The 121,896-nt window shown below is 33.5% G+C and overlaps 5 protein-coding genes and 1 long non-coding RNA gene across 6 annotated transcripts; 3 read left to right on the forward strand and 3 right to left on the reverse strand.

Moving 5' to 3' along the window:
- Positions 1 to 34,609: 34,609 nt before the first annotated feature.
- LOC129951605 (protein scribble homolog) lies at positions 34,610 to 98,046 on the forward strand. The gene is made up of 9 exons (XM_056063847.1): positions 34,610 to 34,798; positions 35,017 to 35,129; positions 71,129 to 71,171; positions 93,611 to 93,877; positions 93,987 to 94,248; positions 94,316 to 94,548; positions 94,625 to 94,955; positions 95,016 to 96,675; positions 96,788 to 98,046. The coding sequence occupies exons 4-9, from the start codon at positions 93,618 to 93,620 to the stop codon at positions 97,117 to 97,119; spliced, it is 3,078 nt and encodes a 1,025-aa protein (XP_055919822.1). The 5' UTR covers positions 34,610 to 34,798; positions 35,017 to 35,129; positions 71,129 to 71,171; positions 93,611 to 93,617; the 3' UTR covers positions 97,120 to 98,046.
- An 8,852-nt stretch (positions 98,047 to 106,898) lies between these two features.
- LOC129951611 (uncharacterized) lies at positions 106,899 to 109,290 on the reverse strand. Its single transcript, XR_008782204.1, has 2 exons — positions 109,100 to 109,290; positions 106,899 to 107,270 (listed from the first exon to the last, which is right to left on the reverse strand). It is a non-coding gene; the product is annotated as an uncharacterized LOC129951611 (long non-coding RNA).
- On the forward strand, positions 107,364 to 109,145 carry LOC129951607 (probable hydroxyacid-oxoacid transhydrogenase, mitochondrial). The gene is made up of 5 exons (XM_056063849.1): positions 107,364 to 107,501; positions 107,563 to 107,635; positions 107,701 to 108,075; positions 108,142 to 108,283; positions 108,343 to 109,145. Exons 1-5 carry the CDS (start codon positions 107,449 to 107,451, stop codon positions 109,083 to 109,085), a joined length of 1,386 nt encoding a protein of 461 aa, XP_055919824.1. The 5' UTR covers positions 107,364 to 107,448; the 3' UTR covers positions 109,086 to 109,145.
- A 4,215-nt stretch (positions 109,291 to 113,505) lies between the features above and the next one.
- On the forward strand, positions 113,506 to 114,759 carry LOC129951608 (uncharacterized protein C16C10.8). The gene has a single exon (XM_056063850.1). It carries the CDS (start codon positions 113,663 to 113,665, stop codon positions 114,707 to 114,709), a length of 1,047 nt encoding a protein of 348 aa, XP_055919825.1. The 5' UTR covers positions 113,506 to 113,662; the 3' UTR covers positions 114,710 to 114,759.
- A 53-nt stretch (positions 114,760 to 114,812) lies between these two features.
- On the reverse strand, positions 114,813 to 116,960 carry LOC129951606 (regulator of nonsense transcripts 3B). The gene is made up of 3 exons (XM_056063848.1): positions 116,726 to 116,960; positions 115,282 to 116,664; positions 114,813 to 115,226 (listed from the first exon to the last, which is right to left on the reverse strand). Exons 1-3 carry the CDS (start codon positions 116,828 to 116,830, stop codon positions 114,894 to 114,896), a joined length of 1,821 nt encoding a protein of 606 aa, XP_055919823.1. The 5' UTR covers positions 116,831 to 116,960; the 3' UTR covers positions 114,813 to 114,893.
- A 1,836-nt stretch (positions 116,961 to 118,796) lies between these two features.
- LOC129951609 (28S ribosomal protein S28, mitochondrial) lies at positions 118,797 to 119,602 on the reverse strand. Its single transcript, XM_056063851.1, has 3 exons — positions 119,306 to 119,602; positions 119,112 to 119,233; positions 118,797 to 119,048 (listed from the first exon to the last, which is right to left on the reverse strand). Exons 1-3 carry the CDS (start codon positions 119,537 to 119,539, stop codon positions 118,880 to 118,882), a joined length of 525 nt encoding a protein of 174 aa, XP_055919826.1. The 5' UTR covers positions 119,540 to 119,602; the 3' UTR covers positions 118,797 to 118,879.
- Between the last annotated feature and the right edge of the window lie 2,294 nt (positions 119,603 to 121,896).

A 121,896-nucleotide genomic window follows, 5' to 3' on the forward strand; every position in this document is an offset into this window, starting at 1 on the left:
CAAAACAAAATTCGCCAATTGGAAATCTGCGAAAAGCCGAATTCTTGTGCCAGGCGAGGAATAGACTGCCTCGGGTTGTGCTGTACACTTTTACAGACCGCGGCGATGTTTTCGGACGAAAATGCGTTTCTTGAACGTACAGGTGTTGGCTTATTGTTCAATGAACCGGTCGTGGAGGCCCACCATGTCTACCGTTAAATGGGCGCAATGCAATAACGAATACTCATTTTGATAATAAAGTTGTAAACAAGTATGTAAGCCGGCCAAGGCTTAAAACCCCATCCCGACTACCCACTATCAAGTGCCGATTGAAGCCACCAAAACTGGTTCTCCTGCTTCACCCTATCAGTTCGGTCCCGTTCGGACACAGCCCTACTGAACCGAAGGAGCTCTGCTCCGCCTTGTGCCATGACGTCCCGATTATACAGGAGTCGCCTATCCACGGTTCTTCGTCTGACGTGGTAGATTAACGGAACTGCCAATCTATCCTGAATCAGACCGCATTTGTCTAAAAAGAGGAATGCCTCTGGTGGAATGAACCCGCTCAAGCGTGCACTTTCAAAATACTCGTCGTTTGGATAGAAAGCCCCGAAAATTAAATTGTTGGTCGAAGACATAGCTCTTGCAATGTGACCTCGAACGAGTTTTATCACGAAATTGTCAATTCTGTTGATTCGAGCCCAGTTGTATAGGACCTCGTTGGAAAAGTAATTCAATGAGAAGATTCGTCTGTTCGATATAAGCCGGTACAGCGTCGTAAACACTGCCGCTCGAACACCCGAAACTTCTCCTTCTGGGAAGGGGCAACGTTGAACCACACAGGACAACCATAAACGATCATTGGCCGTATGAGGGCCATGTAGCAAATTACCTTCACTCTGGGGTCAAGCCGACTGCTAAAAAACAGCCGTTCCGTCAGAGCGAAGGCTCCTCTGGCCCTGGTCAGAGCAGCATTCATATGTCTGTCGAAATATAAATACTGATCTAACCAGATACCGAGGTACTTCACTACGCTTTTGCTCGCTAATGGCCGCCCGTGAAGATCAACGATGACCATCTTGCGCCAATTCTTACACGTATCCCTCGTGGCCCCAGCCAACGGAGTCCGGAACAGAATTGTCTCCGACTTCTGGACATTTATTTTCAGTTTCCAGTCGTCGCAATATCGCTGAATCTTGTTGAAATCACGCTGCAAGAGAATTCTAATAACCCCAACATTTCGGGCCGTTCTGTACGCAATTAGATCGTCGGCGTACGCAATCGCCTTTGTAAGACTACCTATCAGATCGCTGGTGTAAATGCTGAAGAGAATCGGCGAATTCACTTCTCCCTATTGAAGACCATTTTTAATTGAGAATGTTGTGGTAGAAGTTACATTGCCACGTCACTTCCACTAGGCTATCGATTTGTTATTATTCTAAGTGGCAAACTGCCAACTTTATTTACGACTTAAATTGCACTAGTTTGCCGAGTTCTTGTGTCCACCACGTCTACCGTAAAACGAACACTTATTTTGATAATGAAGTCGTATCATTTGAACGTGCTGTTCAATTGTGTTACTTGCCATGATGATTTGATTTAAACAACTGAATAATAAGAACCCTGTATAATTCAATTTTATTAAAGACAATATATTTGACCACGTTTAAGCAGTAATAGTTCTTTAAACAAACATCAACAACTCGAAATGTCAAAAACTCATCCGTCATATTGATCGAAAAAATTACGAAAAGTTGAAGTTAAAATGTTAAAACACAGTTCAATCATAAAAAATTATAAAAATCATTTTTTATGTTATAACATATTCAGATGATGACGGCATAAACATTGTAATGGTTGAGTTTAGAGATTCCTTATTTTGTCGTACATCATTAATGTGAAATACTTTAAGTGACTCTGTTTTTCATTTCCATTTTTATATTTAAACCTTTGATAACTTCTTTTATCTTTCTCTACGTTTCTAACGCTTGCACTGCGTTAAGATATTCTGTGGTTATTACCTTAGCAAAATTTTAACAAAATAATATTTCCTAACATTAAATTAAATAAAACTTGATGAATAGGACATTTCTAGTGCAAAATATACTCAACAAAAGAAACTTTAAATTTCAGACTACAACTCTTACATCTGCACTATTACAATTATATGAGGACGCACAAAGTTTAGGGGCTCGACGAGACAACGCGTTGGCCGTCGCGCGCGCCACACTCCGGATATGCAAAGTTAAATGCGTGCATTTTATTTTTAATTTTATAATATGAACTCTCTCTCATATTTGTACATATATAATATATTCCGTTTTGCAGCCAAAATTATAATCAGATTACGGTATAAGGCGTTTGATTGTGCATAATGCTTCATTCACAGTTAATATAGAAGTTAAAGAATATACACATAAAGACTTTTAATTCAAATCACGATTTTGAGGTCTCCCACATAATATATTTCTTTTAATTTTCTAAGAAATTCATTTAGTCAAACCTTTCTCGTAGTGACAGGTTTGTAGAAGTTTAATTAAAAATTGTTTTTTTTTTATATCAGAAGAATTAAGCTCTTTATGGCGGCCTCGATCAAATCAGCAAAAGCAAATCAACGAACTAAAAAAATATCGCACTACAAATTGAACTCAATTGATTCGTCTCGATTTATAAAGAGGGTTCATTGTATTCAGATGATTTTTTCTTTTTAATTTTACGAAACGAAATTAGATCTTGGTCAAAACTGATAGGACATGAATACCAACATACATACATTTATATACATATTTGAATACGAAGTCATGTGTTTTGATTTTGTGCTAAATTTGTGAGCTAAACAATTTTTTGCTTTATTGTCATTCAAGGGAAATACTACTATGCTTTTATGACCTTTGGCAAAGTTTTATTAAGGCCAGAGGGATACCTTTTGCTTCACTATCTCATGGCTAGTTTTCAAAGTTATAGTGGGGCAAAATTGTATGGTTTAAATGCTTAAGTATGAATTTTATGTATCAAAAGATCCACGTTTAGGACTTTGGTATGTAAGGTATGAATACTAGACCTTTATTTACAAAAACCCGATTTGTTGTTTTTGAAAGTTCAGTTTTCTCATTTATTTATTTTTTTGATCAATGAACAACTTTCGTAGAATTTTTATTTTTTGATTCTTACTTCTTTCAAGCGCATTTTCGAATACTTAAGTTTTTAAAGGCATTGTTAAAAGAGAATTGAAAAACAAATTCCTTATTTTTAAACACCCTTTTTTTTGAATATTTATGTTGAATATGTAAATAAATTGTGTACCTAAGCATTTCATACAACTTTTAAATTAGCTCTAACAACACTTGAAGTCAGACAACAGAAAGGGTCAAAGACTTATGTTTATACGAATTCAATATTTTATGTCGTTTCATCAATAATACGTCCTTAATAAAAAATAAATAAACACGCTCATGCGTGTAAATCAATTTCAATAACTGAAAATTACTGAGTTGCAAAATTCGAACTGTATTTGGGTTACACATATTTTTTTAATTGATGTGCAAGCGAAAAATAAACGTACATTTTTTAAAAACGTAAAAATCATTCAATATAATTTTTAAGTCGTAGAAGATCAACACCAATTTTTTTATTTATTTTGTAATTTTTTTTAAAAAGAACCTAATTAAAAGTGGATGATACATAACAATTAAGCGTGTGTTTAACCAATAATTTGCTTCGAAAGGAAAACCACGCAACCATTTTCTCAGCTCCACTCAAATTAATGTATTAACATTATTGTAATAAATAATAAATAGCTGACCGACGTTTTTTATTAGTTATTTCAATTAATTAATTTTATTGCGAAAATACAAGATTTTCTGATGTTTCCAATATCAGTTGATTGTGACACATTGTTTTCGTGGTCGTATTGGAATTCTTTCTTGGTTGTTAAGTTATTTACTCATGAGTTTACAATACTAAAATGTAAATAAAGTAAATAAGGAAAAGCATTGGGTTCGTAAAAAAATAGAACTAAAGGTTTTAATACTATACTTTTAAATTACAAAATTTTTTGAACATTTATTTTGATAGATTGATTTTTTATACAAAACTGAAAAAAGGCTATTTTTAACGCTTGTTAAAATTTGTATGAAAGTTATGTTGGCAGATTTTTGGCAAGGAACAAACACCTAAAATTAAACAAAATATTGAAAATTGTTTTTGGACATATTTACAAATGTATTGAAGGTGAGTGAAATTTATTTCATAAAACATTGCAGTATTATATTCCTAGCAGTATGAAATATCTTGGTTCTACATTTTCGGATCCTTCAAACATTTGTAATTCGTTTGCCTATTACTTCGAATCAAATTATTCGAAATCTAGTTCAGATCTATTAAGAATAGGCGAATTATCTAATCATGGTTATAAATTTGACATGGGACAGTTAGAAATTAATATCTTGGAAATCGAAGGTCTTTTGAATTTAAATAACGATTGCAAGCCCTGATGAAATTCCACCAAATATTTTAAAGAAATGTGCATTTGCTTTATCCCTTTATTACATTTTCAATGCCTCTCTTGGGAAAGGTGAATTCGGAAAAAATCATTTCTTTCTCCAATTCATAAAAATGGTCCTAGGCTACATAAAACAGTGTATTAGAAACACAAACTGACAACTATTTTTAACAAAAATAATAAAACTATACAATTGATTGATCATTGATTTTACGTCTCGAATACCTGCGGCTTAAACAATTTCGGATTGTATACTTTTTGAAGTTCTTTGAATGGTTTATTGCAGTAGTTTTTGATTAAATGCTTAGTTTAAGAAAACAAGTATTTTCCTTAAAAAAATCAATAGACCATTATTTCAATGTAAAGAGGAAGATATCAGCCTAATGTGAGGTAAGGGTTGCATCGTCAACATGACAAATTTGCACATTTGTGATCGTTGGTTCTCATTTACTTTACAAATTAAAACTTTCATTTTTTTAAATTTCAATTGAAATGTATACAGCTGTTAAAACATAAGATATTGGTGGTGACGAAGTCTGATATTGTTGAAAATAAACATCATTCACATTATTATCTTCCGATTCCGGACATACATACGTTATATTTACTTATCGTAGCTCAGTAGCACAATCCATTCATCGTCGCAGTTGTACCAACTTAAATTTTTAATAAGTGAGGTTAAACCACACTGACACTGCTAGCCCTAACACCCGTTACACTTTGATTTTATAGGGGGGCAATTGAAAATTATGCTCCATTAGACTTCTCTCTGAAAAATCTATGGTCCTTGTGTTTCCACCCTTGAACATATATTTCTGAACACCGATGATCTGTAATTCATCAATTTGTCAACTTTTACCCACTTTTCTCCAATCAATGACACTCTCCGTCAAATATGAATCAGTTGTTTGCTGTTACTTTGATTTATCAGCTTGGTTATTCCTCACAGATATAAACATCAACGTTTTTATTTTAATCATTATATTATTTTATTTCGCTTCCTTGATGCAATTAAGAAAACAAATTAGGCAGTATTCGGAGGAATAATTAAAATTTGGTTTCATACCTGCTCTTCATGATGAACGTTCCCCTTTTTGCCTTTTTTTTATGACAACAATGTTTGACCAACGAATCAATGAAACAAGGTCGTCTTGAGGCACATTTGAAGACGAATCCTAATGCAAATTCAAATTTGAAAAACTTCCAAACTATACAGACAAATTTTGAAAAAAGAACAAAAGTTAAGTCCCTGTTTACACCTCAACATGAAAATATCAATCGTACTCATGAGGCAAGTTACCAAATATCTTTACTCATCGCTATATCTGGAAAAAGTCATACTTTAGTTACTTTAGTTCTTCAAAAAGATGACAAAGACGTTCAAAATATGCCACTAAGTAACAATACTGTTTGCAGAAGAAAAGACGAAATGAGTGAGGATATTGAAATGCAACTCGTTGAAAAACTAAAAATAAGAAATTTCTATTTGCAAATGGTTGAATCCACGATAATATAGAGTGAGGCCGTACTTTTAACTTATGTAAGATATATTGACACTCATGAAAAAATGCTGTTCTGCAAATCTTTAGAAAGCAATAATACTGCCAAAGATATATTTAGTAGGCTAAAACATTACTTAGAATTCAATAATACACTCCTGAAAAATATATCCCTTTTGAGTGCTGATGGTGCTCCTAATTTAATGGGGAAACAAAATGGTTGCTGAAAAATTGATGAAAGATGAGAACTCAAAAATTCTTCTTGACTATTGTGTTATTCACAGGGAAAACTTGGCAGGCAAAAATATTTCGACTGTTTTGAATGATGTTCTAAATTTTTTTATAGATTGTATCAATTCTTGTGCTAAATGTGAACTTCTTTTTAAGCTTTTTTGTGAAGAACAAAATGAGGATTAGGTAAGACTTATACTTCAAACCGAATGAGATGGCTCTCTAAAAGGAATTGCTTAAAAATATTTATGGATCTTTTTGATATGAAAAATCTGATGACGATTGATGGTAAAGCATTTGTGAGTTATTTAGCTGATATCTTCCAAAAATTAGATAAGCAACTCCCAGGACAAAATAAAACTCTCGTTGAAGCAAAACCGAAGACATTTGAGTTCGTTTCACTTATTTAATTCTGTCAGACATATATTTAAAACAAGCATTTTGAAAACTTTCATGGGCTTCAAAAATATCAAGTAACCGATACCGCTAAAAAATGTAATTTTCGATCATCTAAACAATTTATCGGCTGATTTAAAAGAAAGATTTTTTTGATTTGAAAGGAACTTAAAAACTATACATGTTATCACGCTCCGCACCCAGCTGACAAAGCTAGGGGAGGATCAGCAATACTTATAAAAAAGTGCTTAACACACTTTGAAGAACCAAAGTTTACTAAAGAAAACATGCAAGTAACAACAATTAGTATTGGTATAAAAAAGAAAGAATTCAAAATAGCAGCTATATACTGCCCTCCGAGGCGCTCTCCAACTGAAGAAGACTATGCAGAACTCCTACATTTGTTAGGACATAACTTCCTTGTTGGTGGCGACTTCAATGCTAAACACACCCAATGGGGATCTAGGCTCATAACAACAAAAGGTAAACGGCTATACCAAGCAGGCCGAAAATACAACTGCGAATTTTATTCTTCTGGGTCGCCAACATATTGGCCATCTGATACTAACAAAATACCAGACCTTATTGACTTTTTCGTAGTTAAAGGTATTAAACGAAATCATATAAGTGTCGAAGGTAATTACGATTTATCATCAGATCATATTCCAGTAATTTTATCACTGAGCGAAACAGAAATAATAGAAAAAAGTAATCCCAAGCTCGTGAATAACAGAACAAACTGGAACGAATTCAGAGACAAACTTGAAAATTTTATAAACCTAAGATCCCCTATGCAAACAATTGAACAAATTGATCATGAAGTAGAACAATTTATTGCTGATATGCAGCAGGCTGCAGAAGAAAGTACTCAAACTATTTCGAATGCGAGAGAAAAAGAAATAAAATATCCTATCGAAATAAAGGAGTTGATATTGGAAAAAAGAAGAGCTAGAAGAAAATGGCAATCCACGAGATTTCCAGATGATAAGGTAGTTTTTAACCGTCTTACCAACGAATTAAAAAAAAGAATCTGTGAGTTTAAAAATGATTCACTAAGTAGATTCCTGAAAAGTCTGACGACGGATGCTTCTACAGAATACTCCTTATGGAAAGCAACTAAGCACCTAAAAAGACCTCAGACACAAAACCCGCCGATAAAATCTCAAGATGGTAAATGGATCGGAAACCCGAAACAAAAGGCTGATCTCTTTGCTGAACATCTTGCTAATGTTTTCAAGCCATTCCCAGCAAGCACAGCTACAGATCCCTTACAGATTGTTGACAGAAACCACGAATGTGAAATACCTTTTGTCACGCTCAAAGAAGTAAGAAGCATGTGTCAACATAAGTTGCCAAACAAAAAATCACCAGGGTACGATCTTATAACTGCTCAGGTTCTGAAAGAAATGCCTCTTATAGCCTTCAAGAAACTCCAATTTATAATAAACGCATGCCTTAAACTAAGATATGTGCCACATCATTGGAAAATTGCGGAAGTCATTGTTATACCTAAACAAGGTAAGCCACCAACAGAAGTTACATCTTACAGACCAATATCGCTTATACCAATCATGGCAAAAGTTTTTGAAAAACTGCTACTTAAAAGGCTTAACAAAATAATTGAAGAAAGAAGACTAATTCCGAGCCATCAGTTTGGATTTAGAAATAAACATTCCACGATAGACCAAGTGCATCTAATTACGGATGTTGTGGAAAAGGCACTTGAAGAAAAACAAGTATGCTCGTCTGTATTCTTAGATGTTGCTCAAGCTTTTGACAAGGTTTGGCACTTGGGACTTGAGTACAAACTGCATAGGGACTTCCCCAGGCAGTACTACGAAATACTGAAATCCTACGTTACGAACCGACTCTTTAGAGTACGGTACGACCAAAATTACTCGGAACTTAAGAAAATTGAAGCCGGTGTACCACAAGGAAGTGTCCTAGGACCAACCCTGTATCTGTTATATACAAGGGATATTCCAGTGGACATCAACGCTATCATGGCCACCTTTGCTGATGATACTGCAATATTGGTGCCAGATAAATCCGTTACGAAGGCTACACAAAAATTGCAAAATGCAGTCGATAAAGTTAGTGATTGGACGCACAAATGGCGTATCAAATTAAACGAAACAAAATCGACGCATATAAACTTTACAAACAAAAACATAAACAATGTTCCAATTTTTATAAACAGTACAGAAGTACCTTACTCCAATACCGCCAAATACCTTGGAATGAATTTGGATGCAAAGCTTAAATGGAAAGAACACATCAAAAAGAAAAGAGAAGAACTAAACTTGAAGTACAGAAAAATGTACTGGTTAATAGGAAAGAACTCTGACCTATCTATCCAGAACAAACTAATGTTATATAAGCAAGTATTGAAACCCGTTTGGACATATGGCATCCAACTATGGGGCTGTACAAAGAAAACAAATGCTGAACCCATCCAAAAATTCCAAAGCAAGGTCCTTCGTGGAATAATAAATGCCCCTTGGTATATAAGAAATAGCGATCTACATCGTGACCTTCAAATTGAAATGGTTACAGAAGTGGTTAAGAAACACGCTGTATCACACAATCAGCGACTGCAAAGTCATACTAACTCTGAAATGGAGACCGTATTAAATGTACGAGACAATGTTCGGAGATTAAGAAGAACCAAGCCTCATGAGCTGATGGGCTAAAAGCTACGGGAAAGTGTTATAACCTTAAACTTCCCCCAATGCGATATTAAAAATTAAGAAATAAAAATCATCTGTCGATCTTTCATAGATTGGTCCTGACTCACCGGTGGTTTTAGTGCGGTAAGAGTCCCACACTACTCGGTACCGATTCTTACCGAGTGTCTTTTGAAGATTTCCATCGGATATAAAAAAAAAAAAAAAAAAAAAAAAAAAAAAGAACTTAATGAATCTTTCCGATATTTCAAATGTAAAAATCAAGAACTCGCTGAAATAAAAAATTATGAGTCATTTGAACTTTTATTCGACATAAAAGGAGTTATGGCATGGCTTCCTAAAGAAACCGAAATCAAATACCCCAATACAAGCGAACTGTTATTACCGGAAAAGGTCTTCATATTTAACAGAATGCAGATTTAGTTCCATCAATGACTTGCTGATAAAAAAAAAGAAATCGTCTTGATACAACAAAACGAAAAGACTTGAGACTGAAAATGTCTAAGCTTGAACTTGATATAAAATTCATTTGCAGGAGGCATCAAGCGCAAGAATCTCACTAAATTTAAACAATACATTATACATAATACATTATGTAAGGGGGACATAAAGATTTTGGAAAGCTTCCGGTGGGACATAGCAGAAAAATAGTTGGGAAACACTGGTATAGATGCTTTTCATTCGCATCTTTTCGGTAAAATTAAAGGAAATATTGAAAATATAAAGTGAATATTGAAAATTCAAATAAATTTTTAAAGTGTTTCTAGTACCATTTTTGTCAACAAAAAGATTCAAAGGTGACAACTTCTCAAATATACAAAACAAACCCTCTTATAAGAGAACGAAATTGCTCATGTATCTAAAGGGTCAATGCATATAATTTTTGTATAAAATATAATTTAAGATTTAAAATTAACCTGGAAAAATATGTAAGATCGTATTTATAAAATCAAAAATCCAAACAAAATATGTTGACTATTTGTATCATTAATTATTATTACCTAAGACAATATTAGAGTGAGAGCTTCTGCATGAAACAAATTATTGAAATTTGTCTTTGAGTTCCTGAGAAAATATTAAAACAAACAACTTTATATGACGGGTACTCTTCTAAAGAAATACAAAAATATATTTTGTGAATTTAAATAAGTCAAGTTTAGACAAAAAAAAATAGAGAAAATATAATACAATCTACTGATGGTTCGCTTTTTGAAAAAAAAAATCGAGTTTGGTCTTTTTTTAATAGTAAAAATCCAATAGTATTCCTAGCAGTATGAACTATCTTGGTTCTACATTTTCGGATCCTTCAAATATTTGTAATTCGTTTGCCCATTACTTCGAGTCAAATTATTCGAAATCTAGTTCAGATCTATTAAGAATAGCCGAATTATCTAATCATGGTTATTAGTTTGACATAGGACAGTTAGAAATTAATATTTTGGAAATCGAAGGTCTTTTGAATTTAAATAACGATTGCAAGCAAGACCCTGATGAAATTCCACCAATTATTTTAAAGAAATGTGCACTTGCTTTATCTGAGCCCCTTTATTACATTTTCAATGCCTCTTTTGGGAAAGGTGAATTCCTTCCAGTATGGAAAAAATCATTTCTGTCTCCAATTCATAAAAATGGTCCTAGGCTGGAAGCAAATAACTACCGTCCTATTTGTAAATTATCAAGTATACCGAAACTTTTGGCGAAAATTATATGTGAAAAGTTAAGGAGCATTTTTCACCTTTTCAACATGGCGTTATTGCAGGAAGATCCACAACCACTAATCTTTCTTTCTTTTCCAATTTCGTTTTAAATAAACTTGAAGAACACTACCAAATTTATGTTATTTATACTGATTTTGCGAAGGCTTTTGATAGAGTTAGTCAAACTACTCGTATACTACACTCATACTACGAACAAATATCTTGAAATGGTTGGAGTCCTATCTAAGGGGTCGTGTACAATTCGTTTGTATTGAGCAATTGAGCAAGTTCCTAGTCCAATTATTGTTACCTCGGGTGTCCCGCAAGGAGGCCATCTTGGTCCCCTTCTTTTTTTAATATTTATCAACGACTTGGTTGATATCTTCTTTAATTCTAGTACACTTGTATTTCCGATTGATTTAAAGTTTTTCAGATGCATACATTTTTTAAATGATTGTATTCTTTTGCAAAATGATCTCCAAAAGTTAACAGAAGGGTGTACAACTAACCAATTATTCTTGAACGTTAATAAATGTCAAATTTTTTCTTTTTGTCGCTATTTTCCAAAAATTCCATCTGATTACAAAGTTAATAACTTTGTTCTTGAAAGACTTTTGGAGAAAAAGAGAAAGGTGTGTGGGACCCACTTTTTTTTATTACTTCTCTGACATTACCATGATGTCATTTTTGATTGAAATTGTTTACGAATGCAAAATTTACCATTATATATCGTTCCTTTCTGTCGCAAGTAAAAAATAGTTTAAGTTCCTAGGAGCCACCGTATTTTGTGTTTATTTAAAAATCACAATAATCTCCGAAAAAAATGCATCGTGCTTGGAAATGTTGGATTCAAAACAATATATTTATTTGAATGTACATACAAATATTTAATTCAATAAATAGAAGTTCAAAATAACCAAAGTTATACCGGCAAGTCAGTTTGTACTGGTAACTTCATCCTGCTTTTTATTGTATCAATGTCACCCATCCAAATTATTCATTTGAAGTTAATTATTGTGATAATTAGTTTATTATAAATAAATATTTGTTCAAATCATGATTATTTGCTAAGTTATTATAAAAATACAATGTATTGTAGAGACCAGGCGCCATTTTCAGATGCAATATCACCGCATCCACTAAAATGTTGTAAAAACAAAACAATATTTATACCTACTTCCATTTTGCACTTCTTATATGATTTAAAGTTTGCCGCAATAATTATCATTATGATATTTTTTTTATTTTCTTAAGAAATTCCTTATCAAAAATTGAAATTGATTCAAACAATTCTTGAAAAGCAACGTGTCCCACATACGCGAATCAAATACATAATATTACAAAAATATTTCTTAAGATCGACTATACTACTAATTGCATTTGATCGGGTATGAGCAAGTTCGTATAGCATTTAATTATATTTATTGTAGAGCAAAGATTCGAATTCCACCATTCACTTTCGACACAATGAACTCAGTTCAATTATTTATGGGAGTTTGAATAGCAAAAAAAAAAGAGAATAGGAAACAGACCCGGAATAGAGTTTCTGAAAATTACGGAACGGAGCAGACAAACTTTTCGAGCACAATGGCTTAAGCTACAGCGATCCCGTCAGAACTTGGGTTCGTTAAACCGTTCAAATAGACGAGTAGTAAAATTCATAGAAAATGTTGGCCTTATGCATTTCACAAATATGGCGAAATGTACCCCTTTGCCAAATGAACTTAAATAACTATAGAATTTAAGAAACAAGGCTTCATATTGAGACTGTCCCAAGGCCCGTCTACCCTTGAAATCCAACTCTTTCTATGCGATATTCAGCTATTGTATAATGTTTACGATCAGCACCAGTTTTTGTAGTTGATAATAATGTGGGAGATATTTTTCTCAGGAAAAGGTAATTTATCCAATTGCCAATTAAGTGCACCACCACCAGACGAATTTCCCAACTCATCGCGCAAACGTTTATGATATGAAAACACTTAAAGTCAGTCAATTACACAGGCTCACCCAGGTGATGATTGTTTTAATAGTTGTTTGCTGCACAACAGGCATTCGTCGTCGTCGTATTAAGTTACTCACTTTTTTTATTTATTAGATGCCTCTCAGTAGGTTATACAGTACAGACCCACAGATGGCTTTGGAAACTGGAATTTTTGATGTAAAGCTTTTCATAGTCCTACATTTAATGAGTTCTCCATTTGTACAAAGTCGTTTTTCATATCACATGAACTGTTTTGAAAAGTAGGTATACCGCGCTTTTCATGGCCAAAACATATTCAAAACCAAACAGAAATCCTATCTTAGATATTAATCTTAGAAAGTGCAAATATTATGTCCAGAAAACTCGTCAAGGAATTGGAAAGTTGTTCCCAGTGTTAGTGCTAGTGCTAGGCGTTAGGTTAATGTTGATTTCAAATGCAAATGAAGCGGCAAATGTGTTGTTGAAGTTGTTTTTTTTTGTAAAGGAAGAAACATAGAAATCATAAATATCCAGATAATGATTTGGGAGAAGTAACAGTGGGGGTTAATTTTATAGAATCATTTTGATCTTACTTTCAGTATTTTAGTTTGGAATTGATTTTCAATTCGATTAAAGTTAAATAGAGTTCCTTCTTATTATTCTGATTTAAATTCTCATAAGTTTATCCTTAACCCAATCTTGGAGCTACTGAGTTTATTTCTAACCGCACTGCACGAATATGAAATTGTTTAAGCGGCCTAAGATGTCCCTCCTTTTAAAACGTGCCAATTTGCATTTTATCATGATAATATACTTCCTCTTACACAAATACAGATATTCGAATAATATTTGTTGGATAATAGATCTTTCAAGGCAATATGTAAGCTAAAGACGGCAGCATTCTTCGAAGCTGAATCCAAGAGGTAAGCGTCTTTTAAAAGCAGAAAGTAGTTTTTTAACCTGGAAAGCAGCTAAACGGAAATAAGTTTTCAATCCATTTTAGTATAGGTTCTGATCAGCTGGCAGATCATTTCCAGAGTTTGTTGAATCTAACAGAAGGGAAACTTCTTTTTCAATACGCTACACCGAATTTTAGAAATGAAACTCTTGATGCTGCAATAAGACACCAAGAAGTGATTTCAGCTGTAATGGAACTTAAAGATGGGAAAGCATGCGGACCGAATGGCATATTAGCAGAATTTTATAAGTATGTCATAACAGGGCTAATCAACCGACTGACAACTATGTCATGGAAACAGGAATGATACCACTAGAATTGAAGCAGTCCATCATTTTCCCAATTCATAAGAAAGGGAGCTTGACCGAGATGTCTTATTATAGATTAATTTCCTTTCTAAATGCTTCATATAAAATATTCACAATAGTTTTGCAAAAACGTTTTAATAAATGGATATAAGCCAACAAGCTCTTAAAGGAGTTCGAAGCAGGCTTTAGGACAGGTCATTCGACCGTTGACCACATTTTTACCCTTAAAAAGTATCGCAAAAACAATCCTGAATAAGGACAAGAAGCTATATACGTTTTTCGTTGACTTTAATCTGCATTTGATATGACCGATAGACATGCGCTTATCTACAAGCTGTTTAGTAACGGAATGCCATGGAAGTTCGGAAGAGTTATTTCTGAATTCAGCAAATACAATTGCTAAGGTATGGAATGGAGAAGTTATCGAGAGGGTTAAAAACACAATCGGTAGTCAGACAAGGCTGTACATTGAGTCCGAGTCTGTTCGCCTTGTTTATTGAAGATCTTACAGACCTCTTACCAGGTGGCATAGACTTCACCGGACAAATAATAAAAGTTTCCTATTTGCGGACGACATTGTTCTTTGGGCAGCATTACCTGAATTATTGCAGTTAGATAAACCGCCTGTATCAATTTTATTAGATTTGGAATAGGATGGTAATGGTGAATCTTAATAAGTCCAAAATTTTTATTTTTAAACGAGGAGGAGGCTGCAATTCAGCGAAAGAAAAATGGTTCTATAATGGAGAGGTCATTGAAGTTGTCACGGAATTCAAATACCTTGGAGTTCACTTAACGAAAAATTTGATCATGGAAAATCATCTAAGAAAGAAACTAGTTAAGGCTAAAGTTTCAATTAGTGCAACTTTAAAAAAATGTTTTTCTAACAAAAGTATAGCACATAGCAGCAAGTTCAAGATATTTGAAGCGGTATCTGAGTCTGTAATGTTATACGCGGCACAAACTTGGGGAACGGTACATTACGAAACTGTTGAGAAACTTTTCCGATACTTTGTTAAGCGAATTTTGTAACCGCTTCTACAAAAATCAGCTTCAAGTCAAAAAAAACTACTTACTTATAAGACTGCAATGCCGCTGTAACGGAGTAAAGTTGTGCAATTTACCAACAGAAATGAATTACATACTATAAACTTTTAGCACCTATAATATTATACAAAATAACTTAGTTGACAGTGGTGGTATAAGTCCATCTTCAGTTAGCTTTCTTTTTCTTTCTAGTATCAAGTAATTAAGGATATTCGTTATTCAACAAAGGTAAAATTGTTAATTTTTCCCGGCATGTCTCTATTGAAGTGTTCTGTCAACTCCAGAAGAGATGATTCACAGTTTGGAGCTTTTGAGCTTATGGACACAGGTTTTTATGATTTTATGACAGCTTGACTATCTAAGGAGATGTGTAAATTTGCACGTTTTTTCAGCAAAGACAGGGCTTATTTGATGGCCAGAAGTTTTGCCTGGAACCTTTCATGGAATAAAAATTATATTAAAATTGTATCCCTGTTACAAAACTAGGGAATTAGTGATCATGTATAAGACACTTATGGAATATTAGCTAAAATTAAAAAGTCTTGATTATTAATCGTTTTTTACCTGCAAGGTGAAGTTAACATTTAAATGCAATTTTAGAAAACATTCTTAAATTGTTTCGGTAAATTTGTAAATATACTCTAGCTGCCTAAAACATTTCTTCTACGAAAAGAAAAAATGAAATAATTTCAACTAAAAAATTGTTAATACACGAATAATTAGCAAACCACAGCTCATTTAATATATAGAAAGGTCAACTGAGATGTTGATATCATCTAAGCAAAGCAACAAAAAATAATACGGAAAACACAGAAATTATAAATTACTTATATTAATAAGAAATTATTAATCAATAACTTATTCAATTTAAAATGTTGTAACCCATTTTCTGGTTCTTCGCTTCGATAAGATGAATTCAGCAAAAAGAAAGAACAAAAAATTAAGACTGTTGATTAATATTAAACCATCCCAATAATAACTTTTTCATTGGTAAATATTGCTTTTCGAACTAACAACTCACTCTCAAAAGTTAACTATTTAAATTAAAATAATTTCCCACTAATGATGCAATTATTTTTCTTAGGGGTATTTTTCCCTACTCAACGATTGCTAAGAAAAATTTCTTAATATTAAACAAACTAAACAATTATAGTTCTTGGTTGACTATATTTAAAAGTCACCTACTGTTTCATACAATAAAACATTCAATTTAATGCTTGTTTGCATAAAAAATAATAAAAAGAAAAAGAAGAAGAAAATCTCCAATTTCTTACATCACCCATACTCCACTCCAAACAGTATAAATTGAGTATATCCACATCCATACACATATTGACAGCCAAAGTATAAATAATCTATTCGATCCGATTAGAGGATCAAGCATTCTCCTGCCAAAGCATTCAATCCATACATTTATATCCATACGATGCGGATTGCCTCTCTGTCTATCCATAAAAAGATTTACAATTTTTAAAGAACCACCAGCATCATGCATAGCACATGAACTACCGCACTTGGTCTTGGTTCTAGTCTTGCTTTTGATGATCATTCGTGATGCACACCACGAAATTCCTTAGATGCGCATAAGATGGCCAGGCCAGGCGATCTCTATGGCAACATCGAGAATCTGTCCGGAGTAAAATGTTTAATGCTGCTGCTACTTCCACTTGCAGGTGGTCCGTTTGGTTTGGTCCAAAGTGAAATGTCCATTAAGCATTCTAATGACCATGATCAAGGAGCACATTAATGCCACTGTGCGGAGCATGGCTCAAAAAACTGTATGGCCGGTTTTGTTATTTGAAAAGTGGAGCGAGTTGCAAATAAATCACCCAAAGTGGGCGTTTTAAGACAGAAAAGTTTCACGGAAGTGCATTATTTGTACCTTCATTATGCCATTGAGGATGTGACCGACGACGACGACGCGACGTGCGTTGGTAGCCTTCATAATGAAACCGATTGCATACGTAATATAAGGACACGATCATTACTATCCTATCATAGTCACAAGTCTTTGATTGCCAATGGCCAAGAGAAAAACTTCAGCCGATTACTGACACTTTTCAATGGCATTTCCTTCAGGTGATTCGTTCAAAGTCGATGATGTCAGGCAGCGCAATTGATAGACAAGTTGAAAGGAGCTCCTCGAGAGCCTCAAGTGTACCTCCTTGAAATAATATACAGTATACTCATAGGTAGCCAGATGACAGTGATTGAGATAAGAGTGTGCCTTTTGAAACCTCTCCGGACTCAAGACTCTAGAGAAAACGAAAAATGAAGAATTTATTTGCCTTGGTCAAAGAGATTAATGGGATTTAGGGACAAATGACCGTTTGATGTCGAATTTATTATTCAGACGGATTCTAATTGCATTATTTATGAAAATAACTTTCCAACTCGTCAATGATGGAACTATCAACATCAACAGCCATCAAGGCTTCATGGAGCGGTGTTGGTTGGCGTATTATCGTATAGACGTCGCCGTCGTCGTAGACCGAACGCCTGACGACCAACGACGACGACGACCGACGTCACGGACAAAAACGTTGTATAGTTTTACTGTTGACACTTGAATGAGTCTTTGAAATTTAAATAATATTATTTTGCATCTTGATTGTGGTTTTTATTATACATTGGTTGTTGTTGTTTTGCGTTTCTTTCAATGAATTTTCGTTTGTAGATTGAAAAAGTGTCTCCTCTATTTGGAAGGCAAATCAATCAACGAAAAATAAAAACACGATTGTGGTTTCGAAAAATGTAAAAATAATTTTTTTAAATTCATAGGTGGGCAATCGTTAAACAGTTTTATTATGTATCAAAACTTTAAGCCAATTAATGAAGGAAGTTAAATAATATTTAAGTTTTTTTTTTAAGAGAAAGCTTTTCGGGGACAAAAAAGGCATATTGAAGGTAAAAAATACCAGGGAAACCTAAGGAACTCAAGGAAGACTAGGAACATGGGGAACCTAAAAACCCGGGGAACCTAAGAAAAACTATGAACATTAAGAAAAGAAGCAACTTAATAACCCGTCAACAACGACCCAAAAGTGCATTAAATGCATTTTTAAGACGTCTGTTTTTATTTGTCAAATATATCCAAATTTCTTGCTCTTTAAAATTTAACACCTAATCAAAAAATCTTTAACTTTTAGAACATTTTTTTTGTATAAAGTAAGCGCACACTCAAAGGGATAATGCTACCCTTATTATGTAGACACAGTGTGAGAACTATGAAAGGGAGAGAGGGGTTGAAAGGAGGTGTCGGTGCACATTGGTTTTGAGTTCCTGGCATTCCACATTCGCAAAGTACGGCTAAAGAACGAATTTCTGTACTTGACAGTACGACCAAAGTTGGGCTCGAGGGTATACTGATGAGCATTTCTAGAAGCGCGAGTATTACGGCTGAACTTTTTAAGGGGAGGAATGCAACTGGATATTTCTCTAGAGCATAAACCATTAATAAAACGGTAAAAGAGGGTGAGACAAGAAACATTTCGACAATGTTCAAGCGACGTAAATGATCTTATGATGGCGATATCACCAATAAATCTAAATGCTCTACGTTCAATACTGTCCAAGAGGCTAAAGTAAGTTGCAGGAGCACCAGCCAAGATATATGGGAGTTAAACTCAAGCTTTGGGCATATATATGTAAGTCTTGTAATAACAGACAGATTAGAAGAGGAGAAAAACTTCTTGCATCGCCTTATAAAACACAAACATCTTGCATCATTTTTGGCGACATCGCGTATGTGATCGTTCCACAAAAGCTGGTTGGTGATACACATACCGAGAATATAGAGATGTTCAGTCTTCTATATGCAAGTGCCATGTATGGATAATGGCAAGGGGGTATATTTCGCTTTAACGATACAAGACAGCATTGGATTTTCGAAGCATGAAATTCCACGTGGTTTCTTATTCGCTAATGTAAAATGCTGTTTAGGTCGGAATTTATTGAGCTTATCATATTTTGTCGTTGCAGTTCCACATCCGAGGAAGAGGGATGTGAACCTGAAAACGAATACGAAAAGCTAAAAGTACTATCGTCAACGAAATAATGTATTGGATTAGAAGTTGCTGACAGGAGATCATTAATAAAAATTACAAAGAGTGTTGGAGACAGAACAGAGCCCTGGGGCACACCAACTTTTATTTTGTGGTTTTCAGACTTGAATCCATCCAATACAACTTGAATTTGAACGATTCGAAAGGTAATTACTAATCCAATGAAGGAGGGATTCATGAAAACCGAAAGCACGCATTTTCAATAAGAGAGCCTGATGCCAAGCCCTATCAAATGCTTTTGAAATATCAAGCATAATAATCTTACTTTCTCCAAAACGATGTAAAGATTTGTTTCACTGTTCGGTGAGATGAACCATGAGATGACCAGTGGACCTATTGCTACGAAAGCCGTATTGTCGGTCATTAAGAAGCTTTCAATTTTCGAGATATTTCTTGAGATGATAATTAATCAGCGTTTCCATGATCTGGGAAAGAAGGAACGTAAGTGCAATCGGTCGGTAATTACACGTTAAGGAAGCTGGAAAAATGCGGTTTCCATCCTCTCGGAACATGACCTGAGGAGTAGGTCAGATGAAAACCTTACACAGTAGTTTTGCCAGCGTTGAAGAACACCTCTTCAGAACAATAGCGGGGATACCATCCGGACCAGCGGATTTATGTATGTTAAGATCTTTTAGGACTCTCGCTACATCTCTAACTCGCTCAAGTCCAGTCCATAACACTCACTGGCAGCGTTGAATTGGCGACGAACGGCCTAGGAAAGAGATTAGCTTTCACTAAAGAGCTAACAAATGGAAGAGGAAGAATTCCTCATATCTTTTACAAATAACGAAAAAGTTCTACTGCTTATGGGACATTGCAGTGTTTTCTGCCGTAGTTTTTGGTCATATACAAATTTGTTCCGTCGAATATGGGATTTGCAAGCCAATAAATAAATTGGGTGGCGCACCAGTATGTTGAGAACCTACAGTTTATATGCCGAATCCGAACGTCTAATTTGAGAAAGCACTTTTTCATGACAAGAGTTACTCTTGGAGAATTTGTCACTTTCTCGCAAGAGGCAGTACCCGTGAAAAGACTTTAGATGGCATAGGCAGGGATCGAACCCAGGACCTCTGGCATGACAGTCCAACGCACTAACCATCATGCCTTCCTAGCTTGCTTGAACTTATTCCAGTTTTTCTCTGTTGAATTGGCTTTAAAACAACGGAACAGCTCGCATCGAACCATGCGTTTTCCTTAGGTCTGTCTTTAATACAAAAGACTTGATTCCTTAAAATTACGGAAGAGCGGAAAATTTTAATAAGAGGCCTTGTCAGACACTCATAATAAAGGTGTCATTATACATTTTGTTAAAAGCACGAAAAAACGTTATGAGTCTTATTCCAAAAAAAAAAACTAAGCTATTTTAAACACCACAGAAAAAGTAAAAATCTTCCACCCCTTCATTTTTAAGAAAATTTAAATTTTTAACGCTATAACTTAAGAATTTAGGAATCTTAAATCTTAAAACCAAAGCTGTTATCAAGAAACTAACTAAAACCAAATTTTGTGCCAAAAATTAAGCTCGGTAAAATTCTATAAATAATTCAGGTTCATGCTTAAAATCAGTTTCAAACAAATACATTTGTATTGACTGTGAGCTACAAGTCCGACATAAAAGCGGTTCCTCTAAAAACAAAAGCCGCAATAGCTCACTTATCCGCCAATAATGTTTAAATCTCAGCCAGAAAATTCCTCACATTTCATTGCAACAAACATCATGTCGATAGAAAGTGATTAATCAGCTAAAAAACGTCACCATCACATCGACTGACCAAATATAGAATATCGACTCAAAGCCGGATCAGAATTCTATTGATCGATTTTATGTGACGACAAATAAACTCACGATATGCTTTTAAAAAATAATAATAAATAAACACAAACACACAGCGTTTGGTTTTTTAAAAGAGTGGAGAGTTTTTTTTGTATTATTTTTCATTGTGATGCCCCACAGAGGCTAGAGTAAGCTTATGGTCATGCCAATGCCAACCTTGTAGGCACCTTATGATCTAAATGGTCATGATATCAATTGACTTGCATTTTGTGTATGAATTGCCTTAGGCTGTTATATTTATATGATGACAGTGAGGTAGCTGCTTGCAGCTTGTTGCTGACTTAAACTTCAGAGCAGACGTGACTCTGACTCCTCTTTGGAGCCATATAAACCATCTCATCCAAATGACGAAACTAATAATATTAAAGAGATTTGTTGATTTATCATTTATGAAAGTAATTTCTGCGATTGTTGTTTGATTTTATTTTATTTTTATTTTATTTTATTTTATTTTATTTTATCCATCCGTCCGTTCTGGGAAAATAGCAAACTCATGAATTTTTCATCATTTTTCACATATATACTGACGAATGTTTATTCGTTTGGCTTTTGGCCCCCACAGAAAGATATTTTAGACGATGATTAGTTATAACACTTTCCTTGACTCTGGCTGACCGGTCTTTTTCTTTTTGTCATTCCATTTTTGCAGACATTTGAAATTATAATTCGTCGTCAAAAAAATTGAAACAAAAATAAGGCGGCTTTATTTATGTCTTTCTTTCTTTTTTGACACATTTTTACCAACTTTGGATAGATGAATGTTGACATTTGATTGTAATAGATATCTTTTTATGGACCACGAGCAACAAAAAGAACACGAAACAATGAAAGGAATGTGTGTCAAGATGAGGTACATACTTTTGTATACCAACAAATTGATGGAATTTGAGGAATTTTTAAAACTGATATTATTTCATTCGGAATTTTTTTAGTGAATCGAAGCAGTTTGCAATTTTTGCAGAAAATATTATTTTTACTTGGACTTATAGGAATTATATGGCAAGTACTGCATTCCTAACAAAAATTGAGCTTGAGACTTTAATCAAAAATGACATTACGATGGTAGAGAAGTCGAAGAAAGTGAGTCCCTCGATTCCGTCCGCCTGTCCTCGCCCCAAAAGTCCAAGGTCGATTGAGTTCAAACTCTGAAATGCAGGTTTTAAGCCGATTCGCGTCAGGCGTTCTTTTTTAATTTTTCTAAGACTGAAAATAAGGGTAGTCCCTTTACAAAGTTTGTCAAAAACGAACCGATAGATTTTCTTTAAATTGTCTCTAATTTGTATGGGTTTGGTTTTTCGAATTGAAAATGTTGACTCTAGAGTCGAAATAAAAGATTTTTAAAAAAATGTCAATGCGTGCTTTTGTACGTACGTTCGTACGTCCGTACGCCCGTACGATCGCGACGTTTTTTTTCTTGTCCATAGCTCAAGAACCCATTGAAATATTTACTTAAAATAAATTTTGTTATACACATAATTTTAAAGAAAGATGCAGAAAGGGTTCTCAAGAAAATTGATCTTACCGATGCATTTGATGTCAAAAAAGGTTATAGAAAAGGCGATACACTTTCATGCGACTTCTTTAACATCGTTCTGGAAAAAATTGTGCAAAACTCAACCGTCAACACTAGAAGCACAATCTTCCAAAAGTCCATCCAATTACTCGGATACGCAGATGATATTGACATAATTGGAAGATCAAAGCGTGATGTCAGATTGCGACGGAAGCGGAGAAGATGGGTTAAGTGGTCAATGAGAGCAAGACCAAGTATATGCTGTCATCAAAAAAGAACACTGGACAGCTATAACCTTGAGATAGTTAAGGACTTTGTCTACCTAGGCACCGCTTTAAACACAGACAACGACACCGGCGCTGAAATCAAATGAAGAATAACTCTTGCAATCGGTGCTTCTTTGGACCTAGAAGGCAATTGAGAATTAAAGTCCTCTCTCGAGCATCTAAAGTCACCATCTATAAGACACTCATCATCCCGCTTCTCATTTATGGTGCTGAGGCCTGGACCCCTTTGAGAGAAAAATTCTTCGGGTGATTTTTGGTCCCGTACTTATAGATGGAGAATGGAGAAGATATAACGACGCACTGTACGGGCTATACAGCACCACTGACCTAGTTAACAGAATTAAAGTCGAACGGCTTAGATATCTAGGTCATGTAGAGCGAATAGACATCAACGCTACAGCCCGGAATGTCTTCGAATCCAATCCCTAGGAACGGCGCAGGTGGGTGAAGACCTCAACCAACTTGACGAAACTGGAGACAGCTAGCTAGGGACCGAGCTTGCTGGAGACGCATGTTGGTTGAAGCCCAGGTCCGTCCGGACTGTAGCGCCACCTTAAGTAAGTAAGAAAGAAAGATACCAAACCAGTATATTTTTGGAAAAAATCCAATTAACGATTTTTTTATAAAGCAAACAAACTGAAAAAAAAGTATCACCGCGAAAATTTCAGGAATAAAAAATGATTATATCTCTAAAACAATTGTGTGCAACAAATAATAACATTTTTAACATCTGCTAAGATTTTGAGTAAAATCAAATTGACATTTTTTTTTTATAAAAATAAAAACCTAAAAAACGCATAACTCAAAGGTGGTAAAAATTGTTTTTCGAAGTAAAAAGTTTTAAATTAGGGAATTTGAATTCAATACATAACAAACTAGATTAGTTCCTATTTATCTTATCTCTTTGTACTACAAAAGATATTTATCTTAATGTACAAATGTTAATAATATGTATACAATAAATTGAATTGAATTGAATTGAATTAAAATATCTTTTCAAAACTTTAAGAAATTGGCTTGCAACTAAATTTTCAACATTTAAAAAAATTTAAAAAAAAATCAATTTGAAAGTTTTTGTTTACAAAAAATAAAAACCTACACAAAAACAATACTTAACCTTGGTAAAAATTTACTTTCGATAGCGATAAATAGCTTTGCAAAAATTAAAAATATTGGCTTCAAACTTATTTTATTGCACAGAAAATATTGTTTCCAACAGTCTGGTTTTTCATAAAAAAATAAAATCTACAAAAAATAGTCCGATTTTGGTAAAAATTGATTTTCGGTTCTTGATATTTCTTAAATTAATTTCATTTATCCAATTTGTAAAAATTTAAGAAATGCTACTTAAATTCGTAATAATTTGTATTCGACTTAAAACCTATTTAACAAAACTTGATTTTGAAACTAAACTATTTCTTGATATGAAAACTATAGTTGGTAATTTTAAAATTTTTAAGAAAAATTAAATTGACAACTTTTTTAACCCAACACGAAAACCTACAAAAATTTTAACTCGACAGACGGGATGAAAAGATATCAGTGTGGGTCGCATTCCAGCCACTTTTTTTGACTCAGCATCTTTCAAAAAAAATCTGTTTTTGTATTGCTCCAGAGAAACCGTTATTTTTGTTTAAGTTTTCTCGAGAACTAATAGCTCGAAAACATTGAAATGTACAACGTATATTAATAAGTTTAAAAAACTGTGCACTTAAAATATTTGTAAACTCAAATTAACTTAAAGAAAATTGTTTTAACGATTTTCAAAAACAAAAATGTAAAATAGGGTTTATTTCAAGAAATCAATTGCCGTTTAAATTTTCAAATCTTTAAACACAGTAAATACTTTTAAATAGACTCTTTGGACAAATGATCAAGTTCGTGTCGCAAAGCTGTGGATTTTTTTGCAGTTTTGAAGTTATTGTATAATCGGTTTAATAAGTCAAATTGAAAGTTCTAGAATCTAAATAAAAGGTTTTTATGGAGATGTTTTTGCGTGAGTGTTTACATACGTTTGCACGTCCGTCCGATAGTTCAAGAACTTTCTATCGACGTCAACAATATCTTAAGAACCGTTGCTGTTATCAAATTAAATATATTTTTTCTTTCACATTAACTATTCCAAGATACAGAAAGGAATTTGAAAAACATTGAAAACCAACCAACGATTTTTTTTATAAATAAAAAAAAAACCGCAACAAAAATATTTGTCACTTCGGATATTTTCAAAAAAAAAAAATTAATTTTTTTTTAGCAGAATCGATGGGATAATTTTTCACAAAAAACTATAACCTACAAGACTACTACTAAAAGTTGGTAAAATTTTATTTTCGACTCAAATATTTATTAAGGATATTGGCTTCACATTAGTTTTATCCCTTAAACCCTTAAAGTTTTTTAAACATTTCGTAAAATTAAAAAAAAAAACAATACACAATTTTTTAATTTTAATAATATTCACAATTTGTAAGAACTGATTTTCGACTCGGATATCTCGAGAATAAATGAAGGTGTTGACTTCTCTTTCATTCTATACAAAAAATTACTTTTAATATAAGATCAGAAATTATGGTTTTCGAATAAAATATCTCAGAATCAAAAACAGATATTCAGCAAGCTTATTCAAATATATGGATCATATTATTGTTAATTTTAAATTAACCAGTTATTCACTGCAAAAACAACAAAAAACTAATTTGAATAACCAATACAAAATTTTGACTTCAAACTTTTCTTCCCTAAAAAAAATGCTGCTATTAGTGTTTTGTAAAAGTTTTAAAAATATTGACAGCCAGGCACGAATGGAAAACTATCGCGTTGTCCGCATCCAAGCATTTTCTTTTAAATTTTGTTTTTCTAATGTTGACCAAGTAATTTTAGAAAAAAATGGAATTGAAAAGAATGTTGATTTGGAGAAGCGACAGTTTGCTATTGGAATTTTGAAAATTTTGTGCAAAGTTTAGTTTTAAAAAACGTGGGAACTTGATTGACACTATCGTTATGATTTGAAGGAATTTCAAAACCGTATATTTTTGTAAGCTATGTAATTTTTTAAAACACCAACAAAATAGAAATGTTGGTTTTAAACTTTTCTTTTTAGTAAGTATCTTTGTATACAGATGAATCCCAAAAAATCTTATTATTCAGTCGAATAATGACAGGCCCTAGAATCAAGACATACTATCGAAGAGTTAAACAAATAAAAGATTTGAAAAGCCTTTTAGCAACTGTCAATTGTGACGCTGTTTTCTTTTGAAATCAACGTTAAAATAAATAAGGTGGCGCAACAGTAAATAGAGAACCAGAGCCTAGTAGCTGACACCTCTCAACCATTCATGTGTGACAGTCATTTTACGTATGAAGGGAACCTACAGTTTTTATGCCAGAACTATTGAAGAGGCAGTTCGCGTGAAAAAAACGTTAGGTGGCACAGAAAGAGATTGAATCCGATACCCCTAGAATGACAGTCCAACGCACTAATCATCACGGATAGATTAGGTTAGGTTGAAGTGGCTGTCAATGATAGAAAACGGACACACTTAGGTCATAGATATAATTGGCCCGTTGTGATACAACATGAATCTTGAGGCTTCCTCCTAAGATCAATGGAACCAGGCTGCGTCCCTTACAAAACGTGAGATGCTGATATGGTTTAGATCGTTAAAGAAGAATTCTTCTGGTAATCTTTGCATTTTTGAACTAGAGCAAGGCATGTACAAAGAAGGTGAAGAATATATAGAATATGCGATCTGACACGTTGAAATGTTGTTCCATCTGGTGTTTGAGTTCTTCATGGCGTCTTGCATAAGCATCAGTTTACAAGTAGCGATTGGTATGCCAGTATAAGCCAAACATGGTAGGATGGGCTGCACTGCACCGTTCTTGACGAGTTCATCTGCCTTACCTGGAATGTCTCTATGGCCCGACAACCAGCAAATGTGAGTATTAAACTATTGTGCCATCTCATTTAAAGATGATCGACAGTTATGGAGTGTTATAGAGTTTGTCATCTGAGAAAATACGGATATCACGTTTTCTTTAAGCCAGGACAAGACTTCTTTTATAGCCAATAGTTCCGCCGGCGGAATGAGAGACTTAATTTCAGTCGTTCAAAGTACAAGTACACACTTCCACAAACCCCTCCTTTATCTTTTGAACCATCAGTATACAAATGAATTGACTCGTCTTCCAGGAATGCCCTATCCGAAATCTGGAAGTTTCTGTCGAATTGCATTGGGTAATTGTGTGCTTTGGAATTGATTCTAAATACCTAAGATTACGGTCACGATCTCGTTATATTTTCACATTCCAATTGATCCATTTTGTTTAAGAAAAAAAATAAATTCTCAATACAAACTTGTTTAGAAAATAGAAAAAAATCTATTCTATTCGATAGATGGCAATATCTTACATTAGTGACACAAATTTTTCTATACTCTATCTCAAAACAATTTGACCGAAATAACTTTTATTTGCATCTTTGACTTTTTCCGGAACTCACAAATCACAGTGGAGCCGCATCACCAACATCCAAGCAACACAACATTAAAAATGCACATTACAAACTTTTTCTCCAAAAAACACTTCAAAACGGGTATATAAATATAAATAGATACAATATCTATCTTTTGATAGATCGGAATTTTCTTTCTTAAACGGTGGACATGGGCACGAAATGAAAACAAAAACCAAAATGAAAATAAAACATGTGCGCGAATGCAGCTAGGAGGCATAGATCATCGGCGAAATACCATAAAGACCAAAATGATACAAAAACAAAAATAATACTGTTCCTCGTTTTCAAGAAGATACGTTTACGTTAGTTAACCCGAGGGATGAACCGAATATCTTAAGAAGCAATATTAGATATGTACCTATGGTAGCAGCCGGAGTGCCTGCTGAAGTCTGCTGAATCTAAAGAATATATCCATAGATATCCATATTGTCTGCACATGTGCGAATGCGGACTTGTTTAACAGGTTTTCCAGATTTTTGGTCACCTCGTTCAGGATTCCGGGAGGGAAAATAGCTTTTTTTATTTTTCGTTCCGTTTTAAGGAAAGGGGAATGGATTAAGGTTCCTCTTTAGCCTCTCTCTATCTCCTGTTCGACTTTTTTTTAAATCTTCTTTGAACTTCGAAAGGTAAATTCTGGCGTGATCCGACGACAATGAAGCTGTGACGGTGAGACTTGCTGTGCGGCGGTGCGGTGGGGCTGGCAATACGGCAATTGCCGTTTTCACTCAAATTTGAATTCAATTGCGCCACAGAGATATAAGTCTGGCCTCTGGTGTGGCCCGCTGGCTGATGCTGAGAGGAACGTTGTTTATTTTGGCGAGCTCCTGCCGACAAATTTATGCGTTCGCAGCGGTAGCCATAGCACGCTGGCCGTGTCGCAATTTCATACTCAAGACACAACAATTGTGCATATTGAATCCGCTTGGCAGATGGACAATCGGTAATTAGGTTTTGGATTACGCCGAGAGTTGAGGGGGCAGCAGTAGCGTATCAGTGTGGCAGTGTTGCGGCAGACAATAAGGAAAGCAAATTCTGGACGTGAATGCGCTGCGCAGTGCGATCTTTTATGTCGTGAGGTCGTCGTCGTAGCCTCGTCGCTTTCGTTTTTGGTCGCTTCGTTGCGTCGATGTTGTCGCTACTTTGGTTGGACCTGGGACTTTGATATGCGTGTTAGGGTTGCTTTTTGTTTGTAGTCAAACTGACAGACGCGCTTCTTGTCGGCACGGATTGTATTTTATGATTGTGGTCTTGGCCCTAAAGTACATATGGGGATCCATTCTTCCTCGGATGGTATTCCCTGTGACTTTTTCTCTGAATACACATACTTTACCATACCATGGACATGGAATACTGTGCGTTTCTTGGGTTGCGCGGATAAGTTAAGCCCGACGAAAACGACACGACGACTATGCGGCTGGCGGCTGTTATGTATTTCGATGCAGAGGCAGACAGATCGAATGGAAAACGGGAGCCCTCGTTTAAGGTATGGGAGTTTACTAAATAAGGGAATGCACACAAATAGGGAAGTCACATGATGAAATTCTTTGCGCGGTGGATCGAGGATGGTGCGATGGTGATGTTTTCTTTTCTCTTTCGGGATAGGGTTTTTTTTTGTTCGCAATGTTATTGTGATGTGTGTTTTTTTACTCTGGGATTCTTGGTTATTCTTTTTGGAATCGGATGTAATGTAATAGTAAAGACGACAACACCAACAACAAAAACGTCGACATGGGAAGTGAACTCAAGGCAAGTCTTTTTTTGTTATTGTCAAGTTGTTTTATAGAGACCAGATGCTATTGTAACTATATTAAAATAGGTGGATCATATGTCTTTAAGATTGTTTTTCATAAGTGACGACAATACAAATTGTATTTTTATTCAATGTTTATGTGTCTAATTGGGTGGTAATGTTTAAATAATTGACTCAAGACATTGTGCTACATTTTTTTCAAATTTATTGCACCTCTTCACCAAAAATTTCAATCTAGGATTCGACCGCTTTTTTATTTAAATAAGTATTGGGGATATTTTTAAGACAATAATAAAGGATGCACAAGAACATGTACTCGGGTTGGGGTCGAAATACTATATTTAAAATTCTGTAATTTTCAATTGGAAACTTAACCAGATGTCAGAAACGTCATTTTTCGTAGTATACAATTATTCTAATGGTGATGTCACTTTTTTTCCCAAAATTTTCAAAAAAAATTTGGGACCAACTAAAATGTTACCTTTTTACTTTTTGTTCCTGAAACATTGGAAAGATATTTAAGCTCAACAAAAATGAATTTCCTTGAAGGAAGAAACACAATTGTAATTCAGAAATGTCAACATTTTCAATTCGATAAATCGGACAAAATTCCAATAGGAATTGAAGAACACGAATTCAATATTTTTGAATAACATATCTATTTTTTTATTAATGAATTATTATACAAAAAATTTGTTCAAATCGGATAATAATAAAATAATAAATAAATTGGGTGGCTCAACAGTCTGTTGAGAACTGGGGCCTAGTGACTTAATTTGTCAAATTTATCAAACAAACAGCAACACTAACCTCGCATATACCCCAAACACCTTAGTATTCCCAAGTTGACAAACAACAACAAGACGACAAAATCAGCTTAAAATATCAGGCGTTGATATCAACTGCTCAAGTTATCAAAAGTGTAATGTATATCAACTGGCCTGAAGGTTTTTAAAGAAATTCTTGATTGTCAAGGGTTCGGTTCATGGAATCTACGAAACCTGCAAACCTGTTGACAAACGTCAAGCTATTCTTAACATCTTGGCTAAACCTTTCGAAGAGCCCCTTACTAAGAAACTCATTACAGCCCCTTTTCATGGAAATCAAATTTCAATGGTCCAAATCGATTCCACAAAAAAATCGGCGAATGATCTGGACTTTGCAAAATCAACAAAGAACCAAGGAGGTTTTGTGGCTGTTCTGTAGTTGGCGTTGTGAAGCATTTGGGCGAGGAAACACCCGCCCTCGATGTTATCAAAAAGCACCTCAGGCAAAACTGTGCTTTCGATGAAATCAAAGACGACATTCTACTTGCAGTTAAGCTTATTTTTTTACATAAAAAGAACTTAGACGACTACAACATTAAAAAAATAGACTCTATTCTGCCCCATATATACCCCAATTACATACTTGCTTAAGTTGGTGTTGGAGACAGCTTGATCTCTAGCTGTCTCCAGTTTCGCACGCCAAGTTGGTTGAGGTCTTCACCCACCTGCGTACCACACCTGAGTCGCGGTCTCCTTCTGCTGCGCCGTCCCTCGGGATAGGATTCGAAGACCTTCCGGGTTGCAGCTTTGATGTCCATTCGCTCTACATGACCTAGCCATCTATGCCGTTCGACTTTAATTCTGCTAACTAGGTCAGTGTCACTATGTAGACGCCGTACAGTTCGTCGTTATATTTTCTACTCCATTCTCCATCTATGCATACGGGACCAAAAATCACCCGAAGAATTTTTCTGTCGAAGTTTACTAACCCCTTCCAACTTTCTTCGACAGGATCCAGGCCTCAGCGCCATAAATGAGGGCGGGGTGATGAGTGTCTTATAGATTGTGACTTAAGATGCTCGAGAGAGGACTTTACTACTCAATTGCCTTATAGGTCCAAAGAAGCAGCGATTTGCAAGAGTAATCCTTCGTTTGATCTCAGCTCTGGTGTCGTTGTCTAGACAAAGTCCTTGACTACTTCGAAGTTATAGCTGTCCATGGTGACGTTTCGTCCAAGACGTCGTTGTTCAATGTCCTTTTTTGATGATAGCATAAACTTGATCTTGCCCTCATTGACCACTAAACCCATCTTTTTCGCTTCCATAGCAATGCTCAAAAAAGCTCCACTGACATCACGCTTTGATCTTCCAATTATGTCAATATCATCTGCGTATCCGAGTAATTGGATGGACCTTTGGAAGATTGTTCCTCTAGTGTTGACGGTGAGTTTTGCACAATTCTTTCCAGAATGATATTGAAGAAGTCGCATCACATTGTCTTAAACCTTTTTTGACATCAAATGCATCGGTGATTTTTTTTTTCCGACCTTGATAGAGCAGCGTGTATTCTCCATCATCATTCTGCACAAACGGATAAGTTTGACAGGGATGTCAAAACTAGACATTGCTCTGTAGAGCCCTTCCCTATGGATGCTGTCATACGAGGCTTTAAAATCAATACAAAGATGGTGGGTATCGATTTGAAGCTCCTAAGTTTTTTCAAGATCTGCCGTAGTTTGAATATTTGGTCGATAGTGGACTTTCCTAGTCTAAAGCCACACTGATAAGAACCTATCAGGTTGTTGACGAACGGCTTCAGACGTTCACATAATACGGCAGAGAGGATCTTATATGCAATGTTAAGGAGACTGATGCCTCTGTAGTTGGCGCAATTTAGAGGGTCTCCTTTTTTATGTATCGGGCAAACTATGCTGAGATTTCACACATCGGGTATGCTTTATTCTGACCATATTTTGCAGATGAGTTAGGCATGCTCCCTACCAAGTCATCGCCTGCTGCTTTAAATAGTTCGGCAACGATGCCGTCAGCTCCGGCAGCTTTGTTTGATTTAGATAAACCTTTATTCAATTCGTCGAGGTAGGGTAGGCGCAATTGTTGATCTGCGTCGTCTAGGTTGAGTGATTCTATCTCCTTTACAGTGGAATTCGGTTCGTGATCGACGTTATATAATTTGGAGAAGTGGTCTATTCTCAACATAGCCCGCGGTTCTAAACGGTGATTTTTTAAGAGCTTGAGAACGCATAAAATTTGCAAAATCTCATCGATTCTTTATTTGAAACGTTAGATTGGTCCATGACATTTACTTTTTGAAGATAATTTCATTTAAATGTTGACCGCGGCTGCGTCTTAGGTGGTCCATTCGGAAAGTCCAATTTTTTGTAACTTTTTCGAGCATTTCGGCCGGAATAGCCCGAATTTCTTCGGAAATGTTGTCTTCCAAAGCTGGAATAGTTGCTGGCTTATTTGTGTAGACTTTAGACTTGACGTAGCCCCACAAAAAATAGTCTAAAGGCGTCAAATCGCATGATCTTGGTGGCCAACTTACCGGTCCATTCCTTGAGATGAATTGTTCTCCGAAGTTTTCCCTCAAAATGGCCATAGAATCGCGAGCTGTGTGGCATGTAGCGCCATCTTGTTTAAACCACATGTCAACCAAGTTCAGTTCTTCCATTTTTGGCAAAAAAAAGTTTGTTAGCATTGAACGATAGCGATCGCCATTCACCGTAACGTTGCGTCCAACAGCATCTTTGAAAAAATACGGTCCAATGATTCCACCAGCGTACAAACCACACCAAACAGTGCATTTTTCGGGATGCATGGGCAGTTCTTGAACGGCTTCTGGTTGCTCTTCACTCCAAATGCGGCAATTTTGCTTATTTACGTAGCCATTCAACCAGAAATGAGCCTCATCGCTGAACAAAATTTGTTTATAAAAAAGCGGATTTTCTGCCAACTTTTCTAGGGCCCATTCACTGAAAATTCGACGTTGTGGCAGATCGTTCGGCTTCAGTTCTTGCACGAGCTGTATTTTATACGGTTTTACACCAAGATCTTTGCGTAAAATCTTCCATGTGGTCGAATAACACAAACCCAATTGCTGCGAACGGCGACGAATCGACATTTCACGGTCTTCAGAAACACTCTCAGAAACAGACGCAATATTCTCTTCTGTACTCACTTTACGCATTCGTGTGGTTGGTTTAATGTCCAATAAAGTAAACTGAGTGCGAAACTTGGTCACAATCGCATTAATTGTTTGCTCACTTGGTCGATTATGTAGACCATAAATTGGACGTAAAGCGCGAAACACATTTCGAACCGAACACTGATTTTGGTAATAAAATTCAATGATTTGCAAGCGTTGCTCGTTAGTAAGTCTATTCATGATGAAATGTCAAAGCATACTGAGCATCTTTCTCTTTGACACCATGTCTGAAATCCCGCGTGATCTGTCAAATACTAATGCATGAAAATCCTAACCTCAAAAAAATCACCCTTTACTACGAGAACGTATTGCATGCCAACGTTTTGCATGATTTCTAATAAAAAAAATTTGCACGTAATAAGTTTAGAGTTCTCCAAAAAAATAAGAAGGTACGGTATTAACAATTGATAACAGTATTAACCAAATTCTTAAGTTTGTTTTGTTACTCTCTCAAAATGTCAAAATATCATAACTTCAAAAGTGACAGATTCTCAAAAACAGAAGGCAAAATGAAATCACTTATTGGAAACCACTATAAAAATCTAGCTTTTTTACAAATAATTATTTTTAGTACTTTTTTCCAACACAAGAAAGAAATGCATATTTTAAATATACTACATGGTCTTACTTTCTTTGGGAAAAAAGCTAGAATTGTATGTAAAGAATTTTCTAGATTTTTTCAAAAACAAAAAGCGAAAGCCTAATTAAATGAGGGTAAAATTAACATAATCAATTAAAAAATAGTTTCTGATCTTCCTTTTGCGAATCAACAATAGAAAACTTTTTTATTTTTTGAGAATTTTCCTTTCGTAGTTATTTTATTATAAAAATTATAAACAAAAAACTTACACACTTCAAACCACCCTGTGTTATATTTATAATCCTTAAAGTATACAACATTTATTCTCAGTATAAACTTGATAAACCGATTGGTTCAAAACTTCACAGCTAAATCAGCGGAAATTCGTCAACTTGGTATAACTTATTTCATACACCAACCCAAATACTTTTATTTCCGCTGTGGTGAATTCAAAACTGAAACGATCACACAACGCGATTGTCGCTTCTATCTCCATTTTGATTTATCTTTTGTACTGCTCTATGTATCGATATTATCATTGAGTGGGTGGATTTCAACTTCAAGCCTAGGAGTAAATTCCAACACACACAACAAAAATATTAACTCTTGTTCCAATACTACTTTAAAAAACAAAAACAACAAAATACATATTGTACCAGAATTTCGAGCGAAACTTCCATCACCATTACAAATATACAATTCCAGAGCTACTTCCAGTGAATTGTGATAGTCGTCGTTATTGCCGCCGCTGTTGAATCGAGTGAATCGAGAAACGAGAACCACCTTATTTGCTTTCGAGATTCGGCCATAGCCATCAGTCGAGTTCAACGTCAACAGGTGTTACAATCGTGTGCAGTTCAGCAATATTATATATTCCTCGCGTTCCGTTACTAACATTGGACATTTATTTTTATTTCTGTTCGTTATTTGTTCTCTTTTTTTTGTTGTTTTTATCTTTTTTTTAGAAATTACGTTCGTTATTTGTTCCAGGTGAATGATTAATACTTAGTTGTTTTTACTTTTTTGTCTTGAAATATTTTATCTTTGTGATAACGATTTGAAAAAAGATAAAATACCTAAATAATTTTTATTTTAAAAGAAGCGATAGTTGTTTTCAAATAACAAAAAAAAAACTATCTTCAAAGAGAGTTTCTGTGTTCAAAGATATTTATAAGTGCATTTTTCTTTCTACTTATTTGTGCTTGCAGAGGATTTATACGGATACAAAAAAATATAAAACACAAACCTATCTACCTACCTAGACGAGGTTCATTTCAAGGATTAATATTTCAAAAACGAAATAAAAAAAATACAGCCCGATGTAAGTATTTGAATATTTTTTGTTTCAATTTTTGTTTTAAAGTTTAAAGCAATTAATTTAACTCGATTGCAAAAAATGTGATCGAAAATATGTAAGTCACTGAAGAGAGACAGAGAAAGAAATATAGATAGAGATATGGAAAAAAGGTTTCATGTTACCTGGTTATAAGAATGGAGACTGGTAATATGTTAACCAACTTACAGATATACTCACCTTTGGATACCTTTATAGATATACTGATTATCACCTTTCTACCTACGCATACATGGATTAGAGTGAGAGAGAGATATAACTATTTGTTAAATCAACAGCGAAATAACCATGAGTGCGGATGTGTATTTGACAAAAGTTTTTCTTTACCCACCTATTTGACATATTACCTTCTAGAAATTTAAATTCACCACAAAAATTCGAAATAAAGTATCTACCAATTTACCTTTTTAAAAACCATCACCACATCATTGTTTCACCATACAAATTCCAAGTGTGGTGAGTCTTACAAAGACTTAGTAAGAATGTAAGTTGGAAAGAGATAGTGATGAATTTGAGGGTTTTTTCGATGCAGTAAAATGCGCAAGATCGATCAACAGGCTTTAGAAAAAGAGGTTTCATTTAACAAACTATCTACCTACCTACCTACTTATACTTATTATGATGATTCAGGTTAATTTTGTCCTCAAAATTGCTGAGTTTTGTAGTTCATAATTTTCTAGTCGTTAAAATTTACCACACGCATGATACTTTGCGGCAGATTTGTATTTTATTTTCAATTTCTTTTTACCTGAAATACGAATTTAGTTTTTGGAAATAATGGAAGTTGAGTTAAGAGTATTGCGCACTTAAATCCAGTTTTTGGATTTCCAGGCTATGAACTTTGCAATAGCAAGCTATTCACCATAATATTGCTTCTGCCGACTTCGTGCCGCCGCCAACACATTGCAATGGAAACATCAGAGGGTAACAAAAAGAAATCTTTATTGTGTGATACTTCAAGAAGTCTTCGATGCATTTTGAGTGCATTTTGAAAAGCAAATACAAAAAAAAACTGAGATTAACTCTCAACTTCAGAAAGTGGCTTCAAAGATGAAAGATTTAATTACCTATAAGATAGGTATAGGTACTTTGTATTTGTAAACCACATGGAGATAAATATGATCAACACGCATCACAATATTAAACTTATGGCCTATAGGATTAAGACAAAACTTGTTTTTGGTTTTAAAGAAGTTTAATCTTATAACGATATAATATGACCAATATAAGGCTTAAGAAAAATAATTATGAACTTTTTATATACTTAGTAAACTATACGTCTTTCTTGTTTATTAAAACATTCATAGGTATTAAAAAAATCATAGGTATTAAATTTGATGATGAAATTGTTTGTCTATAGGTACACTTCTTTTATGTTTTTTCAAAAGTAAAAAAGGTCAAAAATGTATTTGTCAAGGTGTGCAATATAAATGTACTTAAACAATTACGTACGATTCTTTGGAAAAAGCAGTCATATGTAGAAATTTCAAAGATTAAAAATAAAAATTGATCACAAAGTTTATGTTTAAAATTCCAGGAAAACAGTAAAAATCCAACAATCGAACTAAATCAAAATTTGTTGAAACTTAAAATAGTTACATTTTAGGTATAAAACCAAGGGTAGAATAGTTTCACACAAAACTGTTTTCATGCAAAAAAAGCTGACTCTAAATTACTCGAATTTTTGTTTTTGTTGCATCAAATTGCATAATTTATTTTGATTATTTCAAAGTGCAATGACATACAACAAAAATTAAAATACCGTGATTATTTGGCACTTTTTACTAAAAATTATGTGCCTTTACGTGAATTAAACAAAACAAACCAACGGTTATATCAAATTTATTTGTATGATGCAATTTCAAAGCGATTTTGATGAACGAAATTCCACATAGTTGTTGAGCGGATCCGATTGACTTTTCTATAGTTCCAATAATTATTTTTCTATAAAGGAATTAAATGATAAAGGAATTAAATGATATTTTAAAATTAATAAAGAGAATACTACACTAAAAGCAAAATCCGGTAGCGGAAACAGAAGCAACACAAACACAGCCCCTTTTCGGAATAAATTAGGAAAAATCAATCTAAGATTTTCTGAGCCTAAAACAGCGAAAATTCTGATAATGAATGTATCCTCTGGGGATGATTTTTGAATGATTGTCCTAATTTCACAGACTTGTATTAACTGAACTCTCAAAGCTAAAAGCAATAAGTTTTAACAAATATGGTGTATTGTCGTTTGTGGAATCAATATTTAAGATCGACGAGGAATCGATAAACCAGGGTTTCGTCACCAAAACTAAAAATGTTCTTAATTGTTATCTTGCCAAGCACACGGTTCCAATTTTTAACTTCATTACTCTGTCCTAATAGCCACTTTCACTATTTCCGTCTGTGTAGGTGCTTCACGATGACCTAAAATTCCTCAAATTTTGCAAAGTATGGTTAAAGAATTTTTAACATTTTTGTTGAACTTTATGACTTTTAATGAATTTTTGAAGAACGTATAGTTCTTATTTTTCTAATAAATGATTTATCTTTTGCTTACTAAATTTAAAAGATAACAGTGTCAGTGTTTGGCAGTAAGAGATGGCCAACTGGGACGGTCTTAATAATTTCTACCAGATCTTTAACTGGTCACTATGCTTCCTCGGCAGCGACGTAGACTCCAGTGCAGTGCAATTTTAGTATGATTCATTTGGGAATGGAAACTTTTATCCCGAATAGGGTTAAAAGTATTAAACAAAAGGTTAAATCATGGTTCGATTCGAGATGTAAAAAGGTTATGAAGGAGAAAGAGGTGAGCTTCCGGTGTTTTAGAGCCAACCCAAGTAAGGAAAACCGGAAAAGGTTAAAGCAAGCCAGGAAGGCCTGCAATCAAAAATTACGTCGAAAAATACTGAAACGTCCCAATGGTTGTAAGAATTGTTGGTCATTCGTAAAAAACATGAGAAATTCTTCCACTTCCTCGGGTAAACTGTATTTGTTCAGCCAATTCCAAAAAAAGGGCGAATCTTCTTCTTCTTCGGATGTGAAATGCAAAGGCAAAATATGATTAGCTCATTAAATTCCGACCTACACAATATTGTACAATGGGGAATAAAGAACCGTGTGAAATTTAATGCTTTGAAAACCCAATGCTGTCTTGTATCGTTAAAGCAAGATATACCCTCTTTGCTACTATCTGATGCGGCACTTGCATCAACGAAACTGGAAATCTCGACATCCTCGGAATGTGCATCAGCAACGATCACATACGCGATGTCTCCAAAAATGCCTCAAGATGTCTAAATTTTCTGAGAAGATGCGAGAAATTTGTCTCCCCGTCTGATGTGGCTACAATCTACAAAACCTATATACGTCCGAAACTTAAATATAACTCTCATCTCTTTGCTGGTGCTGCAGTAACTTATTTAAGCCTCTTGGACAGTATTAAAGAAGAGCTTTTGAAATGATTGACATCATCAACTCGTTTACATCACTTGAACATCGACGAAAAGTTTCTTGTCTCACCGTTTTTTACCGTTATTTTAATGGACTATGCTCTAGTGAAATAGCCAGTTGCATTCCTCCTCTTAAACAATTAAACTTCTTCTAGGAATGCCCATCAGTTTACTCTTGAGCCCAATTTTGGTTTACTATGAAGTACAGAGATTCATTTTTTAGCCGTACTACGCGAATGTGGAATGACTTGTCACGCTCTATGTTTTTCTGTCATTGTAATGTTCGAAAATTCAAAATCAATGTACACCGACACCTCCTATCCAACCCTTCTCTCTTTTCCTCATGCTCACACTGTGTCTTCGGCATATTAAAGGTATACAAAACCCTTTTAGTGTTCGCAAATTATAAATAAAAAAAAGTTTTGAGTAACAGCCGCCTAAATAGCAGGCTATTTAAAACGGGACCTATTTAATGTTAAAATTGCTTATTTAATTATTTTTGAAATATTAAAAAATATTTTTCTTAACTTTGTAAATCAATATCAAATCAAAATCAATATCAAAAGATTATACGAAAAAAGCACTTTCGTCTATATTTGAATCGGACTGTTTCTTACTGTTATCATAATAAGCAAGTTAAGACTCATAACCTTTAACACATTTTATAGAAATAAATTTAGTTACAGAAGAAACGAGACTACAAAAAAAAACCATAAGTAAGAAATATCATTAAATTTTCCAATTTCGTCCATACCTACACAAGACTAGCAAAAGCCTCGTCAGTTCTCAACTCGTGACCGGTACTATTTTTAATCCAAGTTATGAAATTCTTGTGTTTGTTTAAAAACTTACTCAATAATTTATTAAAGTGCATTAACAATTATCAAGAATTAACCGATAACTGGTCCTTAATATAAGAAAGTAAAATGGGATTAACAACTTTCGTTATCTTTGTTTAAAGAACTTAGTTAAGTTATTTTCATGTGACCAGATTGAATAATATTAAATATCTTGAAAAGGCAAATTCTAAATAGTTAAAGAATTAATTCTAACGGATTTCTTACACTTTTTTAACTTAAGTAATAAAATATTATAACATATAAATATTTTCAATGGATTTTTCCAAGCTTCATTTAAATCTAAGAACCTAACTAAGTATCTACATGAGTTATATTTCACTTTACCCATAAATATAGGTGATTTAATTTCCTTATCAACGTCGCGTCGGCCAACACTTTGTTTCCAAGAATTACAATGTTTTTATCTACGTCCTACACATAAATGTCTAAATAGGTATTTTCGTTCATAGAAAAACTTCTTTCAAAAACAAAAATTTAGAAAAAAACCTGAGTAAAATACAACCTATCTAGAGAAAAAAAACCTTTAATTTCTTATCTTTTCACTTAAAAGCAAATGCGGTCATATTACTTGGGGTGTTTGTGTTGCTTTATAGATATATCTACATTTTAAAGTTTAAACCTTCAGTGTTCCAGAATGTAAATACCTTTACAGTTGTTGTTGTTGTATGAATAAAATATTCTTTTTATTTTGTGTTTTATTTGCGACGCATTAACAACTGTAGGTATACAAAAATGGAAAATTGCATTCCTATATGTCCTACATATAGAATATCGATATTATTTGTTTTCTTTCATCACTAAACATTTTATTCTTTCGAATCTCAGTCGTCTTTGAATACAAAATTACGGAATAGATAAATAATTTATTCCAATTTACGTTGATCAATTCGAAGTGCAAATAATATATACTTTCATACAGGGTGCTTCATTAACATATATCGCGTTTCAAATAAATTCTTTTTTCATTCAAAGAATGATTGAGCCAAACAAATTCTTCGTTTAGTCTTTTTAAATATTTAAAATGTTTAAATGTTTTACTTGATTTATAATTTTTAGAAAATTTTCTTAACCTTCTACTAAGCAAAAGATTGATCTCTTAAGAAAAGACATTGTTTTTTAATAAGAAACCAAATGAAATTTAAGGAAGCACAAATTCTGGATAAAATATTAAGAAAGAATACAAATTTTCTAAGAATTATTGATTATAGTTACGAGTACGATTACCTTAATAAAAATTAGATCACTCACCCTTTTAGATATCATTCTACTTTATATGACCAATCTGAATTTAAATCGAATTAATTATTACGAGTTGTATCATTTCTCGAAACGTGTCACATAACAGCAACAAGAATTGTTTCCAATCGTTTAATTTTTGTTTTCCGGTTCGAACACAGATTTGTATTTTATTTTTTCATTTGTTTTCAAAAATGTACAGATAAACAAAATTCAGATTGTTTTTGAACGAAGAAATAAAAAAAAACAAGAAAACAAAGAAAAAATACAAAACAAAATTGATCTTTTGCAAAAATTGCTTCCGTCGTTGTTGTAGTCGTCTGAAACGCGAAGGTGATTTTGATTTCATTCAATTATAAACTGTTGAATTTAAATCGGTATTGTGCTGTTAGCACTGCGTAGGAGTATACATTTTATTTTCCATTGCAGATATTTTGTTTTCGTTGTTTTTAGTAAAAGAAATTGAAATTGTTTTACGAAGGCGTTAACATCGAATATAAACTTCCTTTCATTGCATGAGAAATATTACTTTGTTTGTCCGTTCGCATGTCCGATGATTGTTGGCCATCATGTAGGTTGTTTTTAATAATGAAAATATTGTTTATGTATTTTTTTGTTTGGAAAATAATTTAAAAGATTTTTTGCAACAGTAGTCCATTTGGAAAACTGCATCTTTTGAAGCTGTAATTTTTTGACATTTAAAAATTATGCCATTACTAAAATTGGAATGATTCTTTGTTAAAATTCAAAACAAACTAGAAATATTGCTGCTATAGCCCGAAATGTTGACGTAAAAATAACAATTGGGCACCTAAAGGGTGATTTTTTAAAAGCTATAGGAAAGTTTTTCAAAAAAATCACATTGAATTTCGAAAAATGCATGAAATCTTTATTTAAATCGATAATACTGTCCATATATTTTAATGTTTGAAGATTAAATTAATGCAAGTCTTGACCTTGAGTGCGCCTGAAAAGGCCCATCCGCTTAGTCCAATACTCTTTGCAACATTTCGATTGGCATCTCACGAACAAATGCTTCAATGTTGTCTTCCAATGCGTCAATTGAAACGGGCTTGTCTATATAGACATGGGCTTCAACATAGTTCCACAAAAAATAGTCTAAAGGCATTAAATCGCACGATCTAGGCGGCCAATTTACTGGTCCTAAACGTGAAATAAAATGTTCATCGAACTCGCCTCTCAATATGTTTATTGTTGCGCGTGCTGTGTGACATGTGGAACCGTCTTGTTGAACCACATGACATGCAAGTCAAGCTCTTGCATTTTGGCAAAAAAAAAGTTGGATATCTCATCATCTCACGGTAGCGCTCACCATTAACAGTTAAGTTACGATTCGTATCATCTTTGAAGAAGTACGGTCTAATGATGCCACTAGCCTATAAACGGCACAGCTCTGTGACTTTTCTGAATGCGTTGGTATGATATTTACTCGAAAATCAATAAATCCGCTTATTTTCGTGCCAATTGAGCTAAAAGTGAGTTCCTCGCTCAACACAATTTTCCAGTAAAAAAGTTGATTTTTTACGTTGCAGCAGGTCGTTCAGCTTCAATTCTTGCACCAGCTGTTTTTTGGAAGGCATCACACCTATATCCTTCAGCAAAATTTTCCACATTGTTGAGTAAGTTGGCCTGCAGCCAACGGCAACGAATCGATAATTGATTGTCACCATTAAAACTGGCCGATACAGCTGCGATATTTTCTTTAGTTCGCAATCTACGTAAGAGTGTTGGTGGTTTAATGTTGCACAATGTAAATTTGGTGCGAAATTTAGTCACAATAGCCCTAATATCCGCTTCAGATGGGTCGATTAAACTAACCATAAAATGGAAGAAGTGCGCGATAAACTTTCTTAACAGAGCACGCATTTTGATAGCAAAATTCAATATTTTGCAAGCCTTGTTCGTTTGTAAAAAGATTCATGGTTAAATTATAGACCAAACTGAAGATATTTGACAGTGAAACAAAACACAAAACGTGCGTCAGCTGTTTAAACCAGTGTTATCAAAAAGATAAAAGGTAAAAAATCACCCTTTAGTTGCGCACAAACTAAAAAATATTTGTTTCAAACATGTTCCGTTGTTTAAAAGTCTCAATCTCAAAAAAGTAACTTACATGTTTAGCATCACACTAACATAAATGCACACAGGAATGGTTAAGAGTTGTCAGTCACTAGGCGCTAGTTCTCAAACGGACTGTTGGGCCACCCAATTTATTTTATAAACAAGAACCGTTTAAGGACATTTCTGTTGATGTTTTATGTAAAAAGTTGCTTTAGTGTAACTTAATATTTAAAAACTTAGAACGTTTTAGTAAAGAGATTTTGAACATTAAAATTGATGCTTGTAATAAAATAGCTATAGGGGTTAAGTGAATTTTAAATACATTCCTCTATTAATAATCGTAATTCTAGGAATGCATATAAGAGATTTTTTTTAGACGCACATCAAAATGTGGAGTGTTGTTCCTAATTATTTGTGTTTGTCCAATTTTGGTATTAACATTTCTAACGATAGCATTATGGCTGTTGCTTTTTAAGTGGTGAAGAGTCTTAAGTTGGCAATACTATTACAGCTATAGTGATTTATTTTAAGTTCGGATTGGCATTTCACCATTTATTGACATACGCTTGAACAACGCCCCCAAATTGCAAAATATATTTTGAAAATCAAGTTTAGCGATGAAGTTCAAATTTGGTAATTATTACCGACTTTTCGTTCGTCAACTGAACAAACATGATGTTGAGGACTTGTGCTACAATTGATTTACCGTAGGAAACGTTTGATAGTAGTTTTACGTTACGGAGCAGTGAATTGGCCTACAAGATCCCGTGATTTAACACCGCTTGATTATTTTCTACTGAAATATGTGAATTCACTAGTACTCCGATAAGCCCAGAACGATTGATCACTTAGATGACAACATTCGCCCTGTAATTACCGCTTTACGGCTACAAATGTTAAAAAGGCCTTCGTCAGCCATTACGGTGATATTCTATTGTTCTTTCAAACAACGTAAATATCATGTCAATCTAAAACATTCTTAATTTAAACATGAGTAAGTTATTCAAAAAAAGTCTCAAGTTGATGCTTCTCATTCACCTCATTATGAATTGGAATTTTAGTTACTCAAGTATTAGACGAACCGTTTTCGACTCTTTCCCCTGAACATATCGGAGGTTAAAATCTTCCCAGTTTCTTCTTCTGAAGTGGGGCTTATGAAAATAAAACTGATGTTGATTTTTAACACCCTGACAAATATTTTCTAATCCATTGAATGTTCTTAAGTAAAGGATTTTCTTTATTTTTATTTATTTACTAATTTCGCAATGTACACAAACAAATTGTTAATATACTTAGACCGGAAATAAAAACAACCATGTTCTCGTGGCATTAATTAATACCTAAAAGAGGGTGTTTATTTTTGTATAACTATTATTATTTACATTCTAAAAGTTTACAAAAGTCAAGTACCCTTAGCATTTGTAAACCATACAAATCATCAAAAGTTCAAGATCAATGTCGTTCACTGTTCGTAAAAGTGTAATCAAAATTAAAAACCCACATTTTTCTATAATAGTGTAGTGATACTTAATTAAAAAAAAATTATAATGGGGCACAAGAGAAAAAAAATAAAATAAAACGTAATGCTGCTGCTCATTCCATCATCAGCTGACCTTGATTGAGTTTCCTATAACTGCTCTGGTTCAAGGCGTTTGGTGTTCATGCAGCTTTTTATTGTTTTTCAATATTATTTTCTTTGCTTTTAGTTGTACATATGTACATATGGATAGAAAGACAAAGATATTGCTGTACTTAGACTATAAATCACATTATAAAAACAACTTCACAAAATACTGTTTGTAAGTTGCTAGAAAAAGATTCTGACGATATGATTTTTTTTGTTTTGTTTTCATTTAAAGTTTATTTACTTTAGATATTATTTCCGCTTGAATGGTTGAAAATTTCCTAATCGAAATGTTTGATCATAAAGCGAATAATTCGACACAGCCAGCAAGGCAAATGAATTAAGAAACAAATTATAGGAAATCAATGCACTGGAAGCTGATTGAATAGGTACTTGTTTTTTTTTTTAATTGAGGTGTACCTATAAAATAAAGTTGAAAAGGTACTAAGGGCACTTTATAGATTCGAAAAAAAATAATATTTGAAATACCGATATGTTTAATAAAGTTCCGCGGAATTGTATAGTCACTTCAGAACAAATCTGAGAAGAGCTTCATGTTTATACCCTGAACATTTCTTGAAAAATATCCAGAGCAAGGTATGACTTTTAGAAGAGTGAAGTTTCATTTCAATTACTCAAAAACTGTTTTGTTTCTTTGGAAAAAGTAGTTGAAAAACATTACAGTTTATGCAATTTTACATAAAATAACATCGAATCCAAAAGTGCATTAAATATATAATTTTGGGTGGCGACATTTAAGAGTTTAGCAGGTCTATCAAAAAGTTTTTATTTAGCAGAAACCTTTAAAAAAGGATTTTTGGTAATTTTATTTTAAAATCCCCGCTAATTTGGCTATTTATAAAAAGATAAAAAAAATACACGTAAATGATATAATCATCAACAAAACGGCACATATATTAACAACAGTGTCCATAATTTAATTTATTTTCAAGTTAGAACGGTCAAAAGTTAATTTCTTCGTGAAAATAAGGATTGAAAGGATTGATTGAAACTCCTAATGATCATAGTTTTAATGACTGGTTAAAGCTGCACTTCGAATTTTACATTTGTTGTTCTATTCCAAAATTAAGGGTAAGAAGAATTTTTCGAGAAACAAAATTAAAGCTCTCTACAAAAAAGTTAAGGTTAGGCCATTTTTGAAAATTTTGTATTCAAAACAATTTCGTTCTCAATTCTTTTGAACTTCAGGAGCTCCTTAGCAAATACAAAGGAAAGTTTCAAAAAAAAACTCCACCTGTACTTCTTTTCTCGTAGAATCGAGGTCTTGGCAGCTATTTGCGACTAAGTCATACATTTTCTGTATTTGTTGATATTTCGAAACAAAAACGAAAAATAGATCCGGATCAAAAGCAATTCGTTCCCCACGTCTTCTTCGTCATCACCATCATCGACATTGTTATATTCTGGGGCAGTATAACAATTTGGGTGGCAAAATACTGTATTTACTGTGTGTAATGTACCGTTGTAAATATCATAAGCACCTATTTACAGCTTATAAGCAAACTTAACAAGGCGGATTGTATGGTTGGGCCTCCAGCCGGCATGTCCGGTACATGTACGAGTATACCTTTCTTGCTGGTTGCTAAGGTATAGCAAAAATCTGTATGCTTATATGAAAACATAGGGTATGAGGTATTGGTAAACTCATAGAAGTGCAAAAAACTGCCAAGTGATTGACCACAATGGAGCTACGAGTATGTACATAGATAGGTACCTATTCCTATTTGCAAAACAAAATATTTTTAACTTTTATGAACAAGTAAACTGACACTTATGTACGTTATGCCACTTGTACACTTGTAATGTAAGTTGTGGTATAGACTTAGACTTAGAGGTATTCATATTTTTGGTGCTAACAACCTAGTAATGATTTTGTTTTAAATTCCCAGTCACGTTGTGTCGTTTGAAAGAAAACAAATAAAATGTTTAAAAAAATGAAATTAGATAAAAAATGAGGGTTGAAATAAATATTTGTACGTTTTACGAAATTGAACACGTAACTATCTTTCTTAATTGCAACTATACCTTTAAACTTCAATAATTGATAGTAAAAATTTAATTTTTAGCAATGCACATTGAGGGCAAAGTCATTTATAAGGTTAGTGAACTTAAAAAACTCGACAGACCATGATCAGATCAGATTAATAATAGTTCATGGTGCGTTGCAGTACTTAAAAACTACTCATATATGAGTCACATGCGATTGCAGCATCTAGAATCCAGACTTTACATCGCAGACTCAACACAGCCACCTACGCTCGCATGCTCGTTGCATTCTTTTTTTTAAAATCATTTTATGAAATAAAAAAAATAATGATAATGACAGAGCAATTGACTTGATGATTTTATTTTTCTGCACATCGTTCTATACTTTACACGTTCGCAGTATAGTTAATGAATCCGTACATAAAGCTCTAAGTTATATGGTTTAGAACGGGCATCCACTCTGTACTATTGGCATATAGAAGACCCCTTTATTAAACTTGATTTTCAACATTTTAAAACTCAAGGAATCAATGTGAAGACCACGAAGAGATAAAATTCATATTCGTATCATTAAGATAGTTTAATGTCACACCTCCAAGGTGATCTTAGAAGTCCCATAAAAATAATTATTTTATTGGTTTCTTCCATATCGATGCGTCTTTACGAGGTTAAAATGGTTTGATTTGGAAATTATATCAGGACAGAAGTGTTGAGAAATATGGGGTTGGCAATGGACTCAAGTGTTAAAAGTGTGAAAATGTTGGTATTTATCGACGTTTCAAGGTTTCTAGAATCTAAATCTATGTTTTTTAGAAACAGGAATTTGGTGAAAAATGTGGTTGTTTACAAATATGTACATCACGACTGTTCTTCCTCGATAACTTCACGAATTCCACCTTTAATGTCCTGAATTTATTGTGCAGTATTGACCTAACTTTCAAGTAGCCCTAAAGAAAAAAGTCATGTGTGATGTCACAATATTTCGGTGACCAATCACCTCTTCGAGAAATGAAACGGTCAGCAAACTTTTCTTGCAAAATTTCGTTACTTGTTGTTTGTTTGACACGTAGTCCCGCAGACATAAGTCTGTGAAATATCTAATTCTAAGTATCGACAAGAAACTGAAAAACATGTGTTTTCGTCAATACTACGAGCTACAGCAGCAATGTTCTCAATTTTCTTAAGCGAGGTTTACGATTTCAATTCTTTACATCACTAACTTGTCGCAAAGCTCAAATTATTAAACCAATTTTACTATTTCTGGAGCAGATGGTGTTCACGGTGACCAAAAAATGTTTTACTTTTACCAATTTCACAATTTTTGTATTGAATTTCGCTCCTAGCCTCTTCTTCAATAAAATTATATTTTAGTTAATTTTTGAAGCTCGTTAAAGGAACTACAATATTTGTATTCCAAGAACATTTACCATATTTAAACTGCATATTGCATTGATGTTTTTGTAATTTTATTTTCTTTGTTAAGAAACAACATTCAAATAATACAAATAACTTCGGGGCCATAATGAACAACGGTCATTAGCCTCCATACAAAAAAGCAGGCATTTTTAATTTGGCAATGGAAATTAATCAATTTCATCGATCAATCATTAAAGTGTCAAACTGAAAAAAAAAAGTTAAATTAGTCCATAGTGACAAGTTAAGTTTGAAAAGAAAATGCTTTGATGTTTTTTTTGTTGCAAAATTGTCATTCAAAAAATATGCAATTTTAATCAATTTTAATTTCTGGTGAAACGCAAGGAAATTTTCAGGGACAATTTTATGATAAATTCACAATATACATAAAGTTAAAGTACAACTCTTTGAAATATCATTGAAATTACCATTTAACTGAACTAATATGTATAAATTAATCGAATTAACTTAATAACTGATTCCTATCCATTTACCTTGTTATTTAAATATATTTTATTATATATACTGTACTTACATCTACGCATTCGATGATATTGAAATTCCTCACTTCACAAAAGATAAATAAAATAAAAATCGTTAAGTGCAAACTTATGTAAACTTAAACGAACTTCTTGTCTGAAACTAAAGTCATGGTGTCATAATTATCTGTACACATAAGAAATTGTTTGAACTGATAACGTAAAACGTTAAATTTAGAATACGTTCATTCTAAACGAGTACACATACCAACATCAGTTTTCTTCAGTAATGCAAATTAAGAAACCCCTTGAAGCAGTCAGCCATTTTTTGTAAAACCATAAAATTACTAAGTGTTTAGATATAAAAAAAACCCGTAACCTAAACAAACTCATTTAAATAGCCTTGCATGGGTATGTAAACTAATTAAAATCAATCAAACAGGAAAATTTTACGGAAACCAGGTTTTTCTTCATGAGGTGTCAAAAACTAATAAACAATTCTCTATCACCGAGTGAAGACTTAAATAACGAAACGACCACCGTAATAATTGATCAATATGTAGTAGGTAATAAATTAAATACCTTTTAAAGTGTATTTCATAATTATGTGTATAAAGTCGCACCTCTCTGTTAACGGCAAGCAACTTAATTAAGAAATTGAAAAAAAAAATAAAAACGGTTTTCCATTTTATGCCAACTTTATTATAGAAAATGATCAATTATCATGACGCCGAAGCAACCTACTCATTTCATGATCATGACAAACTCGATTGGTATAAAGTTAGTAGCGTTTATAGTAGTCAGTATTTTTATGGTTTATTTTGTTAGTGATTCAAACTGGGGCTAGAAAAGAGGGTAACATTTATTTTACATGTTGAAATTTGAAGACAAGTTGACGTAACAAAATTGCAACACAAAAATAATCATGGTTAAATTAATTTCATATGTTCTATTTTGTTTAACAAAATTTAAACAATATTTTGTTGAAGTTAAAATTTAAATTGTTAACAAAATAACAAACATATCAATCAAACCTGGATATACAAAAATGACAAAAGATAAGGGCTATTTTTTAAACAAGAATGAAAGATAAACGGATTCGCGGTGCTTTTTATTCCAAAATGTCTTAGGCAGATAAAATGTTTATCATAATTTTAATTCAGTTTCTTAATTAGTTAAGCTGGTGAAATACTTTATTTTTATTTATCAGCATTATCGATATTAATTAATAAATAAATATCAAACCAAACTAAGATATTGTTTAAAGTCCATACATGACTAAACTTAGTGAAAATAAACGATCGTTCATTTAAAGACAATCTTAAAAGATTATTTAAGAGAAGCGTATTTTGTTAGTACGGTTCTCTCAAATTCCTTCTCACTTACTTACTTCCATAAGGTGGCGCTTAAGTCCTATGTGAACTAGGGCCTCACCCAACAAACTTCTCCATCTAGTTCGGTCCCTAGCTAGATGTCTCCAGTTTCGCGCTCCAAGTTGGGTGAGGTCACTTGCCACCTGTACACACCACCTGATTCGCGGTCTTCCTCTACTGCACTATCCTGTGGGTGTGAATTTCGGGCCGGATCATTGGTTTCCATGCGCTCTACGTGACCCAGCCATCTTAGTCGTTGGCTAAGTCTACGTCGCTATACAGCCCGTACAGCTCGTCATTACATCTTCTCCTCCACTCCTCTTCGATGCATACGGGACCGTAGATCACACGAAGAACTTTTCTCTCGAAAAGACCCGAGGTGCTTTTATCCGCTTTTGTCATAGTCCATTCATCTGCACCGTATAGCAGGACGGGGATGATAAGGGTCTTATATAGCGACACTTTGGTCCTTCGAAAGAGGACTTTACCACTCAATTGCTTTCTTAGTCTAAAGAAACAGCGGTTAGCAAGAGTTATTCTTCGTTTGATCTCAGCGCTGGTGTTGTTTTCTGCGTTTACAGCGAAGCATAGGCAGATGAAGTCCTTGACTACCTCAAAGTTACGTCTGAAGATGGTGACGTTTTGACAAAGACGTCGGTGTTGTAGGTCCTTTCTTGACAGCAGCATGTACTTTGTTTTGCTCTCATTAACTGTTAAACACATTTTTGCCACCTCTGACTCAATACTCACAAAAGCCCCATTGACATCACGCTGAGTTCTTCCGATTATTTTAATGTCATCAGCATATGCCAGTAATTGGACACTTTTGAAAGATAGTGCGTCTAGTGTTGACGTGTGAGCTCTGCACTATTCTCTCAAGCACGATGTTAAAAAAATCGCATGACAGCGCATCACCTTGTCTAAAACCTTTTTTGACATCGAAAGGTTCTGTTAAGTTGTTTCCAACCTTTATGGAGCAGCTTGAATTCTCCATGGTCATCCTGCACAAACGGACGAGTTTGGCAGGGATGCCAAAACTAGACATGGCTCTATACAGCTAGTCCCTGTAGACTCTGTCATATGCGGCCTTGAAATCAATGAAAAGGTGGCGAGTATCGATTTAGTGTTCTTGGGTTTTTTTTTCCAGGATCTGCCGTAGTGTGAATATTTCATCGACTGTGGACTTTCCTGGTATAAAACCACACTGATGAAGACCTATCATGCTGAATGGATCATCCTGCCTGACAGCGGAATTCGGTTCGTCGTAGCCGTTATACAGTCTGCAGAAGTGGTCATTCCATATCCTCAGCATTGACTGCGGTTCCACTATGATGTTTCCACTTTCGTCTTTGCAGCCTTCGGTTCTAGGTTTATGTACTTGTGAATTACGTTTCACCTGTTCATAAAACTTTGGAACTTCATTCCTGCTTTTAAACCTCTCAACATCTTCGACCACACGCTCTCTCTTTTTCCTTCTGGGAAGTCGGTGATTCTCTCGCCTCTTCTGCTCATATAGCTCATGAGCAGATCTCGTCCTTTTATGAAGCGCCGCTTGGCCGCTTAATGGTTTTCAAAGAGAAGTCTGCCGTAAACGTACGTTGGGAGTACCTTCTTCGATCTCGATTTACCAAGAAGAAACAGCGAAAATGACAAAAATAAATGTTTTCGCTGATATTAACACCAAAATCTGCACAAAAGACTTTTTAATATCATTTTTTTTAATATAGTAGTTTAAAAAATTTGGTCAACCCCGAATATCTTACAAACCAATAATGTTGTAGATCTCATATATATTTTCTTTTACATGTTATAAAATCACAAAATTGGTACAGAATTGAAAAAAAACTGTACTTTTTATAAATATACGGACAAAATATTTTTTAGATGATGTTTTTTACAACAAATACAAAAAAACTTCAAAAATAAATATTGATATTCAACACAAATATCTTACTAAAATTAGAAACATTGGGACAGAAAAGAGCTTGGATTACAATTATTGTTTTGGAACTTTTTAAACTACAAAATAATGACTTTAATAATCACCAGTTAAAAATATTAATAATAATTTATTTAAAATGATGATTTAACTATAGAACCCCGGGCGTATACGTATTTTTGTATTGTTATAAAACACAAACAAACATAAGTATAATTATACTCAGTTGAAAATAAATTACAAAAAAAAATAATTTTATGAGTCACTTCTGCCGTGAACAAGTCTGTTTCAAAAGGCTAGAAACATGCCTAAACATAATTCTTGAAATTGTTTTATTATTATTTATAATATTTTGAAAATTATTGACAATTTTATGCGTATATGTACATATGTACACATGTACATCTATACATAATGTGCTATTGAAAATAATTAACAAAATTTAAATTCCCGCAGAGTGTGAAGATGTTTACATGTCGGTATATAATATACAAAGGTTTACATACGTCAGCAAAAAACATTAACATCGGTCACATTATAATTTCCTTTTATTTTTTGAAGACCCGAATTCAAATCACGTTTAATTGTCGCCAATATTGTTGTCTCAATGACAACAATAGTTTTTTCAATTTTTTTATTATGCATAAACTTTAAGTACAATTGACATTATATTTCAAATATAGAGTATTCTATGGAAGTTCTCGTCGTAAAAACAGACTGTTTTCTCAATGAAACAATAAAAAAACAAATTGTATCCGATTCACTGTAAGCACTGAGAATAATAATAGCATCTGATAAATTATTATTTGATCTCATCGTTAATGATTACATTTGAATAAGTTGTTAAGTCTTATTAGGAGTGAAGTTTTAAAATGTTATATTTAATACATCTAACTATATTTTAAGCATTTCTGTATCCGAAATTTTCAGTCACTTAAGGACAGACAGATCTGAATGTACAAATGCCTAAGAAACGCCTTTGATTAAAACAATATAATACCTGTGTAGTTATTAAAGTTTTGTTTTTACACTTTTTTCCAGCCTGTCCTTTAATAAGACGAACACCCCTCCCCATCCAAAAATCGCATAATTTCCAAGGTCATGAAAACGCTGATTAATTTTTAGCTTAAGAAATATCTTGAGAACTAAAGCTTTTTAATGAGGGGCAATACGGCTTTCGTAGCAATAGATCCACTGGTGATCTTATGGTTTAACTCAAAACAGTTCAACAAATCTTTACATCGTTTTGGAGAAAGTAAGATTTTTGCACTTGATATTTCAAAGGCATTTGATAGAGTTTGGCATCAGGCTCTCTTATCGAAAATGCGTGCTTTCGGTTTTCATGACTCCCTGCTTTATTGGATTAGAAATTACATTTCGGATCGTTCAATACAAAGTTGTATTGGATGTGTTCAAGTCTACAAGCCATAAAACATGCTGGTGTGTCGAAGGGTTCTGTTCTATCTCCAACAATCTTTTTTTTATTAATGAACTTCTGTCTGCAACATCTAATCCGATACATTGTTTCGCTGACGATAGTACTTTTAGCTTTTCATATTCGTTTTCAGACTCACACCCCTCTTCTTCGGATGTGGAACTGCAACGACAAAATATGATAAGCTCATTAAATTCCGACCTAAAGAGCATTAAACAATGGGGAATAAAAAACAGTGTGGAATTTAATGCTTCGAAAACCCAATGCTATCTCAATTCGTTAAAGCGTGCTATACCCTCCTTGCCATTATCCATGGATGGCAATTGCATCAATGAGACTGAACATTTCGATATTCTCGGTACGTATGACACCAGCCATCTTTTGAGGAACGGCAACATACGCCATATCATCAAAAATTTAGCAAGGTGTTTGGGTTTCTGTAAGCGATGCAAGAAATGGTTCACACCTTCTGATCTGGCTGTTATCTACAAGACTTAAATACGTCCAAAGCTTGAGTATAACTTCCATCTCTGGGCTGGTGCTCCTGCAACTTAGGCTTAGGTGCTGCTAAATGTTAAGGTTTTCTCCCACGATGCAAGAAGTTTTTACCCCTTCTGATCTAGCTATAATTTACAAAGCCGTTATTCATCCAAAAGTCGAGTATGATGCTCATATTTGGGTCTGGTGTCAAAATACCGTACTTAAGTCTTCTGTATAGAATTGAAAAAAAAAAACGGATCTAAAATTGATAGGACATCGTTCTCCTTCCAAGACATTTGTTCCCTTAAACAATGCGTCACGGTCTGTTGCCTATCATTGTGTTATCGTTAATTTTTTAAATAATGCTTAAATTCAGCTTTTTGTTACTGATGTGACACAATTTCAGAAAATCAGAATAATTTTTAAAATTAATTGATAAAAAATTCAATATTAATTTGATTCATTCAAAATAAAATGTATGCATTCCAAAACTTGTCTTCTTGTTCATGATTTGACAAAATTCTAGAAAATTTCACTTTTTTTAAAGTTTCAGTGGTTAAACTCTTAAAAATTTGACAGAAATTGGTCACACCATTCCAGTGAATGTTAAAGACAATGCCAATTTACAGAACTATACGCAAATGCATTCGTATACAATTTAAAGTGCAATTTATCAGTATTAACCTGTTCTATAGAAAATTGGAAACAATAACCACTGTCCTTGGCGTTAAGTTAGGTATGGGAATAATAAAACCATTAAACTTGTTGGAATTTCCCAAAATATTTACAGAAAGAAACTTGACAATAGAAGAAAAGATGTTCGAACATCTTCCTGTTTATTTTGTAACACAATTAGTCACAATTTTTTTTTTTTTTTTAACTAGAAGAAGGTTTTCAGCAACGTGCTTAATCTTCATTGTGGTGGAAAATAAAAATGACCAGGTAGGCATTTTTTGAACTGAGAATAGTTCAAATTTCTGGGAAATTCAGAACATCCGTATTTTTTTGTTCAAAGTTGAAAAGGTTTTATTGGCGAAGTTCTTTCCTTCTTTTATTTAACAAAGAAAATGGAAATACAAAAACCAGCGTTCGGAACATCCGGCGTGGGATTAAATTTTGTTCAATAGATAAAAGCAATATTTATATGATATACAATACACAAAGAAAATATTTTTAGAAAGAAATTTTTTCTATCACCAAGGTATAAATATTTCACAACTTAACTCAACAGGTACCTTACCTACTTTTGTCGCAAATACTTCTGTGAAGCATAGACAAAGGTTCTTATTTTTTTTTCATGGATAAACGTTTGTGATGTCAAGCAACTTAATAAAGTCACTAATATAGATACATCTACCTAGATTATGGACATGTGTATTTTAACTCATTCAAAGATGATTGTTTCAAGTTGGCAAACAAAGTTCAATTCGCCATGGAGTGTTAGTCAAGCGATTTACCTACCTACCTCGATATAATAATCAATCACTTTGAACATCTAAAAGTAATTGAAACAATCTAACAATTTCTAAAGAGGTTGATTTCTAGTGATTTTACATTTTATTCTTATCTCATCTTTGTTTTGTTTTAATTTGTAAAGAATAAAATTTATATTGGATACGAGTTCATTAAAAAAAAAAACGATTCAAAATGATTACTGATGTTAAAGTTTAATCTATCTATTAGCATGACACTTGAAAGGTTTTACGAGATAATAACGTACGTGCAATCAACTCAATAAGTATCTATCGAAATACGTGCGCTTTTTTCTTTTGTTTATAAAATATCAATAATAATCAACAAATTATTTAAAACCAATTCTTTTTTTCGTTTATTTATCAGGAAGAGTTAATCCACTTAAAATAAAATATGGCATAAAAGGGGCGTTACGAATTTGTTTATTGACACTCGATTGAACTAAAGTTGTTTAAAGAGAACATATTTTGTGTCTGTTGATCGTTGTGAAGGTTATCTACTATTTTCTATGTTTATCTGTTTTGAGCCTTTTTTACGCTTTTTTACATAAAAACTATCGCAAATGGAATTATATTCACCACACCAATTTTGAATGACTTCATTTTAACGTTTTGTTAATTTTATTCAAGATTAAACAAAGGTTTTTGTATCTCAAAAAAGAAAACAAAAACAAATTTTAAAAAGCATACAAAACACACGACACCGAAAGATACGGTTTCGTCTGTTCTTTATTATTCATATACAGCCCAAAGACGTACTTCACAGTAAGTCGTCAGAATGAACTTATTATCATATAGACATTCATATTGTATATGTTCTCATATGAGATATTAATGTATCTTTTTCATCTTTATAATCGGATGAGGTGGGATTGGGGGTATTTCTTTGGTTTTGAATTTTTTTTTAAAGAAAAAAGTTCTTTTTAAAAAGGGTCACTTTGTTTTGCCTTTTGGGCTTACGTTGTTTATCATGATGGATTGTTCTTATTCAAAGTCGAGCTTATTTGTCGCTTAATGGATGTTAGACAATTTTTATTATTTATTAATTTAAATGTTTACTTAACCAATAAAAACTCGTTTGCATAAACAAAGAATATTTCATTTGATAAAAAGTCAGTAATTAGATAATGGATATTTACACGAAGGAAATTAGGACACTTTGAATAAAGATGATGATCGTTCAAATAGAAATACTTATCTGCTCTAAGCAAACAGACTTCGAAATAAAATAAGATGTCTTCTCTTTTATTTTATATTAACGACAGTCTCTTTGAAAATGTACCAATATTTTCTAAGTATAGATTTTTATATTCTAAAACAAACTAAACTTTTAAGATGAAGAAAAAACTCTGGTTAAATATTTGTTTTCTTAGATCGCAAAGTAAATTTATTTCTTCAAAACCATTAAAGGGTTCAATAAACCCATGAAATTTTACGATTTAAAGTTTCTTTAAGTGCGCTTGGTAGGACCATAATAATTTTATTTACGTACGTATATATGTATGAAGGTACATAACCTCTTACATTGCCAAAAATAGAAAGACATTTTACGACTCACGTACAATCAAAAAATGTAATCGCTCTTAAAATTTTATAGCTTAAATTTACTTCTAACAAAGTAACACATAAATATGTTTAAGTATGTAGGGTTTTGCAATAAGAAGTTTAGTTTTGTATATGACCGCAATTTGGGCAGCTGTCACTTTTGAAGCTTATATCTTTAAACATTTCAAAAAGACATTCACAATACAAAAAATTAAATTGTTTAAATTCACTTCAAAAACGGTGAAAACTTATCTGTTACAGATCGCAGTTTTTTAAAAGAGTTGAATACAATGGGACTCCAAGATTTTGTGCTTTAACACCCTTTTCGAGCTTATTGAAAAATAATGTCTAGATCAATACTTTACAATCGGTTTAAGAATTTAAGGATAGAATTTGTGAAGTTAAAAGTACGTACAGCTGCAAGGCTTCGAATTGACTTATATCATTTTCCATCTAAACATTTATAAAGGCAATGCAATTATTTTAACAAAACTGGCAATTGAGATAAACAGAATTTGGTATTGACTCCATTTTGTTTGTTTATTTTGCCTTTAGGGATAGAAATAGGAGAAATGCTTGTTGCACCAAAAGGTGGTTGGCGTTGACGCATTTACCATCCTCGTGTGGCGGACTCACGTTGAGCATACCGACCAAAACTCCTTTTTATACTACTCCAAAGGGGTTGTCATCCTCCCCTTACGGGTTCATCTTACGGGTACAACTGTTTCCCGATAATTTCCTTCTTCTCTTTTTTGCTTCCGAGAATGTGTTCTATAAAACTGCTTATTTTTTGCCAGTTTTGGTAGCTCTGTATCATCTTACCGACTACGTTGTTTGGGGTGATGACTCCAGTGTTTCTGTATAGGCCTTTTCGGAGGGGTTCCCATCTAATACATGAGAAAATGGTATGGTTTTTGTGCTATTCATTTTGGAGAAAGGCATTGAAATATCCGTGTGCGGTGAGAAACTGGGTGATGTAATAGTTTACTTCATTCCGGTCATTCCAATCTCCCGAGTTTTTAATTAGCCTAGCTGTCCATCTTCCTCTGGTTTCGAAGCCCCATCGTTCTTACCACTTCTGTTTTGTGATCTGTTTTGCCTCCTTGGATGCCGTTTCCACTTCCATTTCGGTTTTTTGTCGTAGATATACTTCCTTTCTGCCGCCAGGAGATCGATGGGGGTCACTCCTGCGACTACAAGGACGGCTCGTCCCGACACCGTTCAGTATGAGCTGGCTACTCTCAGGGCCTTTGTACTGCCGCCATCTGTTTTCGATACTTCTCTTGTTTAAATGATTCTGCCAAGATTTCTATCCAATATAACAACCATATATTTCAAGTTGATAGAAATGCTACTAATTGCTCAAAAGTTACTAGCTAAGTGACTTTATAGCAAGTCTCTTAAAAGTATTGGTGAATTAATAATTCCGAACTTTTAGGTGACGTGAACAATGGTGCAATATTTCATAATCTTAATTGTTTATCGTTATTGTTATGGAGTATTTGTGTATAGGAATAGGGAGTTGCATTTCCCCTAAACAACTTAATCGTAAAACCTTTTACCCTTGAGCTTTATTTTGGATGTATTATTAAGTATATGTAGATATTCTTTTGTTAAACCGCACATTAAGAATGTGGAATGCTTTACCAAACTCTGTTTATCTATCTCACTTTAATGTTCAAAACTTAAAAAAATAATGTGCAGCAATATTTTCTTGTAAGACTTTTAAGGGTATTCATAAACAATAAAATATATCAAAAAGAAAGCCAGCCAAATTACAAAGCCAACTTTAGGCCCTGATCATTATTTTTATTTTTATGCTAATGTTATTTGCCAAATTTCATTGATAAATTAAATATGTACTGTTTTTATGTGAATCTATCAAAAAGTCATTTTTTCCCCCAATAAATTTAGAATTTTAAAGATATTGGCCCTCCTTTTACTAAAACAGTACCCATGATAACGATAGAACGTTTGTTGTCAACAATGGCAACGTAACTTCTACCACAACATTCTTAATTAAAAATGAATTCGCCGATTCTCTTCAGCATTTACACCAGCGATCTGATAGGTAGTCTTACAAAGGCAATCGCTTACGCCGAGGATCTTATTGCGTACAGAACGGCCCGAAAGGTTTAGGCTATTAGAATTCTTCTGCAGCGTGATTTCGACAAGAGTCGACGATATTGAAACGACTGGAAACTGAAAATAAATGTCCAGAAGTCGGGTACAATTCTGTTCCGGACTTCGTTGCCCAAGGCCACGAGGGATACGTTCAAGAATTGGCGCAAGATAGTCATCGTTGATGTTCAGGGGCATCGATCAGTGAGCAAAAGTATAGTTAAGTACCTCGGTGTCTGTTAGATCAGTACTTATATTTCGACAGACATATAATTGCTGTTCTGAACAAGGCCAGATGAGCCTTCGCTCTGACGAAACGTTTGTTTTAAAGCAGTCGGGTTGACCCCAGAGTGAAGATAATTTGCTACATAGCGTGTGGTTCAACTTTGCCCCTTTCCAGATGAAGAAGAAGCGGCTGTGTTTACGACGCTGTACCGGCTTATATCGAACAGAAAAATCTTCTTACGTGCATTACTATTCCAACGAGGTCCGAATCAACAGAATTGACAATTCGTGATAAAACTCGTTCGAGGTCGCATTGCAAGGCCCATTGTATGCCTTCGACCAATAATTTAATTTTCAGGGCGTTCTATTTTTTATGACGAGTGCATGCTTGAGCTTCATTTGTATTAATTAAATCTAAACCTATCTTAAAGCTTGACAAAAATTCATAAAACTAGCCTAATTAACCATAACTTACAACTAACTAACTGGTCCCATACGGACACTCTAAGTTAAACAACAATACTTAATGATAATGCCTTTCGGCTCTAAGATTGAGCGGCTTCATTCACCCAGAGGCATTCCTCTATTTAGACAGATGCGGTTTGATACAGGAGAGATTGTCAGTACCGCTAATCTACCACGTCAGACGAGGTAGTTTAAGTTAGTTTTAAGTTTTATAGTTAAGGACACTTATTTTAAGTGTTTTTTTAAGTAAAATAAAAACGGATGTTGATATCAGTTTTTTTTAAATTTTCCTTTGAATAAAAAAATAAATAAAATTAAATTGAAGTTAAATGAACCTTAGGGCCGAAAGGCATAAGTTAGTTGTAAGTTATGGTTGATAAGGCTAGTTTTATGAATTTTTGTTTTAGGACTGTCATACGGGAGGTCTTGCGTTCTATACCATGTAAAGTTTTTTTCACTGGTACTGCCTCCAAGAGTAATGCTTGTCATGAAAAAAACTGCTTTCTCAAATTAGCCGTTTGGACTCGATTGAAATTCTTATTCAAATATACAAACAATTTTATGTAAATTATAGTTGTAACTTTTGTTCTATAGCCTAAAAATTTTATTTACATCTAACAGCTGTCACAGCAACAGTTCTTTGGATAAAAATGAATAACAATACATGTTTCACTTAAATTCACTCATTCACCGTATAAACAAAAAGAAAACTTATTGTACTGTTTATTTATTACTGAACTGTGACTTAGTATTCATTTATAATTGTTTATTGTTTTATAAAAGTTAAACAAGTCTGTATGTCTGTATCGTTAACATTAAACAATGTTCATGCTTTTAATTAGATTAACATAATTACAGTCTCTTCGCCAAAGAAAATATAAAAAAGCATGTATTTTGAAGTTAAATTTTGCGCATTTTAAATGCATTATAGACATATTTATAAACCTACAACACTCCCAAGCTCCATTGTATTCTTATATATGTATGTACTCATCTAAAACTCGTGCTTAAAAAAATATAGCAGTTTGTTAACACAAATTGCTTTCAATTAAAAATGCTAACTAATTGCTTTTTACTTATATTTTATAAAGAATCATTTAATAAAGTCATGCATCAAAGAATCGTGTGATTTTGAAATCAAGATTTCGTAGGTATTTGTTTATTCTAAACTAGATACAAATATAAAAAGATGTCAACTAATTCGTTCTACGATTTCAAGGTGAAAGATTAAATCATAACCTTAAGTCCAAATAAAATATGATGTAGATAGTTCCTCTTGTGACTAATCGGCTTTTTAATTTTTTAATTTCATGGTAAATATTAAAATCAATAATCTCAAATCAACATTCAAGCTTAATTATAAGAAAAAACAAAACATTTGAAAACACTCAAAGAAAAAATTCCCCGGTTATAAATCTTTTAATTACCAATCCCAAATAAACCGACGTTTTATAAACCCATTACTAACTTTTTCCTCACCCCATATGGTTTAGAGATTTATGGACATAGATAGGTAGTTAATGTCGGCAAAAGCTTGTGTAGACTGTAGAGGGTTTCAAAATGAACGAAAGAGATCACTCGTGTAAATAAAATAAAAATTCAAACAAAACAAATGAATATAAACTCATATCATCTGTATTCTCTATTTATCTGAACTTATATTACCTTACCTCCGTATATGGTCAATACAACTTGCTTATGCAAATAAAATGTTTTATTCTAACGAAGCGAATTGAAGCCTCACCTAGAAACAAAATACATTCAATTTTATGGTATAAAAAAAGTTAAGTACACTAAATTCGCCGCATATCCATATGAATGCCATTGAAATGACATAAGAGAACAGCTTTTAAAAGTCTAATCACATCGAACTGAAGCAGCTGAACTGAATCAGTCAGGAGTATATTTAAATAAGTTGAAAGCTATACTTATTTATGATTTCATCCATCTTATGCTTTAACTTGACAGACAATAAAGAAATACCTAGATAAAGAAAACCTATAATAATAGTAATAATAATTATATCATTTAGACGCTTAAAGTTTCTCTCTTTAAGCCTTCCTATTTATGGGGCCAAAACCATCTAAATGGCATTTGGCATTACGTTTACGTTTACATTTACGTCCACAAGTCGTCACACTTATCTGTGCTGCTACTTCTTAAACTTAACGAATAGTAGTCTATAGAAGAAAGAAAAATAAAATTGACTTAAGATGGCGCAGAAAAAAAAAATGACAGAAGAACTTGTATTTAGCGAAAACCTGTTCTCGGTCATTTTCATTATTTCCATGCTGACGGTTTCAGTTGAACTAAGTGAGTTATGACAAATCGAAACAAGCGATTTTGGGTCACCTTATAGACAGACACATGCGATTTGACATTTAACGATGATGATTTTTAGGAAAAAATATGTGATAGAAAGAGATAGTCGGCATGTCACTTAATTCATAACAAGCAATGACAGACAATAAGACTTTTCGGTTGGTTGAGTTTTGATTTGAAGTGACCTTCACAATCTTTAAAGAGCGGAAAGATATAAGAATAAATCAAAAATTTTAATTTAACTTCTTTTATTTTTCCCAGTTCTCGTATATTGAATATTATTTGTAATATTTCAAAGGCGTAGGATTTATTGACATTTTTTGAATGAATATTTTCCGGTTCTCACAAGGTAGATGGCGTCGTTGTCGTCGTTGTTGTCGTTGTAGCCGCCATCAGTTTGCTGACCGTTTCATATGGCGGCATAATATATCAGTCAGGAAATTCAATACCTACACGAGAATTTATTTACATAAAGAAATTAAGAGATGCTGGAAAAACTGTATCGAATTTCCAAATTTTAAATAATAAAAATACTCTGTGTGTGGTTCCGTTCCATATTTCGATCCAAATATACAATTCAATCGTTATCGTAGTTGAAGTATAGATTTAAATTATTATTTTCTTTCATTCTTTTTTTATGAAAAGGAAATGCTTTGACAATTAATTTATGTTTGTAAGTCTTTGTTGCGGATGATGCTCGTAAAATATTCTTATAAAGTAAAGTTTTTCCGTTGTAGGTGTGGTAAAAGGAATGTTCGATATTCATTAATTCATTACGTTTTGATATTAATGGGAAATTTTTATTGGATTATGAATTTTATCACGTAAAGTAACATGAGCGTTAAAATTGAATTCCAATGTCTAAAATTTATGGCTTTGTTCATAAATAATGCTTTGATTTGACATTAACACTATTGACGTCATTTGGCTTGTTTATTATTACTTTATTTTAGTGTTTCAATGTGTGAGTAGGTGGAGTGCATGTGTGCAAAATGTTATGATGGAAGCTCGAGAAAGTCAATAAAATAAGTATATGAACGGTGTCTATGTTGTCTTGTCGGCTTAATGGTTCAGAAAAGGTTTTGGACAGTCAAGACATATTGCTAGACATTCATATTAGCATCAATAAAATATATTTAAAATCACCTCTTTTAAAGATACCTTTCTATATTTAAAGAAATTTTAATTTGAGTTTAGATTTGTCATGCTAACAATATTTTTAAGATCTGACATCATATATCACCTGAATTTTTGGTAGATCTGTCTACTTTTTAAAATAACTCAAGATTTCCTCACAAAAAATGACAGTTGTCAACTTGACACTTAATTTGAGATCCATTTAGGTTTATAAAGATTAAAGAAGAAAAATTCAATCAAGAAATTGAAGTTAAAAATTGTGTATGAAATTTTTATTTTACAAAACATATAAAAAAAACAGTAATATTTTGTATAAGGTAAATTTAGTCGAAAGTCCATAACCCTCATCAATAATAAAACCCTAAACACACGTTTATGAATCGTGAAGATAAATTTTAACAGTGAGTTAATTTGCTTGTATACTAATAACCAAAATAAAAGTCTTTTACTTATTAGTCTTCTATTACATTATCTTCTACGGTCGCTGACAAAAGGACTGCAACATTAGTAATCTGAGTAAAAATAAACAAAAAGAGTGAAAAGGTGTTTACAAAAATTGAAACAGTCACAAAGTAACGCAATATTTTGATAGGCTTCAGTTTAAAATCAATTACATTTACGAGTGATCTAGCTGCTTTGACCAGTAGCTCATTCATTGCTGTCGTTAAATTTGCCGATCTATTACTTTTAAAATTTTGTTTCTCAGCATAAATATTTAGGGAACAATTATAGCTATAATTGGTTTTCATCATTAAAATTTGTTTGACATTTCGTTTATATAGGTTTCATTGCAAATGTCTGTCAATAAAAAAATGTCCTAATTGAAATCCACAACACATTTGTTTGTGCTGTTGAAATTTGTATTTTAATAAATATGATTTAAAATCGACCCAGCATAAAAGTCTTCATATATGCTATTCGCCCTGATGTAATGGTTGGGCTCATCAGAAGGTGACCATTACACCTTGTCTTGACGTAATTTTCCCGAATAAATCGAGATTCCATGTAGCTCGGATTATATGAAATCTCGATTTATTCGGGAAAATATGCATCAAGACAAGGTTTAATGGTCATCTTCTGATGAGCCCAACCATTACATCAGGGCGAAACGCATACATAAATGAACACTTTTGCGCTAGTTCGATTTTAAATCATATTTATTAAAATAAACGGTGTTTAGGAAAAAACAATTCGACTGATAACAGTCAAATATTTCTTGTGCATTTGTAGTTGAGTTTCATAAGAACAAATTGTTAACAATATTATTTTACCTAAAAAAATATAAAATTTTGAGTTTGACAGTCTTGAAAAATAAATTCTTACCAATTCTTAGTTATTTTCTATTTTTAACTTCCCATCGGGAGCTATTGTAATGGGTCCGATTTGTTAAATTGAAAATTTTAACATTTCTCGACGATGCAAGGTCCCTAGAGTCGAAATAAAAGATTTTTAGAAAGATGTCTGTGCGTCCGTACGTTCGCGACGTTTTTTTCTTCGTCCATAGCTCAAGAACTAGAAGAGATATCGCCTTCAAATAAATTTTGGCATACAGATAATAAGGCAGAAAGATGCAAAAAGGGCTATCAAGAAAATTGCGTGTGTGGTTTTTTTTACCATAGCAGTTTAAAAAAGAGGTGAAAATTTTGGTTGACCCTAAATATCTTACAAACCAAATACGCTAGAGACTTTAATTAAATTTTATATGATATACTGTAACGTGATACTAAACAAGTATATTTTTTGAAAAAAGTCCAATTAACGGTTTTTTAAATAAATCAAAAAACTGAAAAAAATGTGTCACCTCGAAAATTACCCGAATACAAAATGATTTTATCTCCAAAACAATTTTAAGTAACGAAAAATAGCGTTTTAAGCATCTGGTAAAATTTTAAGAAAAATCGAATTGACAGTTTTTTTACAAAAAAAAATTAACAAAAGTTGGTAAAAATTTATTTTCGAGTCAAATATTGTTCAAAACATTGAAATATTGGTTTTAAACTTATTTTATCTTTTAAAAAACATTGTTGTCAACATTCAGTAAAATTTTGGGCAAAATCGAATTGACAGTTTTCTTTTTCAAAAAATAAAAAATTTAATAGAAAATTTAACAAAAGTTGGTAAAAATTGATTTTCGACTTAAATATCTTTTCAAAAACTTGAGATTATGGCTTCAAACTTATTTTATCTCATAGGAAATATTGGTTTGAACATTCTGAAAAATTAACAAAAAAATTAATAAAAGTTGGTAAAAATTGATTTCCGACTCAAATATCTTTTCAAAACTTTGAGATTATGGCTTCCAACTTATTTCATTTTATGAGAAATATTGTTTTCAACATTCAAAAAATGTTGAGAAAAATCGAATTGACAGTTTTTTTTTATAAAAAATAAAATCTTAAAAGAAAATGTAACAAAATTTGGTAAAAATTGATTTTCAACTCAAATATCTTTTCAAAGCAGTGAGATATTGGCTTTAAACTACTTTTATCTTTTAAAAAAAATTGTTGTTAACATTCAGTAAAATTTTGAGAAAAATCGAATTGACAGTTTTATTACAAAACATAAAATTTAAAAAAAAATGTAACAAAAGTTGGTAAAAATTGATTTTCAACTTAAATATCTTTTCAAAAATTTGAGATATTGGCTTTAAATTACTTTCATCTTTTAAAAAACATTTTTGTCAACAATCAGTAAAATTTTAAGAAAAATCAAATTGACAGTTTTTTACAAAAAATAAAAACTTAAAAGAAAATTTAACAAAAGTTGGTCAAAATTCTAATCTACAAAAAAAAATACTCAAATTTGGTAAAAATTGATGTTCGGTTCTTGATGTCTCTCAAATTAATTTCATTCATCCAATTTGTAAAAAATTAATCAATGCTACTTACATAAATTTTCAAACTTGACTATTTCTGTCTATAAAAAACATTGTTGGTATTTTAAAAATGTGTAAGAATAATTCAACTGACAACTTGTTTAACTCAACACGAAAACCTACAAACTTCTAAGCAAGGTAAATCGACAGACGGGATGGGAAGTTGTCAGTTTGGGTGGCATCCACGCCCCTTTTTTAACGTAATAGTTATTTGAATTTTTTAAAACAGTGTTTTCAAGAAATATGACGGTAGACTCTGTTGTATTTATAAACTAGGCCCCTAATAAAAGTTTAAAACATGTTGTTATTATAACAACAACGGATTTGATTACACATCACAATTTTAAATTTAAAACAAAAATGCTAATTTATTAACATGAAATCGTATTTTATAGCATTTGAATATGTAATTAATGCTTTGCTATTTATACTTTTTACAGTGTTTTTCTCGAAACAGCTGGTGAACCAGTCCTATAGGTTGTTGTTTTTTATGCAAATAATTAAAACATGTGACAATTCTTTAAGTTATTCAATAATTAAGATTAAAAATAAAATATGCACATCATTTGTAAAATTTTGCAAAACACAGACGGTTGTTGTTTTACCTTTATCTTCGCAGGAAATATTATAGTAACAGTTTATTTAATTAAGTAATTGTAGGAAAATTAATTACAGTTAAAAAAAAACTGATTACTCAAGTATTTTACAATAAAATATATTCCGAGTACATTCCTACAATTTATGATATCGTTAGCAGACTGTAAATGTAAACATTCTTATATAAACAAATACGAAGAATTTTTAAAGCAAACAAAAAAGCTTAACAATATTCAGAACTTTTTGAAAAATTATTATTAAAACCGCGGATTCGTACGACTATAAAATATAATAAATAAATCTCTAGAAAGTACTCAAAAATCTTTCTCTTATTGCAAAAAATGGCCATTTAATCAAATTTACAACATTTTATCAAGTTTTTGAAATAAGCCAACTAGACTAAATTTTGCTATCTTAAAAAGAAGAACTTTCGATTTTATCTTTTCACATAAAATTAATTTTGAGACTTATTTGTTTTTGTGATCCACTTAAGTCTTAAAAGACTATTTCATTGCCCTAAATATCACTAAGTGCATCTCTAAAAATGTATGGGTAAGCATATTCATTGGAAAGAAAGTCTTTGGATGACAGAGATAACGCATCAAAAAGAAAAAAAGATTTCCATAGTTAACAAGCTTAACCTACATTTTTGTCGTCTCTATAAATATTGTGGACCATTTTTTTTCTGTTATTTGAAAGACACATTCAATATACCTTTATTTGATGCCGGTCGATAACCATTGCAACACCTTTTCACATCTTTCTCTAAACTCTAGAACCATTCAAAGCTATACAACAGTAAACCTTTTTCTTGTCTTTTTAACAAAAACTCTTCCAGGTAGGTACATTTTGTATACTTTATTATTTTTATCTTTTGTTGTTTTTTTTTTTGTCTACCCACCGCAAAAGATCATTCGAAAGTTGTTTAAGGCTGTGGTTACAGTGGGTTCACATGAATATGTTTCCAGTTGATATTTGTTCTGATTTAATTTATAGCAAGTTTAAAAAATGCCCAAACATAAATAAGAGAAAGGCTTTTTTAAAACTACTTTGAAATGAATTGGAAGCTTATCCAATTTTGTTTTATTTTAAAAACTTTAAACCTAAATGTAACATGTTCTTAACTTTAAAACTCAGCTTCACTTTTAACCTCTATGTTCACTGGTATTTTCTAAATTCGAAGACTTATAACTCGGTAATAAAATAAGTTGCAACAAATATTTCGCTATATTTCTGGCTTTCTTCTTATCTAACAGAATTTATTTCTTAAATTTCCATTCTTGTTTATGTTCAAAGATTTCCGAAACTCTATTGTTTTGAAAAATCTTAAACAAATTTTAAGTTCACAAAAGCGCCAAAACGATCTAGAGTCTCCCTTTTTTCAACTTAAACAAAATTTAGCTCACAAAAATTTCAAAGTGATCGTTAGTGAAAATACGCATCAAATGTAACCGTAGCCTTAAACAAAAACTTTAAATCATACACATACCCACTCACCTATCAGACCTAAAGCTTTGTAGATATACAGAAAAAGAAAGAGAGAAAGATATCAATCAGAGCCAGAGCTCTATACAGACTCTGTCTAAATAAACACCAAAGGGCAATTCACTGCTTTATGGAAATTTTCTAGTGCCACCGCTGTCACTAACAATTTCAACGGCAAGGCATCTAATGAGAATCAGAAAAAAAATCAGTACTGTTCGTTTGGTTCGTTCATCTAACCTGGAGCGGGATATATCTTAGATGGTTTAAAACGCTCATACGCCGCCGCAGCGCCATCGCGCCGCTGTGCTACTCTACGGTGCTAAAGTCGTAAACCCGTTCAATTCCAAACATTGAGTTGGTCAGGAGAGGTGTGAGGGTTGTCGATAAATTATTCCAGTAAAATTCATTGCAGAAATTGCTGAAATAAAGCTCTAGGATTAAAGTCGATAAAATCCATGGCAAATAAATGAGGTATTTGGAAAGATTATTTTAACGAACTGTTTATGTTAGAACTATCTTATGCTGAAAGAAGATAAGGTTGTGTCTTTCTTCATTAGGAATTTAGGATATCTAGGCTGTGATATATTATTGCTTGTAGTTATCCTCATCTTTTATATATGTATTTATCAAAGCTGATTGGGTCACCCTGTACAAAACTTGCTATTTCTATAGATACTTTTGTAAGCATCAAAAACCTCCAAATGCGGTTGTATACCTTCTTTGAGGTTTTTCCCTCTAACGGGGGATTAATCATCAAATCCTTCCCTGGCTTATGTATGTAGCTAGGCAGTTATAAATAGTTAGATAGGTAGATATATCTATACGGAAAAAGGTACAAAGATTGAACCGCAAATAAAATAGAAAACAACAAAGAAAATCTTAGGTAGGTAATAGGTAGTACATTTGTATATCTATACTAGTTAGATACAAAACAAAAACAACAACAACAGAAAAAAAGTGTCTCGACTCTTTAACTGGAAACTTAACAATTTAAACTAGTCTCAAGCTCTCAACAGTTGAAATATCGAACAACCACAGATATAACAGCAACAACAGCAGCTATAGAGTCAACGTTCAGCATCGAGAGAGTCACACTAAGTTAAGCGTAACAAATCGCATGCGTAGGAAGAGTGAAAAACCTGAGATTCAAACACTACGACGACGACGCATACGACAACTACGGACGACGAGCGACGCGACGTTCATCGACGATAAACACTAAATTTCACAAGGAATAGGTAGAGGTACCAACTATGTTGTAGACTTCTGTATAACCATATAAAAGGTGAAGAAACTTTACGTTTCATTATCTGTAAATGCAAACTCTGCTTAGACTTTTACACACTCCGTTTTTATGCCTGTATATTGTATACCTATAGCGACTAAAGTTAAGACCTTTTGTTTGTTTGTTTTTCTTTTATTTTTTGATTTTTTGGGTTCCTTTCATTTTTCCTTTGCGGGGGCATAAGGAGACTTTTTATTATGTTTAATATTTATCATGCCTTTGCAATAACAGGAAACGCATTTTTGTTATTCGATGAGAGTTATATCTACGACCCTACTGTTACTACGTCCTTTCTGAACTTATACTATACAACCGCCATGTTGTTTTCTCATTGTGTTGTGTGCATAATATTTAACCAAACGTCATCATTGATTGATTACTGCCAATATTTGTTAAAAAAAAAACATCCTTTCCAATTAAATTTGACGAAAATTACCATGGCAGCACTTTGGAGATCAAAACAACTGGCATCATCTTCCCTTTTTTGAGTCTGAACTTTGAAGTCTGAAACTCTGAAAGAAGTCTACAAATTGCATTGTGAGACAATCGTGCCCCATGTCTTTGGTTAATGGGATCATCATTCACTTTTTATATCTACCCTACGTCTTATATTAATTTTAGGGTATGTTAAGTTTTCTTTTTCATTTAAACAACAGTAAAAACATCAATTGAACGCTAAAAGTGACATTTTGTCATTCTTTCGTTAAAAATTCAAAGGTATAGTTTAGTTTTATAATCTGAAACAAATGGGTGACAGAAATCTATAACCAAACATTATTTGAAAATGTCTGGTAACCAATTGCTGATGCAAAAGTGATCCTTATTAGGCTTTTAGTAGATCTATCCATTCTGAGAAACTTTACATTTTAAAACATCTTCGTCAATTTCCAGCGCAAGAAATATCAAACAAGAAGCTAATACATTAAATAATCAACTTAACGAAGAAGACTGTTCAAAATAAGGAAGTGAATCGAAAACATTGAAATGTAAACTTTTGACAGTTCAGTTTTCACAGATCGAATACGCGAACAGTTCCATTTTGTTTTCTGTCAAAAAGCAGAGAAGCTATAGAATGACTATTCTCATAGGGTAAATTATCCCATGATCATCAATTTAAAAATGAGTATTTTAAAGAGTGTTTCTTTCTTCTTTGCATTTAAAAGAAAAAAATAAAACAAAAATAAGTTCCGCTCACGACATATGGCGTGGTCTGGCTAATGTTTGCGAAAAAATAACATACGACAAGTAGGTAAATTGTGTGTGCGTGTGCATATGCACATGTCGCAATTTTCGGGATTCCTTGAACCTTTTTCGTTTTGGTTCCACTTAAGCAATTTATTAAAAGTTCTTTTTTATTCCCCATTGGTTTGAAATTAGCTGCGGATGGTTAAGAAGAATGTAAAGTAAAAAAAGAACTTGTACTAAAAGTTCCCTTTCTTTATATTTTGCACCTGGTTGTGGCAAGACATGATCACTGAACACCATGTCCATTGTTTTTTTTGTATTTTCTTGGAACCGAGACTACCGACCGACGACGACGAAGACGACGACATTCTTTCCACAGTTCATCTCACTACTAGGTTATTTTTGAAACAAAATATAAATTAATTTCTTTTCTTATGTTTCTGTCTTAAAGACATTAAAAGGAAGTTGACCTCCAAGGATGTTTCTCATTTTTTAATGATTTCTTTGACCGATAAAAAGTGAAGATATTTTTGTCGCTAGTAATTTTTTATGAAGTTATAAGTGAAAGGATTTGTGTTTTTTTTTTTTGTCGGTTGTTTCCATGCCAAGTTAATTTATCTCTTTTTTCTTTTTAACTTCAATTTAATGTTCTTTGTATACCTATACTTAAATTTAGCTGCTTATCATTTTTATTTGTTTGAAAATACTTAACATACATTAAGTGTGACATTTAGATAATAGAATAACATATCAATTTTGTGTTGAAGCTTAGGCTTGACGTGTTAGGACGTCAATTTTATTTAAGTATCGATACTCTACATTCTACATCAAAAGAAATAAATATTTAAAATATTTTTCATTTTTGTTTTTATTTTCAGTCGGGTGAAGTCGATTTATTGCATTGATAGCCTTAATCAAAAAGTAAGTTTTTATTTTTAAGAATTTATTGGAAACAAATTTAATACCTTTAAGTTTTTATCGTATGATTGATGATTTTTGTTTTACTTCGTGTCAAGCATCACATTATTCAAGAATTTGAAAAATCATTTTATTTAAAAATTGTCTTTTTGTGATACGTTTACAAGAATCTATAATGGGCTACTATCTTAAGTGACACAGACAAACGAATTCCAAAATTCTAAATTCCAAGACGGCTGATTTGGGATTTTAATGCTAAAAAGATCGATTGTGACATAGGTTTTGTGGCGATGTGATTGCTAAGAAAGCAATGCACCAAAATGAAATGCGTCTTCGGTTTTTCAGCCAAATCGGCCAATTCAAGATTCTCAAAGGCTTTAACTGCGAAAGGATAACGTAGCGGATGGTCATACGACTTCAATTGGATCTTGTAAGCAAATAATACGAGATCTTTGTGTAAAATTCTCTTCAGGGAAGTGAGTGAAGTTTTGAACTTTTGAGATCAATGTCGAGTTAATGTTCGAGAATTGATACTCACTGCTTCGGCCACATTACCTCCAATCTACTCTGTGAACAGGAACTTGTCTTTAATGGATGAAACACAAATTATCTTCAGATTCGACTTTGCCTGACGTTTACTAGTTCACCCATAGAATTTCAATGCATGCTATCACAATGAAACTGGTTCTAGTTCAAATTTGCTGAACATTTGCTTTGTCTGACAGCTGTAAGGAAAAATCAACAAACAAAATGCATTTGCTTTTGGAGGGATTCCCATTGGTTATTATAGAAATGTCATTGAAAGCAACCTCGAAGCAGGCCCATCGTAACGCAGACGAAGCCGAAGCTGAAGCGTGTTTCAGCCATAAAAGTCACACTTTTTGTGCTGTAGAGCACTTACTATAAAAACAATCTATAAAACGACTCATTTCGTTCGGTATGAAAGTGAATTTCTGTTAAAATTTCGAGCTGGAAACAGTTGTCAGTGTCTTTCCTAAATTTTGGCAAGTGACAGAAAAGGAAAAAAATTATTAATTTTTTAATTTTCCCAAAACAAGCAAACAAACGATTTAATTTGGAAAAACTAACTAGAAACTATTTTTTTTTTAAATTATCTACAAACATGGTGATGGTGAGTGATTAGATTGGGAAACATTTTATTTTATCTTCCTGATTTATCAACTTACGAGTATGTATATCTGTAATACGCAAATAGGTAAAAATGAAAGATTCACACATGAAATAATTGGTCTTATTCGAAGATAGGCACAGCAATGGAAAGGGAATGATTCCTAAATCACAATCCGAAATTTCAGGACTCTAGGTGGTCTAGATTAAGAAATAATAGAGTTTAAAAATTGTCCTCTAGGTGAAAACTTTTGACCATTTATTACGAGTTTTAAGCGAGATGTTTGTATTTTAAGTTTGAAGAGATGTTCGTTGTGCAGAGAAAACCAAAAGAGAAAAAAAGAGAAAATACGCTCAAAGGGAAGATCATTTCATTAGTCTGACAGAGAGTAGGGTCAATCCATTCGCGTTCGACAATTTATATGATTTTAACATTTTGCAATATGACAACTATACTCTACTAAACACGCCTAGAAAACAAATTAAGTTTTGGATATGTCAGCGCGAAGTCAGATCCTTAATCCAACAGAAAATTTGTGGAGGTATTAAGAGAGCTTATAAATAAATGAAAAAAAGTTAGATACTACAATTAAGAGAGCTTAATAGAAGATAAAATCAAAAATGCATCAGAGCTTTTTGAGAACGTTACCCGTGTTTTGTTGGAAAATCTATCAATAGTATAGTAGGATTTTACACGAATAACAATACCAATATCCGCAGTATGAATACTACCGATAAAAGTTAAAGTAGAATCTTACTACGGATGGGTTTTTGACATTTATACGAGTCTCGAATGGATCTTATGTGATTTCGTTCTTGGTCGATGGCTGTGTTAATTGAGTAGTTTTGCATTTGGACTCATGTGATTTCCATTGGGGTATAGAATCAATCTGTTACTGTTGATATTATTAAGTTTGCTAGTTAAAATGGACTAACTGGGCTTATGTTCCAAGAGAAAACAATAGAAACGATAATTAAGTTTTGCTATATTTTCACCAAAGGTTTATCTCAGTTAAGATTAAATAAATCTTAATGGTGTTCGTACCGCATAAGAAGATTTCAAAATGATTAAGTTCGACAGCACTTTCTAAAATGCAAATGATGTTTCGATGTTTCTTGTGAAGTGCAAGTGAGATAGTTTGATTCGTATTAAACAATGAAAAACTGAATAGTTCAGCACTATATAAAAATATGCAACATACTCCAAGTGCAATCTTTTTTTAATTTGATTAAAACAAAACCATATTTTTTGTACACAAAAATGCAAATGAATAAACCATAATGCATTTTAAGCGAAACCTACTCCTCTACACAGGTTTTTCTTCACAAATCAATCAGTTAATCAATCGAATCAAGCTCATTTCAACTCGATTCATGTATATAAAGAATTGAGGCGAGCTACAAGCTCGCTTCAACACCACATGTAATATCTACGAAAAACCCTCCTCCTTGAAGCAATTGTTAAATTAGCTTTTTTTACAGATGTTATCTTTCTTGAAAGCTGTCCATTTTATTAGTTTTAATAAGTTTTTTTTTAACTAAGTTAATTTTAACTTTTGATTTTTACAAAACTTTCTTCTATTTGTGTTATTTCTGTGTTTATTCTGACAGATCTTCTTTCAGTTGAAACAATTTTTAAATACAAAAATTTGGCTATTGCCGATGAATTTTCTACTATACTACGGATATTGATGGTAGCCAGACTTTGAAGCCGTTGTGCAGCTAAAATAAACCTAACCCGACCAAGTACTTACGCATTAGCTAGAAAATGCGTTCAATTAGCTTTAAATTAAATAAAACTCTATAAACTTTTGTTAAACCCAAAATATTTCAAATTAATTTTGAAGATGAAAACATATGTATTTTCTTGTAAAAAAAATAATTGTGCTTATTTTGAAATGAAACTAACGACACAAACATTTAACAAAGAAATGTTTTTACTACATACTATAAAATATATTAGAAGAATATTTTAAGAATATATAAATTCAACCTTCAATTATGTTAGTTTTAACTGTAAATTAAAAAAAAATCTTTTAACTTATTTCTTTTTACTTCTAAAACTGTGGAACAAGAATATTTTAAAACAAAAACGGCACCCTGTTTGCTTTTATCTGGTTTTTCCCTATTTTTCAATAACAAGAATCAAATTAATGAAGAGAGTTACTTGATGTCTCCTAAATTCCATATTTTTAAACACTGGAATGCGTTTCTGCATTTAAACATACCTTAATGTAAGACACAAAATAATATGGAGCATATTCATAGTCAAATTTTAAACCCGAGTCTATTGGAACTGGAGTCTAAAATTAATATATGGGTTAGACATAGCTGCTATTGATTAAGACTTTTCCAACTCTGTTTAATTAATAACAGGTTTAAGGCATATTCTACTACAATTTTGAAAAAATTTCACTTAAGCCTATACAAAAAATGGCTTGCAGAGGGTAACAAAATAAATTGCGTTAGCTGGAGAGCTAAAATCTTTCAAACCCTTTAAAATATTTTGTTTGCTGTTAGTTGAGAAATTTTATGAAGTCGGGCTGGTAGTTTTAAGACTTGGAAGCACGCAGATATTAGATATAAGCAAACATTTTATTTAATTTCGATCTATATATATATAATATTTAGAAGGTCAACTATAAACTTGACAGTTTTCTTTTCTCGGATCGATATCTTTCATACAAATCGTCTTCATCTATTTCAAAGGGGTCCAATCGGGTTAAGTAGAATTTAAAAATAAATTGGGTGGCGCAACAGTCCGTTTGAGAACTAGGGCCTAGTGACTGACAACTCTCAACCATTCCTGTGTCCGAGTAATGTTGTCAGAGATGGAAGGGACCTACAGTTCATATGCCTATTCCGAACGGCTTATTTGAGAAAGCAATTTTCATGACAAGAATTACTCTTGGAGAATTTGTCAATTCCTCGCAAAAGGCAGTAGCCGTGAAAAAAAACTTAAGGTGGCATCGCACTAACCATCATGCACACAGGTTAAGTAGAGCTGAATTTTAATTTAGCAAAGACAAAATCAGAACTTATGAAGGAACTATGAAATGACCCTTCATATCGAGTTTAAAAAAACGTGTTTGACTATTTCAAAATTCAATCTAGCAATCTGCGGTAAATTTCAATATGCGAAAACAAACCTCATCTCTTTGTTTTTGTAACTCACATTTATTCATGTGTGAGTTCAGCCTAAGAGTGATGTGACCGACAGCGGCAACTAGGAAATAAGGCATACAAACTTATCCATACTTAATGCATATACAAATTAAGCTTTAGCTTTGAAGTCAAAATCAAACCGTTTTGTCAATCGTACGAAAAGAAAAAAAACACTTGCCATTTAAAATAACAAATAATATAATATTAATTTTTTGAAATCCCCCATACATTTTTTTCTGCTTGCGCCCCTGGCCTTCTGAGATCTAAGACCCAATAATGTCTAAAGTCAAAGGGTTACCACTGAATTTCAAAAATATTTACTCTGGAACACTTTAATGCTAAAATATTGAAGTATCTATTTTACCACCATGGTACAATCATAATAAATACAATCTTTAGGTTTAAAAAAAATATTTGTAGGCAGCACGAAAACCATATACAAACATTTAACTTTTGACGAATAGCTAATTTCGACTAGACGATCAGACGTCTTCAATAAAAGTTTTATAATTCTTTTCAAGAACAACCCGTATAAGAACAAGCCTTAAAAAACAAACTTGTCCTTATTTATATTTTATATGCATTTATTGTGTTATGTTGAACATATATGTACATACATTTGTATAGAAACGTTCCAAGATCGCAATAAATCAAATTTACAATGTTTCAAATTAAAATGCCAGACGACGACGACGCCCCCGACTTAATGTTTGCCACTATTTGTTCCTAATTGCTGGTGACAATATCGTGCTTCGTGCATTTCTGTTTTACAACAATGCACTCACTCAGTGCTGCACTCTTGCATGTAATAAACGTACGTTTAAAAAAAAAAACGTATTTACTTTACGTCTTCGTAAAGACAGACAAAAACACAATACTTTGCTAACCTACCTACAAGTTTATATCGTCGGGCACTGTCTTTTGTAAGTTTTGTTGATTTTATAGAGTTATTGATGATATGTTGATGAACAATGAGAACCAAGACTCCGTCTGTCATGAATATGGGCAAACGGCGACATCTATGACCGACCGTCAGTCTATCTGTTTGATTGTCTCATAGGTTTATTATTCGCAAGCCAAGTTATGGGTACCTTTACCCAAAGGCTATATCTTAATAGCTGAGGACGAGACCATAAAACAAAATTCCACAAAGCCTGCATCAGGTATAGCTTTAGAGAATGTGCATGTGTGGAAAGGTATGCATCTCAATGGAAAACGTTCGTCTCTTTCAAAAAAGTGCTTACAAGACAAGTTTTTGAAAATATATTTTACTCGTTCAAAGCCAACAAAAGGTACGGTCTTCCTTCTTTCGGAGTTATTGTTTGTATATTATTGTCAATTCAGTGCCAGGCGAAAAATTGTCACTCATTTACATGATGTGTTTTCAATGGATCGACGAAGTCGAAGAGACACGGTGATGACGTGTAACCTAAAAGTGCACCGACTACGACTCGCAGATGGGTGATCACATCGTCGAGTCGCGTCAGTGCAGCCAGTGTTGCACGGAGGTGCAGTCTTGACTGCTGAAATGATCGGGGGAGGGCTGATATCGGAGTGTTGATATTCCATTTATTTTTCTACAGTCATAAACTGAAAATCGCACAATGGAATCATAATATTTTTAAATAATAATTGTGTGTTTACTGTCGGGTCTTGTTGGGTATGGGTGACACATGTATACCAACATTATACCTGGCGTCTTAAACTCAAGGCGAAATAAATTAGCAACAATATCAATCTACATACCTACGTACCTTTATTTCATAGCTTCAGATGTAGGTACGTACGATTAAAAAATGAATTTCAACAAAAAATTCCTGTTCGTCATCTCATTTGCATACAAATTGAGCTCAAAGTACCAAACTTACCAAGATACCGCAGAGGTTTCTTTTCGTTTTTTTGTGTGTTGTTGTTGTCTTTTTGAATAAAATAACGTGATGTCAAAATATTTATTTTTAGATATTTGTTGGCTTTTGAACTGGAAGTTCTTAGAATGTGAAAATTCAATAATGCTGTTATTCACGTTTTAAAAATTTCAATGACATGTGATTGTTTAGTGACGTCACGAGAATTTGAATTTGGTTTGTCTTCTATTTAAAGGTTTGTAGGTTCAAGCAAATTGTGTTCCTTAATTCAATTGAATTTTAACAGTTTGTATCCGTTGTTGAAGCAACTATCATTCTATTTTTAATAATGGGGTAGTTCTTAATTGCTAAATGTCAAAATATAAAATTTTCAAAAGTGACAGATGCCCAAATGACGGATTATTCAAAGTTAAACTCTCTTTTGGGAAACTCTTTACATCAGAATTAGCTCTCTTTTCGAAAATATTCCCAAATTCCTGAGATTCTATGGTAGGCGAGGTAACGAATCCGCGAAGGATTTCAGACCAATAAGCTTAACATCTTTTGTGCTTAAAACCTTGGAGCGCATTCTTGATTACCATATTAGAGAAATCCTAGTTGGACGACCTCTCAAAAGCTCTCAGCATGCTTATCTTAAGCGTACTGTAGAACAAACAATCCATTATAAAGAATTTACTCTTGCCACCTTCCTAGACATAGAAGGTGCTTTTAACAACGTCCTTACAGAATCCATAGAAGAATCGCTCGTTAAGTTCAGTGTAGAAGACTTCATTCGAGAATGGATTATTTCCATGCTCAGTGGTAGGAAGATTCGAGCTACTCTAGGCAATCACAACAAAACACGTGAGTAGAGGAACACCCCAGGGTGGTGTCCTTTTGCCTTTTCTATGGCTTCTGGTCATGGATACAATTCTCGTTAAATTAGAGAGATGTGGAGTGAAGGCGGTAGCTTATGCGGATGATTTGGTGCTATTGGTGTCCGGAAAGTACACCTCTGTGATTATTAAAATCACGGAGTCAGCTTTGAAGAAACTGGGCCACGAGTTGGGGACTAGGAGTTAACCAAAGTAAAACTGAACTGTTGCTCTTTTCCACCAAAACTAAAGTACCGCCCTTAACGCTACCTCGACTCAACGGTCAAATCCTATCATTGTCTTCCAGTGCAAAATATTTGGGAGTTATACTCGACCCTAAACTAAACTGGAAACTAAATATTGAAGTACGGGTTAAGACGGCCTGTGTTGCCTTCTACGCCTGCAGCAAAACTTTCGGCAAAAAGTGGGGACTTCAGTCGAAGATGATTTTATGGACGTACACAGCCGTAGTACGTCCAATCTTAACATATGGTTCGATTGTGTGGTGGCCTGCTTTTAGCAAAGCCTATAATATTGATAAGCTAAATAAGGTTCAGAGAACAGCTTGCGGGGCACCACAGGGGCCATGCGTACTTGCCCAATGGACGCCATAAACGTTATTTTGGATCTTCTACCAATCGAACTTTTTATTAAATACATAGTTTCCTGCAGCGCTATTAGGCTGAAGGAATCAAACAGATGGCTGTCAAAACCTTATGGTCACAGCAACACAACGAAATTGATTCCCTCAGATATTATCTCGGTAGACACTGACTACTGCACTCCTACTTTGAGCCTTAGTAAGGGTTTTAAGGTTATTTTCCCATCGAGAGAAGATTGGGAGGATGACATCGTGTCGATAGGTTTCGACACAACCATCTTTACTGACGGCTCAAAGATGGAGTGCGGAGTTGGTCCTGGGATCTGTTCGGAGTCCCTAAATGTAGCCAAATCCTTTAGGCTTCCTGACTTTGCTAGTGTTTTTCAGGCTGAACTGCTAGCAATAAGGAAGGCATGTAAGATACTTAAACAAAATCCAAACCAAAACCGAAGTGCGGCTATCTTTACAGACAGTCAGGCAGCTGTCAAAGCCATTAACTCGGCCATATCCTCATCTAAATTGTTCCAGCAATGTAGCTATGAGATTGCGAGCCTGAACATTAACCTCGGTGTCACCCTGATCTGGGTTCCGGGCCATAGTGGTATCGTGGGAAATGAACGGGCTGACGAGCAAGCCAGGCAAGGATCGGCCCTTCATGGGCTCACTTGCGGAAATAGTTAACATTCCTCTTGGTACTATGAAGGGTAAAATCTTTTCTATCTACCAAACTGAATCAAACCGAAGGTGGAGCAATTTACCCAACTGCATTATATCTAGGAAGATATGGCCCACTTGAACTTGATGAGCTATCTGAGACAAAGATTAGAGACCTAAACTTTTTTCTCAATGCGACAAAATGGCTCTAACATAATCGCTATGATGCTTCTCTATAAATCTATCCCTTTCAATCAAAGGTCAAACGAGTGTTTGGTATCAAAACGGCACACTACAGCGCTAATTGGATCTCAGGCTAGGTTGCCTTGAGATCGCCATTTCTAAATACCTCTGGTATAATAATAAATTCAAACGGCTGCATAAAGAATCACACTTAAGCCTTACTTTGATTTTTTCAAAAATAATTCGATTTTATTCTCTAACTAATTTGCACTTAATCACATGACTTACTTATACAACTTATATATAATCTGCTCATGGGCATATACATTTGTATGAGTTCTTAATATATTAAAATAATTTTATTAAATAAGCCTCTATATGATTTTATTATTTATGAAATCAATTTGAATATTGATTTATTGTTTAACCAAGCAGAGTGTTAACTTTAAGTTCTTCATCATGGTCATAAGACCAGCGACAATAAAAAAAAAGGCGAGAAAGTTTTCTTTTGTTCAAAATATTTATTATGTCAAGTCAACAATAAAAGGCTTCAAACTATTAATATTCTTTAACAAGCCTTAATCCTCCTGATTACAGCACATTATAATTTACTTCTAAATATTTATAAAAGCTTTCTCTATTGTATGCATTTCCATATTTTGTTATGGGAAAAAAGAACAAATCTCAAAGAAAAAACAAAAATTAAAAATTAAAGAAAAATGTCATTCGATGCGGAATGCATATAAACATGAACATTTTTATTTATGAAATAATACCTAATTGGATATGCATTTTTATCAAAGATAATCACCGCATCTTTGACAACTTACAACACCACAAAGTTAATTCCAATGCAAGTTGTATTATAAAGAACACAAATTAATGAATTAATTTAAAAGTTAAATTTAAAATCATTAAAAAGATACAAATAACGAAAAAAGAGAAACGCATATATTTAATGTGAAAATTACATTGAACTTGTTGTTATTTTAAGTCACCTTTTTTGAGAGGCTTTAATGTCATGTAATAATTTTTTTTTTTAAGAATGCACCTTTTGTTTGAACCTGGAAATATTTATATAATGAAGATACAAAACACACAAAGTTTAATTATAGTTTTTCTTTTTTTTGTTAATAATGTACACATGCACAATCTGATGAAGGTTGAAAAAATTGACCTCATAATTGAATGTCGAGATCAGGTTAATAATTATTTTCATCGCTTATTATTACAATGTTTGTTTTTAAGATCGTTAAGCTTATACTACATGGAGATTTTATTTAATAATACCCGTGTTTTGTTGAAAAATCTATCAAATGTTAAGTAGGATCTTACACGAATGACAAAAACAATATCCGCAGTATGAATACTACCGATAAAAGTTAAAGTAGATTTATACGAGTCTCGAATGGATCTTATGTGATTTCGTTCTCAAATGTTGGTACGATTGTTATTGCATTTGTATCTCGAGTGTTCGTTGAGTAGTTGTGCATTTGGAATCATGTGTTTTCCATTAAGGAAAAAATCAATCTGTTACTGTTGATATTATTTTGTTTTGTTAATGAAAATGGACTAACTGGGCTTAATTTGCAAGAGAAAACAATAGAAAAGATAATTAAGTTTTGCTATTTTTCCACAGTACAAGAAGATTTAAAAATGATTAAGTTTGACAGCACTTTCTAAAATACAAATGGTGTTTCGATGTTTTTTTATGAAGTGCAAGTGAGATAGTTTGATTCGTGTTAAACAATAAAGAACTGAATAGTTCAGCACCATATAAGAATATGTTACCTTCCCCATGTGCAATTTGTTTGTTTTAATTTGATTAAAACAAATATATATTTTTTGTACATAAACATGGAATTAAACAGACCATAATGCATTATCTGGAAAACCAACACCTCCACACAGGTTTTTCTTCATAAATTTTGGCTGGACTCCGAGTCGAATCAAGCTCATTTCAACTCGATTCAGCTATATAAAGAATTGAGACGAGCTTCAAGCTCGCTTCAACGACGCATGTTAATGTAGTAGTCTACGAACAAACCCCCTTCTTGAAGTTTTTATTTTATGTCAAAGCCGCAATTGTTAAATTAACTTTTTTTTGTAGAATCTCAATTTCCAGATGTTTTCTCACCATTTCTTCTTGAAAATTGTAAATTTTATTAGTTTGATGAGTTAGTATTTTTTTTTTTGCTGAAAATAATTTAAACTTTTGATTTTCACAAAAGGTTCTTCTATTTGTATTTTTTTTATTATTATTCTGACAGGTCTTCTTTTAGTTTTTTTAAATAGAAAAATCTGGCTACTGCCGATGGATTTTCTTGGGAATTTGTTTACTTTCTTCTCCCATTTATAAAATTATCTGATTTTAAAGAATGGCAACACTGTTATCTAAACTTTCCAACAGTTTTAAGATTTTTGACTTTATTTCTGAATACAAAATGTTGATCTTATTGATTTATTACAAAAGAAGTTGGTAAAGTCAAGCGCCATCTAATGGCAACGTGAAACATAAGTTAACTCAACTGAAACAAAGAAAATCCAATTGTTTTGTTTCCGAAAAAGTACGTATACGCCCCAGTTGACCACAAACTATTGTATGTAAACACGCAAAAACATATTTACTAAATAATTCTTTGAAGTTGTCAAAAACAACACATTTAAAAAAAAAAACATATATTTTAGTATGCCTGTAAAAGTTTATTTCCATGTTATTGTACACACTTTTAGGTACCAAAATCCCTTGTTAACCCTTAAACCCTACCCGGGGTGCTGCATCACCCTGTACCTTATTTGATTGATAATATTTGTGGAGGCTGTCAAATTAAAATGTGTACTAAATGTGTTAAATAGAAGTTTTAATAAAAGTTTTCTGATATTTCATTTCATTATTAATAAAAGTAAATAAAATAAATATTAAACATGTAAAAGGACTTTTATTTAATAAAATACCTTGGAATAAAAAAACAGGGTACTGTGGGACTCAGGGTAGGAAATGTCCACTGCAAATATGTGTAGGGTTTTAGGGTTAATCAAAACCTATTTTTTAACTGTCAGACGCCGATATCAAGTTCCATTTTATATAGCCAATCAAATGTTTAAGTTCTTTTTAGTTCCTACAAGCAGATTAAAGGGTTATGTCACCCTAGAGTTTTCAACACTTTATTTTTTTAATCTTATATTGCTCCCTAGAATCTCAAATATCTGTGTTAAAAGGTTATGACTGGAAAAACCTTTTAGTACTAGGATTTAAAATGTTTGTTTTAAAGCTATTGCAAAATTACTAATGAATCATAATTTTATACATTTCGAAACTTCAAACGCGTTTATCTCATTATTGCATTTTTTAAGTTTGCTGAAATCAGAACTCGGAAAATTTTCAACCCATTGACTTGAAATTTGGAATATATCTTTGAAAGTGCATTTTCCATCTCTTTTATTAGTCACAATAATGTGACAACTGTAGGCCAATTTGGATTTTTTTTATTTTAGAAAAGAGCGATTTGTTTTTCTGAAAAAAAAAACCAAAAATGCTATTTTGTTGGCATCTGGTGTGGGTTAACCTCTTTAGTTTAATTAATGAGATGTGTTGCTAAAAATCTCCTTTTTACTGTCAATTTGAATAACTTAGTTGTGAAAACATTAAATATAACTTTAATAGGAAAATTACTTTTTTAAAAATCCTTTGAATATGTTCACCAAAGCAACATAAATTTGTTCTAACAATAAGAATTTCGATCAACGACACTAGCTCCCTCACGTATCTGAACAAAATTACATAGGGTACGTTGAATTTATGTCATTTACAGTTTCTGTAATATATTCACTCAAGAATGACGAACTTTTCCTATTTAGTACCTTAGGTTAGGTTAGGTTAACCTTATTGTTTACACATTACTTATGAGCAAATAAATCTCATATGCAGTGCATAATATAGATGTACAATGTACACATACCGTTCATTTGCATGTTCACATTTAAGTGCTGATGCTATTGTGAATCATTGTGAGTTCGAGTCTCGCTATCTGAAGTCACTGTCACATTTACTTACGAATCCAACTCTGCAAACTGAAACTGCATTGAATACATATTTTTTTTAAGTGCGCAATTTGTCCCGATCTAATGTGTACTGTACACTTTGAAGAAGATGGCGGGTTTGTATTTATGTACTGTACATGAATGTAAATAAATAAATATAAATGAATGAGAGTTAATTTCACTTGGTTGTCACGTAAAATTTACTTAACAGGTAAGCGTGACATTATTATGTACATTATGGTACTCTGTTTATCTATGGCAGAGTGCATAAAGTATCTATTAGAATGCCTGCCCCTAGCTCCCACTATTCACGCTGAATGATTGACTGATTTGATTGATTGATGATGTATAGTGTGCATGACATTCTTTTTGACTTCTTTGACAGAGATACGTTATTTCAGTTTCCTGTTTGTAATGTCGCATATGTGCACAAATTAACAACTTCATATGCTCACATATGACCCAAAGGCCAATCTATAGATGGAAATCTTCATAGTTCATAAACTACTTAAAAAAACTGTTATTGTTTATATCGTGAATGTCAGTGACTGGTAAAAACAAATAAATAAAACGGACATAATACATTTCGTACTTAATTGTTTTCCAATTCTCATTCAATCGCCCACTCGTTAAAATGCATATTTACGTCTTTACTTGCCGTTATTTGGTAAGACAATTCATATCTTCTGTTATGGTTGCAACTGCAGCAGATGCATACACAACAAAATATGACTTTTGTTCATTTGACGTTTCGATATACCCAGACCCACACAAAACGTTACGTAGGCAGTAAGCAGTGCAGCCACAATAATATTATGTTTTCTTTTTGTCTTATTGGAAGATGGTGGTATGTCTTTATTGATTGTTTTGAAAGATTTGGCCTAGAAACGCCTCCAGTTATAATACTAAATTAAATCTTTGAAACAAAGAAAAAAATAAACAGATTTTAAGACATGCTAGCGTATCGACTAATGAGAGTAAGTCATTTGACAGAAGGTGTAAGAAAAGACAGCTTTGTATGATGCATGATGCAGTAATTGACGGGAGATTTCATAAAGCTGAAGAAGTGATTACTACCAATTAGAAGGTAAACGTCAAGAAAGCGGCATTTGTGTTGTTTAAAAACTTTCATTTAGTTTTCCATTAATTTGTTTCCACTTTTTCATCATAGATGAAAGGTAATCTTTGGTAATGGGTTTGAAAAGGGTCAAGCTAAAATTTAGTTAAGGAAATTAGAAAAGACATTGAAAAACTGATTTAAACCTGATATTACACATACATGCATATGTACACATAAAAATTGCAATGAAAGTAGTTGAAAGGGTTTGTCAAATATGGATAACGTATAGAAAAAGTTGTAGTTGCGACACGAATTAGCAAAAGAAAAGTACCATATTTTTTGACAACGACAATATTTGTTACCATGATAATACAACAATCTTAGTACCAATCTTGTCCGTTAGGGACTGTAAAAAGGCGAACTAAGAATTTAAAAGGTAAAATAGAATAAACGAATGCGTTGGAATTTAAGAGTGATATGGATATCACTTCCGTCAAGCGCATATTTATTGATGATTTTTCAATTAATCTTTATAGATATTCAGAGTAGTTTTCCAGATATTTTATACATTGGAACCAACAGAAAAATTCCAAGAGGGATCAAAACTAAAGTTAGCTTTCAATTTTCTATAAAGAAATTATGAGAACACAAAAAATACTGGAAAACAGAAGAATTTTTTAATACCTTAAATTACAAAGCTTTTTTCTGAAAAAAGCAGGGGCTTAAATCAGTTCCCATTTGAGGATTGTTTTTCTTGCACTCCATGCACCTCTGATTTTAACTTTCAATTGGAGCTTTTTTAATAAAGTGTGTTTTTTAGATGTGTGTTCTTCAAGAAGAAAAAAACTTGTATGTTTTAATTTTAAGACCAAAAATTAAGTCTTATTAAACGATAAGCAATAACCCGCCGAATATTCTCTTCCAAAGCGTCAATCATATCGGAATTATATGAGAATCTATCCTTTAATAGATTAGTAATTACCTTTCGAATTGTTCAATACAAGTTGTATTGGATGGATTCATGTCTGAAAACCACAAAATAAATGCTGGTGTGCCCCAGGGCTCTGTTCTATCTCCAACACTCTTTCTCATTTTTATTAATGATTTCCTGTCTGCAACTTCTAATCCAATACATTCTTTCGCTGACGAAAGTACTCTTAGCTTTTCATATTCGTTTTCAGATTCAGTTCCCTCTTCTTCGGATGTGGAATTGCAAAAACAAAATATTATAAGCTTACTAAATTCCGACCTAAACAGCATTATACAATGGGGAATAGAAAACCACGTGGAATTTAATTCTTCGAAAACCCAATGCTGTCTTGTTTCGTTAAAACGACATATACCCCCCTTGCCATTATCCATAGATGTCACTTGCATCGAGGAGACTGAACATCTCGATACGTAAGACACCAGTGACCAGCCTTCTTTTGTGGAACGATCACATACGCCATGTCGCCAAAAATTTCGCAACGTGTTTGGGTTTCTGTAGGCGATGCAAGAAACTGTTCACACCTTCTGATTTGGCTGTTATCTACAAGATTAAATACTTCCAAAGCTTAAGTATAAATCCCATCTCTGGGCTGGTGGTCCTGCAAATTACTTAAGCCTCTTGGATAGTATTGAACGTAGAGCATTTAAATTGATAGGTGTTAATATCATCATAAATTCATTTACTTCGCTTGAACACCGTCGTAAGGTTTTATGTCCGACCTAGTGAAATAGCCAGCAGCATACCTCCCCTTAAACAGTTCAACCATAATACTCGCGCTTCAAGAAATGCTTATCTTTATTACATCGAGTCCAACTTAGGCCATACTGTCAAGTACAGAGATTCGTTCTTTAGCCGTACTACGCGAATGTGAAATGCCTTACCACGCTCCGTTTTTCCTAGTCATAGCAATATTCAGCAATTCAAAACCAATGTACACCGACACCTCCTTTCAAACCTTCTTTCCCTTTGCTAGTGTTCATACTGTGTCTACATAATAAGGGTAATCTTACCCCTTTGAGTGTGTGCTTATTGCATACAAAAAAAGAAGACAATCGACTTCATATTAATGTATAGTAAACACTTCAGCGGTTTTAATAGTTCGAGGCCCCCCACAGCCCACAAAAAGTTTCCCCAAAAAAAAATGTATTATTTTGTTGGCTGTGAGGAACTGAACCATTATTTTGGCAATAAATTTTCTTGATTTTGAAAAGTTGTTCAAGAGTTATAATATATTTATTATGAAATGGCAAAACAAACAGAGCATACATCAAGTGATAGATGTCAAAGAGATCAACTTCGAAAAAAAGTATTACCAGATTAAAAACCACAAGTATAAAAAAAACACCCATTATAACATCTCTATACAGTTATACAAAATCAATACTATTGAATGACTTTAAAACAAATATTTTTCAACTCAAAAGTTTTAAGGATATGAAAATAATTTTGTTTGACATTTGGTAATTAAAAAAATATTATAAGACTCAAATGTCTTAATTAAAACACAAATAGTCGCCCATGTTCCGAATTTCGATCGAAAGTGAATTGAAATTGCATGTTCAATGTTCAATTCGATCGATTTCAAAAAATTTTAAATTGCTTAGAACTGTCAGAACTGAAGGATGATGCGTTTTTATTTTGTTTCTGATTTAAAATTGTTGCTGTTTTGAAGATGGATGCAATACTATTGGCAATTTTAAGTGAAAAAAGGAAGCAGAATTCAAGAGAAAAAATAAGAAGATTTCCCCTTTTAATCTTTCATTATAATTGACGATTAAGCAAAGACGCTTTTTATATGTTCTAATTGAAATAGAACCTTATAGATTTCTTCAATTCAAAAACTTGCTGCAACCTTTCGATTTCTACCTGAAGGAAGCTATCAAAGATCAATTCACAGAAATAAAAAATATGATTTGAATGCGTTTAAAAATTAAATAAACCGAAATACAGAACATCCGTTTGCATGTTCGAAAATCCAATTCACAATGACCAATTGTGTAACACCCTAATTTACTGTCGCAAAATGTAGTCACAATAAGTGAAATACAGAACATGTGCAAGTATCTTTAAATTTATTTTATATTTAGTTGCCAGCAATTTTTAATAGAAAAAATATAACTACCAAAAACCGGTCAAAATGATTTCCTACCAAATATCTTCCCAAAAAATTTTAAATTTTTCTAATAATTTCTTTTATTACAAGTGGTATTTTTAAAATTGATAAAGATTGATAGAAAGCAAAAGAAACCAAAGATAATTATTTTTCAAACCTTTTGAAAAATGCTTTTCGACTTAAATATGTATCTTTACAAAAACAATGATAGTACCATGTTTTGTTGGAAAAACTATCAATAGTAAAGTAGGATTTTACACGAATAACAAAAACAATATCTGCAGTATGAATACTACAGATAAAAGTTAAAGCAGAATCTTACTATGGATAGGTGCTTGACATTTATACGAGTCTTGAATGGATCTTATGTGATTTCGTTCTCAAATGTCGGTACGATTGATATTGCATTTGTATCTCGATGGCTGTGTTCGTTTAGTAGTTGTGCATTTGGAATCAAGTGTTTTCCATTGGGGAATAAAATTAATCTGTTACTGTTGATATTATTTAATTTAGTTAATGAAAATGTACTAAATGGGCTTATTTTGCAAGAGAAAACAATAGAAAAGATAATTAAGTTTTGCTATGTTTGCACCAAAGGTTTATCTCAGTTTAAATTAAATAAATTTTTTTGTTGGTTTCACCAATGGTGTTTCGATGTTTCTTATGAAGTGAAGTAAGATAGTTTGATTCGTGTTAAACAATGAAGAACTGAATAGTTCAGCACCATATAGTACCTACTCAATGTGCAGTTTTTATTTTTTTAAATTTGATTAAAACAAAACCATATTTTTTGTACACGTAGGTTTTTCATACAGGTTTTTCTTCAGTTATTTTGACTCGACTCCGATTCCCCACTGGAATCGAGTCGAATCAAGCTCACTTTAATTCGATTTAGGTATATATAGAATTGAGGCGAGCTTTAAACTCGCTTCAACACCATATGTTAATGTAGAGCCTACGAACAAACCCCTCCTTGAAGCAATTGTTAAATAAACTTTTTTTATAGAATCTCAATTTCCAGATGTTTTCTTAACGTTTTTTCTTGAAAATTGTCCATTTTATAAGTTTTAGTTAGTTGTTTTGTTTGCTGAAGTTAATTTTAACTTTTGATTTTTACAAAGCTTTCTTCTATTTGTGTTTTTTGTTGTTGTTATTCTGACAGATCTTCTTTCAGTTGTACCGATTTTAAAATACAAATATCTGGCTACTGCGTTTTCTTGGGAAATGTCTACTATATTATTTATAGAATGCCAAAAAAACACAGGTATTAACGACGAGTCGTTCGAATTTAGTTCGCAGTTAGTTTTAAAAATTCTTTTTAGAAAGAAAAGTTTTTTCATTTTAATTTAAACTTTAAAAAAGGAGATCGAAGATATATAATAAAATATATTTTGAAGAAAAATAACATCTAATTTGAGAACATGTAGGTAGCATGTTTTTTTTTTTTTTTAAGTATCATATGATTAACATTTAAACTTTGTCTATTCACATAATTTTAAACTTGATATTATCATTTAAAAAAAACTTGTTTTCAGTTAATTAAGTGTCTATTAGCTGCTGTTTTGTTTTTATGAATTAATAATGGACACCTGATATCTGTATGATTTGTTGTCTTTTTTGTCACTGAATTTACTATTAATTCTTTAATTTCAAGAGAAAATATAAACATCACAAAATAAACTGATACTTTTCAATAGATAAAAAAGTCAACTGACAGATTTCACCACTAAATTACATCAGATTCTTGACATTTCATTCATTCATTACAAACATCACGTCTTAAGTTACTTTACCTGCTTCTGATTAGTGCGCTTACCATAGCTACCTTTTTCTTAAAACATTATATTTTATTAGTCTTTATGTGTAAGCGCATCTCTTACATAATTTGTATTGTCAATTAATACAACACAAGAAAAAAATTATATTTAAAATATCAATTTATAACTTTGCAACTTAATGAAAACCAATATGACCTCAATAAATCTTGAATTTTGCTATAAGACAGCTGATTGAGCAAACTATCAATCTCCTTACATCAGCAAAACAAAAAAGTTAAAAAAAAAGAAACCGAAAGCCTTAATTAGTCATCATGAAAAAATAACAAAAAAAGATTCAAAATAAAATGTAGGCAGGTTGTAGATATTTATTATTATTAATATTATGACTTTAGGCAATTTGAGAAACGTATTTATTGAAACCATCTTCGATCAAGTTCAAGGGTCTTAAATTAGGTGGAACGATTGGAACGCGTACGTGCTTTCCATATCGTGTTGTCAACTAAAAAGCTAACCATGTGAGGCATTTCACGTTTGCTTTATGCTTCAAAAAAGTGGATATTCATGGAGCATGAATGGAATGGAAGAGTAAAATTATTGCAGATTTTTGTTTGATAGAGTTATTGAAGCTGGATACAATTATTTTTAGTACTTTTAAAGTGCACTCGGCTTTGGTGGATTCGATTGTCAATATGATTAAGCAATTTTAATTTACCTCGATTAACTGAGGTCAAACCGAGGTTCAAGGTTAGCGTAGTTGATAAATAGACAATTACAGAAAGCATATATGGAACCAAGTTTGTTTAAAAACAAATTGCATTTTTTTAAACACTTTTTAAAAATCTGTTCTTATTAACTTATAATAGGAAGTTATTGTAATGGGTCGGATTTGTCAAATTGAAAATTTTGACATTTCGCGACGTTTCAAGATCCCTAGAGTCGAAATAAAAGATTTTTAGAAAAATGTCTGTGCGTGCGTATGTATGTATGTACGTTCGTACGTCCCTACGATCGCTACGTTTTTTTTGTCGTCAAGAAGCAGAAGAGATATCGACTTCAAATAAATTTTGTTATACGGATAATAAGGCAAACAGATGCAAAAAGGGCTCTCAAGAAAATTTCGTGGGTGGTTTTTTTTACTATAGCAATTTATAAAAATAAAAACTTGAGAAAGAATTTAACAAAAGTTGGTATAAATTAATTTTCGACTCAAATCTCTTTTCAAAAATTTAAGATTAAGGCTTCCAACTAATTTTCTTTTATAAGAAATATTTTTGTCAACATTCGGATAAAATTTTGAGAAAAATCGAATTGACAATTTTTTTTTACAAACAATTAATAAAAGTAGAGAAAATACGGATATCAGATGTTGATATCACGTTTTCTTTAAGCCATAACAAGACTTCTTTTATCGCCAATAGTTCCGTCTGGAACCCGCTACAATGATTGGGAATGCGGAATGAGAGATTTAATATCAGTCGTTCAGAGTTTACACCTCCACCAAGCCCTTCTTTTGTTTTTGACCCATCTGTGTAAAAATGGATTGACTCATCCTCTAAGAATGTCCTATCCTCCCAAAAAGATCTGGGAGGTATAGAAATCTGGAAATTTCTGTCGAATTGCAATTAGGGGATGGTGTAGTCTGTGTGCTTTGGAATTGATTCTAAATACCTAAGAATTACGAAGTGGCCAATGTTGTTGTTATTCCACTGCGATGAAACTTTGAGGCGAATAGCAGAGCTTGCAGCTATTTGTTTGCTAAATATGTCAAGAGGTGTTAGGTAGAGTAAGGTGGCCAGTGCCGCAGATGGGGTCGTGCGAAGCGATCCGCTTATACATAGGAAAGCTGAACGTTGGACTTTATTTAGGTTATATCTTCCTCTTAAGCAATCCACCATATGGCCACACCGTACATTAAAATCGGTCTGCTTACCGATGTGTATAGCTAATGCGTGATTCTGGGTTGTAAGCCCCATTACTACCAATAGCTTTTTTTGCAAGAAAGAAAGAAAGAGAACTACACTTGCTTTTTTGACTCTTTCCTGTACGTTGCGTTTCCAATTTAGTTTTTTATCTAAGACAAGACCCAGGTATTTAGCCTCGTCTGAGAATTTTAATTGGATTCCTTTAATATAGGGAGGGTTGACAAATGGAATTTTGTATTTCTTCGAAAATAAGACTAAATCGGTTTTGTGTGGGTTAACACCCAGTCCACACCGATCAGCCCAAAAAGTTAGTCTGTCTTAGACATTTTGTAAGAGTTCTTTTAAGGTGTTAAGATGCTTTCCTGAAACTGCTACAGCAACGTCGTCCGCATAGGCTATCACTCTCAAGCCCTCCGCATCCAGACTAGGTTAGGTTAGGTTTGATTTCATTCACCACTAGGTTCCAGAGGAGAGGGGATAGAACACCACCTTGCGGTGTCCCTCTACTAACGAATCGTCTGCCAGAAGTGTTGCCCAGTTTTGAGTTAATTATTTTGCTAGTCAGCATTAAATTAATTAACTCCCGACGCAAGCTCTCTACATTTAGAGATTTTACTGTAGATGTGATTGCAGATGTGTTCAAGTTGTTAAAGGCACCTTCGATTTCAAGGAAAGCAACCATAGTGAACTCTCTATGATGGAGGGAATATTCGATGGTGCGCACTAAAGTGTGTAACGCTGTTTCCACCGATTTACCTTTACAGTAGGCATGTTGAGACGAAGACAGAAGTCTTGTATCGATACTTGCCCTTAAATGGATATCAATCAATCTTTCCAAGGTTTTAAGAAGAAATTATGATAGACTTATAGGTCTTAGATCTTTAGGATTGACTTGCGAGCATTTACCTTTTTTGGGTATAAAAACAACTTTAACTTCTCTCCCCTTTCCCCTTTCCATTTCTGGATGTACTTTCTTTAGTAGTGGTAGGGCCATTTTTCACAAACCTGCCACTACTGAAATAAGGTTTCTCTACCTTCATATTTTCGTTGCTACCAACAGCAAAGGAGGGTCCATGGTTAGCCACTACTCCCTTCTCTGTGTTGGCCGTAGGAGATACGGCAACAGGCTTTGACGCCAAACTGCCGCCCGGTCCTGAAGAGATATCGGTCTCATCATTCTTTTCATTTTTGTTTTTTGTTTTGTTTTTGTACATCCTTGGTCCCACGAGATGCGAAGAAAAGAGGTCCGTCTGCACAGACATTCGCATGTACAGACAAGGCTAGTTAATCTGGAGGTCGCCAGGTATCCGGATACTCCGTTAGAGACTGGGCTATTTTTGAATTGAATTACATACTACGATTAGAAGACTTTTCTTGCAAAACTGTGTTGCTTAAAACGTAGCCCCATTTTTGTGGTGCATCTTAACAATTTTTAAGCGTTGTTAAAGCGTGTACCATTCACTTTTATTATTGGCCTAGTTTTTCTTGTCAAATATCAAAGGAAAACAGTGACAGTGACAGCTGCTGAAATAGTGTCAATTTAGAATAAAACAACAAGAATACCTTTATAAGGAAAATTAGTTTTAAAATTGAAACAAAATTTCAATATTGTTGTATTGGACAAAAGCTCTTTAATAAATTCGCAGGATTTGTTGATTTTTTTAAAAGCTTATGTTTTATTTTAAATTGTATCCCTAAAACTTAATAATACTTAAAACATTTGAATGCCTTCTTTACTACCTTAAAAATACACTCTAAATTATAAATAAAAGTAACTCCAAGTTTTTAAATCTCATCACTAATCAAACTGATTGATTCCTTGTCATTTCCTCATGACTTTAGGGGCTTATTAATTATTATCAAGGTAGTAAAGGGCATTACTAAAAAAACAAAAGGGATTTGACGTAACCACGACAAAACACGTAAAAAAACTTACAACCCCTGTTTTTAGAAAACTTCAGAAAAAAATTGATCTCTGACTGATTTTTTTTAAACTTAATTTCTTTTGTAAAATTTTAAAAATAAAATAACGATTCTAAACCTTCAATCATTTTCTAAATTATCCTTTTTTTTATTTCTAATTTCAGTATAAACATGAGTCGCCAGTTATGGCTGGTAGTACTCGTTGTGGCGATATGTGCCACAACACTGGGATCGACCACAGAACAACCCCCACGTAATTCCCTGCAAGACGGTGATAATCACATTGATATTTCATCTGAAGTTCCATCTAAAGCCGGCAAGAAACTTTCCACTCTTAAAATTAAGAAGCCAATTAACGCCACAACCACTAATCGTCCAAAACCGGAAAAAGATGGGTTAAGTAAAAATATTCCGCTTGCATCAGATCCCAGGTAACAAAAGTTTTTTTTTTTGTTGTATGAAAAATATTTTATTCGTTTTTGTTACTGATAATAATTTGTATAATGCATTTATTTTTTAACTTCCGGTTAATTACATCAGGTATAATAAAATGCTACCCGAATCTGTTGATCATTTGAATGATGTTCTATCGAATACAACGGAGAAAGAAGATGACGATTATTACTATGATTATGAGGATTACAGTTATGATGAAAATTCAGATAATAAAACCTCAACAGCCAGTATTGCAACAGAAGAGGATATGGTCAAAAAACCAACAACTTCAACAAGCACTGCTGCACCAGCTGTTGTAAAGACTGAAAAGATTCCAAAATTGAAGCCAATTAAGGGAGAGGAAAAGGTGAGATCATTTTATACTTTAGATTCCATAAAAAAATGCTATTTAATTATAACATTTAATAATTTAGATGCCAATGAAACTTAACACTGAACAATTCCTTGATGATGATGAAACTGACGACGAAGACGAAAACGACAATGATGACATGGCTGACGATGAATCCAAGGAGTACACTGACGATGAGGATGAAAATGACATGGATGATGATGAGCTAAGCTTCAACAATGATAACTTCCCATGCCCCAGGGATTGCGTTTGCGCTAGGAACAGCGATGGTTATGTGTTTGCCACTTGCAGCAGGTATATGAAACTTTGCATTAGACTAAAAAAAAACATTGACAACATGAACTAAAACCATTTTTTCACTGTTTTTTAGGCTTGATTTAGACAAGCAAAAGTTCGGTTCAGGCATTACTGATTTGGTTGTGACAGATGTTGGTCCCAAGTACCCAATTCTCCTTGGACCAGATTTCTTCGTGAAGATCGGTCTGAAACGTGTCTCATCGATCAAGATCTTCAACTGTACCATCGAATACATGCACGAGAATGCTTTCCACGGGTTGGACAATTTGTACTCAGTGAATTTGACCAACGTCGGACTTACCATCATCAATCCAAATACCTTTGTAGAAAATAAGAAACTTCGTCTAATGACTATCTCTGGAAACGATTTGAGTGTCATGTCTAATGTGCACTATTTGTTGAAGGTATGTGAAGATTGACCAAACTTATGATTTTTGTACTCATCTCTTCACTTTCTTTTACAGTCTGATAGTATCGAAGAATTGGATATTTCCCGAAACAACCTCATGGAATTGAAGCCACTTGCCTTCAGTCAACTAACAAAGATTGTCGGTCTCAATTTGGCTCAGAACGGTTTGAAGGAACTCCCAGAACGTATTTTCGACACAGTTGAGACCATTGAAGAAATTGATCTGTCATACAACTCGCTGAAGGCTCTTCCGAGGGGTGTCTTCAATCGCACAGCTTTGGGAATTCTCCACTTGAAGTACAATGAAATCACCGGTGATCTTAACTTTGGTGCCACCGATCTGCAGAAATTGGACTTGAGTTATTGTTCGATTAAGCAAATTCACCACGGAATGCTCGATCAGATGACACAACTTACACATCTCAATCTTAAGGGAAATGGTATCACAAAAATTCAACCAGATTCATTCCTTCAGCTGAGAAGACTTCGTCATATTGATTTGTCAATCAACGAATTGGATCAAGTTTCTTCGCTGTTGTTCTACAAGAACTCCGAATTGGATGATATCCGTTTGAATGACAACCCTCGTCTTAGCCAATTGCCAACTGATGGATTCCAGAGCTTCAACAAATTCTTCAATGTTCGTATGTTGGATGTCTCCAATTGTGCCATTGGAGCATTGGGACACAAGACCTTCGCAACAATGCCAAATTTGGTTACTCTTAAACTCGCATGGAATAACATCAACAATTTGGGTAGGGATTCATTTGCTGCCCTCAATAAACTCGTCGTTCTCGATTTGAGCAACAATTTGATTGAGAAGCTCGATGATTTGGTCTTCATGAACAACAACGACTTGACTCAATTGAATTTGGCCGGAAATCCAATCAGAAAACTCCCAACTCGCCTCTTTATGCCATTCGCCAAGCTTAGGGACCTCGATGTTAGCGAATGTGATCTTCACTTCTTGTTGAGTGACAACAGCAACGGAATGAGTCATCAATACAAATTCTTCGAAACTCTCAGAACCTTCAATGCTTCAGCTAATCAAATCAGGAAGATCTCAACTGAGGACATTATGCCATTCAAGAACTTGAGCACCCTGGACATCAGCCACAATCCTCTTAAATGCAACGAAGAACTCAAGGGAATGATTGTCTATGCCACAATGAAGAACATTCTTCATGCCGTGAAAATGCCCTCAAAGGAAAATATCGATGTTTCGACTTTCACTGAAACCTCTCGCCCACAACTTGGCTGGGATGATCTTGCTCACGAAGTCTGCAAACACAATGCCGATACATTCAAGCCCAAGGAACAAACAATGGAGGAAATCAAGAAGGACATTCTCAAGGGCGATGATGTTGATATGAAGAAATTGTTCTACAGACAAGAACAAAGAGAAGAACAACAATTGATCGAGAACGAAAAGAAGGCCGAAGAGGAGGCTAGGAAATTGAAGGAGATCATCAAAATGGAACAAGAGAAGAAGATTGAAGAAGAAAAGAAATTGGAAGAAGATTTGGCTGAAGATACAAGTGCTGATGAAGATACTGAAGAGGAAGATAATGATGAAGAAGATACATACGATGATGACGATGAAGAAGAAGACAAAGAAAACGAAACTGATTCAACTAAGCCAGTTGTTCATGACATTGGATTCAATGCCAAGGAAGTTGATCTTTCTCGAGAGACCAAGGATAAATTCTTGTTGAGTAAGTATTAGTTTGGTATATGGCCAGTAAATTTGCATGAAAAGTGGAGATTTCATTTTTCAAGGCCTTTTACAATTCCCTTTTTTTAAACGTTTCTTCTCAATTTTTTCAGACAAACTTCTTCTTGATGGAGACAATGATGAAGACGACGACGATGAAGATGATGATTCCGAAGAAATAATCATTGAACGTGGTCGCATTTACTACAACGGCTACACGTACTTCATCCCAGCTTTGATCATGGTGACCTGTGTGATAGTCTTCTTATTGGCTATTGGTAAATTCGTTTCGCTCATGATGAGGAAGCGCGGAGAACGCTACCGTATGGCTTTACTTGCATCAAAGAATTCCATTGTTTATCAGAAACTCTCCGAGGACATAATCAAATCAAATCCCTGCAAACAGCCGAAAATTCATAAATATTCGCCCATCAATCAAGTTTAAGTTTTTACTTCAAACAGAATTAGAAAAGAAGAAAATAAAAACTATGAACATGTTCTAAACGCAACAAGAAATAAATTTTCAAAAAGTTTACGTATTTTATTTTTTGTTTGTCTTTTAGTTTAGACATTGTATGATAAAGTGTTTTTTCTGTATTTAATTATATATTTTTAAGATTTTTCTTTTTGTTTAAATTTATGGCAGTTTAAAATATTTTTAAAATTCAAAAAATAAACGAAACTAAAGTTATATTTAATTTGTTTAAACAAAATTCTTTGTACTTAATTTTACTAATATAACAATAATTTTTGCAAACTAAAATGAAAAACAAACATTCCCAAATAAAAAAAAATACTTACGAAAATAAAAGGTATCCGATAATTATTTTAATCAACTAAACAAAACGTCGTCGTAATGTTGAAAATTATAATTTTTAATTAGTTTTAAGATAAACATAAACTCTATATATTTTTATATAAAATAGTTGTAGCAAAAAAAAAAACAGAAACAATAAGAAGGAAGGATTAATTATTAAATCAAAAAAAATTGGTTAATTTAAATTTTCAAAACATTATTTTTTTTCAACACAATTTGTTCTTTTCAAGTTAGTTAAGTGCCATGGCCCTTAAGTTTAGTGTAAACAGTAAAAAGAAATAAAATAAAAAAACCTATTTATATAAATATTTGTTATTTTCTTTACTTTTTTTTGGAGATATTAAGAGTCAGAACTAAATTGAAGAAAGTATAACTAGAAAGGGCCAAAATTAATACATAATGATATAAAAGAAAGAAACCACCACGAATATTTGGAAAAATTAATTCAAAATTTGTATTAAACATGTTTTCAAAAATTGTTTATTTTTTTTATAAATATTATTTTAATTTTTATTGAAATAAAAAACTACATTTGGCTTCCAATATACACAAGAATGAGTTTTTATTTATGAGTCAAAACTTGGAGATGTTAAGAGCATTAAACTGAGAAAAGAAGTAAAACAACCTTCTTTCAGTGAACTTATTATGGTTTGGATCTAAATACAAAAATTTACCCATCTTCCGAGAATACATCGACACAATAAAAAAGAGCCTAATAACGGTTAAATGATTTTGTGGTTTCAAAAGTATAGGGCTGAAATTCGACATTTTTAAAAAAAAATTGTTAAACCAATTTTTGTTCAGTTGAAAGTCTGATATTTTCGAAAATGGATCGCTTAACTATCGCCCAACGAATACAAATTCTTAAAACCTACTACTAAAATGGTGGCTCTGCCACACAAATCAAAAATAATTAAAAGAAAAAAATGACAAGCAAATTTAAAGCGTCAGAAGTCTTCATTCATAATTCTGGATCTATATCGTAACGCGAGTTTGCAATAGTTATAAAGCTTGGAGACATCCATCTCATTCAGCATACTTCCAAGAATATTTCTTCTAGTTTCCCTTAAAGTTGGACACTTTTAGACGAAATGTATGAAGTTCTCTCTTTCTGCTAAATTACTCCAGTGGTAAATCGGGTCTGTGCGGTATGAAGTCCAGACTGAGTAGTTCGCTTCTTAACTTGACCATTGTAGCAATGACGTTAACCTTATTTGCGGTATAGAAGTAGTTCCTTTCCATGAAATATTAATTGCAGTTTTTGCCTTTTGTAGTTTCTCGCTAAAATGTTTCTACAAATTCAGTTTTCTTGAAAAAATTACTCCTAGGTATTTGTATTCGTTAACACATTCTATATCTTCTCCGTTGAAATTCAGCTTTTCATTCGATGCATTTCGTCCACCCCCAAGATAATCTACAAGGTCATCTATGAAGAGCGAAAACAAGATGGGACTCAATGTACACACCTGTCTTACTCCCGATGTGGTAGTGAACCAATCAGAAAGCTCAGCTGCGTTCCACACTGCAGCCTGTGTTCCTCTCTACAGCTCTTCTAGAACCCGTTTGAACTTCAGAGACAAGCCCAGACCATATAGCTTGTAGAATAAAGCACTTCAGTTAATTGAGTCCAACGATGCTTTGAAGTCAATGAAGAATGCATACAATTTTCTTCCCTGTTTAATAAAGCTCTCAGCTAGCCTCCTGACAATGAAAATATTATCTATTGTTGAGTACCCTGATCTAAAGCCCGCTTGAGTCTCTTTTAACAAGTTGTGATCTTCAGTCCACGTTGTGAGTCTCTTCCGTAACAGGGCTGTACAAATCTTATAAGTCGAATTAAGAAAAGAAATTCCACGATAGTTCGCTGCTTCCAACAAGGATCCTTTTGTATGTATCGGAAAGGTTATAGCGTCTCGAAATTCATTTACGGAAATATTGTGAACAACTTTGAAGAGACTGTTGTTAGGACTGTCTTACGGCACATGATGGCGTATTTTACATTTGGATCTACAACTACATCCATATAAAGTCTAGCTCACGCAACAACTGAAACCACTTGGCCATTCACAACGTTCGTAGAGACGTGCTTAAGAAACAGGCAAATGGACGGCGATTTTTTTAACCGATATTTTTGTTGGGGACGAAGCACATTTCTCACTCGTTAAAAAACAAAATTGTCATATCTGGGATTCTGAGAACCCTCAACTAATTGAAGAGGGGCCATTACATGTGATAAACGACTTTTTTTTACCTGCTTTTAAAGAATATGACTTGGAGAATATGTGGTTCCAAAAAGACGGTGACACATGCTACACAACTCGAGCGAATAAAGCTCTTTTGCAAGAGACATTTAATGGCCGCGTAATTTCTCGTCGTGGCGTTACCAACTGGTCACCAAGATCATACGATTTGACACCGCTTGACTTTCTTTTGTGGGGCTACGCAAAAGACTGTCACTATGCAGATAAACCTTTAACTCTTGAGTATTAACAAACCAACATTCGTCAAGTTATGGCTAAGATACCGCCCAATATATGTCAAAAAGTTGTCGAAAATTACCTCAAAAGAATTGATGCTTCCAACAATTCGCGTGGTGGCCATTTAAATGATGTAGTAGACATAATGTTAAATTTCAAACTTTATAATAAAAAAGAAATATCTTAAAAATGTCTGTGTTTTATTTACGTTTACTTTTGAAACCGCAAAATGGATAAACCAATATAACAATAGTCTGACATTTGAGTCCAGCACAAAATGAAGGAAAAAAAGAATTAATAGCATAATATTTATTCATCGCACTACAACCTACCAACTAAAGGAATCAAAAGAAGTACAAATATATATAATTTTCCTGTCACAGAGTTAGTTGCCATACTCCTCCAAAACGGCTTAACCAATTTCAATTAAATTTTGCATATACGGTAGGTCTAAGAATAGGTTTTTATCTATTTTTTATATTTGTAGTAGCTGACCCGACAAACGTTGTTTTATCATATAAATTATATCTAGAGAATATGTTGTAAGAAATAAATAAATAACGTATTGTAAGTGTGTAAGGATGTGTTATATAAGTGGGAGAGGTATAGAGCACTGTAACGCAAAACAGCTGGGCTGGATGGCATACTTGCCGAATTCCTCAAAGCAAACCCCGACTTATCTTGTCACCGATTCTGTTCTTGCTTGCTATTGATGGTGGATGTTGACATCGGACGAAAACATAGCAAAGCAGTGCTTTCTATGGAATCCTCAAGGTAGAAGGCGGCCTGGAAGGCCAAGAGAAACATAGGAAGTCATCTGTCATGAAGGAAGCTCAGTCCCAAAACTTGGAAACGTGGTCTAAGCTGAGGTATAGCGTTAGGAATAGAGAGTGATAGAAGGAATTGGTTTCCGCCCTACGCTCCAGGAATAGTTAAAGTGCTGCTACTAGCAGCCGGAAACGAAGAAGATATTGAGACGTAAATTGAAGTCTTTGATACATTTAATTACAAAATTACATGTATTCAGCCAAACACTTTACTGGATGTATAGCGTTGAATGGCAAAAGCGGGTATTATCTCATGCCCACATTTTTGTTTGGTTAGTCGATAAAATACATTTTCCGGAAATCGACAGTATAATTTCTGCTGAAATTCCACATTCCTCTACTGATCAAATTTTGTTTGATATTGCTACAACAAACATTATTCATGGGCAATGCCCATGCGGCAGTCTGAATGCCTTGCGTGGCAAATGGAAAGTGTACTAAAAGTTTTCCGAAAAATTCCACTAACAATGCAATCACCCTATGGCGGACAATCATTTGTCAAAAATAATAACAGCGTAGACATTGACATTGATAACCCCTGGGTGCTTATATTCACATCTGTTGAGTAAAACATTCAATGGTAATATTAATGTGGAGTTCTGCAATTTAATGAAGAGTTTCAAATACATTTGGATGTATGTGAATAAAGGCAGTGATATGGTTGTATTTCGGGTTGAAAATACCAATGACGAAATCACACTTTATCAAATTTCGTTTCCCAAATCATGAATGAGATCCAACAGTTCTCATTAAGCCATCCATCTTGAAACCAGCAGGGCGTATATTTCACGAGCGAGACACCGATTGATCGTGCTATTAATACGCTAAAAACTACACTCACTACATTTTTTGAATTGTGTAATCATGTAGATGCTTTTGGTGCTTTCGCACTGACATTACTTTATTCAGAAGTACCACACTATTTCACTATGGGCCCCTATAACAATAAAATGGATGCCTCGCAAGCAAGGTACGCCGATTGATGCATGACCCGGTTTATTCAAATGAAATACCTTGGGGCGAGTATTTACAGTCAATTCAAGGCAGACTGAGCGCTTCTTTCTTCGACTGTTATTGGTTAAAATCACGGGCCCATTATCATTTCAAGATATACGTAAAATGAATGAACAACAGTATCCAATGTATGTATAAAGAAGCATGCCTTGCACTCGGTTAGCTGTAAGACGACAACCAATGGGAATGTATGCTTTCTGAAGTAGGATTAAACGATACAGCTAAACAAATTCGCTTATTGTTTGATATAGTGCTGACTACATGTTTCACTGCCCGAGCAGAGAGATTTGTTATTTTAATATTTTGTCACCGTTTACAGTGATCTATAACCGCTCCCACTTATATACTACATCCTTACACACTTACAATAAGTTAGTTATTTATTTTAAGCTAAATTTTAATTAGAAATTATTTATATTTCAAGACAACGTTTCTCGGATCAGCTAGTGTACGTATAAAATTTTTAATTTTTTTGCAGAAATTTTTTAGTTACTTAGTGCTCAAAAATATATATTTTACAGTCAAATTCCATTTTGAATGTTTACCCTTTGTTCCGAAATAAATTATTTAAATAGGTTCATAATTTACTAAGAAAATTTAAAAACAAAATTACGGTTCATAGTCCTGTAAATAAAGTTTTTCGCTTCAAAATAAATCCAACAGTTTTGAAACTTGGCAAAAAAACATGGAGTTTGTTTCAGTTTTTCACGTTTATCTCGAAAACTATTTGCGTATCAAAAAATGTTTTGTTCCACAAAACTAAAGCTCATTAAACTTTTTAAAAAAAGCTCATATGGATTTGTTCATATCTCTTATAGTTTATAAAATAACTAGCGGCAGTGAAGAGAAACATCCGTTTTTTTTCGGTTTTTCGGGTGTATCTTGAAAACTATTTGTCGTATGAAAAAATAATCTTCTACAACATTAAAGCTTATTCAATTTATTAAAGAAATATGATAATAATTTATTTGTACTTAATTTATTTTTTTTTTAACTATCGGGATTTAGGGAAAACATGTGTGTGTATGTGAATGGTGGTAACATTTGACCAGCCTCTTTCTTTCTAAAGCTTGTAGTTCGAAAAGAAGGAATTTCAACTAAGGATTGGAAATTACAGCGTAAGATATAACCTTCACATATTAGACTCTGCAAGTATCCGCCTCAAATAAAGAAAATCTTGGGAACCTTGCAATAAGATATGTAACTGTCTGACAGGCAAAATCTTTATACGCCTAAGAAGCTCCATGAAATGAGAGAGAAGAGGTGAGTTACACACTTTTCTTCTAGCACATTTTTGCAGCACATTAAGCGGCTTCATTTTGTTCTGATAAGTACTTCCCCAAAAGCTTATACTGTGTTGCATTCGAGAATGAAAAATCCCATAGTAAACAGTTTTCATGGTGTTATCAGAACAATTTTTTCTAAGGCGATAAAAACAACGGAGTGTTGAAAGGAAATATTGTTTAAGCCCTAAAATATGCTCAGACCAGCTCAAATTTCTATCGATGAGAACACCCAAGTGTTTAAAACAGTTAACGTTTTCAATTTGAAAGCAGTTGGTGTCGCAAGAAACATTAGCATTAAAATAGTGATACGAATTTTAAAAGGAACTCAAGTGTAAATTATACCTTGCACAGTTTGATGAGTGGAATATAACATTAATGTCTGGAGTCACGTAAGAGCTAAGGAAAAAAACATAAGTTTGGTTTTGTTGCTTACCAAAAGTTTATATGCATCAAACCAAACTCTCAATAAGTGCACATCATGATTTAAATCAGCCACTAGGTTCAATAAACTAACTGATCTGTATGCAATTGCCAAATCATCTGCAAACGCCCTTACTTCACCAACAAAAGGTTGTTCAAAAATAAAATTAATATATATAAGAAAAAGGATGGGACTAAGAAAAGATCCCTGAGGAACTCCAAGATTGATAACGTTGGAGTTACTAAGACAGCTGCCGAGTTTGACCTTTTGTTTCCTGTTTTTCATACAAGATGCAAACCACTCATATATGAATCCAAGAAAGCCCGCATAATATAATTTGTTCAAAAGAATATTGTGGTCTACCATATTAAAGGCTTACCTAATATCCACAAAAAGTCGACTACAAAATCTCTATGAATAAAAGCGCAAAAATCCAACAAAGATCAAAAATCCAACAAAGCATCCTCAGTAGAGAGCCCAGTCCTAAACCCAAACTGTTTGGAACTAAGAAATTTAGATTTTTTGAGAAAATTCAAAACCCTACTTTTAATTACTTTTTCAAATATTTTGAAATAGAAAGCAACAACGAAATTGGCCTATTATTATTTTTGTCTATTTTACTCCCTTTTTTAAACAGGGATATCACAATGGTGTGTTTAAGTTCATCAGGAAAGATTCCAGAGAAAATACTCAAATTTAAAATATATGTCAAAATATCCACAATATTCAAAGCAATTTTCTTTAACATAATATTAAAAATACCATCATTACCAAAAGACTTGGAGTTATTCAGAGAGTTTATGGCTTTTAATATCTCAAGACCAGATATTGATTCGAAGTTAAAACTATTTATTTGAAAAGACGAAAGTAGAGAGCTGGAACCAGTACAAGAATATCCTAGAAAGGAGGTGCCCCTCGAAAATGATAGAACTGAAACAAAGAACTCATTGAATGCATTAGCTACAGCTGTAGGGTCTAAAATTATTTCATCCCCGTTGTTCAACGCTATCAAACTATTTTGGTCATTAACACTTCGATTATTAATACTACCACTTTCCTTTTTTCTTAATGTTAACATGGGACATTTTTATTTGATTATGATAGTAATTATCCCTACATGTTTTGAATTTATCATTAATTTCACGGCTCATTCGATTGTAGCGATTTTTTAAACATACATTTTGTGGATGTATATTACATTCTATGCCAAGTCTATGTTTCTGTTTTATTTTTTTCAGGAGAAGCCGGTTCATCCAAGGTTTAAGCTTTCTTTCAGACTTTCGTGGTACATTAACGTATACATGGCAATGAAATTCTTGAGAATGTCTAGAAATAAATCATAAGCCTTGGAGACATTTTCTTGTTCATAAATTACCTCCCAATTATAAAAGCGCAACGCATTATTTAACTCATTGAAGTTGATCTTGGTTTCGCTATATAGTCAGTCATTTTCCATTTTATTATCCAGAGTGGAGAACAAAATACCAGTCATACAATGGTCAGAAATTTGAAGATCACAATTATTGCCAGCACATTGAATGGATTGAATATTAATAAAATGGCCTAATACGTGGTCAAGACAGGTATCAGATGTCGGCCTTGTTACATCATTAACAAATGAAGTTAACCCATGATGAATGCAGGCAATGAACCATATAGTGGGCCAACGAGTGTCAGAAATAAAAATGTAGCCAAAAAATAGAGCACTTTCTTTGTCTTTTATGTCAGGGACTGCGCGAATTGCTCTAGCGAAAGCTTTTTCTTGCAGCATCTTCTCAACAGAAACCGATGCGTATTTTTAGTACTATTAACTCATGGAGGCCACTTCCACTCATCAGAAAATCTATTTGACCAATATAGGAAATTAACAGGTGAAATCCACCCAATCTGACTACGCTTTTGATAGACGGGACTCAGATGAAGCTGCGTCAACGATTTCTCTACTTTAATATAAAGAGGCTGGTCAAATGTTACCACCATTCACACAAACACATGTTTTCTTTAAATGCGGATAGTTATTTTACGAAATAAGGCAAGTACAAACAAATTAATATCATATTTCTTTAATAAATTGAATAAGGTTTAATTTTGTAGAATATTATTTTTTGATGCGACAAATAGGAAAACCGAAAAAAACGTAAGTTTCTCTTCACTGCCGCTAGAGTTATTTTAAAACTATAAGAGATATAAACAAAATTCAAATGAGCCTTTTTTATAAAATTTAATGAGCTTGAATTTTGTGGACCAAAATTTTTTGATACGACAAATAGTTTTCGAGATAAACGTGACAAACTGAAACAAACTCAATGTTTCTCTTAACTGCGGCTAGAGCTCACGTCGGATTCTTGGGGACTTTTTTTGGGTCATCACCAGACTTCCCTTAGTAAGTGTGCCAAGTTTCAAAACTATTGGATTTTTTTTAGGTTAAGGCAATTTTTTTCGTTCATTGACTGGACTATCAATAGAAGGTATTGAAAAAAAAACTAATTCAAGAATATAAATGGAGTTTCATAGAATTTTTGAAAACAAAATTAATGAAAAAACGCCTACAAGAACCTGCTTAATTTTTAAATTTGTATGTTAATAAAATCAGACACTTCTTTTTAACTAAATTAACTGTAATTTTTTAATTATTAAGTCTGAAAAATAGATATTTGTTTGTACTCAAAATGATTTGAAAAATTTATTTACGCGCTGTTCTATCTGTAGGTACATTTTACATGTTTCAATTTCGTAAAAACCCTTGAATTTAAAGTACACATCGTAAGTTATAGTTGGATCAACCTTTACTTTTTTTTATGGATGAAATATATGTTTATCCAAAAAAAAATCATCACAAATCAATACTTTTTCTCAAATGAGTTTTTAATAAACATTTCAAAAATGTATAGTAATTTATTAAGGACAAATTTCATAAAAATGTACTTACCTTCATTTTTACAGTTTTGATTGGAATTTTTGAGAATTGATTGAAGCTTTGAATATATACAAAACCGGAACTGAAATAAAAAAATAATAATGTTTAATTTTTATTTTTTAAGCAGTTCATATTTTCAAAAGTTCTAAAAATTATGATTTTTCTTTAAAAATGTATTAGAAGAGAAAATAAATATTTTAAAAAATCGATTCTGCATTTTATGATTTTCCCATAAAATGTAATTAATCCAAAACAATGATTCGTTAGTAAAAACAAAACTTAAAATTGTTTAAATCCTGTTGGAGATATTTTTATTATAAAACAAATTATATTAATATTTTATTATTTTTCTTTAACAAAGATTTATGAAAAGTATTTACAAAATGTTTTTAAATGTATTTACAAAAATAAAAATAAATAAATAAAACTTAACATAACTAACGTAAAAATAAATAAAATTAAATAAAAAATGAGTTTTTTGTTGAATTTTGTTGACTCAAGAATAAAATAAAATTCTTAAAAATAATACTAAAAATCACAACATCTTAATTTTAAATCGAAATACAAGAAAATCATGATACACAATTTAAAAAACCACTAAGTCTCAACAAAAACATTAAATTTACAAAGAAAATAAATAAAATATTTTGTCTGCTACTTGTCCCTCGACGAAGATGGAGAATTTAAATGCATTTTGTTGGTAAATAGCGTTTGTAGTTCTTCGTCCTGTTCCTTAAATTTTATAGTCTCCGCCATGTCCTCCCAAATTTCGTTAAACTCCGGGTCATAAGTTGTATAGACGGGGGAACCTGTTTCAATCACGTCTGAATCACACATCTTACACAGCCCAACCAGAAAAGAAAGAAAACAGTTTTTATTGTTTTTGCTTTGAAGAAATTTCTCTTGAAAAAATGAAACAGCTGATAAGGTGACACTTCAGACTTGTTTGTTGTGGAAAATATGCAAGATACTTAGTCGACTTCCAGACGCATAACTAGAAACACTGCAAGCAAAAATGCAAGCGCGAAAGAACGTTCTTAATTTAATGTCAACAATTGTTGGCAATTCGTAAGTAAACAGTCGTCCCTCACTCAGATTCCGATAAGTTATCCATTGACCTTAAATCTAGTTGCAAATGTCCAGCACACTCCCAACACTATGGATCAACTGTTCTCGCAAGGAAAATGGAATACGCCTTCGAGGTTTGTTGATCTTTTTTTAATTGAACTTTAGACTTTGAAGAGATAACACAAATTATTTGTTTTAGATGTCTTCTTCGACCGTGCGCTTTGGACCTGGAGTCACCTACGAATTGGGGGCAGACTTGAAGAATCTGGGATCGAAAAATATTTGCATTGTCACAGATCCCAATGTAATAAAAGTGCAAAGTGTTAAGAGTGCATTTGACTCAATGACAGCAAATGGATTGAATTATGAGGTTTACGATCAGACAAGGGTCGAACCGACCGATGCAAGTCTTTGGCATGCGGCCACTTTTGCCAAGAGTCGTAATTTTGATGCTTTTGTTGCGATCGGTGGAGGTTCGGCCATCGATACTTGTAAGGCTGCAAATCTATATGCCAATGATCCTGATGCCGAATTTTTGGATTATGTTAATAAGCCAATTGGAAAGGGAAAAGAGGTTTGGATAAAATGTGTTTTTGATGAGTAATCTTTGGAGTGACCATTCGGGTCTCTGTTGTTTAAGATTTCAGTGAAGCTGAAGCCAATGATCGCTGTGCCTACAACTGCCGGAACTGGTTCGGAAACTACAGGAGTTGCGATTTTCGATTATAAGAAACTACACGCAAAGACGGGAATTTCAAGCAAACTTCTTAAACCACAATTAGGTACCTGTTTCTTATTCACTTGGTTATATGCAAATACTAAAATTAAATCTAAATTCCAGGTCTAATCGATCCTCTTCACACACTTTCGCTGCCAGAAAGGGTCACTGCCTACTCGGGATTCGATGTTTTCTGCCATGCCTTAGAGAGCTTCACTGCCATAGAATACACTGAACGTGGCCCAGCACCTGAGAGCCCCAACTTACGCCCACCATATCAAGGACGTAACCCTATTTCTGATGTCTGGGCCAGATTTGCATTGAGGGTGATTCGAGAGCACTTTTTGGATGCCATCTATCAACCAGATAACGTGAAAGCGCGATCCGAAATGCATTTAGCATCGACAATGGCCGGTGTTGGCTTCGGCAATGCAGGTGTACACCTTTGCCATGGACTGTCGTATCCTATTTCTGGAAACGTTCGAACATTCCTACCCGATGGCTATGATGCACACCATCCAATCATACCCCATGGATTATCGGTTGTAATCAGTGCCCCAGCTGTTTTTGAATTTACAGCCCCTGCATGCCCAGATAGACATTTGGAAGCAGCTCAACTGCTGGGCAGAGACGTTTCGAATGCTAAGTTAGCTGATGCTGGGAAAATACTTGCAGATGTAATGCGGGAATATATGCAAAAAGCTAAGATTGAGAATGGTTTGAATGGACTAGGATTTAAGAATGACGACATAAATGCCTTGGTCGAGGGAACATTGCCACAAGAGCGCATAACTAAATTGGCTCCTAGGGAACAGAGTCGAGAGGATTTGGCAAAATTGTTTGAGAATTCAATGGAAATATATTAAAGAATTTTACTTACCTTCTTTTTTTTAGTTTAAATGAAAATAAAATGTACAAATAAAACAACAATTTGTTTGTTAAAAAAATCTAAATTCATATAAACAAAAACCAACAAGGAAAAAACAAACAATAGAATAACAAAGCCAAGGAAAAATGTAAATAACGGTAAACGGTACTTTCCGAGACATTTTATTTGACAGATAACAAAACCAGGGTTGCTAATAGTTCTGCCAATAGTAGTAAAAAGGTTAATATTGTACAATCAATGGATTTAAATAAAAAAATAAATATTTTATAAACTTAAAAGGGACCCAATATCACAAGCGTGAGTTTAAACTACGTCCACAAAAATCAGTGAGAACTTGAAATGATTATCTTCACGAAAAAAGTGCGAAAGTACAAATGTGACTCTAAATAAGAAAAAAAAAAAGAAAAGTTGCCTGACTGTGTTAATAGTTAATTAAAAGATTTCAATGGAAGATTAGAGATTTTGAAAGTCATCTAGGAACTCAAGAGTTTGAAAGAAAAAATCGCTTGCCCACATTTAAATTAAGTGTAAAATTGTGGTTTAGTAAAGCAATTTTAACTGCAACTATTTCAGTGAGTTAAATAGTGTTCAACTCATTTTTTAAGTTCCTATTATGTCGTGAGATAAGAACATGCCTCCCAAAAGGTGAGATACTTTGAGGGATTAGGACACTCTAAAGGCCGAAAAACTGTGCCTTTTTATTTTGTTTGTTTTCAGAACAAAACTACACAAAAAGAAAAAAAACTATATCGGAATTAGGAGCCGGTTAGCCCGGAATAGCTATCAGTAAAATCCATCAGTAACATTTGAAACAGGAGGAATCTGAAATGTTTTACTGATGAGCGTTTATACTTACTCACCCTTATTGCGATAGTCGTTTTACTAAAACGCCAATTGTCGTTTTTGTAGTCGTGTCGTTTTTAAATCGGTATTGCGTAGCTTAAACGCCAGACTCCTCGTCGCTATTAAGTACCAAATGCGATCCACTTAAACAGCCGACATTTTGACACAGACATTTTAATTAATTTAATTTTGTTTTTGTTATTTTGTGAAATTTTTGTTTACAAATACAAATTCTTAAAAGAATGTATAGTGTGGCCAGCTATTTTTCATGGAGCAGCAGTGAGGACGACGAGCAGCAAGAGGAAAAACGAAGAAAGAAAGATTTAGTTTTGCAGAGACGATGGATTCGATCCACAGCTAACCCAATGGATTTGCCTAATTCAAAGTACTCGTAGTTGTGCTCACAAAATTTTTACTGGAACTTCAATATTTAAAATATTTTCCAGGTTTAAAATGTATTTCCGACTCAATAAAGAAGCCTTTCTATATATTTTAAACTTGATGGAAAGTAATTTTCCTGAGAGACGTTCTGTCTCAGTACCTTTCCACTTCGTGTGGGTGGTCCAATGCAATTTAGCTCCTTTGCCAAATCCTCCCACCCCAACTTTGTCTCTTGATTTGCGATTGCACCTCTTTTAAATTTTTTTGCGAGGTTTTCATTTGCTTCCATCAGCTCAACAAGGCGTTTCATTTGTTTTTGACTCGTAACTTTTACCCTAAAAAAACTTTGTATAACAATTATAAAAAACAAAAGAAGAAAACCTACATTTTGAGATTAATTTAAGCTCCGTGTCGTTTGCAATTTTGTCAACTTCGAAATTTGGCGTTTTAAGAGACGTTGTTGTTTTCAAAACGACTTACATAATACGAAAAATATCTGTATTAAGACAAACGTCCTAAGAAGTTCTCATCTTTCTTTGACATTGTTCAGGCCTCAGCGCCATATATGAGAAGCGGGATGATGAGTGTCTTATAGATGGTGATTTTAGATGCTCGAGAAAGGACTTTACTTCTCAATTGCCTTCTAAGTATAAAGAAGCACCGATTTGCAAGAGTTATTCTTCGTTTGATTTTAGCGCTGGTGTCGTTGTCTGTGTTCATAACGGAGCCTAGGCAGACAAAGTCCTTAACTACCTCAAAGTTATAGCTGTCCATGGTGACGTTTTCTCCAAAACGTCGTTGTTCAGTGTCCTTTTTTGATGACAGCATATAGTTGGTCTAACCCTCATCCACCACTAAACCCATCTTCTTCGCTTCCGTCGCAATGCTCAAAAACGCTCCACTGACATCACGATTTGATCTTCCAATTATGTTAATATCATCTGCGTATCCGAGTAATTGGATGGACCTTTGGAAGATTGTGAATCTAGTGTTGACGGTTGAGTTTTGCACAATTTTTTCCAAAACGATGACGAGCATTTATAGCAATCAGTAAATTTACGTCATTAAATGTTGTTTTCTTTCGATTATAACATCGAGCTTCGCGCCTCAGACAATTTGTTTACTGTTGCTTTCATACGTCAAATTTGTAATTAGTACAAAATTGGAACACCAACAGTAAGGCGCCAGTTATAGCTATTATTGAAAACAAACATTGCATTTTTTTGGCAGGTCGTTTATAGCTATCATTAGAAATTTCTGTCATTGAAAAAAAAATCTCTGTTTGAAATCCACTGACTGACAGAAATCTGTCATTAGAATGGTGTGAAATTGGAACACAAATCAGTGGAACGATTCGTTTCACTTTTGAACATGTATCAGCTGTTCAGGAAATTGAATTTCCGTCCGGAAAATAGAAAAATACATTTTTAAAGAAAAACAAATGTGCAGTTACCCTTTTTTTTCCCAAAAAAAATTCTTTGTGTGATTTCCGATTTATCAGTATATAATTTTCATTTCTAAACAAAGGGAAAACCGTCAAATAGCTATAACTGGCCCCTTACAGACATATGGTTTTTTTAAACATATAACTGCCAGCTTAAATTATTTTTATTAAGCGATCAATTTGCGGCTCCGCAGTGTTTTTGTAATGGCGTCTTTCGACATACAATTTTTTATACAAAACTACCAACGCAACCTTACAACACATTTCCATTCTATAATATTATAGATTTCATATACTAAGAGGACGTTTCACTTTTTAAGTGAAAAGTGCTAAATTAGCCCGTTTAAAAGTGATTTCACCTCCGTAGCAGTACTTGCTCTTTCACAGGTTTGGTAGAAAATATATTATCAATTTCTAAACGTAATCTCTTCCTTCTTTGGCTCAATAATCTTCTTTTTTTAAACTAAAGACATCTATTATTGTAAAGTTTGACAGAATAAACAAAATACAAAAATCAAGTTCTAAAATTTCTCCATAATTCCGCTAAAGCTACAGTGGAGCTAGTAGCATTCAATAATAGATGACACCAGCGCGAAATCGGCTACAAGCGGTCCATACATTGAAGGTTAATGCGTTTGAAGTTTTGAATAGTAGCAAATCATGAGTATTTTTGCAATACCTTTAATATATAAAAATAAATAAATTAGGTGGTACAACAGTCCGTGGAGAACCAGGGCCTAGTGACTTACAACTCTCAACCATTTCTGTGTGCGAGTAATTGCAGGGATGGAGTGGACACACATTTTATATGCCGAATCCGAACAGCTAATTCGAGAAAGCACTTTTTCATCGCAAGAATTACTCCTGAAGAATTTATCAATTCCTCGCAAGAGGCAGTACCCGTGAATTAAAACTTTAGGTGTCACAGACAGGGATTGAACCCAAGACCTCTCGCATGACAGTCCAACGCACTAACCATCATGCCAAAGGTAGTACCCTTAATAGAAACGTTTAAAAACCATGTACTTAAAGGTTGTTCCAGTCCAAATCAGTAATTTTCAGATCATAGGAAAAAATTTAAGATGAAACAAATGGATTTTCGAAAGTCTTTTGGTGGCCAAACACCTTGAGGATAGTTTTTTTGACAATGGCCTTCCATTTTTGTACTGAATAATTCAATTTATCTCACGAATTTCTTGCAGATAGTGATAGAATTAACTGATGATTATCATCGAAATCCTTTATAGAAAATTGTAGTGGCAAATTATACAGCAAAGTGGTTATATATCTCTTTGAATGAAATTCATTTCTTCAAATCAAAATGATAAAATGTACCTACAGAAAGTTACCTTCAAATATTGAAGATGATATTCGCAGACAACTTTTTTCCAAAAATATACAAACAAATATCACAGAATAAGAATCTCAAAAAGTAGAAAAACACTAAGCTTAATACAATTATTGCTTTATGTGAGATCTTAATTTAATTTTTCTGAAGTTGCAGATATATTTTTGACACTTTGTATAATGGTAGCTATTTTGAATTAGTGCTTATTTTTAACAAAACAGTTTTAAACAACATTTTGAATTTTAGTTTTATTGAAAAAAACAACAAGTTACTGAAAAAAGCAAATAATTTTATATTGTGAACTATCAATATCTCTTAAGCGATAGAGCATCCTCTGTTGTCATATAACTAACTGAGTAATGTAAATATCAAAATAGATATGTCAAAAATGTCACATTGACAGTCGGCAGAAAACGAAAAGTTTGTATACAACACGTGCGCCGTGCAAAGTTGATTCTTTTCTTCCATTCCAAAGAGAATACACGATAATTTTTAATTAAAAAGAATATTTATATATAAAGAAAACTTAATCCACAAAATGGTATTTTTTACCTGTAATCATTGCGGTGAATCGGCGAAGAAGTCCGCGGTAGAGAAACACTACACATTCAAGTGTCGTGGAGCACCGAAAAACGTCTCGTGCATGGATTGCATGAAGGATTTCCATGGCGAGGATTATGTGGCCCACAATAAATGCATTACAGAAGCTGAAAAGTATTCCGGCAAAGACTATGTGCCGAAGGAACAAAAGAATTCAGGGCAGAAGAAACAGGAAGGCTGGATGGACATAATTCGATCGATTCTCGACACCAAGGAATACAATTTAAGTCCGGCAGTGAGGGGAGCATTCCAGAAACTTCAAAATGTAGACAACGTTCCGCGCAAGAAGGCAAAATTCATTAACTTCGCAGCCAATTGCATTAAAATGCGCAGAGATCAGGTGGAGGAAGTTTGGGGTGTTCTGGAAAAGGAGCTGGAGAAGATGAAAGCGTCAAAGGCGGCAGCCGTTGCTGCAGAGGCAGCATCTCGCAAGAAAAACGAACCCACAAAGCCGGCCGAAGTAGTAATCGAAAAAGCCCCCGAAGAGCAGCCCGAGGAAGCCAAAGAGGTGTCCATTGGCGACGTGACGGAAACGATGCGTGTCAAAAAATCCAAATCCAAGAAACGCAAAGTCGACAAAGAAATCCAGAATACCATTGAGCTGGACGAGGAGACGAATATAGAACAAAAGACCGACAAGAAACAAGAAGAAGACGAGCCCAGCAAGAAAAAGAGCAAAAAGAGTGCCACAGCGGATCTTATCGCAAAACAGGGAGAGGCAAACGCTGAACAGGAGCCCATTATCAGCACAACCACTCCAGACGAATTCCAATGGTCGGCGGTGATGTTGAATGCTATTCGAAAGCACGGGAACAGCATGAAGCTAGAGAAGTTGAAGAAGAAAGTCGAGAAAATGTACCTCAGCCGACGGGAGTGGGCAACGTTCTCGGAGAAGCAACAGACTAAATTTGACAAGAAGTTTGCAAAGTATGTCAAGAAAAGCAATCTCAAGGTCGATGGTAATATTGTTACGGCTGTGGAATAAGACGCTATTAATAGTTTTTAAGTGAAATATATGTTTTAGAAAAAGGTTAACCGTTTTTTTGTTATCAAGGTCTGGAATATTTTTCAGGAAAAAGCACAGAAACTCTGAGGAATACCTAAAAATAGTAAATTCATAGTTTTATTTGAAGAATTCTTGGAAATCTAATTTAAGGATGCAGACAAATCTATTCGACTTCTTTCTTAACGGTGGGTTTCTCTTCAGGTTTTTTCTCCTCCACAGGTTTGGCTTCTTGATCGGTTTTCAGCTCATCGATGGAAGAAACTTCGGCGATTTTTGAAGTGATATCTTCGCTGGCCCTGCGCTTGCCGTCCCGTGCTCTGCCAGAGCGTCTCTCTGAATAGCGACTTACCTTTCGCACGGTGTTCGAGTGCTCCTCCTTTTTCAAGCTCTCCGTATCCGAGGTGGGATTACTTTTTGTGTCTAAAATCGGCTGACCATCTTCGGTCGAACGAAGCCTGGACTTTCCGGGTTGATAAATCATGATGGATGGACGATCCTAAAAGTGAAAGAAGGTTACATAAAAAGGTAACTAATTACCAAGTTGAAGTTACCTTATTGCGAATACGACGCTCCTTGCGGTCTTCGCTTTTTGCTTCGTTTGGATAACCTCCGCTGGAACTGGAATTGCGATGTGAGCGTTCGGTTCTCTCGGTCTTAGTCTCGACTGCTTCGTCGTCGTGTTTTTCTTGGGAAGCGGGCTTTTGGACTTGCACCTTGTCCTGCAAGGATATCTTCTCTAGCTTATCCTTAACTTCCTCCATATCTATTGGGGCATTGGGATCCTTTTTATTCAACTTTTCATTCTCTTCCTTAGCTGCTGCAGCTTCTTGTTTATGCTTCGGAACGAATTCCTTCACGTTCGAGAGGTTCTTCATGAAGCTCATCATGGCATTGTTGTCCTTCAATTGAGATTTTTCCTCCTTTATTGGTTTTACAGCTGAACTGGATGGATTCGCAGATTCATGGGGAGCAGCACCAGCGGAGGGAGTTTGTTGGGAGTTCTTGTTGCGATTTCGCTCCCTTCTCTCGCTGTATTTCTTGACTTCTTTGCGTTTGTTGGGTTCTCCTTCTGGGGCCTTGGCAATGGTGACGGGGGTAGTTTTTTCAGGTTCCTTTGCAGGTTGCTGGGTGGCGTAGGTTGTAGGTGTGGTAGTGGTGGTGGGCTTGCCTGATTTTTGTTCATTTTCAGCAGCAATACGCTCCTTTTCTTTTTCTCGGCGACGCTGTTCATGTTCCTCTCGGCGACGTTGGTCCCTTTCGGCCCGACGCTTAGCCCGTGAATTCTTCTTCTCCTCGGGATGGTCAGCTGTACCACCCTCAGCTTTTGGCTTGGCCTCCTTAGTCGAGGGAGCACCTTCCTCCTTGATGGCACTTGGGATGCCCTTTGAAACCCGATTTCTTCGCTTCTGTTTCTCTTCCTCACGTTTGCGTCGGTTGTCCTCGGTGCGTTTCTTTTGCTCTTCGCGTCGTTCCATTTTCTTGTTCATGAGAAATTGCAGCAATGGAGTTGATGTGACTTTTTTGTCATCCTTAGGCTGAAGGGAGAACTCCAGCTTGCACTCGTTTTTGCAAGCTTCACGGTCCTCTTCGAGCTTCTGGAGGAAATTTATGTAATGCTGTTCGCTCTCGATTGTTCCAACTTTGGGATCAGTTTTTCGTGCCTTATTCTTTGGCAGTCCTTGGAACGGAGCAAATTCAACTATGGCTGGGTATTCCTCGCCTTTTGTATCGACAAAGACATAACCATCAAAACGATCACGGAAGAGAAAGACGTCATCATGATTTCGGAAAGTGATGTATGCCCGGCAAGTTGCATCGAATCCCAGAGACCAGTCTGCTGCGGCATAGTAGTAGTTGTCATACTCAGGGAGGGGATCTATTTGTTTGAGGAATTCCTCTTCGGTCATTGTCGGAGGAAGACGACGAATGATGACCTAGAAAAATTACCATTTTCTATATTTTCAAGAAAATCCCATTAGATTGTTTTTTAGTTACCTTTGTTAGGGGTTTGGGTTTGTCTTTCTTTGAATGGCGATCTCGAGGTCCTCGAGTTTTGACGGAGTCTGCTGCTTTAGCTGGCGGTGTTTCTTCCTTCGTCATTTTTCTGGGAGTGAACAGTGAAAGTCTAATAAATTGTTAGATTTTTTTGTTTTGTTGTTTGATCTTTTTCTTTTGGGTTAAAGAAAATCGGGGGACGTGTTTTGAATTTTTCCAGATTTATCAAATGAAAACAAAATGTCACTTTCTCTAGGTTTGTTCGATTTAAACAAACCAAATTTTTGATGTAAACAGTAGACCACATAGCATTTTATATGAAGAAAAAAATTGTTTCTTTAAAATATATAAGTTCAGTCAAATTAATAAGAACTAGAAAATATAAGTTTTCCTTGTATTAAGGTCCTTATAAGTAAGAACAATCATACTCATTAGTCTCATTAATTATGGAACACAAGGTTGGTCAGGTGCTGCCTCGTTATATTTTGCATTAGTGTATTCTGTTAGTAAGAAATATTAAAAGACCTTGTTGACGGTTTCGGTGTTATGTTAGTAAACGATGATGAGTATTTAAAACAACATTTCAGAATGAGCCGCAAAATTTTCGATATACTCTGCAATGTACTAAAGGATCTGGAAATGCAAGATACAAACTTAAGCCTTATGTAGGTACTTATCAAGTTGATTTTCAGGAAGAAAAAGATCTATACGAGCTGCAAAAGAACGAATGGGATCCCCTCATTGAGTGGTTTAACAAACGTTTCAATACTAACATAAAAAAAAACTCCCAGTACCTCGCCACCCACCGTCTCGGATTTGTCTTTGCCGTCGACAGCCTTAATTCCATTATCCTTTCCTGTGCTGTGATAGAGCAGCATATCAGCGCAGACAAGGCCATAACACTAGCTTGTCTCGAAGAAGAGTTTCAACTGAAGTTCTGGTGACGGGTGGAATTGGCTAACGACATGAACCAACAAGAACTACAAGCTCGCTTGGCTGCAGCAATCCTCTTTGTTCACTTCAACCGGTCTGAGCAATTCACTAAGCTAATTGTCTAGTTCTGTTGGCCAAATGTACCTTCAGAATTGCATATATTGTGGGCGTCAGAGCAACATATAGGCGGGGTTGAGAAGATTCTAAACAATTTCATGCAGGTCCTTATGGCCGGAGCAGAAAAGGTCAATTCCTAGTTCCAGATTCGTACCAAAATCACACTCATCCGGAGCGATCACTTAAGCTTTTATAATAGGCTGCAATTTCTCTATGACTATCTCTTTGGCTTCTTCTTTTGAGGACTCGCCTGACTTGTCAAAAGCTATGAGGATCTTCTTGATGTTAGCATCGCTTCCCATCTTTTCTTTCATACTTATTCTCCTCTACAAATTAACTTATCACCTTTCTCCTATTCTAATAATATTACTTACCACGGGCAAAATTTATTTCAAAATGAAATATTTGTTTTGACAGCAGCCATCAGCTGTTTTGTTTACATAAATTAGAGTGCTGAATGTTTCAAAAGGTTTGTTTGTTTAGTTCAACTATGAATTGTTACTAGTTTTCGAGAGGTTTTATATAAAACTTGTGGTTTACGAAAACTTGTGTTTACCAAAAATGTATAGGAAAACTTGAGTTTTCGATGATGAAAAGCTTATTACCATCATGGATTGCTTTGATGGTAATATTGGTATAAGTTTCTGAAAAATGTACGGATCGTTGGCATAAAATAAATAAACTGTTTAATGAACCAAGTGTGGTGATTTTGTTGTGAATAAATTGAAAGTTTTTCTCAGAATGCGATTGGGTATCATATTGTCTTTCTGTCAAGATTCCAAGCTTGAAAAAGTGATAAAATACGCTTTATTTCAAAAAGAACCTTTCCGAGTTTTCAATGTATGATTAATTTGAACTTGAGAAATATTTTCTGATCCGTAAAAGTAACTCCACTCAGGTTATATTTTAAAAATAGCGACTACCTTAAGGTGTTTAAATCTTCTCTTCCAGTTTTCGCTTATTATATTATTGTGAATTTACCCTGAACGAGAATCCACTCGAACAGTGAAAACAAACAAACCTAAAAAACTGTCAGGAAAAAATTGTTTTTTGGGTTTATTTTTTATTTTTCTTATTTAAATCTAAAACAAATAAATTGCATTTTTATGCAGAAGCTGCTTTCAATGCTCCAGTTCTGGCAGGTGATGAAATTAATCCGAGAAGCTGACAATCGGCTTCCAAAATTGTCAAATCCTTAGATGAACCCAAAAACTTCGTGGACAACTCCAAATCCTTAACCCTCAAACGTACTCTAGATCCCTTGACGTAGTCACTAAAAGAGAAATGTTATAGTTATTTACATTTTAAAATGGTCCGTAATCTAAAATAAATATACCTTCCATTTCTCTGTGGCCTCTGACAAACACAATGGAACTTCCATCCAAAATCAATGTATAAATCATTTTCGACCACATGAAAGATTTTCCCGGTAACAATTTTTCCTTCTGGATTTCCCATCTAGAAAAGAATGAACATTTTATTTAAGTTCGTATTTTCAAATTTGCTTTTCTTTTTTGTTTCAATATTTACATCGATAAGTTTTGAGTTTCGTAACAAGGAGGCAAAGGTTTGATTGTCCACGGGTTTCTCTTCGACTACAGGAGCTGTGTGTCTTTCGAAGGCGCTCGCAAATCCACCTTTTTTCTGAGCTGTCTCGTCATTGATTTGAGTGCAAAGTGTTCTCGAATTTCTCAAATATACATTGTTTATTGTTTTAGGCAGATTATTTATAAAGTTTTTGTTAATTTTAATTAAAAAAGACATTTTAAAGTCGATGTGCTATTCCTTTGAACCTTGCCGATTTATTTCTTATGCAAAATAAATATCAAATGACGGCTAAAATGTCAAGATGACACTTCGCGTGTCAGAACAGAATTATATGGTGCTTGAGTTCCCACTTTATTGATATTATTATCGTTTTGTAGAAAATAAAACTATTCTGTAAGAAGTACTAAAAATTAGATTTAAAACAAATTATTTTTGGCTTTCATTGGTTTTAACAAATTAACTGCAAAATATCCCCAATTAAAGATGAGTACATTAATTTTTTGTTTGTTTTTGAATTTAATGTTTCCTAGTAGAAAATGTAACTTAATTTTGTCCAGGCCTTGTCCAGTTGGATGCTATGTTCAAGTTGCCAAACAGTTAATTTTGCCGTAAAATTTTATGTTCAATTTATTATTTTGCTGGAAAATGTTTTGAAGTATTAAAGAAGGAGTTCAATGAATTTGTTGAGATAAAAATTTGGGTTTCCAATTCGTTGTCACTGCCACAGATATTTTGACTTCGATTCTGCTATTTTGAAGCAATTTGTACAAAACTTGATAATTATCGGGAGATAAATTACCCAAAAGTTCACTTTACTGACATAGTCATTCATAAAATATTACAACATATAATAGGTTTGAACTAGGTTTTTTTTTACAAAAAAGGGTCGAAAAACCTTTTCAATTTGGGATGAAGACACATAACTAGTAACTACGAAATCATGCCCGTTTGTCGATATTTCTCAAAGTCTTACAAAATAGTAATAACAACATTTTGTGTAAGATAAACAAAGTTTAAAGTCAATATCTTCGGTGTTCTTAGAAACTTGAATCGCATACTAATTTTTATCACTTTCTGTTTTTTTTTGTAGATTTTTGTTTCTTGTAAAAAAAAGTTGTCAGTTGGATTTTCTTAGTTCTTAGTTCCGTAATTTTAAGTCGAAAACCAATTTTTACCAATTCTAGTATAGCATGCTTTGAAAGTTTTTATTTCTTCTTCTAGACAAATGCTGATTGGATTTTTAGAAGAACACTGCGTTAACTTTAGTTTAAAATCAATATCTTCCACCACTTTTTTAATATCCCACAGGAAGTTATTGTAATAAATGTCGATTTGTCGAATTGAATATGTTGATATTTTTTGACGTTTCAAAGCCCCTAGAATCTAAATTTTAGCGAGATGTCTGTGTGTCCGTGTGTACGACTTCAAAACAATTTTATTTTCTTTACAGTATAACACCAAATGATGCAGAAAGGACTTTAAAAAAATGGAGTATTGTTGGTTTTTACTTGCACATATAATGTCAAGTCTTGCATTCGTTATTCGAACACGAGTTTTAATCAAACATGACATTACGATTGAAGTGAAGTCGGGAAAAGTGAGTGCTCCGATTCTGTAAGTCTGTAATCACCCCTAAAACCCAAACCATTGGGTCGGTTGATTACGAATTTGAAATTTTTAAGCTGGTACGCGTTAGGCGTTTTTTTTGGTCAAAAATCGAAAATTCGAATTTTCTCAGAAACGAAACGATTGAGTTTTAATACATTTTCTTCAACATTTTTTTTTTTTTTCAACTTAGTTTCTTTTCATAAGAATACATACTGAACATATTTTTAAACATAATTTAAAAAATATTAAACACAAACATATTAATTTATATAAAACCGCTTTAACTATTTTCAAGTAAATATTTTGAAAGTTTTTCAAAGTTTCCTTAAGAAACCAAAAGGCATTTACATTTTTGAAAATGTTTGCAGGTACATTTTTGAATCTTTAAATACCGGAAATACTCTTTGGATATATGAGATAGTCCGTGCGTCCCACTCGTGCATTTTTTTTAATTTATGCGGATGTGGTAGGACATTACAAAGTATAATAAAAACATTTGATTGAAGTCAAAAGTGTGATTGGTTAGAGAAATGTTTGAGGTCAACCAAATTGTTTCCTTTCGGAATAGGAAAAAAATACCTACTTCAAAGTCCCTTATGCATCTTTTGATTTTATTATCTGCATAAAAAAATTTGTTTGAAGTCGATATGTCTCTTCTTGTACTTGAAATGTGGAGTTTTGTCATTATCCTCGCGAATAGTTTAAAAAAACTCAATTGTTTCTATTCCTTTTATTAACTTCCCATAGGAAGTTATTGTAATGGGTCCGATTTGTCAAATTGAAAATTTTGACATTTCTCGACGTTTCAAGGTCCCTAGAGTTGACATAAAAGACTTTTAGAAAGATGTAGTGAGTGCGTGTGTACGTACGTTCGTACGTCCGTACGTTTGCGACGTTTTTTCGTCGTCCACAGCTCAAGAACCAGAAGAGATATCGATTTCAAATAAATGCTGTTATACAGATAA

Source organism: Eupeodes corollae, chromosome 3 (genome assembly GCF_945859685.1).
Source record: "Eupeodes corollae chromosome 3, idEupCoro1.1, whole genome shotgun sequence".
Lineage (NCBI taxonomy): Eukaryota > Metazoa > Arthropoda > Insecta > Diptera > Syrphidae > Eupeodes > Eupeodes corollae.

Coding starts and splice junctions, on each gene's coding strand:
- LOC129951605 (XM_056063847.1), top strand. CDS start 93,618: ATGAGTCGCCAGTTATGGCTGGTAGTACTCGTTGTGGCGATATGTGCC. Junction 94,549..94,624: donor GTGTTTGCCACTTGCAGCAG/GTATATGAAACT, acceptor ACTGTTTTTTAG/GCTTGATTTAGACAAGCAAA. Junction 96,676..96,787: donor CAAGGATAAATTCTTGTTGA/GTAAGTATTAGT, acceptor CAATTTTTTCAG/ACAAACTTCTTCTTGATGGA.
- LOC129951607 (XM_056063849.1), top strand. CDS start 107,449: ATGCAAGCGCGAAAGAACGTTCTTAATTTAATGTCAACAATTGTTGGC. Junction 107,636..107,700: donor AAATGGAATACGCCTTCGAG/GTTTGTTGATCT, acceptor TATTTGTTTTAG/ATGTCTTCTTCGACCGTGCG. Junction 108,284..108,342: donor ACTTCTTAAACCACAATTAG/GTACCTGTTTCT, acceptor TCTAAATTCCAG/GTCTAATCGATCCTCTTCAC.
- LOC129951608 (XM_056063850.1), top strand. CDS start 113,663: ATGGTATTTTTTACCTGTAATCATTGCGGTGAATCGGCGAAGAAGTCC.
- LOC129951606 (XM_056063848.1), bottom strand. CDS start 116,830: ATGACGAAGGAAGAAACACCGCCAGCTAAAGCAGCAGACTCCGTCAAA. Junction 116,665..116,725: donor AACCCAAACCCCTAACAAAG/GTAACTAAAAAA, acceptor TAATTTTTCTAG/GTCATCATTCGTCGTCTTCC. Junction 115,227..115,281: donor AGCGTCGTATTCGCAATAAG/GTAACTTCAACT, acceptor TTTCACTTTTAG/GATCGTCCATCCATCATGAT.
- LOC129951609 (XM_056063851.1), bottom strand. CDS start 119,539: ATGTCTTTTTTAATTAAAATTAACAAAAACTTTATAAATAATCTGCCT. Junction 119,234..119,305: donor GAAACTCAAAACTTATCGAT/GTAAATATTGAA, acceptor ATTCTTTTCTAG/ATGGGAAATCCAGAAGGAAA. Junction 119,049..119,111: donor AGGCCACAGAGAAATGGAAG/GTATATTTATTT, acceptor TTTCTCTTTTAG/TGACTACGTCAAGGGATCTA.